The following is a 120,943-nucleotide window of genomic DNA, read 5'->3' as shown; positions in this document are numbered from 1 at the left end:
ATGCACCACCATGCCCCGCTAATTTTTGTGTTTTTAGTAGAGAACGGGGTCTTACCATGTTGGCCAGGCTGGTCTCAAACTCCCGACCTCAAGTGAGCCACTCGCTTTGGCCTCCCAAAGTGCTGGGATTACAGGCATGAGCCACCGTGCCCGGCTGGACAAAATTATATTTATAGAAATTTTTTCTTTAATATATTAGCTGACCATTTTTTACTTTATAAGCTTGTATTTTAAAAAACTTTTTGACTATTTTGTAATAATGTTTTGCTTAAAACATTGTACAGCTGTACAAAAATATTTTTCATATCCTAACTTCTTAAATTTTTTTTGTTAAAAACTAAGATACACACATTCGTCTAGGCCGGCACAGGATCAGGATAATGTCATTGTCTTCCACGTTCACATCCTGTTCCAGGTCTTCTGGGACAGTAACACACATGGAGCTGTCATCTAAAATAACAATGTCTTTTTCTGGAATACCTCCTGAAGGACCCGCCCGAAGCTGTGTTACAGTTTGTGTTTGTGTGTATATACACCTGTATATTTATAGACATACACACAACTCCATATATACTCGACTGTTGAAGAACACCTAATGATAAAAAGTGTAGTATACTAAGAACATAAGCTAGTAACTCGTTTATTAATTTTTATCTACTGTACATTATTGTATATGTTATACTTCTATATGACTAGCAGCACAATAGGTTTGTTTATACCAGTATCACCATGAACATGTGATTAATATATTGCCTTACCACTGCTATCATGTCATTAGGCAATAAGCATTTTTCAGCTTCATTGTAATTTTATGGAACCACTGTCATGCATGTGGCCGGTTGTTGACTGAAAAGTGTGGTGCATGATTATATTTGTATATGCCACTTTTCCTTTCATTAGTGGACATTTGGGTTGTTTCCACTCAGCTGTTGTTAATAGCAGATCAGTGTGAATGTACAAATGTTTGTTTGAGGCTGTGCTTTACATTCCTTTTGAGGATTTACTCAGAAGTAGAATTGGTGCTTCCTATGTTTTTTGGTTTTTTTTGTTTGTTTGTTTGTTTTTTGAGACAGGAGTCTCGCTCTGTCACCAGGCTGGAGTACAGTGGCCTGATCTCAGCCCACTGCAACCTCTGCCTCCCGGGTTCAAGCAGTTCTCCTGCCTCAGCCTCCCAAGTAGCTGGGACTACAAGCATGCACCACCACGCCCAGATAATTTTTGTATGTTTAGTTGAGACGGGGTTTCACCATGTTGGCAAGGATGGTCTCAATCTCGACCTCATGATCCACTCACCCGGCCCCCTATGTTCATTTAAAAAATATTTTTAATATTTTAAATTTCTGCCTCACAATGTTTTCATCCTATGTTAATTCTATTTTAAAATTTTTGAGGACTCTTTTTTATAGCAGCTGCATCATTTTTTAATTTAACTTTATTAATTTTTTTTTAGTAGTAGCTTTACTGGGTTGAGTTTTTTTTTTTTTTCTTTAGGGTTATTTGGTTTTGAGATGTAGGAGTTTTTTAGTATATGTGGGGACTTCAGAAAGTTGTAGAAACATGAAAGTAAAGGATACAAAAAGAAAACAAGTTTTATTTCTCAACAGAAGCTCCATCAAGTTCAAGACAATTTTATAAGTGATGATACCAGGCATTTAGTCCATCCCTAAACAAGTGAGGTTCCTGGGAATTTAACCTTGTGTATGCAGTCTTTTTTGATATTAACTAAAGAAAAATGGGTGCCCTTTAAAGATTTTTTTAAAGTAGGAAACGAAGTCAGAAGGAGCCAAATCAGGACTGTAAGGTGGATGCCTTAGGATTATCAGGATTATCAGAATTCTCATAAAGTTGCAGTTATTTGATGAGAGGAATGAGCAGGAGCGTTGTAGTAAAGGACTCCTGGTGAAGCTTTCCCAGGAGTTTTCTGCTAAAGCTTTAGCTAACTTTCTCAAAACACTCTCATTGCAGGCGCGGTGGCTCACGTCTGTAATCCCAGCACTTTGGGAGGCCGAGTCGGGCGGGTCACCTGAGCTCAGGAGTTTGAGACCAGCCTGACCAACATGGAGAAACCCCGCTCTCTACTAAAAAATACAAAAATTAGCCGGGCGTGGTGAAGCATGCCTGTAATCCCAGCTACTCGGGAGGCTGAGGCAGGAGAATTGCTTAAACCCAGGAGGCGGAGGTGGCAGTGAGCCCAGATCACGCCATTGCAGTCCAGCCTGGGCAATAAGAGTGAAACTCCATCTCAAATAACAATAATAAGGCCATGTTTCAAGTGTACAATTCTTCAGAGAAATGCTTCAGCATCTTGATCCTACTTGTTTAACATTTACATTGAAGGTTCTGCTCTTGTCTGCAGCTGATCTGGATTCAGTGGTTTTGGCACCCATTGAGTGGAAAGTTTGCACAACTTTAATTTTTCAGTCAGAATTGTGTACGCTGAACCAATTCAGATGTCTGTGGTGTCAGTTACTGTTTCCGCTGTTAATCATCAGTCTTCTTCAATTAGGTCATGAGCAAGATGAATTTCTTCCTCGCAAATTGATATTAATGGTTTGCAATTGTGGGCTGCGTGGTCAACATCATCTCATCTCTTCTTAAGACGTTATCAGGCCGGGCGCGGTGGCTCACGCCTGTAATCCCAGCACTTTGGGAGGCCAAGGCGGGCAGATCACGAGGTCAGGAGATCGAGACCATCCTGGCTAACACAGTGAAACCCCGTCTCTACTAAAAATACAAAAAATCAGCCGGGTGTGGTGGTGGGCACCTGTACTTCCAGCTACTCCGGAGGCTGAGGCAGTAGAATGGCGTGAACCCGGGAGGCAGAGCTCGCAGTGAGTGGAGATCGTGCCACTGCACTCCAGCATGGGCGAGAGAGAGGGACTCCATCTAAAAAAAAAGAAAACAGGTTATCAATTTGTAAACTCTGATTTCTCTGGGGCATTGTGCCCATAAACTTAACTTTTTCTTTTTTTTGAGACGGAGTCTCACTCTGTCGTCTAAGCTGGAGTGCAGTGGTGTGATCTCAGATCACTGCAACCTCCATCTCCTGGGTTCGAGCGATTCTTCTGCCTCAGCCTCCTGTGTAGCTGGGATTACAGGCATGAGCCACCATACCCGGCTAATTTGTGTATTTTTAGTAGTGATGGGGCTTCACCATGTCGGTCAGAATGGTCTTGAACTCCTGACCTTGTGATCCGCCCAAACTCGGCCTCCCAAAGTGCTGGGAGTACAGGCGCAAGCCACCGCGCCCAGCCGGTTTTACCATTTTTAGAGCCAAGCTCTACCATATATTTGATATTTGTTCTTTCTTCAACTTTAGCTGAATTCACATTCCTCTGATAGAAGATGTTTTCAAACTGATGCCATTCTTAGTGCCTCAAACTAGATCCTGTTCATACTTGTTATAACAAGTTATTACAAGTTTACTTTGGTGTAAAAAATTGAAATCCATACATAATTTTTTCTTTTTTTTTTTTGACAGTCTCTCGCTAGGTTGGAGTGCAGTGGCATGATCTCGGCTCATTGCAACCACTGCCTCTTGGGTTCCAGCAATTCTCCTGCCTCAGCCTCTCGAGTAGCTGGGATTACAGGTGCCCACGATCACACCCAGCTAATTTTTGTATTTTTAGTAGAGATGGGTTTTTGCTCTGTTGGCCAGGCTGGTCTCGAACTCCTGACCTCAGGTGATCCACCTGCCTGGGCTTCCCAAAGTACTGTGATTACAGGCTTAAGCCACCACCCCTGGCCGATTTTTTCATAATACACATTTTTTTCTCATTTTTCATGAAACTTTTGAAGACCCCTCATATTCTAGATATTCCTGCTCAGATATGTGGTTTTCAAATACTTTCTCCCATTGAGTCTTTTTACTTTTCACTCTGTCCATTATGTCCTTTTTTACATAGGAATTTTGAATTTAAAGGGAGTCTAATATATCTGTTTTATAAATCTTTGATGCATTTGAGTTCATTTTAGCAACTTAATTCTTTTGCGTGTGGATATCCAGTTTTTTTTTTTTAACATCAAAAGAATAATGTTTTTGCCTAGCATTAAGGCCCTTGGTAGAGGCTTGTCAGTTCCAATTTTGGAGCAGCTGATTAAGTCCACACTCCCAACTACTTTCCTTATCAGGCTCTCAAACTCTGGGCCACAATATGTAAGACCCAATCAACCCAGGATCAGGAATCAGATATCTAGGGACAGCTTCTGTGCCCAGGAGCTTGTAAAATTATCCACATTGGTCAATGCACAGGGATCCCTAAAAACCTAGCTAACCCCAATTTACATGGCACACACAAGCTGCCCCCTACAGCTCCAGCTTGCTGTTATCTTGGGTTCCCTCATAACTGTTGCAGCCCTGCCTACGTCCTTAGGTTTCAAGCTGTAAGTAGCAAAGTGGTCTACATTTTATGATTATCATTGCGACATGTCCTGACATCAGAAAAACACCTTTATATGTTACTACTATACAACCAACAGAATATTATGAATGCAGCAAATGTTAGAAAGTCTTCAACCTAACTTCACTGAGCAAGAGTAAGTTCATCCTGGAGAAAGTCCTTAGGAATGCAGGCAATATACTTTTTTCCTTTGTCAACAGGTCAAAAATAGCAAAGCTCTATCAAGCTTGTCCTACCCACCCTATTTTTTTGTTGCTTTGTTTTGTTTTAGGCTTTTAGCCTGAAGCCATGGTTTTGTTTATGTCTCTAGTGGTAGGTGGACAAGAGGAATGAGATGAGAAAGGGGCTTTACTGGCCCAGCTGGAAACAAACTAAGAACCCATGACTATATTCTTTCCCTTGGACAACCCTGTGTTAGCTTGTTGAGGGAGATCTCAGCCTGAAATTGAGTCTCACATCCAAACATCCACGCAAGGGAGATTTGTTGTAATTGTCAGATATATGGGAAATTTTTGTGAATGATGTTGCACTTTCTGACCTGCCTGGGGCCTTTCCAGAGTTAAGTTGCTGAAAGTGTGCATTACAGAAGACTCCTGCTATTAGCTGGCATGGTGCCACAATGTGCATCACCTTAGTCACCTTAAATTACTTAGAGAGTGATGAGGTCTGGAATTCTGGTTAAATGTTTTTAAAATATGGGGGGGCAGTGCATAGATTGCTGTGTTCTCTACCTTTATCTGGAATATTCAGTCATTTGTTCCCTTTGGGGGCCTCATTCCCATTCCCCTGACTGGTTTGGGTGTGGACATCACCCAGCTTTGGACAGAAAACACACGCCAACTTCAGCTGGCAGCTTGTAGAGATTTCCTTTCTTCAGAGGTATTATTAGTTGTCTGATACTGATAATGTTGATGATAAATTTTCTACCTTCCAAGCTTCCCAACCCAGTCGATTTCCACCTAAGCATTGCTGTTTTCTTCTGATGATAAAGGTCATATTGTTTAAGCTACATTTACTCTTGGGGTTCTCTTCACTGTGTGCTGCAGGCTGAGAACAAAATCAGACTTTGCCAGAATGAAAAAGTGAATGGTTTTTGGGGCCTTCAACTTTTTGTGCTCTTGAAGAAATAAGAAGACAAAATAGCTTTCAATCTACATCAGGCCCAATTTACATTGCTGCGGGAGTTCCTGGGAAAGTGATGGACTTCTATCCAAAATCTTGCCCTGAATTTGATTATTGGTAGTTCCACAGTCAGCTTGAGGGTTGTTGGTTTGACAATTGTCAGAGCATGTTGCAGCTGTATGAGTTGGGTATCTGTACATATGGATGTCCCATATTCTCCAGCATTGCGTAGGAATAGCTGGCTTCTAGATCCTGCCTCAGGAACTATATGTCCTGAATTAAAAAATCAGGTATGTTATATCCCTGGGGGATGCCAGACATACAACAACAGTGCATTAGTCCATTTTCCATTGCTTACAACAAAATACCTTAAACTGGGTAATTTGTAGAGAAAATAAATTTCTTACTGTTGTTTTGTTGTGCTATTTTTTGGTTTACTTTGTTTTTAGAGACAGGATCTCACTCTGTCCCCTAAGCTGGAGTGCAGTGGCATGATCATAGCTCACTGCCACCTGGAATCCCTGGGCTCAAGTGATCCTCCTGCCTCAGCCTCTCAAGTAGCTGGGACTACAGGTGAGCACCATCACACTTGGCTACTGTTATTATTATTTTGACAAGATTTAATGTAGAAAGTATAGCACCTGTTATCTACCAGGAATAGATGAGGATGATCAGGTACATTTATGTTTGAATCTGAGCGTTTAAGTGTGTGGGAAGATATTAGACACTACCTTTCCTCATAAGACACTCAGTGATCTGAATTGAGGAACTTCTAGTTTTTGCTCTCCCACTTCTTGGAAACCCCTGTCTACTTTCCTATGTATTTGACTACTTGAGGTAGCTTATACAAGTAGAATCATACAAATGTATTGTTTTGTGACTAGCTTACTTCACTTACAATAAGTCCTCAAGTTCTTCCATGTTGTTGCGTGTGTCAAAATTTCCTTCCTTGATAAGGCTGAATAATATTCCATTGTATATATATTTTCTTTATCCAGTCATTCATCAATGAATAGTTTTTTTTTTTTTTTTTTTTTTTTTTGAGACGGAGTCTCGCTTTTTCACCCAGGCTGGAGTGCAGTGGCGCGATCTCGGCTCACTGCAAGCGCTGCCTCCCGGGTTCATGCCATTCTCCTGCCTCAGCCTCTCCGAGTAGCTGGGACTACAGGCGCCCTCCACCACGCCTGGCTAATTTTTTGTATTTTTAGTAGAGACGGGGTTTCACCGTGGTCTCGATCTCCTGACCTCGTGATCCGCCCGCCTCGGCCTCCCAAAGTGCTGGGATTACAAGCGTGAGCCACCGCGCCCGGCCTTTTTTTTTTTTTTTGTGGTAGAGTTTCGCTCTTGTTCCCCAGGCTGGAGTGCAATGGCAATCTCAGCTCACTGAAACCTCCACCTCCTGGGTTCAAGCGATTCTCCTGCCTTAGCCTCCTGAGTAGCTGGGATTACAGGCGCCCACCACCACGTCTGGCTAATTTTTTGTATTTTTAGTAGAGATGGGGTTTCACCATATTGGCCAGGCTGGTCTCGAACTCCTGACCTCAGGTGATCTGCCTGCCTTGGCCTCCCAAAGTACTGGGATTACAGGCGTGAGCCACTGCACCCAGCCACATCAGTGAACACTTTGATTGTCTCCACATTCTGGCTACTGCGAACATGGGTGTGGAACTATCTTCATGAAGCCCTACTTTAATTTCTTTTTGTATTTACTCAGAAGTAAAATTGCTGGATCACATATAATTCTATTTTAATTTTTTTTCTTATTTTTAAATTATCTTTTGGAGACAGGGTATTGCTCTGTACCCAGGCTGGAGTAAGTGGCACAGTCACAGCTCACTGCATCCTTGACATCCTGGGCTCAAGAGATCCTTCTGCCTCAGATTTCCAAGTAGCTAGGACTAAAAGTGTGCACCACCATGCCTGGTGAATTTTTTTTATTTTTTACTTTTTGAGGCAGGTCTTCCTCTGGCACTCAGGCTGGAGTGGTGCAGTGGTGTAATCTCAGCTTACCACAGTCCAATACCAGGTTCAAGTGATCCTCCCACGTCAGCCTCCTGAGTAGCTGAGACCACAGGTGCACAGCCACCATAGTGGCTGCATCATTTTACATTTTTTTTTTTTTTTTTTTTTTTGAGACGGAGTCTTGCTCTGTCCCCCAGGCTGGAGTGCAGTGGCATGATCTCTGCTCACTGCAAGCTCCGCCTCCTGGGTTCACACCATTCTCCTGCCTCAGCCTCCCGAGTAGCTGGGACTACAGGCGCCCGCCACTACGCCCAGCTAATTTTTTGTATTTTTAGTAGAGACAGGGTTTCACCATGTTAGCCAGGATGGTCTCGATCTCCTGACCTTGTGTTCCACCTGCCTCGGCCTCCCAAAGTGCTGGGATTACAGGCGTGAGCCACCGCATTTTACATTCTTATCAAAAGGCACATGTTTCTAATTTTTCTTTTTTTTTTTTTTTTTTTTTTTTTTTGAGACAGAGTCTTTCTCTGTTCCCTAGGCTGGAGTGCAGTGGCGCGATCTCGGCTCACTGCAAGCTCCTTTTCCACATCCTTGACAACACTTGTTGTCTTCTTCTGTTTCTTTTAATTGTAGCTACTCTGTTTGAATGGATTTTGATTGAAAACATTTGAAGTATGGCTTTTAGGAGACTTGATCTTAATTTCCTAGCCTTTTTGACCTATAGTTTTATTGTGGTTTATTGTGGAAAAAGGTGCCCTGTAGCTCCCTATCCAGGTCAGTCTAATCACCTTTCATCATTCAGGATTTGTCATCTGAGGTTCACACCAACATGTATACAAGTGGCATGTCTTAGTCTGTTTTGTGATTCTATAACAGAATACCAAAGGCTGGGTAATTTACAAAGAAGAGACATTTATTGGCTCATAGTTTGGAGGCTGGGAAGTCCAATACCAAAATACTAGCATCTGGTGAGGGCCTTCTCGCTGCATCATGACAGAAGGCATCAAATGGTAGAAGAGCAGAGAGCAAGAGGGAATAAGAACCCATTCTTGCGATGATAGCATTAGTCCACCTATGAGGGTGGAGCCCTCATGATCTGAAGCCTCTTAAAGGTTCCATGGCAATTAGATTTCAGCATGAGTTTGGAGAAGACAAAGGTTTAAGCCATAACATGATGTAAGTCACATAACTCTGGGTCATATGCATATGAAAGAATTCGAAATTTCTCTATGAACACATGCTAGTCTTATTTGGGTTTAGAGAAATCTTTAGTTGCAGCTGTTAATTCATCCTGGGTCCAAGGTTTACATCTGACAGTTGCCTACATACTTGGCTCTTGAAAGCATAGATCTTTAGAGGTAATTGGCATTTTGGAATTTTAGGATACTTTTTGGGAAAATATAGGGGGCCTGGGCAAAGGATAGAGAAGGGAGGAGGTGCAGAAGGAGAAAGATTAGGCAGGGCACGGTGGCTCACGCCTGTAATCCCAGCACTTTGGGAGGCCGAGGCGGGCGGATCACGAGGTCAGGAAATCAAGACTATCCTGGCCAACATGGTGAAACCCCGTCTCTACTAAAATACAAAAAATTAGTTGGTCGTGATGGTGTGTGCCTGTAGTCCCCGCTACTCAGGAGGCTGAGGCAGGGGAACCACTTGAACCCGGGAGGCAGAGATTGCCGTGAGCCGAGATTGTGCCACTGCACTCCAGCCTGATGACAGAGCAGGACTCTGTCTCAAAAAAAAAAAAAAAAAAAAAAAGAGAAACATTAGAAGGGTAAAGGGGAAGTAGAAGAGCTAGATATAAGGCAGCAACTAGAGGAATAGGAGGGGGAGGATTTTGCTTAAGTTTGCCAAATTGTTCAATGGCTTTATTCAAGGAAATTTTTACTGAAACGATTTTTTATTCAGAACCTTGGAGATTGTACAAATAAGATTCATTCCCATAAAAAACTACTGCTCACTGGGCCTGAGAAATTTTGTTTTCTTTCTTTTCTAATGCATCTCTTAAATTAACAGTTTTTTTTTTTTTTTTTTCCAACTGAAATGTTCCTCCTAGTAGCCACTGAAGGCAAAAATTATCCGGGTGAAGTTATGCCACTTAGAAACCTAAACACTAGAATTATGATTGTAATCAGAGTACATATAATATGCAGGAGACTTTCCTGGAAAGGAGACGATTTCAATTTAGACGATCCCATAAGTGCTGGCACTGTCTGAGAGGGGTGTAATGATTATGTACCTTAGGCCTGGTTCTACAGCATGATAAGTGGCTACTTCCCCACAAGAACACGACAATCTTCACACCTCAGCATGCAGAAAATCTAAGAGAATACCCTTTCTGAATGAATGCCTAATTCTCTGGACAAAAAAGAAAAAAAAAAAAGAAAAAGAAGATAAGAGAATCTTATCACATTTTATCAGTGACCCAAAGCAAAGTCTGTCCAAATGGTCACCAGTCTGTTGAGGATCAGAAAACCCTTGGTCTGTGATATTAGCTGAAACAAGTCACTAGGGCCTATGCTTGAGTTTTTTTGTTTGTTTTTGTTTTTTTAATGAGTTTCACTCTTGTTCCCCAGGCTGGAGTGCAATGGCGTGATCTTGGCTCACTGCAACCTCTGTCTCCCGGGTTCAAGAAATTCTCCTGCCTCAGCATCCCGAGTAGCTGGGATTATAGGCGCACGCCACCAAGCCTGGCTAATTTTGTATTTTTTAGTAAAGATGGGGTTTCTCCATGTTGGTCAGGCTGATCTCGAACTCTGGACCTCAGGTGATCTGCCTGCCTTGGCCTCCCAAAGTGCTGGGATTACAGGCATGAGCCACCACGCCCAGCCTATGCTTGAGTTTTACCCTATTATTATCCTCTTCATGACAACACTTTAAGAAAGTACATCACTAAACTGTTACATATAAGATAGCAAAAAGAGATGAAAAGAAATGATGTGATACTAGGCCGGGCGCGGTGGCTCACGCTTGTAATCCCAGCACTTTGGGAGGCCGAGGCGGGCGGATCACGAGGTCAGGAGATCGAGACCATGGTGAAACCCTGTCTCTACTAAATGTATAAAAAAAAAAAATAAGCCGGGCGCGGTGGCGGGCGCCTGTAGTCCCAGCTACTCGGAGAGGCTGAGGCAGGAGAATGGCGTGAACCCGGGAGGCGGAGCTTGCAGTGAGCCGAGACTGCACCACTGCACTCCAGCCTGGGCGACAGAGCAAGACTCCGTCTCAAAAAAAAAAAAAAAAAAAAAAAAAAAGAAATGATGTGATACTATCAAGGAGGGCAATGTCATGGGAGCCAATTAAAAAAAAAAAAAGGCTGGGCACAGTGGCTAACGCCTATAATCCCAGCACTTTGGGTGTCCAAGGCAGGCAGATCACCTGAGGTCAGGAGTTCAAGACCAGCCTGGCCAATGTCTCTACTAAAAATACAAAATTAGCCAGGTGTGGTGGCACGAGCCCGTAGTCCCAGCTACTCGGGAGGCTGAGGCAGGAAAATTGCTTGAACCCAGGAGGTGGAGGTTGCAGTGAGCTGAGATCCTGCCATTGCACTGCAGCCTGGGCAACAGAGTGAGACTCTGTCTTAAAAAAAAAAAAAAGGTGGGAGGGGGGACTAAACTGAGTCTAAATAGCCAAGAAACTCAGTGCAAAGACAGTAGTGTTCAAACTTGTTGCTAACTTAACATGTCATCACGGATTTGACAAGGTGTGAAGAGCAAAGCATAAAGGACCTCTGTGGTTACTATACCTGTTTGATGACTAAGGCCCGTGGTGATGAACAGGTTAGACCTTATTTCACTGGGACCTCTATAAGTATGACACATTGTAACATAATTTCTACAATGGTCACATCTAATTATATCAATCCTTTGTTCACTGCACCTTCATTAGTAAGAAGTGTGCTTAATGGTAGCATTCATGGACTGCAAACAGACAACTTGGAAATAAATGAAGACCCAAATGAGAACAAACAAAGCCTATTAAATCAGACCACACCATAGTAAAGGAGTCATCCACAATCTCCTGCACTCAGCAGAGCTTGAAAGCAAGCAGAGGTGTAAAAAGCTTCATAGTAGATAAAAGGTAAAGTATTAGGTATGCCATGACTGGAGGCTATAGTTTTGAGTGTGTGTGTGTGTGTGTGTGTGTGTGTTGGAAGGGGTTATTTAGAAGGTTGACATCCTTTGTGATTGGCTAGTGATGCACTGACTTTCTCCAGTTGGTCCTAAGTTGAACATGTGGGCAACAATTAAGAAAGCTGTCAGTTCTTAATCATGTCTTAGCCATTTTAAGCCAGTTGTTACGTGGGATGTTGTTTGGCTTCCTGGCTGTCAGGCCTCTGAGCCCAAGCCAAGCCATTCCATCCCCTGTGACTTGCACGTATACATCCAGATGGCCTGAAGTAACTGAAGATCCACAAAAGAAGTAAAAATAGCCTTAACTGATGACATTCCACCATTGTGATTTGTTTCTGCCCCACCTAACTGATCAATGTACTTTGTAATCTCTCCCACCCTTAAGAAGGTACTTTGTAATCTCCCCCACCCTTAAGAAGGTTCTTTGTAATTCTCCCTAGCCCTGAGAATGTACTTCACGAGATCCACCCCCTGCCCCCAAAACATTGCTCCAACTCCACCGCCTATCCCAAAACCTATAAGAACTAATGATAATCCACCACCCTTTGCTGACTCTCTTTTCGGACTCAGCCTGCCTGCACCCAGGTGAAATAAACAGCCGTGTTGCTCACACAAAGCCTGTTTGGTGGTCTCTTCACACGGACGCGCATGAAACTGGCCTTGTTGCTAGACATAGTATTCTGACTTGGGAGTGGTTACTGTAGATACCATATTAGAGTTCTGAATGGGTTGGTGTAGATTATGGGTCAGAGTCAATTTTCATATTTGGTGTAGCATTGTCCATTTGTATAGCAAATTTCTCACACCTAAATAAGGAACTAACTGTCCACATTAGTGCGATTTCTTATTTTTAACTGGTTATGTTGACAATTAGTTTAATATTCATTAATTTTCCACAACCCTTTCAAAGGTTTGTTTTTGCCAGACCTTCAGTTGGGCAGAGTTAATTTTTCCTTTTTTTTTTTTTTAACTGGTTGGCAAACTAAATTGTAACGCTTTGGCCAAAAAGTAGCCCTTTCCTTTTCTGAACAGAAAGAGAATGGGTTTTAATTTTTGGTCTTTTCTTTTGTTCTTCCTTCACTAATCCTGCAGAAGAGACCATAAGGCATTACCCAAATCTTCATTTGTTGGGGGCATGGTTTTCAGGTAGTATTGCCACTACCTGATGGCAATACTATTGCTACTCAATTTTTCTCTCACTGCTACTCAATTGCAGTGAGAGAAAAATAGCTCTAAATGCCGACTTTTTGTAACGCATTGTAAAAAGCTGAATAAAGCCAGGGACAGTGTCCTGTACCTATAGCCCCAGCTGCTCTGGAGGCTGAGGTGGGAAGATAGCTTTAGCTCAGGAGCTGAGGCCTTATCATAAGGCTTTATAAGACTACCTGGAGGCTTCATCTGCATGATATAACCTTGGTCTTCACAACCCCTTATCTTTTTTGTTTTTGAGACGGAGTTTCGCTCTTGTTGCCTAGGCTGGAGTACAATGGCGAGATCTTGGCTCACCATAACTTCTGCCTCCCGGGTTCAAGCGATTCTCCTGCCTCAGCCTCCCGAGTAGCTGGCATTACAGGCATGTGCCACCATGCCCGTCTAATTTTGTATTTTTAGTAGAGACGGGGTTTCTCCATGTTGGTCAGGCTGGTCTGGAACTCCCAACCTCAGGTGATCCGCCCACCTTGGCCTCCCAAAGTGCTGGGATTACAGGCGTGAGACAGCACGCCCAGCCCACAACCCCTTATCTTAACCCAGACAACTATTTCTACTGATTCCAGGTCTTTAGATAAAAGCTCTCTCAACCAATTGCCAATTGGAAAATCTTTGAACCCACCTGACCTGGAAGCCCCGCCCCTCCCTTCCAGTTGCCCCGCCTCTCCAGAGGAATCCAATGTACATTTTACATGTATTGATTGATGTCTTATGTCTTCCTAAATTGTTAAAACCAAGCTGTAGATGGGCTACCTTGGGCACATGTTCTCAGGATCTCTTGGAGCTGTGTCATGGGCCGTTTAGTCACTCATATTTCTCTCAGAATAAATCTCTTCAACTATTTCACAAAGTTCCACCCTTTTGGTCGACAGAAAGATATTTCTCCTTCAACTCCCCATCACATCCTGTGTGGGACTTTTTTTTCTTGTCCCAACAGAAGCACACTAATGATCAAAAAAAAGTCTCCAGAGCTTCAGTATGTGTGTACTTGAGAAGCACAAAAGAGCTGACCGCTATGAGTGGAGGACCAGTTCATTATGGTCAGCCATGTTGCTTCTGATGTTCTTCCTTTGGGAACTTGCTGTGCTTCAGAGAATCTGAAACGACAGGTCTCTGAAATATTTCTCAGATTTGTCCTAGGCTGCCCTCCGGGAAAATCTGGTTACTTGCAGTTTAAGAGTCAGTAAAGCCCCTCCACGTCCTTAAGAGCCCCGGAACTGCATTTCTCAACGCTCCTCCAGGGGCCTCCGTCTTTTTTCCGTAAGGTCAGCGCGCCCTACATTACGAGGCAGGGCAGACAGCGGCGTGGGAACTACATTACCCAGAAGACACTGCGGGGGGGGGGCACGGCAGCGAGTGTAGCCATCGGTCTAGCAGAGAGACGTCTAATGAGGTCTCAATTGTGTGGGCGGGACTTCTGGCGGCGCCCTCATGGTTACGTTAGCATGGCTGCCTAGGCATCTGTTCACTGATTTAGGCGGTCCCAGAGCTCTGGGTCGGGACTGAGGTGACAGAGCGGAAAAACGCGAGAAGCGGTGTTCCTTCTACACAGAGGCTAGAGTGCGGATCGGCTGAGTCGGCTGCAGGCGCCCCTGCCTCCGTCAGCGTCCAGGTGACCGCCGTTCCCGCCCCGCTCTTCCCTGGCTGGACGGGAGGAGGCCGCGCCGATGAACCTGACCGAGGTGCGTGCAGCGTCCCAGGCCGCCCCGCCCAACCCCTCCTCCCAGTGCTGAAGTCCCAAGGAGCGGCCCTGCAGGTTAGGCCCTTGTGTCTCTAAGAGAGAGGCGTTCTTGTGTGGGGTGCCCGGGACTGGGACTGCGGTGCGATGAGGCGCGGGAGCTCCCGTCGGAGACCAACACGTCTCTGGGGCTTGGAGGCACTGCAGAACGGGCGGCACTGGGGAGCCCGAGCGTCTTTGTCTCCAAGGAGTAGAGGTTGAGGCGGAGTCTCCCCTGGAAGGGCAATAGAGCCACAGAAAGCCATAGAGGGCCGTGCAGGGAGGACGAATGGGAGGGTCACGCCCAGAGTTAGAAGTTTCAAGTTGGGGAAAACAGGATGTTGAACGGGGGCAGGGGGACCGCTGAGGAAACCTCTTGAGTTATGGTAGGGCTGGGCCAGAGGGGTTGCAGTAGAGGGGAGATGCGATGAGATTCTGGATGGATCTCAGAGATAGAGTCAACAGGATTTCCTGCTGCATCAAACATAGCTGTGAGGGAAAGTCGGTAGTGAAGGGTGTCTTCCATAGGTTTTGTTTTGGCCTGAAAAATCTGAAAGAATGGAATTAGAGATACCAGCTTAAGGAGCAGGTTTCAGACAGAAGATCCTGGGTTGGATTTTGGGCGACATCACATGGGTAGGTGGACGTAATTTCCAAAGGTCAGGGAAGGTAGCTGGCCTGGAGCTTTAAATGAGTTAGAAGTTGTGCACTTGAGAAGTTGGCCTGTGGATCAGATTGAGAAGGAAGAATCCTTCTTTTTTTTTTTTTTTTTTTGAGACAGAGTCTTGCTCTATCACCCAGGCTGGAGTGCAGTGGCACAATCTCGGCTCACTGCAAGCTCCGCCTCCCGGGTTCACGCCATTCTCCTGCCTCAGCCTCTCCGAGTAGCTGGGACTACAGGCGCCCGCCACTACGCCCGGCTAATTTTTTTGTGTGCATTTTTAGTAGAGACGGGATTTCACCGTGGTCTCGATCTCCTGACCTCGTGATCCACCCGCCTTGGCCTCCCAAAGTGCTGGGATTACAAGCGTGAGCCACTGCGCCCGGCTCCTACATTGTTTTTTCATATGGGCTGAGGTAGGGGAGGGCTCAGATTTGGAGGAAAGACCATGGTAGGGAAGACATCTCTGATACTCCCTGCAGAAGGGAGCAGATATGGGCTAAGAGTTTGGTCTGTTTCTGTTGAAAAAGAGGCCTGGATGGATAAGGAGTTGCCCTGAAATACAGAGACTGAGGCAAGAGATAATTGTAGTCACTCCACCCTTCTAACTCAGCTGGCCCTGAGGGCCACTCTTTGGGGAACAAGATAAGGCCATGGAGCAACTGGGTCCAAAACTGGGCAGGGCTTTCTCACATCCTCCACCACAGTTAAGGGCCTCCAGCAAGCTCCCTTTACTGCATTATATGGCAGGCTGACCTGTTTGCTGAACGGACCAGTAACTGATTGACTGCTCAGCCCCATCCTACAACTTATTAACTTAGGGGTGTAAAAACAGGTAATTGACTTAAACACTAATGAACTATATCAATCTTAAATAACCAAGCAAGTCAGAATCTAGTTTAAAGAGAGTTTCTTCAAGTTCACATGTTGATGATAGCCTTCTGGGACCATAGATTCAAGTTGTCCTGAATATACACTTCGATTACCACAGTGACAAGTGGTTTTTTTTTTTAAAGGAAAAAAGAAGCAGTTTGAGTTGTTTACCAATAACTTATGTTAAAATAACATGTTTTTATTGGCTATACATTCTTCTTTATATTATAGATTACAGAAACATGAAGATAATAGGTGAGACAGCTAGTCAGGAACAAAATGTCTTTAAACAGTTGTCCTCAGGCATAGGTTCAGGGATGTGACTGATATCTCATATATTCTTGCCTCTCTGAGCCTGATACATTTTGTGTAGGTCAGACAGGTCTGGGCTATTTTTTTTTTTCTCAGCCAATATCCTTCTAAATATGTACACATAGGCAACTGGAAATAGATGTAATCAATAATTTAAATGTATTAAAATATTTATTATTAGAATGTTAATTTACCTGTAACTCTGCTTATAGTACAAAGCTTTATATATATATCACATTTCCTTAAAACATTAAAAAGTGTGGGCTGGGCACAGTGGCTCACGCCTGTAATCCCAGCACTTTGGGAAGCGAAGGCGGGCAGATCACGAGGTCAGGAGTTCGAGACCCGCCTGGCCAACATGGTGAAACTGTCTCTACTAAAAATACAAAAATTACCTGGGTGTGGTGGTGGACGCCTGTAATCCCAGCTACTCAGGAGGCTGAGGCAAGAGAATCGTTTGAACCCGGGAGGCGGAGGTTCTAGTGAGCTGAGATTGTGCCATTGCACTGTAGCCTGGGCAACAGGGCAAGACCCTGTCTCAAAAAAAAAAAAAAAAAAAAGTGGGAAAAATACTCAAATTTTCAAAACCTTCTACTTTGTGCTGAAAACATGTACAAAACCATTAATCCTGTAGAAAGTAATGCTTATACATAGCGTGTACTACTTATGCTTCTTGTCAATATGAGCCCTGTGAAGTGGGAACCCTTTTAATCTCCATTTTACACATAAGGGCACTGAGGCTTAGGGAGGTTCAGTCCTTGTCCAAAGACACAGAGCTGCTAAGAGGCAGCACTGAACTTAGGACTTGCTGTAGCTTCAGATTACTTTGCTCCAGTACACGGCAGAGATGGTTGTACAGCTCAGCCTGTAGGATGCCGCAGTACTGTCCTGATACTCATGGCTTGCCTCTTCCTGTTACAGGCCGAAAGAATGAGGGTCGTGATCAACTCAGTATACCACTGGAGGCTATATGAGTAAACAGCAAACTGTTTCTCTTGAAAGCAGGATGTTGGCAAACTGACAAACTGCGTCTGCCACCCAGAAGGAATGCTGAAGGCAGTCACGACCCAGGCACAAGTGTTTCTTGTGATTAGGCATAATTGAAGCCTGTTAACAATAATGTGAACTTGCGATCAATTAAGCAGCTGACCAGTCGTTACCTCCTCCTCCCTTTCATCCTACCCAATAAATGAGGAGGGCTGTGGAAGCTCAGGGGCTGCCTTTGCTCACTGGAAGCAGGGAGCTCTCTTCTTCCCCGGTTTGCCTTCTTTAAAACAGTTTCTTTTGTCTTAAGTTTTCATTTCTACGTTCGTCCCCCTTCGTTCAGTCTCGTAATGATGGTCTCAAGTAGTAACAGTAGTAACTGTCGCAGTGACGGTCTCAAGTAGTAACTGTACAAGTCTGCCACATCTTCCCACGGGGTCCATTGCAGGGCAGCAATGCTTAAGGACCCTGCACAGGTAAGTCAAGGGTTTCTCAGGCTCTCTCCCCCAGGCCCCCACCACTTACCTTTCCGATATTTTAGGCATGCTCATATAGGGAAAGGTGGTGTCCTGAAACTTCATGTTTTTCCCTTCCTTGGGTCTGAAGACTGTGGTTCCACCACAACCAGGAGTCAGAACTCAGCCTCTGGTTATAGAGTGGTCCTAGTTCCGACAACTGATGGGATAAGATGTGGCAGGGCGTTCAGGCACAGGATATAGAAAGTTCAAATGCTTACTGCTGTGACTTAGCTGGGATGTTTAGTGAACTGAAAATTCATGTTGTATCTGGTCATGATAGACTATGGCAGCAGGGTAGGAGGTTGGGGCATACAGGGCATGCGGGATCAGCATGGAATGACAGTCTAAGGTTCTGGGCCTTTCATCTGAGGGCGATGGTAACTAAGGAAGGTTTGAGCAGGGGGGAAAAAGAGGTGACCTGACCCAGGTTTTGGTGGCTCCCTCTGCCTGCAGAATGGAAGACCATGTGCGGGTTAGGGTGGAGCCACGGATACCTGGGTGATTGGTCCAGCAACAGCCCAGGTGGAGGTTGTTGGTGACTGAACAAGAGTGGCGGTGGTGGAAGTGGGAGGAGTGGGGGGCTTCTGTATGTGTTTGATCTAGAGCTGCCTGTATTTTATAACGTAGAGAGCAAGGAAGCTTGGGAGCTGAGATGGAAGAGGGGGTCAGGAATGGCTCCACAGTTTTGGCCTTGTTTGGAAAGATGGATGTTCCAGCAACTAAGATGTAGTAAGTTCTGTAGTAGGGGAGTGTTTATGTAGTAGAGCATATGAGGAACCAAGTTTTGGCCAAGTCAAAAATGTTCCAGTGGCCAGGCATGGTGGATCACACCTGTAATCCCAGCACTTTGGGAGGCAGAGGTGGGAAGATCGCTTGAGGCCAGCCTGGGCAACATAGGGAGACCCTGTCCTTACAAATAATAATAAATAGCTGGGTGTGGTGGCGTCTCTCTGTGGTCTCAGCTAATCGGCGTGCTGAGGCAGGAGGGTCACCTGAGCCTGGGAAGTAAAGGCTGCAGTGAGCCATGATTGTGCCCCTGCACTCCAGCCTGGGCAACAGAGTAAGACAAAAACAAAAATCCAAGCCAAAACAAAAACAAAAATACACAAAAAATGTTTCAGAAACTTTGAGTGGAGGTGCCAGGCTGGCAGTTGTACACACAGGAATGGAGTTCATTGGAAGTGTTCAGGAAGGAGACATCCACTACATGATAGCTGAACTGTTGTGAAACTGGGTCAGACTTAGGAAGCAATGGTGTTAGTAGGAAGGAAGGAGAAGGAACAGACTGAGGACTGGGTGTCTCCACTGGGCACCTGGATGGTGTTGGTGAGTGTCACAGAGACAGATGAGAGAGTGGATCGACTGAGGGTATGTGTGCGTATGTTTGTGTGTTATGTTGGGGGCGGCCTGTGGAGTATAAGGAAGGGCTTTTGAGGGGAGAGTGGCCATGAGATGGATGGTGAGGCATCTCCACAAACTCACCAGGGTTTCGTGGTGAGTCTTGCTTGGACCTGGGTAGTTTCATGCAAACTGTGAGACTACTTAAGGGGAAGATGGGATCAGCAAGGAGCATTGCTAGGCCTGGGGTGGGGATAGCTTTGGGGAGGTCAGTGTATCTGGGCTTTGGATTAGAATTAGGGGGATAGAGAATGTTGTGACTGCTTATGGGACAGCATGTACAATGCAAAAGGGGGAGACAGCCAAGATCTGGAACTCAGAGAAGGTATGCAAGAACTGTGAGGTTGTCACTTGGGTTTTGTGGGGGCTGAGGATAAACCAGGAAACAGGACTGGGAAGGGAGACCTTCAGAACAGGGCTCGGTGCTGCCCCAGGCGCTAGGGAACATTATATTCTGGGCAGCCCAGGAGCAAATAGGGTTCTGGTGCACTGCAGGACTCCATGTACAGAGTGGCATCTTGGGAGGCCATGGAAATGCTCCTGATTGGGCCAGGGCTGCTGTTAGTATTGCAAGAGTGGAGGAGTTAGATACATGAGAGAGGTACTGTCCAAAGCGAGACGCGAAGGTGAGGAGGAGCATGAATGCATGGGCCCAGCTCTGGCAATGGGCACATAAGGGAGAAGAGTGAGCCTGAGTTTGGGTGTCTGGGAGGCAAGATCTGGAGACCCCAAGGAAACGGGGTGATAAAAGAAGGTAGGGCCGGCCAGGCGCAGTGGCTCATGTCTGTAATCCCAGCACTTTGGGAGACTAAGGCGGGTGGATCACAAGGTCAGGAGTTCGAGACCAGCCTGCCCAACATGGGGAAACCCCGTCTCTACTAAAAATACAAAAATTAGCCGGGAGTGGTGGCAGGTGCCTGTAATCCCAGCCACTCAGGAGGCTGAGGCAGGAGAATTGCTTGAACCTGGGAGGCAGAGGTTGCAGTGAGCCACTGCACTCCAGCCTGGGCGACAGAGCAAGACTCCATCTCAAAAAAAAAAAAAAAAAAAAAAAAGAAGGTAGGGCGCCCTGGGCTAGGCATTGATGATGCTTTTCCTTTCTCCCCACCCATCTTTGTGCTGTGCTGGACTCAGCAATCAGTAGCAGTGGGGGCAAGAGAAGTGCAGATGCTACCGGGATGTGGAGTCTCTTCCTCCTTGGGAAGTAGGTGGAGGCTAAACAGGGGATGGATGTGTGTGGGTACTGGGGAAGCACTGAAGATTCTGGAGAGGGAAGTGTATCAGTGATTGACCCGCTGGATTTTCATTTTTGGAAAAGAGTGATGACAGAGAGGCTAATGGCATTGAAATAATTTTTATTACTTTCATTTCCTTAGTGCAGGGGGAATGCTGTGCTGCACAAGGCCACAGGAAATACTAGATTTGGTCAGGAGGCAGAGGCATGACTGAAGGGAAAGCATACATCAGAGACTGTATTGGGGTTTTGGCAGGAAAGGCATGCAGGGTGGGATGAGGAGCTTAAAACTTGGTTTGCATAAGTCTGGCAGCCTTAGGGCTTAGAGATTATCCCTTATTGTGTGGTGACAGGGCCTGTGTTGATTAGGACAGGAGAAATAATCATGTATGAGCATTAGATAGTGGTTCAGCATATGGGATCTGGATTGCAAGGGAAATGTAAAAACATTGGCTGTTAGTTTGGCCCTCCAATTCTTAGATTTTAAGTAGATAAATACAGATCTAAGGAAACACAGAATAAGAAGTTGTTCATAGACTGAAGTGTCATAATTTTGGCAGGATTGTATGGTCTTTGAGGATGTGGCCATATATTTCTCCCAAGAGGAATGGGGGATCCTTAATGATGCTCAGAGATACCTGCACAGCAATGTGATGCTGGAGAACTTGGCGCTTTTGTCATCAGTAGGTAAGGCCTTCATACCTACTCTGGTGTCTTGTGCTGGGTGCTGTTTTTTTGCTCTTTTCCATGACAACTCTGTCTTTCTCACACCAGATTGTGGGTGCTATGTCCTGTCCTCTCCTGGTTTCCTGGCAAATGTGATGAGGCAGCCAGAGCTGGGCTGTGTATACTGTACTACCTCCCCTTAAGCAGTCCCAGCTTCTGTTGCTCTGAAACTTTACAAGATAAGGCTCGGAAGTCAGAAATCTTCAGGTTTCTTTAAGGTATCCTAATGGCAGTGCCTGTCCCTGGTTTGATTACTCTGTCCAAATGCGTGAATCCTCTGTCCAAGGGTTTCCCTGTTCCCCTTGCTGACATACTTGGAGACAGTGTCTGTGCTAGGAATTTCAGGCACCTCCCTGGTCACCACTTGTGAGGATTGTGAAGTTATTTCTGCAGGACTCTCTACTGGGTGTTCTGATAGCTTTAGAATGCAGCATGTCCTGGGTTTATTGCTCTGTGTACATGCTGTCCCCTCCCTTTCCCTGCCTTTCCCCTAGCTTGACTTATGCCGCAGCTAGATAGTTGCTCACCTTGAGCAAGGGGGAGGTCTCTGGGTGCCTGGCAGAGTGGATAGTCCTCTATTAATGGCAAGAGACACTCAGAAGGACTTGGCCCTGGTGGGTGAAAGCTGGGAAAGGATGTGATATCAAGGCTGGGTTCAAATCACATTGAGAACTTACCTTGTGACCACTACTGTTTGATGCAGAGCCACTGGCCACCCCTCACTCTTCCTTTCCTTCCCTGTTGTTATTTTTACTCTGACTTCTGACCCCTGGCTTCCACCTCCGACCCCTCCTCTCCAGCCTTCATCTCTCCACCATTCTCTTCCACCTCTCCCTTTGCAGTGCTGTCTAATGTATGACCTGTACTTTAGGTGTTATGAGGTCTGCATGTATCCTTCAGTAGTCCATGAATACTTGCTCTCACACAATCACATCTCTCTGGATCTGGACACAACAGTCATGGCCCGTTGAAAGCCATTTGTAGAGGAGTGAGTTGGAGACCCCACCTGCCCTCCCTGCTTGGTACTTCTCCCTTGTGTCCTTACCACCAGGGTTCCCCCACTACACACACTTGACAGGCCCTCCTCTGAACACTGGGCCTTCCTCTCACTGGCCTTATTTCCTTGCCTGTGACCAATCCTGTGCCCTCATTTGTGGGTGTGTCTCACAGACATTTGTGATGGGGCTGCCTCCTCCCTCCAGAGTTCACATGCACTTCACCAGCATTTCTGTTCTTGCAGGTTGTTGGCATGGAGCCAAGGATGAGGAGGTACTTTCCAAGCAGTGTGTTTCTGTAAGAGTGTTACAGGTCACAACTCCAAAGCCAGCTTTGTCCACCCTGAAGGCCCAGCCCTGCAAGATATGTAGCTCACTTCTGAAGGACATTCTGCACCTGGCTGAGCACAATGGAACACACCCTGAGCAAGAACTGTACACATGTGCAGCAGAGCATGCCCTGCACCAAAAGGAGCAGATTAGAGAGAAGCTCACCAGAAGTGATGAGTGGAGGCCTTCATTTGTGAACCACAGTGCTCATGTGGGAGAGAGGAACTTCACATGTACACAGGGTGGCAAGGATTTTACTGCCAGCTCAGACCTTCTCCAGCAACAGGTCTTAAACAGTGGGTGGAAGCTATACAGGGATACCCAGGATGGGGAAGCCTTTCAAGGTGAACAGAATGATTTCAACTCCAGCCAAGGTGGGAAAGACTTTTGCCACCAACATAGGCTGTTTGAGCACCAAAAAAACCATAATGGGGAGAGGCCTTATGAGTTCAGTGAATGTGGGGAATTGTTTAGGTACAACTCCAACCTTATTAAATATCAGCAAAATCGTGCTGGAGAAAGGCCTTATGAGGGCACTGAATATGGAAAGACCTTTATTAGAAAGTCCAACCTAGTTCAGCACCAGAAAATTCACAGTGAAGGCTTTCTTTCAAAAAGGTCTGACCCCATTGAACATCAGGAGATTCGCAGTTATGAATGTACCCAGTGTGGGAAGGCCTTCCTTACACAGGCTCATCTGGTTGGTCACCAGAAAACCCATACTGGAGAACAGCCCTATGAATGCAACAAGTGTGGGAAATTTTTTATGTATAACTCCAAACTCATCAGACATCAGAAAGTTCACACTGGGGAGAGGCGTTACGAGTGTAGTGAATGTGGGAAATTGTTTATGGACAGCTTCACACTCGGTAGACATCAGAGAGTTCATACTGGAGAAAGGCCTTTTGAATGCAGCATATGTGGAAAATTCTTTAGTCACCGCTCCACACTCAATATGCACCAGAGAGTTCATACTGGCAAAAGGTCTTATAAGTGTAGCAAATGTGGGAAAGCCTTTAGCCTCAAACATAATGTTGTTCAGCATCTGAAAATTCACACTGGAGAACGGCCTTATGAGTGCATTGAATGTGAGAAGGCCTTTGTTAGAAAGTCCCACCTAGTTCAGCACCAGAAAATCCACACTGATGCATTTTCAAAAAGGTCTGACCTCATTCAACACAAGAGGATTGACATCAGGCCAAGGCCGTATGCATGTAGTGAATGTGGGAAGGCCTTCCTTACACAGGCTCATCTGGTTGGTCACCAGAAAATCCATACTGGAGAACGGCCTTATGAATGCACTCAATGTGCGAAGGCCTTTGTTAGAAAGTCCCACCTAGTTCAGCACCAGAAAATCCACACTGATGCATTTTCAAAAAGGTCTGACCTCATTCAACACGAGAGGATTGACCTCAGGCCAAGGCGTTATGTGTGTAGTGAATGTGGGAAGGCCTTCCTTACACAGGCTCATCTAGATGTTCACCAGAAAATCCATACTGGAGAACGGCCTTATGAATGCAATGAATGTGGGAAATTCTTTTTGGACAGCTACAAACTTGTTATTCATCAGAGAATTCACACTGGAGAAAAGCCTTATAAATGCAGCAAATGTGGGAAATTCTTTAGATATCGCTGTACACTGAGTAGACATCAGAAAGTTCACACTGGAGAAAGACCTTATGAGTGTAGTGAATGTGGGAAATTTTTTAGAGATAGCTACAAACTCATTATTCATCAGAGAGTTCATACTGGAGAAAAGCCTTATGAATGCAGCAACTGTGGGAAGTTTCTTAGATACCGCTCTACATTGATTAAACATCATAAAGTTTGCACTGGGGAGAAGCCTCGTGAGTGCAGTAAATGTAGGGAATTGTTTAGGACTAAATCGAGCCTTATTATACATCAGCAGTCTCACACTGGAGAAAGTCCTTTTAAGTTAAGGGAATGTGGGAAAGACTTCAAATGTAATACTGGTCAGCACCAAAAAACTCACACTGGAGAAAGGTCTTATGAGTGTGGTGAATGCAGCAAAGTGTTTAAATACAACTCCAGCCTCATTAAACATCAGAGAATTCACACTGGAAAAAGGCCTTAGTGGAGTGAATGTAGGAAAGTCACCACAACTGTCACCTCATTCAGCACCAAAAATTCACATCAGAGAAAGAACCTATTAATATATGTAATTCTAATGTTGAAAGAGTTCAGACGGAAATCTGCAAGGATTTCCTGCTGGGAACTACATTAAAAACATTTATGTCCAGGCGTGGTAGCTCACACCTGTAATCCCAGTACTTTGGGGAGGCAGAGGTGGGTGGATCACCTGAGGTCAGGAGTTTGAGACCAGCCTGGCCAACATGGTGAAGCCCCATCTCTACTAAAAATACAAAAATTAGCTGGGCATGGTGGCGGGTGCCTGTAATCCCAGCTACTCAGGAGGCTGAGGCAGGGAGAATCACTTGAACCTGGGAGGCGGAGGTTGCAGTGAGCTGAGATTGTTCCATTGCACTCCAGCCTGGGTGACACGGCGAGACTCTGTCTCAAAAAGAAAAAGATTATAATTGTGGCAAATTACAGGTAACTTAAAATCTACCATCTTAACCCATATTTAACCGTACTGTTCAGTAGTGTTAAGTCATTTGCATTGTTGTCAATTAATATCCAGAAGTTTTTTCAACTTAATGAAACTAAAACATTATACCCTTTAAACCAGGGGTCCACAACCCCCAGGCTGCAAACTGGTACCAGTCTGTGGCCTGTCAGGAACTGGGCCAGCATCACTACCCGAGCTTCACCTCCTGCCAGATCAGCAGCATTAGATTCTCATAGCAGCCTGAGCCCTATTGTGAACTGTGCCTGTGAGGGATCTAGGTTGTGTGCTCCTTATGAGAATCTAACTAATACCTGATGATCTGAGGTGGAACAGTTTTATTCTGAAACTATCCACCCCCTCCTCCATCCCTGATGTGTGGAAAAATTGGCTTCCATGAAACCAGTCCCTGGTGCCAAAGAGGTTGGGGACCGCTGCTTTAAATTACTCCTCTTCCTCATTCCCTACTCCAACCAGCCCCTGACAACTACTACTGTATGAATTTTACTATAAATATCTCATATGAGGAAACTTAAGTTTTAGTCTTTTGTGACTTATTTTGAGGCTTATTTCCCTTAATGTCTTCAAGGTTTATCCATGTTGTAGCATAGCTTATGATTTTCATCTTTTTTAAACGCCGAATAAAATCCCATTGTAGTCATGTGTCGCCTAACAAGAGGACTGTGATCTGAGTAATCATCTTAAGGTGATTTTGTCATTGTGTGAACAGAGTGTACTTACACAAACCTGAAGGGCACAGCCTATTACCTAGGCTATATGATACAGTCCATTGCGCCTCAGATATAAACCTTAACAGCATGTTACAGTATTGAATATTGTAGGTAATTGAAACACAATGATAGGTAAATGTGTATCTAAACATATCTAAGTTTACAAAAGATACTGTAAAAATGTATAAAAAATGGTAAAAACTTAATAGGGCACTAAGATGAACGAAGCTTGCGGGACCCCTCTGGTTGAGTGAGGGAGTGAGTTGTGAGTGAATGTGAAGCTCTAGGACATTACTGTACCCTATTGTAGATGTTATAAACGTACACTTAGGCTACTCTAAATTTTTTTATTTAGTAATAAATTAACCTTAGTCTACTGTAACGTTTTTACTTCATGAACTTTTAAAATTTTAAAAAGCTTTTTGACTCTTTCGTAATAATAGCTTAAAACACAAACACATTATACAGCCTGTATAGAAGTACTCCTTTATATTCTATAAACTTTTTCTATTTAATTTTTTTAACTTCGTAAAAAAGAAGTTAAATATGAAGACACAGACACACACGTTAGTCAAGGCCTACACAGGGTGAGGATCATTAATATCACTATCTTTTGCCTCCATATCTTGTCCCACTAGAAGGTTTTCAGGCTCAATAACAAGGAGTTGTTATCTCCTATGATAACAGTGTATTCTGGGATATTTTCTAAAGCCTTGCCTCACACTTTTTTTTTTTTTTTTTTTTTTTTTGAGACAGAGTCTCTCACTGTTGCCAGGCTGGAGTGCAGTGGCACAGTCTCGGCTCACTGCAATCCCTGCCTCCCGGGTTCAAGTGATTCTCCTGCTTCAGCCTCCCGAGTAGCTAGGATTACAGGTGCCTGCCACCACGCTCGGCTAATTTTTTGTATTTTTAGTAAAGACGGGATTTCACTATGTTGGCCAGGCTGGTCTCGAACTCCTGACCTCATGATTCGCCTGCCTCGGCCTCCCAGAGTGCTGGGATTACAGGGGTGAGCCACCACACCTGGCCTGTGTGTTACGATTTCTGTTACTTTCTTTTAAGCAGGGGCATATGGTGTTTAAGGTAGACTTAAATAATATACCTCTAAATTCCCATCTTCAGTAGGAGGTTGTTAATATTAAGTTTCTCATTTAGATCAATAAGAGGCAGCTGTATCTCATTTATAGACATGAAAATCTTGTGTGAAGATGAATATGGAAATTAACTTTGTGTGTTATGAAAAAATTAGGGTCTTTTAGAGTCTTAAAATGCAAATGTTGTGCTGAGAATGGAATGAGATTCAAAAGTACACCTTTACGGTCTTATCCTCATATTTTTTTTTTTTTTTTTTTTTTTTGAGACGGAGTCTTGCTCTGTTTCTCAGGCGGGAGTGCAATGGCGCGATCTCGGCTCACTGCAAGCTCCGCCTCCCGGGTTCATGCCATTCTCCTGCCTCAGCCTCCCGAGTAGCTGGGACTACAGGCGCCTGCCAACACGTCCGGCTAATTTTTTGTATTTTTAGTAGAGATGGGGTTTCACTGTGTTAGCCAGGATGGTCTCGATCTCCTGACCTCGTGATCCGCCCGCCTCGGCCTCCCAAAGTGCTGGGATTACAGGCTTGAGCCACCGCGCCCGGCCTTATCCTCATATTAATGTGACACTATACACGAAGCGCCAAGGCTGCCCCTAGAATTTGTTCAGATATAATTTGATTTATAATCAGAGGATCTGTCTGTCTGTTACCCATTTATTAACTGTCTCTTAAGTATCTGTTGTTTCACTCCTACCACATATGTCATTTCATAAGATAGTTGTTTTTCCAAAAAACAAAAATGTCTGAGCTAACACCCTGTTTGATAGGCATTTCCATTTTCCCTGTCTCTGACAGAGGGGGACACCTAATTTAGATCTTTCCTGTGTCTCCACAGAACTGTTATGATCAAGGGAAATTATGAGGCATTTTCACCTGTGAATGACTGCGGTTCTTTAGGGTGGGAGCGATCAATAACACAGCAATATCAAGATTTTCAGGATCTCATTCCACGAAAAATTTTAGATTGTTAAACATCATTTGGTGACATATGTGTTTCTTATGCAAATTCACTTGTGATTCATCTTCAAGATGATTCCTGATTCTTTCCTTTATCACTTCTAATTTGCTTCCTTGTTCTAGTTACATAACTTATTTCCCTCATGCATTTGATTTTCTATTTTTTCCATTTTGTCCTTATAAATTATAATTTTTATTCTGAATATTTTAATGATCCCATGTGTGTCTAAAGTTAAAGTGAATATTCACCTTGACATACTACCTCCATCTCCTTTTCCCTAACCCTCAGAAAGAAGCGTTGGCAATTGGTGAGACTTCAGGCAGATTTTTATTATTTCGCACACTTAGTAAGAGCCCTGAAACTCCCTGGTGCTTGCCCTGATGCTGAGTGAATGCCTTCTGTGCATTCCCTTTGTCAGAGGTCCTGATAGGCATCCATGGAATGCAGGTGATTGCTGCTTGTTGGACTACAGCTTTTACCAGCCAGGACTCCTGCCCTCAAAGGCTGACATGTGTTCCTTATGCTTCAATTTTCTTTCATAAAACTTGAATAAACTTGCAGTATATAATTTAAATAAGATAATGAAAATAATGGAACTAAGATTGCCAAGAGGGTAGATCTTATTTCTCTTAATCTGTAATAAAATTCTTAGAAAAAATGCACAACATTTGGTTTTTAAAACAATGTTATGAGGTAAAACAATGGTATGAATAAGTTACAGGAGAAATATAATAAATGTGTGTGTTCTGCATTCAAAATGAACTTAAAATATCTAATATTTAGGCCAAGTCAACAAACTTCAAATTGAAAGTCAGTCTGATTAAATAGGTTTAGTCATAGGAAAGAAAAAGGTAAAATTTGTGTCAGAGAAATAAACCTAGCCAAATAAATAATGTGTTGGAGTTGAAAATAATGGAATATCATTTTGGATTCATTGGCATCTTTAGATCAATTGTGAAATATACCTTTTATAAACATCTCATGTAAATCTTCCAAGCACAGCTTGCATACTTTGCTATCATTTGTTTTTGGCCTTTTATTCATATAATTAATATCATTATTGATGTTATAGTCAGTAACTTGCACTGTTATGTTTCACATATTTAAATTTTTTTTATTTTTTAATATAATCTATACTATTATAATGTTTTTATTTTGAAATAAAATGGCCTTTAGACCATGAATAGTAATGATTTCTTAACCCCAATTATGAAAGATACACTCTAATATTTTTACCTAAGAGATTTGTCCTTCTTTATATTTTAGATTCAGTGTGTTCCTAAGCTTCATTTACAATGTGAAGTCAAGATTGACTTCTATTTAAATGAAATTACTATAATAAGATACATTAAACTACTGATCCACAAACTGATAAATCTGTATTTGCCAAAATATATGTGCATGAGATATGCTTTATAGACTTCCTCTCTGCAATTAATTTTCTATTTTGTTTCATTTCAGTAAACAGTGTCTTTATGTTTATTTATTAAAAATTGTCTTTCATAAATAGTGGAAATAATTTAGAAATATTACCATTTTGATTGGAATTTTGTTAAGTAAAATAATTGTAAAAGAAAATTACAGTACAGTATTAGAGTTTTATCTGGGGCCACAGTTTGTCTCTGCTACAGTTTATATCTGATCTTAATGTTTTGATAGCGCTTCATTATACTTCCATATTCTGTTAAAATCACCTGTTAGTATTGTTTCCTCAAATGTAATTATCCTGTTTATTTTACTTTACCATGTATCATTTTTCCAGTAGCCACAATTCTTTTGCTTTCTGATTTACCTAGAATATATCTTTATTCTAAACTGTTGTTTCAATAATTATCTCAGATTTTTAACATTTCCCTAATTATCTCAGATTTTTAAAATATTTGGTTCACTTGAATATAAATATCTGGACATTTTAACAAACGGATGTTTTATTTCTTTAAAGCTTCTTATAATTAATAGGCCTCCCTCTCTTTTTATTCTTTTCTCATTTCTATGAAGAGGATAATAAATGAATTACTGGGGTAAGCAAATGTCTAACATTATATTAGTTTGTGTCATCCCACTAAAGTTGTTTAATATTTTCCTATTTATATTTATTAAATGTTTAATTATCAATACAACTGATTAAATCTAGAGATAAGACTGATATTTTCCCTTTATTAGTTTTGAGAGTTGGCTTACATCTTCAAACCTTAACCATTGTATTGTTCAATATACATTAATATAAATGAACAAAATTAAAAGCCAATTATTAACACATATTAGGACTTTTTTTTTTTTTTTTTTTTGAGACAGAGTCTTGCTCTGTCGCCCACGCTGGAGTGCAGTGGCGCGATCTCGGCTCACTGCAAGCTCCGCCTCCCGGGTTCATGCCATTTTCCTGCCTCAGCCTCCCGAGTAGCTGGGACTACAGGCGCCCACCACCACATCCGGCTAATTTTTTGTACTTTTAGTAGAGACAGTGTTTCACCGTATTAGCCAGAATGGTCTTGATCTCCTGACCTCGTGATCTGCCCGTCTTGGCCTTCCAAAGTGCTGGGATTACAGGCGTGAGCCACTGCGCCCGGCCTAGGACTTCTTTTTAACATACGTGTTGAGATTCCAATCTTTGTGGTTGCTATTTCTTTGATGATTAATTTATAGATTACAATGATTATTACTATGCAGTCAAATCAATGTATTTTCTATAGAAATAATACAAAATATATATATTAAAAATAAAATATAAGTTAATGTTTATTCTTCCAAAAAATTTTGTAGTTTAGAGATTATTTAAATTATTTGAGTTAGCATTTGTACTTGCTTTGTTCTATGGTGAAAGCTTTGCTACCAATTACATTGTAGGTTTATTTGTTTCAATTCATCAATAACCAATGGTGTTTACCAAGATATGATTAAGACAAGGTTTTACAATATCTTATTTTCATCTTACATATCACTGGGCTATTTAATTGAAAATTTTATTGAAATAATTATAGATTCACAAGCAGTTGTAGAAAATAAAACAGAAAGAGCCTGGCCCATATCGCCCAGTTTTTCCTCATGGTTACATTTGCAAATTATAGTATAATATCAATAATGTTATTAACTTTGATAGATCTTATATCTTTTAAATATTTCCCTAGCTTTATTTGTATTCCTTTGTGTGTGTAGAACCCCTGAGTTTTATGGATTTTATAATTTCATTTTAACTGAACATTATTTAGGAATTATAAAGTATTTATGTTTGTAAAAACCCAAAGATATATCACAGAATAATTCCATAGAATCCTTAACTTTCACTTCTGTTTCCCCACCTGTCTGTCCCTATGTACATATGCCTCTGCTGGCTTCAAATAATTCAGCATCCTTTGTGCACTCTTCTGACCCATGCCTTTTTCACTTAAGCATATACCCTGAAGTAAAACCATATATGCAGTTCAACCTTAATGCAAACTATACGTTCATACAAAGTACTGAGCTAGGCTGGGCGCAGTGGCTCACACCTGTAATCCCAGCACTTTGGGAGGCCAAGGTGGGCAGGTCACCTGCAGTCAGGAGTTCGAGATCAGCCTGACCAACATGGAGAAACTCCGTCTCTACTAAAAATACAAAAAATTAGCCGGGTGTGGTGGCGCATGCCTGTAATCCCAGCTACTCAGGAGGCTGTGGCAGGAGAATCACTTGAACCCAGGAGGCGGAGGTTGTGGTGAGCCGAGATTACACCATTGCACTCCAGCCTGGGCAACAAGTGAAACTCTGTTTCAAAAAAAAAAAAAAAAAAAAAGAATGAGATCATGTCCTTTGCAGGGACATGGATGAAGCTAGAAGCCATTATCTTTAGCAAACTAATGCATAACAGAAAACCAAACACTACATGTTCTCACTTAGAAGTGGGAGCTGAACAATGAGAACACATGGACACAGGGAGGGGAACAATACACAGTGGGGCCTGTCAGGGGATGGGGCTGAGGAAGGAAGAGCGTTAGGAAAAATGGCTAATATATGCTGGGCTTAATACCTACGTGATGGGTTGATAGGTGCAGCAAACCACCATGGCACATGTTTACCTATGTAACAAACCTCCACATTCTGCACATGTATCCTAGAACTAAAAATTAAAATTAAAAAAAATTCCTTGTTTTGTTGATCTTTTTTTTTTTTTTTTTTTTTTTTTTTTTTTTTTTTTTTTTTTTTTTTTGAGACGGAGTCTTGCTCTGTCGCCCAGGCTGGAGTGCAGTGGCGCAATCTCGGCTCACTGCAAGCTCCGCCTCCCGGGTTCACGCCATTCTCCTGCCTCAGCCTCTCTGAGTAGCTGGGACTACAGGCGCCCGCCACCACGCCCGGCTAATTTTTTGTATATTTTAGTAGAGACGGGGTTTCACCGTGGTCTCGATCTCCTGACCTCGTGATCCACCCGCCTTGGCCTCCCAAAGTGCTGGGATTACAAGCGTGAGCCACTGCGCCCGGCCCTTGTTGATCTTTTGTATTTTAAAATCTCTATTTCATTTATTTCTGCTCTGATCTTTATTTATTTCCTTCTGCCAATTTTGAGTTTAGTTTCTTAGTTTTCTTCTTTGTTGTACTTTTAAGTTTTTTGCTTTAGTTTCTTTTGGGTTTTTTTCTTTGTTAATGTATTCTCTGAATGATCTGCCCATTGCTGAAGATGAGGTGTTGAAGTTCTCTGGTATTATTGTAACTGAAGTCTATCATTTTGATCTATTAATATTTGCTTTATGTGTTTGTGGGTGCCCTAATGTTGGGGTTATATATAGTTACAATTGTTATATCTTTCTAAATTGACTTTTTTCATAATTACTTTCTCTTTTTTAGTTTTTAACTTGAAAAACTGTATTATTTAAAAATAATGATTTTACCTGATATAAATATAGCTAGACCTGTTCCATTTTGGTTTTCATTTACATGGCATATCTTTTTCTATCACTTCACTCTCAGTCTGTACATCTTTACAGGTGTAGTGAGTTTTCTTGTAGGCAGCACATAGTTAGGTCTTTTTTTTTTTTTTAATCTATTCAACCACTCTATGTCTTTTAGTTGAAGAATTTCACCCATTTACATTAAATCTTATATTTATAGTTAGGGACTTACTACTTCCATTTTGTTATTTGTTTTCTAAGTCTTCTCTAATTTTCTTACTGCCTTTTTTGTGGATAAGTGATTTTCTCTGGTAGTATGATTTAATCCTTTGCTTTTTGTTTTTAGTATCTCTACTATAAATTTTTGCATTATGTTTGCCATGAGACACAAAAAAATCTTACAGTTACAAAAAGTTATTTTAAACTGATGACAACTTAACTTTGATCACAATGAAAAGAAACAAATAAGCAAAGAATAAATAAAAATCTCTACACTATAACTCATCATTCCCTTTTTTCTTTTCGTTGCTTCACTTTATATCTGTTTATATATCTCCTAAAAAGCTATTCAGTCATCATTCTTGATAGATTTGTATTAGTGCTCATACTAAAGATATGAGGGGTTCACACACCAGAACTACAGTATTAGAATATTCTCAATTTGTCTGTGTATTTACTTTTGCCAGTAAGTTTTATTCCTTCAGATGATTTCTTGTTGCACATTAGCATTCTTTTCTTTCAGACTGATGAACTCTCTTTACTATTTCTTGTAAGACAGGCCTGGTATTGATGAATTCCCTCCGCTTTTGTTTGCTGGGAAAGCCTGTATTTCTCCTTCATGGTTGAAGAATATATTTGATGACTAGAATATTCTTGGTTGAAGATGGTTTCCTTCAGCACTTTAAATATGTCCTTTCACTTTGTTCTGGCCTATGAGATTTCTGCTGAGAAGACTGCTGCCAGATGTACTGGAGTTCCTTTATATGTTGTTTCTTTTCTCTTGCTACTTTTCCTCTTTTTCATCCTTGACCTTTGAGAGTTTGATTGTTATATGTCTTGTGTTGAATCTGGTTGGCATTGACTTTCTTATACCTGGATATTCATATATATATATATATATATATATATATATATATATATATATATACATACATACATACACACACACATTTGGAAAGTACTCTATAATTATTTCTTTGAATAAAGTGTCTATCCCTACATCTTTCTCTACTCCCTTTTTAAAGCTAATCACTCTTAGACTTGCCCTTTTGTGGCTATTTTCTATCTTTTAAGCACAGTTCATTCTTTTTCTTTTTTCTCCTCTGTATTTTCAATAGCCTGTATTTAAGCTAACAAATGCTTCTGCTTAATCAATTATGCTGTTGTTATATTCTGATGTATTTTTCAGTTCATCCATTGTCTTTTTCAGCCCTAGGATGATTCAGTTTGATTTTTTTTTTGTAATTATTTCAATCTCTGTTAAATTTCTCTGCTAAAATTCTGAATTCTTTCTTCATGTTTTCTTGACATTCTTTTAGCTTCTTCAAGACAGATATTTTGAATTTCCTGTCTGAAAGATATTCCCTGTCTGATAGATCTCTATCACTCCAGGGCTGGTCACTGGGCACCTTAGTCCATTTGATGAGATTATATTTTCCTGAATGTTCTCAGTACTTGTGGATATTTGTATATGTCGGAACACTGAAGAGTTTGTTATTTATTCCAGTCATCACAGTCTGGCCTTGCTTGTACCTGTTCTTCTTCAGAGGGCCTTCCAAGAATTCAAAGGGGAGTGAGTGCTGAGTTCCCTAAGCTGTGGTCACTGCAGCCATTCCAGCACTAGAGGGTGCCATAATCCTAAGTATGCAATAAATCTTGCAGACTCCTAGATACCCAGCCTAGATAGATGTGGGAAAGAGAAGAGAATGTTCTGGGTTCCCAGGCAAAGTCCTTTACTCTCTTCTCTCTCATTCCCCCAAGTATAAGAAGTCTCTCTGTATATACCAGGCTGCCTGTAATTGGGGGAGAGGTGACACAGGGACTCCTGTGTCCATCACAGCTGGCATCACAGTAATGCTAGTCTAAACCCACAGACTCTATGACCAGCACAGTACTGGGTATTGCCCAAGGTCCACAGTCAGTACTGCCTGACTGCCACTGATGTTTATTCAAGGCTTGAGGCCACTTTAATCAGAAGGTGGTAAAACCAGCCAGAACTTGTGTCCATCCAACCAGGACAGCAGATTCCCTTCTGGCTGGGTTGGGTCTAGCAGCACTGTCCAGGAGCAAAGGCCTGGGATCAGTGGCTTCAGGATTCTACTTAGCGCTTTATTTTCCTATGACTGAGCTGGTACTCAAGTTGAAAAACAAAGTCATCTGTACTCTTCCCTCTCCTTTCCTCAAGCAAAAGGAGTCTCTTTCTGAGCCACACTGCCTGGAGTTGGGGGAGGGGTGTGGCACACTCCCTTGGCTGCTACAGCTGGTGACATACTGGGTCACATGCACCCAAAGTCCACAGCCTGAGAGACCACTGCAGCACTAGGGCTTGCCCAAGGACTGCAGTCCTTGTGACCTAATTGCCACTCAAACTTATTCTGGGCCCCAGGCCACTTTGGTCAGTTGTTGTTGGTGCCAGCTGAGACTCAGGTTCCTTTCACAGGGGTTGAGGATTTGCTTCTGGCCCCAGGCTGGTCTAAATGCTCTCTCCATGGGCACAAGTAGAATTGTGCCCTGTGTTGTGTTCTTCTGTGCCTGGGCAGCACCGAGTTCCAATGCAAAGTCCCACACTCACTTTGCGCTCTCTTCTACAAGCACACAGATTTTTCTCTGCATGTTGGTCTGCCAAGGGATGGGAAAGGGGTGGTTTAGGCAATGCAAGACTACCTTTCCTACCAATTTCAATGCCTTTCTTCTTGACATTATGTTAAAATCCGATCACTCATCTAGTTTTCTGGTTCTTATAAATGTGCTTTCTTGCATGAGTAGTTGTTCAGCTGGTGTTCCTGTGGGGAGAAAATTGATGAAAGTTTCTCTTTGGCCTTCTTGCTCCACTGATTTTTCTTTTTCTAGATTTTTACATAAATTGAATGATACTACATGTAATCATCTGCATCTGGCTTCTTTCACTGAGCTTAAGGCTCTTGAGATTCATCCATATTATGTATAGACATCCTTTTATATTGCTGGATAGTGTTCCATTTCATAGAGATGCTACAATCGATTGCTGCCATGGACATTATTGTGTATACCCAAAATTTATATGTTGAAATCCTAACCCCCTAGTACCTCAAAATGTGATGTATTTGGAGGTAGGACTTTAAAGAGGTAATTAAGTTGAAATCAGCCCATTAGGTTGGACCCTAATCTGACCAGTGTCCTTATAAGAAATTAAGACACACAGAGACACCAGGGGTACACATGCATACAGTAATGGCCTTGTGAAGAGACAGAAAGAGGGCAGCCATGTGCAAGCCAAGGAGAGTGGCCTCAGAGAACTCCCAAACTGCCAGCATCTTAATCTTCGACTTTAGAATTGTTAGAAAATTAATTTCTGTTGTTTGAGCCACCCAGTTTTGGTATTGTGTTATGGCAGCCCTAGAAAATTAATACAATTACTCATTCACCTATGGATGGTCATTTGATAATTTTTTTAAGTGTTCTAGTTATTGGTTACATGTGAAGTTTCCATACCTTCTCCCCACAAAGTCAAGGCACATCATCCTCCTGGTACGTCAACATGTTCACCAACCAGGAAACTCCACCAAGCCTCTGCATCGAGTTCTAAGTTGGTAGGGAGGAACGAGGAAGGGGTGTCTCATTTTGTAGCTGTGATTAAATCACACTCACATGGCTGACTTCAATCTCTAGTTCCTTTCCTCTCCCCAAAGGTCAATCTGGATCAAAGTTTCAACCCTCTTATTACATGGTTGGTCTTTCTGATGAAGAGCCCCCATTCTGAACCTTTCTAGGAACCTACAGTGAATCACTTTGTTAGTATAAAAAATACACTCCTCTCACTCAAAGAATTGCAAGATTTTTGTAGCACTAAGCCTGGGACAAACATCCAGATATATTTTTTATTACACCACAGACTGTATTTAATATAATAGATTAATAGATTTTCTATTGTTAAACCAACTTTAAAATCCTAACAAATCTCGAGGCTGGGTGCAGTAGCTCACGCCTGTAATCTCAGCACTTTGGGAGGCCGAGGCAGGCAGATCATGAGGTCAAGAGATCAAGACCATCCTGGCCAACATGGTGAAACCCTGTCTCTACTAAAAATACAAAAATTAGCTGGGCATGGTGGCGTGCACCTGTAATCCCGGTTACTTGGGATGATGAGGCAGGAGAATTGCTTGAACCCAGGAGGCAGAGGTTGCAGTGGGCTGAGATCACACCACTGCACTCCAGCCTGGCAACAGAGGGAGACTCCGTCTCAAAAAAAAAAAAAAAAAATCCTAACAATTCTCACTAGAATATGACTTATTCTTTCTCTCTAAGAGATATATAGATATAGATATATGTATTAAATATCTTTTTTTTTTTTTTTTTTGAGACGGAGTCTCACTCTGTCGCCCAGGCTGGAGTGCAGTGGCACCATCTCGGCTCACTGCAAGCTCCGCCTCCCGGGTTCACGCCATTCTCCTGCCTCAGCCTCTCCGAGTAGCTGGGACTACAGGCGCCCGCCACCACGCCCAGCTAATTTTTTTTGGATTTTTAGTAGAGACGGGGTTTCACCGTGGTCTCGATCTCCTGACCTCGTGATCCGCCCGCCTCGGCCTCCCAAAGTGCTGGGATTACAAGCGTGAGCCACCGCGCCCGGCCGTATTAAATATCTTTAGTGGAGGATTTTTCAGATCTCTTGAGTGAGCCTGGTCAGTTGGTATGTTTCAATGGATTTTTGTTTTCCGAGTTTCAACTTACTGAGAAAGGGTTGTCTAAAACAATCACACATTATCCATTATATGTTTCAAAGTTATCTAGTACTATACTATGTTTCATTGCTCATATCTGTAATATGTGATTTATGTTCTTTCTGATTATAAAAAGGAGACACCTTGAATAAATTATTAAAATTGACAGACCTTCACTATATCAGAAAGAAAAAAATGGGTTCATAGATTTTCTCAAAAAAGAAAAAACTAAATAAGGTTACTGTGAAAATGAATTCCGAGGCCCTAATACAAAGCTGGAGAGCTCAGACAGAGCCCAAAAGTCATCCTGTGTTAAGGAGACATAGCTAAGAGTCTGGGTTTGCCAACTGGAGTGTACAGAGCAGAGTACAGGAGAGAAAAAACTTCAGAGATATAGAGGGCCATCCCCAAGCATTCAGCTGAGTATAATCTGTGTTTGCATATAGAAAAAGACCAGAGCATGGGTAAAGAACCACCTGAAAGGATTATACGGGAAGCAATTCCCAAGGCTTATACAGAAAACATGATAGTTCTCATTCCAACCAGCTTGAGTAAAAAAAACTCATAATTGATGAAGCATTAGGTAGAGAATATAGGAAGGCTGTGTCTCAGTAATGGGAGGGGAATTTGTCTTAAAATTTAGGCTGCAATAATCTCATCGAGAAATGCTTAGAATCAAGACCCCCCAAAAGATCATATTGTTTCCAAGTAACTTAACCACATAACAGAAAAAAGAAATCTAGAATATCTATAAAAATTAAAAAAAATATATCAGTACCTAAAATTCAGTGTCCAATCAAAATTAAACCATGTTAACAGTATCAGACAAGGGAGATTTTAGAGCAAAGAATATTACCAAAGATTAACAGGATCATAATGATAAAGTGGTCAACACATCAAGTGGACATAAAATAGGAAATATTTATTATTCACCTAATAAAAAGATATCAAAATATGTGAAGCAAAAGCTGACAGAACTGAAGAGAAGTAAATCCAATTTAATATTCAGAGATGTCAACAATCCTCTTAAAATAATTGCTAGAACCAAAACAAAACCACAGAATGTCAATAAAGATAGAAAAAACTTAATTAACATTATCAACCATTTTTGCCTTATCAACACTTGTAGAACCCCTTCATCAAACGAGAGTACAGTATACATTTCAAGTGAACATGTAACTCATACCAAGATAGCCCATATTCTGGGCCACAAAGCAAATCTCAATAAATGTAAATAATTCAAGTCTTAATGTACTCTGACCACAATGGAATTATTGCAGAAATTACCAGAAAGATAAGCAAAATCACCAAATATTTAGAAATTAAATAACATACATTTAAAAAGAGCCATGTGTCAAGAAGAATTTTTTTAACTGGAAAACATCCTAAACTCAACTAAAATGAAACCACATCGGCTGGGCACAGTGGCTCATGCCTGTAATCCCAGCACTTTGGGAGGCTGAGGCAGGCAGATCACGAGATCAGGAGATCGAGACCATCCTGGTGAAACCTCGTCTCTACTGAAAATACAAAAAATTAGCCAGGCGTGGTGGTGGGCACCTGTAGTCCCAGCTACTCAGGAGGCTGAGGCAGGAGAATGGCGTGAACCCGGGAGGAGGAGCTTGCAGTGAGCTGAGATCACGCCACTGCACTCCAACCTGGACGACAGAGCGAGACACTGTCTCAAAAAAAAAAAAAAAAAAAAATATGAAACCACATCAAGCTTGATGGGAGGTAATTAAAGCAGTTCTCAGACAGATTTTTAACATTAACATTTTCCCCCCATATTAGGGGAAAAAACCCAAAGGTTTGAAACGAAGGACCTCAGCTTCCAAGTTAAAAAGTAGCAAAAGAAATGAAATCCAATAAAAGCAGAAGGCATTAGTAAAAGTCAAAATGGAAAAAAAAAAATCCCAAAATATCAGAAAACAGAAAATTCAATAATACCAAGTACTTTAAGATCAATAAAATTGTAAAATTGATAAATCTCTACCTAAACCAATCAAGGTTAAAAGAGAAATATAGACATTACCAGTATCAGGAATAGAGGAGGTTGCACCACTACAAATTCTACAAGTATGAAAATAATATTTTGAAAAATTTGAGTACTTAAATGAAACAGAAAAACTCCTTGAAAGACACAAATCATCAAAGCTCACTCTAGAGATTGATGGATGGATGGAGTGACAAACAGATGGACGGACAGACAGATGTATATATAACTAGTATAGCCCTCCATCTACCATGGAAATCAAACTTGTAGTTAGATGCTGTCCTACAAAACACACTTCAGGCCCAGAGAGACAGACAGACAACAGACGCACACATAGACAGATGTACATATAACTTGTACAGCCCTCTATCTACCACAGAAATCAAACTTATAGTTAGAAACTTTCCTACAAAACAAACTCCAGGCCCAGACAGTTTTCTTGGTGAATTCTATCAAACATTTAAGGAAGAAATAATACCAATTATTCACAAACTCTTCCAGAGAGTTGAAGAGCAGGAATACTTCCCACCTTACTCTATAAAGCTGGCATTATGCTGATACCAAAGCTAAACCTGGGCAAGATATAAAATTAGAAAGAAAAAAAAGTAAGCAAGCCAGAAAGAAAATTAGAGACAAATATCACTCATGAACATTGGTGCAAAACTTGTTACAAAAAAACAAAAACAAAACAAAATAGCAAATCAAATTCAACAATATACTAAATGACTAATACATCATGACCAAATGGGAATTATTCCAGAAATGCAAGGTTGGCTTAATATTTAAAAAAATCAGTCAATGTAATTCACATTAAACAACTAAAACAGAAAAAGAAAAAAACCACATAGGATTATGGTCACCAGAGTCCAAGAAAATGCCCCACAAATCCCTATTTTCAACTTTGTGTAGTTCTCTTCCACTTTTAACCAGGATTAGTTAGGGTTACTTATGAAATATAGCAGAAATAATGGCTCATCACTTTCAGTTTAAGGTAATGACAGATACTGTGGCTTTGTTCTTGTGTGAGTTCTCTCCTGGATCACTTGCTTTAGAACTATTTCTCTACAATGGAATACTCTTAGCAAAGTACAAATGAAAAGAAATAAACTATGAAACACAGAACACACCATGAGCCATAATTTCAGAGTTTAAGAAGCCAAAAACATTAGAATACATATTAAATTACTGTATCTCTGTAGAATTCTAGGAAATACAAACAAATCTACAGTGACAACAGACCAATAGTTGCCTGGGGATGGGTGAAGGAAAGGGAGAAAATATAAAAGGAATCAGGAAACTTTTGGTTTGAGAAGTGCCAACATGTATCAAAACTTATCAAATGGTACACTATAAATATGTGCAGTTTATTGCAAAAATGTTTAGACTGACTTCTGGACAGTAACCTTAGCCATAAGAGACACAGGTATGGAAATATTTCTGTAAACCCTCATAATGGAGCCAGAGTTATGGAAACACATGTGGATGCACCTTTAGAAGGGTCATATTCCGTATAGTTTGCTGCAGTTTTCTCATTCCTTTATTAATCTGGGTCTCTGCACCAACTATGATTCCTACCTGGGCCTTCTGGAGGACAGCCAGTGTTAACTGCCTACTGAAAAATAGACTTCAGAGATCTTGACATGTCCCATGAGTTCAAATTCTCCTCAAGAAGCCTTGGGAATATGAAGTATCTTCTGGGAACAAGGGACCTAATTCATTTTACTCCCAGACACACTAGAGATTATCACAACAAATGCCCAATGCTTAGGGTGACCTCAATTACACAAAAAAAATCTTAGCATATAGACCAAAAGATTAGGGCTACAAAGACTGGCATTCTTTCCTAGGAGAGCTTAAGCAGTCAAGTAAGTTAGCTTGACACTAGAATAAGAGCTAGTCTTTGCCATCCTATCACTTCAGAGATACAGATAGTCGGAGCTCTCACAAAAGCTGTTCATCCCTTCATACTGGCTTAGCCCAATTCTGTACTCAACCCAACCCACAAAGCGAACAGAATCCCCAAGATTTAAGATAGTCTAAAAATTAAGGCATTTGTTGCAAAACCAGAATATAAGGCAGCCAATTTCAGGTTAGGTGTCTTGGAGGCTACAAAAATTCATCACAAGTGCCATGTGAGATCAACTATATCCATGAAGGGAAACCTCTGCCAGTGGTCAGCAGAACAAAGTTCCCATCTTTCTGGCTAAAACTGGGTAATGCTCATGCTTAAACCAGTTGTGGGGCAGAAAAAAAGTGAGAATCCTAGATGGCCTCAGGCTACTGATGATTCCCTCCAGGGAAGGGAGAAGTACAGAGGTCTGTCTTTTGAAACACATTGGGATTACTTTTGCACAATGCAGGACTCTTCCAGCACAAAGACAGATGGCTTCTAACAGAGGCACTGCCTTGACGAAATTCCAGCAAGAGTCTAGAAAATTCAGCATAGCTCCAGAAGGCTTCCCATACAGCTGGCACTCAGAAGAACCTCCCCAGGGTGAGTGAGTGAGTGTATAAAGTTCTACTTCTGGCTGTCGGCTACACATAAAGGCTACACTTGGAGCTTCTCTCTGGTGTCAGTTATTATGTTGAACAAGGAAACGGAATTATCTATCTCCCATCCTAAGGCCTTTCTCCAGTGTGAATTTTCCAGTGGCGAATGAGGGAAGCCCTCTGCCTGAAGGCCTTCCCACATTCACTGCACTTATATGGCCTTTCTCCAGTGTGAATTCTATGATGCTGAACAAGTACATGTTTGTGGCTAAAGGCTTTTCCACATTCACTGCACACATAAGGCTTTTCACCATTATGAACTCTTTGATGTGCAATAAGGTCAGAGCTTTGGCTAAAGAACTTCCCACATGCGATGCACTCATAAGGCCTTGCTCCAGTATGAACACTCCAATGTTTAATGAGTCTGTATTTGTGACCAAAGTATTTTCCACATTCACTGCACTCATATGGCCTTTCTCCAGTATGGATACTCTCATGCTGAACAAGTGTAGATTTGTGGCTATAGGCTTTCCCACATTCACTGCACTTGTAAGGCCTTGCTCCAGTGTGTACTCTTTGATGTACAATAAGGTTAGAGCTATGATTAAAAACTTTCCCACATATGCCACACTCATAAGGCATTTCTCCAGTGTGGATTCTCTGGTGCTGAGCAAGTATGGGTTTGCGGCTAAAGGTTTTCCCACATTCACCACACTCATAAGGCCTTTCTCCAGTGTGGACTCTCTGGTGTTGAACAAGCGAGTCTTTGCGGCCGAAGGTTTTCCCACATTCGCTGCATTTGTAATGCCTTTTTCCACAGTGAGAGGCCTCCTCACACTTGTTGCTGTGTGGCTTCCACTCATTGTGAGGGACATGGTGCTGGAAAATGCTTGAGCTGGCTAGGAAGTCCTTACAAGCCTCCCCTGTCACAAAAGACATCTCCGATGATTGCACAGCACAGTTGTTCACAAGAAAGGCCCTGTTCTTATCCCTTCTAAAGGGTTTCTCTCCACTGTGCTGCTTCTGGTGCTGGTGAAGGTTTGCACTGAACCAGAACTGTTTCCCACACAGCACACACATGTATGGTTTCTGCCCTGGGTGTGTTTCCTGGTGCTCAGCCAAGTGCAAAATGTCTTTTAAGACCAGGCCACATGTCCCACAGGGGTAAGCCTTCTGAGTAGAAGGACCTCCCTTAGGAATCCTGATCTGTGACATTCCTATAGAAAAGCTCTGCTCAAAAGGTATCTCTTCATCCTCCATTCCATGCCAACAACCTGAAAGCAGAGAAATGCTGGTGAAGTACAAATTGACAGAGGTGGAAGGGGAAGCCTCACTACAAATATGTGTCTAACACAACTAAGACCAAGGTCATAGGACTGTTGTTAGGACAAGGGTCCAAACTCAAGTTCAGCAAATGTGTACTATATAGTAGTTGGCATCTAAATGTCATGGAATGAGAAGGCCTCAACTGGGAGAGGACAAAGATGTGGGGTACAGCACAAAAAAGAGGCAGGTCTCAAATAAAGTCATTCACCATCAGATTTTCTTGGCTGCTGGGGACAGGTGAGAGTTGTGCAGAAGGTTATGGTCCATACCAAAGAAAATCAAATTGCTACTCAGTAGTTGGTGTTTAAGGACTATTTGGGCTGCACATCTCATGAAACACTAAGTACAGGCCAATGTTGGAAGGCACTGTAGAACAAGCCACGGAGAGGAACAGGTGAGACATGGAGGCAGAGGTATGGAACATCCAGAGGCCAAAAGCCACAGTATGAAAGGCAAGTATATAAATGAGAAAGTAGATAAAAATGAAGTATGGCCCAGTGGCCTTAGCACTAATACAACTGTAGGCACAAAGAGGCTATGGAATGATATGAACCCAGCCCTGACATCACACCTTTCCCCAGCTCCCACTCACCAGGGCCACTGCCACCTGGAGTCTCTGTGGCAACAGCTAGGGTCATGTCCACCCAGTCAGGTACCCAGGGCTCACTACCCATCACCAGTGAGGCAACTATGTGGGACATGAAAGATGCATGTCCTGAGGGAAAGACAGAACAGCACTGGTCTGGGTAACCCAAATAGAAAACTAAATATTATTAAAATAATCTCAGAGTAGGGTCTTGCAGGAATAGCGCAGTGGTCCTAGCAAGTAGCGACCATAATGGTCCTTACAATTCCTGGCATAAGCAGGAAGAGCGCAGAATCCCAGGCACAGAGGTGTCATGGATATAGACAGAGGAATTCAGACAGGGAAAGGACAAGGTGGATATGACCCACTGGGCTGACAATACAATGCATAACTCCTGAATCCATCCCTGCAAGGCTCTGAGACAGCAAGCGCTGGGAATGCTCAGAAGGAGAAAGTAGGAGTGCAAAAAGCTCAAGCCCAGCACTCACAGAACCTACTCCAGGAACTAAGAAATGAGGCAGTGTCCATGGCTCTGATGTAGGAAGGACAAAGATTCCCTGAAAAAAAAAGGGAAGGGCAGGGCCCAGTCCAAGTCACTGGGGTGGATGTGACGGCCTTACCCAGAGAGGCCATAAGTGCAAAGTTCTCCAGCATCACATCACGGTACAGGAGCCTCTGAGCCTCATCAAGGAGCACCCACTCCTCCTGGGAGAAGTACACGAACACGTCCTCAAAGTTCACCTGCCCCTGCCACAATCGGGAGAGCCAAGTCCATGAGCAGCATCTCTCCCAAGAACCCCCGTCCGTGCCCCAACACATCTCCCTCCTGTATACCCTCCTACCTAACTCCTCAACTCAAGAAATATCAGGACCAGGTGTCACTGGTGTCTTCTCTCTCCTCATGGTCCCAATAATCACTGTGTCTACCCATAGCAACCACAGGCAGGTGAAGAAGTTGTCACCCTCTAAGCTCTGTGCCTAGCATACAGGGCCTCACCCTTCTGTAAGCGAATTCCTCTGGGGTCACTAACATCATGCTTACCAGACAACCAAAGATGGGCTTGCCTTTCTCCTTTAAGCCCAGAGGTCATCAGTCTACACTTCTTTCCATATGTACATCACTCTTTGGATCACAGTTATCTCACAACTCTGGCTCTCCGTCCATCACTTTCCTGGCTCACTAAATGCACTACCACTGTGAAATGAATATTCTCTTTTAACTCCCAATCTACATAATCATCTTTAAGCCATTTCAGGATGATTCCCGCCCCCTTGCTCTTGGTTCCCACCAGACATGACAGAGACCTGCAATTTATTGAAAACTCCCATCTCAGTCTCACCTCTAAGTATTTTGCACAGGCTCGTTCCTGTGCCTGGAACAACCTTCCAACCTTATTCCAATGGTTGGCAGAAATGGAAACCCCTCCATAAAACCCCTGGCCCAGAGTCAGGACCCTGGGCTTGGGGCTTCTCCAGAGTCCTCAGACCCAAGAGATCGGAGAGTAGCAGGAGAGTGTTCTATATAACACCACAATGCTGTAGAGTGTGTTGGGTGGGGGTGGGATCGGTGAGAACATGGACATTCTCCCCTCACCTGTATAGGGTCCACAATTACTTCTGAGTTCATGGGAACCTGTGGGGAAGAGGGAGACTAAGAGAGTCAAGCAATCTTGAAGAAACCCCAAAGGCTCAACCCCATCCCATATTCCTACCCTGTTACAATGTGCCTGGGAGCTGAATGTCTACCCTCTGTGCCTCCATCTTCAAGGATGCCTCTTAACTGTGTTACCTTGGAACAGTGCTCATTATCCACCCCCATGGACAACAAGAGTCTTCCCTCCATGAGCAGTCTATGGAATACTTTTTAAACCCTCGGATTCTGGCTCTCCTCTGTTCAGAACCTTCCATGGCTCCCATCACCCTCAGAATAGAGACCCAGCTACTCCAGGTGCAATCACTTATAAAGCGCTCTGATCCTTTCAGACACTAAAGGCCCAGTTTTCCCAAATGCTCCAGTTGTGAACCATTTCTGAGCCTTTGCATACACTGGTCTCTCTGAATGAACGTCCTTCAACTCGAGCTGTCAAAATGGGTCCCAAGCACGAGCGCCCCCACTGTTCTAGATACAGGGGCCTGAGCTGCAGTAACCCGAGGAGCCGTTCATTCGAAGCTTTAGGATTCAGAGATGGGGGTCAGCGCGCAGATTCGCAGGCGCAGCACCCACCTGTGCCGGGCCCATCGGCTCAGCCGCCGCCATCGGGCCTGTGGACGACGGAAGGGTGGCGACAAGTGCAGGAACCTGGGATCAGCCGTCCAGGGCCCAGCCCAGCGGCTAGGTCACTCGGGCAGAGTCACTGTCGAGCCTCAGGCCCACCTCTCTTCAGGGAAGAAGACACTCTCTCACGTTTTCCCTTTTCTGTCACCTCAGGTCTGACATTGCGTTCTGGAGACTAAACCAGTGGATTAATGGAAAAGCAAATAAAATGTCCACCAGAGGAATGGTAGAGGAAGTCCCGCCCTGACGTTTTCCTCACCAACGGAAACGCCTATTTCCTGGGCTTTCATTGGCCCAGAGCCGCCAAGTTTTCTGGGTAATGTAGTTCCCACGGCACCAACACTCGTAAGCGGCGTCTCGCGTCACCTCCAGGTCAAAAGCCCAGAAAAGATCGCCAGGGGCACCTGGAAATGGTGTCCCTCGTTTCCAAGGCCCAGACGGAGCTTTGCTTCCTCTTGAAGGAGCCACATCTGTATTTCTGGTGAACGTCGTGTGTGACATCAAAGGAATGTTTAGAGACATGATTTCAGGCTTCCTTACGCAGAGAATGCTCATCAAAAAATAAAATGGACACACCATACACTAACGTCACTCAGATTTCTATAGCTGGAAGTTGACAAATATTGTTTTCAAATGCGTGTAGCCTGATGCTCCAGAGTTAGTTTGGCGAGCCTCAGCATTTTCTGTCAGGCACAAGAAAGACTCCAGACACCACCAGGACGTGGAACATGGAGTGGGGATGTTTGGTGGCCTTGAAGTAAGTGAATAATGCTTCTGTCTCTGGTTACCTCAGAAAATATTTCTCCTGCTTATACAGCAGTGATTGTGTCAAACCCAACAAGTAATACTCTTGTTCAAGATAGTATTTCATACTCCATATACAGAGATGTATTCAATATTTTAAGTGTTTTACAAGTATCTGAAAAGACAGAATTCATCAAATGTCATATGGCAATGAAAAGGGCAACATGAACACTTTCTGTAAAGAAGAAATAGCCACCAAACTAGATTTCTATACACAACAAAATGTCTTTTATGGAAGTGTGATGTAAAACTATTTGAAACCAAAAATGATAAACATAATGGAAATACATTTACACAGAAAATAGTGTTTAAAATAATACTCAAGGCCAAAGAAAGTTGATCCCAGGTGAAAAGTCTGCAATGAGAGAAGAAATGAAGATGAAAAGAAGTGCATCTTTTGATTAAAATAACAGCTTATTATGGTGTAAAACATAAGTAGATCTACTTATTGAGTTAGAATGATGGAATTCCCGTGCGTAACCTCAACTACATATAAATTGAAAGAAGGCTAGTTGCTCAAAGTTTTAAATCTTTTATATTGCCAAGTGGAAAGTAAATGTATTTACAATCCTGTATGGCACGCTAATGTGTTAAACGTTTGTAATTTTTAGCTTAAATATAATAAATAGAGTCAGTGTATATACTTTTCAAACTAGAAGAGGAAAAGTTTGGAATATAAATAATCAATAGAAAGGTAAAATAATAGTAAAATAAGTGGAACAAGTGAGGCAAAGAAAAGCACAATGTAGGATATATTTAAACTGTCAACCTAAATAACAGAGATTCTTCAAAGATGTTGAGTTCATTCAGGAATGCACAGGGAATTTGCAAATCCAGGACATGCAAGCTATAGGGACTATAGCCATATCAGGCATATCCAGAGAGCTTGAAACAAGGAGAAGCTTTCAAAGGCAAAAGGGAAAAGTACACATAATTTGTTTTGAGATAAAAAGAACATTGGTCACAGATGTTTATGGCAGAGGTTAACACCAGTTCATTAGTGGAGAAATTTGTCAGGCAAGTGTTCTACTACATCTAGAGCTGTCCTTGTAACTCCTGTAGCAAGCTGCGGTTTGAGAAGTTCTTGTCAAAAGTTCTTTTAACGGGAATATGTGCATTAACAGCCCTCAGAGACTTGGTAATAGCTCTTATCTTAAGTGTGTGTGTTTGAGTGCCCTCTTTTCTCAGCCTCCTGGTTTTATTTATTTATTTATTTATTTATTTATTTTACACAAGTTACTCATTTTGATTTTGACAACTTTTGCAAAACCTAAATGACTATGCAATAAATACTCAAATAAGCAGTTAGTAATTTTTGATGGACCAAAACACCCTTCACGAGGTATTCTCTTTTCTTCAGTGAATTTCCACAGAATTTGAATTATGATAGAAAGCACAACTAACATTCCCAGACTCCCTACTCTGTCAGTAAGAAAAGAATCATGTTGTAGTTAGGAACATCCAGAATCTGCTTTAGAGAAACCAAGACCTACACTTGAAGGTTACCAGGCCCTTGACTCGCCCAACGGGGCTGAGATGTCATCAGGGAACTGCACATCATCAACATCTTCTGGTTAGTCATACAGGGGTGGGATAAGGATAACAATAATTTACATTTAATAATGTCCATATCCTAGACATTGTATCAGACCTTTTATAAACACTAGGCACTTTTGCCCTGTAAAGTGGATTTGTCACCTAGATTAATATGAGGAAACTGAGGCTTCATGTGTCTCTAATTTGTTTTCAGCTGTGGCTGTTAAGTGGCATAGTTGGGAATGGAGTCCAAGGAGCCATGACTAACTACTGCCCAACGTGGCCTCCTACCCTAGGTCATCTATCTGGGTAGGTTCAGAGCCCTTTCTATGTTAGACAAACAAGGCTATGAAAAATTCAATGTCCCAGGCAGCTGACATGAGGACAAGAATGTGTCTTGCCTTTTCTTCGCCACAGAAACATGAACCTTCAGCTTCATTTATTCCCTAAACGTGGGTTCCTTGGATGCCCATCAAGAATCAAAACAGGAAAAGTCCTGCTGGCCCACAAATACAGAGGGTTTGATAGGTGAAATGTTATTGCCTGAGCCTCACCGTATCATCCCAACCACCCACATATCCTGTTACCTCTGCCTCCTAATATGTCTCAGGTCATCTTCTTCTCAACACCTCCAATTTCATGCCCTTGGGCCAATCTGCCAACATTCCTGAACTACACAATGCCTTCTGCCTTGTATCCTACATCAGTTTTTTCTCTACTTCAGTTCGTTCTCCACATATCAGGCAGAAGATGACTTCAACACAAATCAGGTTCTATTTGGAAGAATCAGAAGTATGTTGGTGGCTAGAGGGGGAAGGGCTTCCCTCCAAACTTCAGTGTTATAACATGGTTTAGGGTTATAACATGTCCTGCATTTTCAGTGGTCCCACCAGTAATTTCTATGTTGTCTTGTTTGTCAGGCTTATTGCTACTGTCCAGCCCCTAGGATTTCTTCCTCAGCAGAGGACTCCTGTGATGCCCCTGACTCAATCCACGTTCTCTTTCTCCTGTCTCCTTTACAGCAACAACTAAAATCATTTCCTTGCAAACCTAGGCCAGTGAACAGGAGATTCACAACCATGTTATCGATTTGGTGCTGCCCTTCACATTTCATGGAACATGAAAGCTCATTGAGGGTCTGAGTCCACTGCCCAGCAGAGAGAGCATAGCCACGTGCCATTTATGTGAGAATGCAATCTTGGTACATTTAGAGTAACTGTTTAATCCAATATGCAGATGGATGGTGTTCAATTAGGGATTCTCAAAATTTTTTTAAAACTAATTCTCAAATAAAATCTCATATGATTCCTATTCCATTTAAAGACAGTGATTTTGTTTTCCTGTGCTTTGAAACTAGAATATCCTTGTTGTCTCAATCCCAAGACAGAAGCCAAGCTAAAAAACAAAAGGAGCAGGACTTCACAGAAGCCCTAAGGCTCAATGAAGGATGGGCCATTGCACATTGCACAGTCTTTTTAAAAAAACAATAATTGTACTGCTATCCACACATCCTTGTGAGTCATTTCTCATCAGACATATATTCTAAGCCATATGCAGTACATACAGCAATAAATTCTAGTAATCATCCTGACAGAATCCTAATGAAGGCGGTGGATGAGCATTTACCAGATTCAAATGAATGCAAACTGAAAAATAGGCAAAACTATGTTAGATGACACGATGCAAGAAATCAGAAATGCCACAAATTAGACCTCCTTGGTGGGTGAATAACTTACAGCGGGGGTTACAGAAATGCTGGTATGGCCGGGCGCGGTGACTCACACCTGTAATCCCAGTACTTTGGGAGGCCTAGGTGGGCAGATCATGAGGTCAGGAGATCGAGACCATCCTGGGCAACATGATGAAACCCCATCTCTACTAAAAATACAAAAAATTAGCCAGGCATAATGGTGCGTGCCTGTAGTCCCAGCTACTCGGGAGGCTGAGGCAGGGGAACCGCTTGAACCCGGGAGGCGGAGGTTGCGGTGAGCCGAGATTGCGCCACTGCACTCCAGCATGGTGACAGAGTGAGGCTCTGTCTCAAAAACGAAAAATAGAAAAGGAAAAAAAAAAAATGCTGGTATACTAACACTGTTCTTTTTTGATTGGCACACTGGTTTTAGAGATATGTTGACTTTGGGAATATTCATTGAGCTGTACAACTACATGTTAATTTTTGTGAATGTCATTTGTAAATTAAAATGTACCAAAAGTTCATGCTAACAAACCTGAGGTGCCTATTTAATATTGTTATGCAGGCTGGATGTGATGGGTCATGCCTGTAATCCCAGAACTTTGGAAGGCCTAGGCAGGTAGATGGCTTCAGCTCAGGAGTTCAAGACTAGCCTGGGCAACATGGCAAAACCTGTCTCCGCAAAAAAAAAAAAAAAAACTAGCCAGGAGTGGCTTGCACTTGTGGTCCTAGCTACTTAGGAGGCTGAGGTGGGAGGATTCCTTGATCCTGGGAGGTGGAGGTTGTGGTGAGCTAAGATGGCATCACTGCACTCCATCTTGGGCAACAGAAGGAGACCCTATCTCAAATATATGTGTGTGTGTGTGTGTGTGTGTGTGTATAATTCTCCAATGTGGAATAATATATATATTATTCTCCAATGTGGAATAATAATTAATAATAATACTAATAATTCTTGGGCATTTACCCAATTGAAATAATAATTCTTGGGTATTTACCTGATTGAAATGAAAAACTGTCTTTAACAAAAATTCTTCCAGTGATCTGGTAGAATTGTAAGAAAAAAAATTCTTTAATCCTAAGGCAAATATACAGTGGTTTTATTATTAATGTACAGTTTCTGACAAACAAATTCTTAACAGATGAGGTGTACTAACTATGGTATATACAGACAATGGAATACTACTGAGCAGTATAAATAAAGCATTGCTACACAAAACAAGGGTGAATCACAAATGCATTACACTAAGTGAATGAGGCCAGACTGAAAAAGCTACATGCTGTTGGATTCCATGTACGTAACCCTGGAAATGTGTATGTTCCTAAAACTCCAAGAAGACAGAAATCACATCCATGATCCTGGGGCCAGGAGTAGGAGAACGAATTAACCTCAAAGTGGCATGAGAGAGGAGGAGAGAGCTGCAAACTGACCACTGGGCACAATCATGTCCAGTTTCTCATATCACTGCTTTCTGCATGCCCTGGCCGAGCCACTGTGTCTTCCTTCTTGTTACTGCAACTCACCAAGTTTTCTCCCATCATATCTCTTTGGCACTTGCTCTACCTTTTACCTGAATATTTTAAACTTGGTTCTTTCATAGCTGCCTCCTTCTCGGTTTTTTTTTGGTGTCAACTCAATTATCACCCTCAAGAAAGCCACCCACATCCAACTCATCTGAATGGGCACTGTCCTCAGCCTTCAGTTTAAACATTTCCAACTCTGTCCTCAATACAACTGCCATTCTCTCACATTCTCTCCTTCATATCCCCTATTATTTTCACCACTACTTAGAATAACTTCTGGCATTTGTTATTTATGTTTGCCTGTTTTTTTTTTTTTTTTTTACCATTCTAGGTTGTTTCCAGGTAGAATGTGGGCTTGGCAAATTCTACAAAACAAGACCAATATTTTCAAGGCTTGACCTGGGAGGAGAGAATGGTGTATTTGGGTGGTGTGCACAGAGGAAAAACTTTTTCTCAGTATTTTCAGTCATTTTTTGGTGAGTCAGTGTTCAGCAGAGCAAGGACATCCAGGTAAGTCTCAAAGATGTGGTATCTATGGAAGAGTAGATTATTGTAGTGGTTAGGAATAGCTGTACTCTTGAGTAGTTGGTGATCCTGGCTCCTTAGTTCCACTGGAGCTTCCAAAGAGTTTATAATCACCAAGCCAACATCTGCTGGGATGGTGTCTTTGAGCCTAAGACTATGTTTGGGCAATAACAGGACATAGGGCTGCTTACCTGTTGTGGAGCAGAACCACTCTTCTGAAATATTAGTCTCCTTCCTCCTTGAGGAAATGGTTATATTTTCCCATCCTGTGGCCTCATCTCCCTGCCTACTTTTCCTTATAAGGATAGTTCAGATGGGTCTTGGCTGTCTAGCTGAGGCTCCATCGCCATCATCATCTCCATCTCCATCATCTCCATCATCTCCATCATCTGCATCTCCATCTCCATCATCATCTACCACCTCCAATCTCCATCTCCGAAGTTATGTCCACTTCCTCGAAGTTTGGAGCCACGGGAACTACACTGCCCAGAAGGCGCCGCGCCGTGAGCCGCGATGCTTGGCCAATGAAAAGAGGTCTGCCCGAGCGGGCGACGCGCAATGGGTGGGACTTCCGGCGTCTCCCTTCGGCGGCCACTTTCACTGCCCTCAAGAGAACTCAGCCTGCTGGAAGCTGGTTGTTCGCCGAGGCTACCAGCGCCGGAAAGCGCGGTGGCGACGCGCTGTGTTCTCGCCGTGCAGAGGCGGGTCTGAGGCTCGGTGGCGGCGCCCAGGGTGACCCGGGCCCTCTCCTCGGTCGCTATCTCACCGCCAGCTCTACCCACAGGCTCCGATGGCAGCGGCCGCGCTGAGGGACCCAGCTCAGGTGAGCGCCGTGTCCTCCCGGCCTCCCCCGAATCCTAAAGCCCTGTGAGGGCCGCCTGCTCAGGTCCCCAGGTGCAGAACTGTGGGGCGTTCGTGGGCGGGGTCCCGTTTCTGACACGCAGTGTGATGGGGTGGGAATGGAGGGCAAGGGGCCCGGCTCGCAAAGATGTGAGGCGCACTCAGCGAGTCCCGAACCTGAGGCCTCCTAGTGTCTGTAGTGGGCAGCTTGGGAAGGGACGAGTCGCGTGTCGAGCGACAGCCCGAGCAGCTGCGCTTTCATCCTGAGGGGGCCACAGTGGCCGCGGAGGGCTGGAGACAGAAGAGTGACACGATCTGTGTCTCAAAGTTTGCCAAAGGCCCCTCAAGGCAAAACAGATTGGGGTGGGGGTGAGGCGGGTGAAGACAGACCTGTGAGTGGGTAAATTCAGTAGACTAGTGGAGAGTCTACTGGGACTGGGCCATAGAGGAGGGGAAGTGATCAGATCTTGGATGGATTTCAAAAACTGAACAGACGGGAATTCCTGTTGCATCAGATGTGACTGTGAAAGAAAGTAGGGAATGAAGAGCCATTCTGGATTTTTATTTGTATTTTTGTTTGTTTGTTCCTGAATATCAGGAAGGATGGAGATGGGGAAGGCTGTGCAGGGAGTAGGTTTCGGACATGGTAATCCTGAGATGACCCAGAGTGGAGGTGTCGTGTCCACATGGGCAGCTTGCTCACTCACATCTGGAAGTTTGGGGAGGGATCTGGGCTGGAGATATGGTAGATATGGACTGGGTGGGTAGAGGCCTGGACTAGGGTAAGGCCTGGGGCTCCTATTTAGGAGGGAGAATCTTAAGGTTTCCTTTCAGATGGGCCCTAAGGTGAGAGAAGGGAGAGATGGCCCTGTAGGACGGGGCTGCCTCTATAGCATGGAGTTTTGTGGTCAGAAGTGGTTCTGTCTGGTGTCTGCAGGAATGGAGGGTTATAGAGTATGAAGACCCAGGACTGGATGGAGACTGCAATGTTGGGTAGTATATAGGTTTGCCACTCCAGGCTCAGCAGTTCCTCATGTCCAGTCCGTGTGGAGAAAAGGAAAGGTCAGCCAGGCTGGTGGAGCAGGCCCTTTGGTGCCTAAGTTTCCCTAGCCATCAGCACAGGACGGATGATCAACTGCTCCGGTAGAAGGGCTCTCAGCAGGATGGTCTTCAGGGGAGTATATAGCAGGCAGCCAGGTTGCCAAAAGGAATGGTATCTGCTCAGGTTTCTCAGACCCAGGTCCCAGTTTATTACCTTGTGAATTTATGAGGTAAGTACTTATTTAAGCAGTAATTGATCATAGTTCATATATACACGGGGCAAATAAAACAACACAGATTTATTAAACCGATGTAAGCACTTCATAAATGGTTGTAAAGTTAATATACTGGAAAGTATTTGATTAAAATAAAACACCTTAAGTATCACAATCTTAATTTAAAAGTAAGTTTAAGAAACCCATATTTTCTTTTTCTTTTCTTTTCTTTTCTTTTCTTTTTTTTTTTTTTTGAGACAGAGTTTCACTTTTGTTGCCCAGGCTAAACTGCAGTGGTGCAATCTCTGCTGACTGCAACCTCTGCCTCCCTGGTTCAAGCGATTCCCCTGCCTCAGCCTCCTGAGTAGCTGGGATTACAGGCATGCACCACCACGCCTGTCTAATTTTTATATTTTTAGTAGAGACGAGGTTTCACCATGTTAGCCAGGCTGGTCTCAAACTCCTTACCTTAGATGATCTGCCCACCTTGGCCTCCCAAAGCGTTGGGATTACAGGTGTGAGCCACTGCGCCTAGCCAGAAACCCACATTTTGAAAACCTACCAGTTTATTTGCACTGAAAATGTTGACAGAAGCATTAATTATGTGTACAGTAAGAGTTGATACTTAGTCCTAGACACATGAGAATGAGTTTGATACAAACAATAGTCCTATTGAGTGAATACCATTATTATTGCCATGTTGCAGATGGCAACACCAAGGCACAGGGAAGTTGAGCGTTTTTCCAAGGGCGCACAACAGGTAAGAGGCATCACTAAGAACCAAAGCCCAGATTGCAGATAGTCAGGCACACCTGACTCCAGGCTAGACTAGGGGGCTTGGATGATCCTTTAGCAACATCACTATCTGGTTCTCATGGCCTTGATTTTCCATAGGTTCCTGTGACTGCGGAGTTGCTTACAGACCATGAGGAGGTAAGTGGAGGATGTCTCAGGTCCTCACCCTCAACTCCTACCTACATGGTCTTCAAATTATGGTGTCTTGAGGCTCCTTGCTTGCTATTCTCCCTGCCCTTCCATTTGAGTTCCCTGGAAGATGGTCACACAAAGTCAGGGCCCTGAGTCCAGACTATATATTATTATTATTATTATTATTATTATTATTATTATTATTTTCTTTTGAGACAGAGTTTTGCTCTTATTGCCCAGGCTGGAGTGCAAAGGCACGATCTCGGCTCACTGCAACCTCTGGCTTCCGGGTTCAAGTGATTCTCCTGTCTGAGCCTCCCGAGTAGCTGGGATTACAGGCCTGTGCCACCACACCAGCTAATTTTGTATTTTTAGTAGAGACAGGTTTCTCCACGTTAGTTAGGCTGGTCTCAAACTCCCGACCTCAGGTGATCCACCTGCCTCGGCCTCCTAAAGTGCTGGGATTACAGGTGTGAGCCACCATGCCCAGCTCAGACTATATATTATATGGAGAGGTTCTCATTTCTGGCAACCAATGACAGGAGGTTTAGAAGGCATAGTGATCAACATTAGAAAATACATGGAGGTAAGGTTGAGCTGGGAATGCTTAGGCAACCTCAGATCTCCATTATGACTGGGGGAAGCATCAGCAGGTATAAGGCAAACCTGAAGTGGTTGGCTGAGGAGCCGAGCTGAAGTGTCCAGATATGTGTGCAATTCCAAGTAGCTGAAGATGAAGCAAGAAAAAGAGCCAAGGAGGGAGATCTTCAAAGTGGGGCTGAGGATTACCCCTGGCAGTCAGTGCCATTGGGGGTCTGGGATGGGATGGAGTTCTGATTGCATTTGGTAAGTGCTCTCTGGATGCCATGTGTAGACTGGCATGTGGTGACACTAGGGGAGGCACATAGGTGGTGTAGGGGGCAGTGGTTATGGTACAAAGTATGTGTACATTCTAGTGAGTGTAAACAGGTGTCCACAGGACCTTGTACTGGGGGCTTCAGGGAGAACACTGACACAAATTTGATTGTATTTGGGAAACACAATCTGGGGGATCCAAGGTGAATTGTCTGGCAAGAGAAGAGTAGGACTCTGCATACCATGCCCAGAGCTGAGATGGACTTTATCTGCCTACCTGCCTATTGTTGCTCAGTGGGAGCATGAGGAGAGAGTGGGCATCAGTGGCTCTGGGGCAGGGTCTCTCCTCTGAGGTGGGGATTAAGGAAGAGAGTGAGCAGGAGTGGATGTTTAGGGGGATGCCTAAATTCCCCAGTAAGGAGGCCGCAGATAAACTCAACTCTCTCCATCTTAGCAGGGCTATGTGACCTTTGAGGACGTGGCTGTCTACTTCTCCCAGGAGGAATGGAGGTTGCTGGATGAGGCTCAGAAGCTCCTCTACCGCAATGTGATGCTGGAGAACTTTTCGCTTCTGGCCTCTCTGGGTAAGGTTCTCACACCCCACCCCAGCATCCTGAGCTGGGCTCGGCTCTTCCTCCTTTTCCTAGGGAGAGGTCTGTTCTTCCCGAAGCTGAATTGTGGGCACTCATTCCTTCTCCAGTATCCTGAAGTAGCTATTGTAATAGGCCCGGGCTGTGTATACTACCACCTTCTCTCCCCGAGCTGCCCCAGAGCTGTGCAGGAAAGGGTTTGGGGGTCAGGAGTCTTGCAGTCAGCTTGATGGATCTTACCCCTGGTGGCCTCTCTGTGGCCTGGTGACACTGTGCAGATCTGTGGTAGTTCTATTCCCCTACGTTCTGCCTGCCTCCTCTAGCCAACATACCTGGGTGTCTGTCTGTGCCAGCAATTGAGTCACCAATGTGATTACTATTTGACTGGGTTGTTCCTGCAAGACCCTCCTCCAAGGTTCTTTCTGTACTATTTTGTTTTCTTTCCTGTGGTCCATGATGAGATAAGTCATTCTGGCTCAGTGCTGCCACTCACCTGTCGTTTTCCTTAGGACTTGCATCTTCCAAGACCCATGAAATAACCCAGCTGGAGTCATGGGAGGAGCCCTTCATGCCTGCTTGGGAAGTTGTGACTTCAGCCACGCCGAGAGGTACTTGGTGGGTGGAGCTCAGGGAGGTATGAACTCGGGGATGGGTTCATATCATACCAGTAGGCCCAGATATTTTGATACCAAGGCAAGAGGTCATCGCTGATTTCTATCTTTTCTTCCTTAGTCACCCATTTATATCTATTCTGATATTTGACCCAGGGCTATTCCCCACCTCTCTGTCCTCCATGTTTCACCCAGTCCTCAGCAGCACCTTTCAGCAGTGGCTTTCACTGAATGTGTGGTGAGGTGGATGCTTATCCTTGCATAGTCCTTGAGCACCAGCTATTTGGTTGCCGTTGTTTTTTTCTGGACCTGGACATAACCTTCTGTGCCGTGTTCCTGTGTCTCCAGCAGCCAAAGTCCTGTGGAAAGCCATTTGCAGAGGATTGTGTTGGGGACTGTGCCTCTCCTCCCTGTGCTTTACCCCATCCTTGCATCCTTGGTGCTCATGAGGCCTCCCCAAATCCTTGAGCTGGCCAGGTTCTGCACTGCACAGCAGGCCCTTCCCTGCCGAGAGCTAGCCCTCCTTATTTCTGCCAGCAGCCCCAGGCACTAATTACTGGGTGTGTCAGACACCTTTGTGAGAGTGCTGCCTCCTCACACCAAAGTCTATATTTACTTCTTCAACATTGCTCTTCTTTCAGGTTGTTGGCATGGATCCGAGGCTGAGGAGGCTCCTGAGCAGAGTGCTTCTGTAGGACTGCTCAGTTCGAACATTCAGCAACACCAGAAGCAGCGCTGTGGAGAGAAACCCTTAAAAAGACAAGAGGGCAGGGTCCCAGTTTTGAGGAGTTGCAAAGTTCACCTATCAGAGAAGTTCTTGCAAAGCAGGGAGGTTGGGAAGGATCTCCCGACCAGCTCAGGTGTTCTCAAGCACCAGGTGACTCACACGGGAGAGAAGTCACATAGGAGCTCCAAAAGTAGAGAGGCCTTTCATGCTGGAAAAAGGCGTTACAAATGCAGTGAATGTGGGAAAGCCTTTGGTCAGAAATATTTACTTGTTCAGCACCAGAGACTACACGCTGGGAAAAAGACGTATGAATGCAGTGAATGTGGGAAGTTATTTAGAGATATGTCCAACCTTTTTATACACCAAATAGGTCACACTGGAGAAAGGCCTTATGGGTGTGGTGACTGTGGAAAATCCTTTAGCCGTAATGCTCACCTCATTGAACACCAGAGAGTTCACACTGGAGAAAAGCCTTTTACATGCAGTGAATGTGGAAAAGCTTTCAGGCATAATTCCACACTTGTTCAGCATCACAAAATCCACACTGGAGTAAGACCTTATGAGTGCAGTGAATGTGGAAAATTGTTTAGTTTCAACTCCAGCCTCATGAAACATCAGAGAGTTCACACTGGAGAAAGACCTTATAAGTGCACTGAATGTGGAAAATTCTATAGCCACAAGTCCAACCTTATCAAACATTGGCGTGTTCATACTGGAGAAAGGCCTTACGAGTGCAGCGAATGTGGGAAATTTTTTACCCAATGCTCAAGCCTCATGCAACATCGAAAAGTTCACACTGGAGAAAAGCCTTTTAAGTGCAATGAATGTGGGAGATTCTTTAGAGAGAATTCCACCCTTGTTAGACATCAGAGGGTTCACACTGGAGCAAAGCCTTATGAGTGCAGGGAATGTGGGAAATTTTTTAGCCAAAGCTCAACCCTCATGCAACATCGAAAAGTTCACATTGGAGAAAAGCCTTTTAAGTGCAATGAATGTGGGAGATTGTTTAGAGAGAATTCCAGCCTTGTTAAACATCAGAGGGTTCACACTGGAGCAAAGCCTTATGAGTGCAGGGAATGTGGGAAGTTTTTTCGCCACAACTCCAGTCTTTTTAAACATCGAAGGATTCATACTGGAGAAATGCAGTGATTGTGTGAAATCCTTTAGCCAGTGTTTCAACCTCATTCAACACCAGAAAGTTCACAGTGGAAAAAAATCTTGAAGGTAACAGATGGAAATCCATTAGCCACACCTCCAGTTCTCATTCAACACTGGACAGTTCACAACGTGGACAATATAGTGAATATGGAAAAAGGTTTCAGCCAAAGGCCTAACCCTATTCAACACCAGAAAGTTTAGACTGGAGAAAGGCCTTAGGGTGGCAGGTTATGTACTGTCTCTGAATCAATATGACCTCACTTAAAACAAAGTCTGAGGATGGCCTTTATGAGGGAGCTGGCAATTGAACATCATTCATCTAAATATGCACACTGGAGGCAAGATGAGAATTCCTGACAGATTGTCCCTCCTGAGAAGATAGCCCTCTGCCTTGGAGCTCCAGAGAGTGGGAGCCCTGTGTTCTTGGCTGCACCAGTCGAATGGAGTTTTAATCTCGCTGAGTTTGGAGTTGGGGGAGGAAAGGAGTGGTCTTGTTTCAGATGTGACTCACTTTTGCTGTTCTTATGAATGTTAGATCTTCTTTAATAAATATTTATTTGCCGTACACCCTTATGACCATCTCCAGAGACTGAATTGTGTTTTTATAATTTTCACCCTTTTGGCTGTGTAACAGGTCTGCAAGCTCCTCACTCAGTTATTCTGTAAGTTGATCCAAATGTTTGAAATTTTAAGAACTTGCCAAATTGTGTTCTAAATGGTTACCATTTCATATTTCCTCCTGGAATATATTAGATTTTCCATTTCTTCACATTACTGACAGTTTATATGTATAGAAGTGATAGGCCATTCATTTTAGCCATTTTACTAAGTGTGAAGTAGTATTTCATTGTAGTTCTTAATTTGTATTTTTCTGATGACTCAGTTTTGAGCATTTGTTAATGTGTTTACTTGTCACCCATATATCTTCTTTAGTGAAATGTCTGTTGGTATTTTTTGCCTGTTTTTTTAAAACATTTGGTTGGTTACAAGTTCTTAATATTTCTGGAGACAAATTCCTTATTTGATATAAGCATTGCCAATATTTTCTCATGGTCCGTGGCTTTTGTTTTCTTTTTTAAAATTTAGAGATGAGGTCGTGCTTTGTTGCACAGACTAGTCTAACTCCTGGCCTCAAGTGATCATCCTGCCTCAGCCTCCCAAAGTGCTGGGATTACAGGCATGATCCACCATGCTTGGCCTTGTTTTCAGTTCTTAACAGTATCTTTCCTAGAGCAGATTGCCTTAATTTTATGAAGCCCAGTTTATCCATTTGTTATTTTATTCATTGTGCATTTGGTGTTGCATCCTCTTACTATACCATATCTTTGCCGATAAATAAAAGCCTTATGTGAGTATGCTACTGTAATCTTATGAGTATTTTTAAATATCCAACTTCTGAAATATTTGTAGGTTTAACTACAGATAAATAATTCAATGTATAGATAAATGTGTACATATTCCCTATCTTTACTGAGACAGCCTAGCAAGCCATGGCATTCCAGTAGTTTTGAGCATATTTAATACCCAGTTATTGGTTTGTATAATTTTTTAATAAAAGGAACCAGAACTCCTTAGAGAAGAGGCTGTTTTCAAGTTGTGGCAGAAAAGGTACAACATGATTTGAGGAAATACTGCATTGGAAAATAAATAAATGTTCACAGAATAATGTTGATGTATTAGCTTTTTATTGCTATCCTGACAAATCACCACAAACTTATGGTTTAAACAACACGAATATATAAGTATAACAGAAGTCTCACTGGGTTAAAATCAAAGTGTTGGCATGATTATGTTCCTTTCTAGAGTCTCAGGGAGAACCTGTTTCTTGCTTATTTGAGTTGTTAGCATATTTAAGTTCTTTGTGGTTGTAGGACTGAGATTCTTTTTCTTGATGGCATCAGCTGAGGGTCATCCCTAGAATATGTAAGAACTTTTATGAAATAATTAAAGGAAGTAGTAATACCAATTGTATACAAACTCTTCCAAGAGGACAAAGGTTCAAACAATTCTGGACTATATGAAAGTTAGCATTAACAGGACACTAAAGCAGGCAATGACATTAAACAAAACTACAGACCAATAATCACATAAATATAGACACAGAGCCTTAAGAAAATTTTATCAAATTGAGGCACTTGTCCTTCAAATCACCCCCTTGGGTCTCTTCCAAGCATACTTGCCTTTCTTTCTTGTTCTAAAGCCTTTTAAAATAAACTTGCACTCATGCTAAAACAAAACAAAAAGACATTTAGCAAATTGAATCCAGCCATATACAAACAATAATAAATCATAACCTAGTGAGGTTTATCAAGAATAGAAGTTTGATTCAACAATTCAAACTATTTATATTAGCAGACTAAAATAAAAATTTCAAAATGCGCTGGGCACGGTGGCTCACGCTTGTAATCCCAGCACTTTGGGAGGCCGAGGTGGACGGATCACGAGGTCAGGAGATTGAGACCACGGTGAAACCCCGTCTCTACTAAAAATACAAAAAATTAGCCGGGCGTGGTGGCGGGCGCCTGTAGTCCCAGCTACTCGGAGAGGCTGAGGCAGGAGAATGGTGTGAACCCGGGAGGCGGAGCTTGCAGTGAGCCGAGATCGCGCCACTGCACTCCAGCCTGGGTGAAAGAGTGAGACTCCGTCTCAAAAAAAAAAAAAAAAAAAAAAAAAGAAGGAAAGATTGGAGTATCAGCTGCGGAAAACTGAAATCCAGGCCCATCTCCAATTACAACAGGTTCCAGATGAGTCCGAGAGTTCTCGACACTCATTTCTCCCCCATCTCCTACTCCATCATCTCCATCTCCATCTTCTCCATCATCTCCATCTCCATCATCATCTCCATCTCCAACATCATCTCTATCTCCATCATCTCCATCATCATCTCCATCTCCATCTCCATCATCTGCATCTCCATCTCCATCATCATCTACCATCTCCATCTCCATCATCATCTACCATCTCCATCTCCATCATCTGCATCTCCATCTCCATCATCATCTACCATCTCCAATCTCCATCTCCGAAGTTATGCCCACTTCCTCGAAGTTTGGAGCCACGGGAACTACACTGCCCAGAAGGCGCCGCGCCGTGAGCCGCGATGCTTGGCCAATGAAAAGAGGTCTGCCCGAGCGGGCGACGAGCAATGGGCGGGACTTCCGGCGTCTCCCTTCGGCGGCCACTTTCACTGCCCTCAAGAGAACTTAGCCTGCCGGAAGCTGGTTGTTCGCTGAGGCGACCAGCGCCGGAAAGCGCGGTGGCGACGCGCTGTGTTCTCGCCGCTCAGAGGCGGGTCTAAGGCTCGGTGGCGGCGCCCAGGGTGGCCTGGGCCCTCTCCTCGGTCGTTGTCTCACCGCTAGCTCTACCCATAGGCTCCGATGGCGGCGGCCGCGCTGAGGGACCCAGCTCAGGTGAGCGCCGCGTCCTCCCGGCGTCTTCCGAATCCTAAAGCCCTGTGAGGGCCGCCTGCTCAGGTCCCCGGGTGCAGAACTGTGGGGTGTTCGTGGGCGGGGTCCCGTTTCTGACACGCAGTGTGATGGAGTGGGAATGGAGGGCAAGGGGCCCGGCTCGCAAAGATGTGAGGCGCACTCAGCGAGTCCCGAACCTGAGGCCTCCTAGTGTCTGTAGTGGGCAGCTTGGGAAGGGACGAGTCGCGTGTCGAGCGACAGCCCGAGCAGCTGCGCTTTCATCCTGAGGGGGCCACAGTGGCCGCGGAGGACTGGAGACAGAAGAGTGACACGATCTGTGTCTCAAAGTTTGCCAAAGGCCCCTCAAGGCAAAACAGATTGGGGTGGGGGTGAGGCGGGTGAAGACAGACCTGTGAGTAGGTAAATTCAGTAGACTAGTGGAGAGTCTACTGGGACTGGGCCATAGAGGAGGGGAAGTGATCAGATCTTGGATGGATTTCAAAAACTGAACAGACGGGAATTCCTGTTGCATCAGATGTGACTGTGAAAGAAAGTAGGGAATGAAGAGCCACTCTGGATTTTTATTTGTATTTTTGTTTTTTTCCCGAATATCAGGAAGGATAGAGATGGGGAAGGCTGTGCAGGGAGTAGGTTTGGGGCATGGTGATCCTGAGATGTCCCAGAGTGGAGGTGTCATGTCCACATGAGCAGCGGGAAGGCCTGGGGCTCCTACTTAGGAGGGAGAATCTTAAGGTTTTCTTTCAGGTGGTCCCTGAGGTGAGGGAAGAGAGAGATGGGCCTGTAGGACGGGGCAGCCTCTACAGCCTGGAGTTTCGTGGTCCGAAGTGGTTTTGTCTGGTGCCTTCAGGAATGGAGGGTTATAGAGTATGAACACCCAGGACTGGATGGAGACTGCAGTGTTGGGTAGTACATAGGTCTGCCACTCCAGGCTCAGTAGTTCGTCATGTCCAGTCCATATGGAGAAAAGGAAAAGTCAGCCAGGCTGGTGGAGCAGCGCCTTTGGTGCCTAAGTTTCCCTAGCTGTCAGCACAGGAGGGATGTTCAACTGCTCCAGTAGAAGGGCTCTCAGCAGGATGGTCTTCAGGGGAGTATATAGCAGGCAGGCAGGTTGCCAAAAGGAAACCCACATTTTCTTTTTTTTTTTTTGAGACAGAATTCTGCTCTTGTGATCTGCCCACCTCGGCCTCCCAAAGTGTTGGGATTACAGGCTTGAGCCACTGCGCCCAGGAGAAACCCACATTTTGAAAACCTACCAGTTTATTTGCACTGAAAATGTTGACAGAAGCATTAATTATGTGCACAGTAAGAGTTGATACTTAGTCCTAGACACATAAGAATGAGTTTGATACAAAAAATAGTCCTATTGAGTGAATACCATTGTTATTGCCATGTTGCAGATGGCAACACCAAGACACAGGGAAGTTGAGCGTTTTTCCAAGGGCGCACAACAGGTAAGAGGCATCACTAAGAACCAAAGCCCAGATTGCAGATAGTCAGGCACACCTGACTCCAGGCTAGACTAGGGGGCTTGGATGATCCTTTGGCAACATCACTGTCTGGTTCTCATGGCCTTGATTTTCCATAGGTTCCTGTGACTGCGGAGTTGCTTACAGACCATGAGGAGGTAAGTGGAGAATGTCTCAGGCCCTCACCCTCCTCAACTCCTACCTACATGGTCTTCAGAATTATGGTGTCTTGGGACTCCTTGCTGGCTATTCTCCCTGCCCTTCCATTTGAGTTCCCTGCAAAATGGTCATACAGTCAGAGTTCTGAGTCCAGACTATATATTATTATTATTTATTTATTTATTTATTTATTTTGAGACAGAGTCTCGCTCTGTCACCCAGGCTGAAGTGCAGTAGCGCGATCTCGGCTCAGTGCAAACTCCGCCTCCCGGGTTCCCACCATTCTCCTGCCTCAGCCTCCTGAGTAGCTGGGACTACAGGTGCCTGCCACCATGCTCGGCTCATTTTTTGTATTTTTAGTAGAGACGGGGTTTCACCATGTTAGCCAGGATGGTCTTGATCTGACCTTGTGATCCGCCTGCCTCGGCCTCCCAAACTTCTGGTTATTTATTTATTTATTTTTGAGACAGAATTTAGCTCTTGTTGCCCAGGCTAGAGTGCAATGGCACAATCTCGGCTCACTGCAACCTCCACCTCCCAGGTTCAAGCGATTCTCCTGTCTGAGCTTCCCAAGTAGCTGGGATTACAGGCACGTGCCATCATGCCCAGCTAATTTTGTATTTTTAGTAGAGACGGGGTTTCTCCATGTTGGTCAGGCAGGTCTCAAACTCCCAACCTCAGGTGATCCGCCCGCCTCTGCTTCCCAAAGTGCTGAGATTATAGGCATGAGCCACCACGCCCGGCCCAGATTATATGTTATATGGAGAGGTTCTCATTTCTGGCAACCAGTGACAGGAGGTTTAGAAGGCATAGTGATCAACATTAGAAAATACATGGAGGTGAGTTTGAGCTGGGAATGCTTAGGCAACCTTAGATCTCCATTATGACTGGGGGAAGCATCAGCAGGTATAAGGCAGACCTGAAGTGGTTGGCTGAGGACCTGAGCCTCCATTCTTTGTATTTTTGTTTGTTTGTTTGTTTGTTCCTGAATATCGGGAAGGATAATGGAGAAGGCTACGCAGGGATTACGGCCCAATCTTAACAAGCTTTTTCTGCTATTGAGAACACCTGTAGGGTTAAAGGTAGAGGCTGGGAGTCCAGCAAAGAGGCTACTACAGTAGTCTGTGTGAGTGCTGGACCAGAGTGGTGGCTGTGGACGTAGGAGATGTGGTTGAAGTCTGTGTTTTGTTTTGTTTTGTTTTGTTTTTTGTTTTTTTTGAGATGGAGTCTAGCTCTGTGGCCCAGGCTGGAGTGCAGTGGCACGATCTCGGCTCACTGCAAGCTCCTGGTTCATGCCATTTTCCTGCCTTAGCCTCCCGAGTAGCTGGGACTACAGGCGCCTGCCACCACGCCTGGCTAATTTTTTTGTATTTTTAGTAGAGACGGGGTTTCACCATGTTAGCCAGGATGATCTCGATCTCCTGAACTCATGAACCGCCCGCATCGGCCTCCCAAAGTGCTGGGGATTACAGACGTGAGCCACAGCGCCCAGCCAGAGTCTGTGTTTTTTAAGTAGATACGAGCAGATTTTCTAAAGTGTAGGGTGGGAGAAAGAGGTTAATGGTAAGAGTAATTTTCAGTGGGAATAATTAAGTTAGGTTTTGGCCACGTTGATATGAGATGTTCCAGAGACCCTTGAGTGGATTCATTGAGTGGGCACCTCGACAGAGAAGTCTGGAGTTCAGGTGAAGGTTTCAGATTGGAAACCCACACGATACAGTTGGTGTGTGGACCAAATGGAGCAGTGGAGCAGATTTAGGAGGGAGCATCTTGAGGTCCTATTGGTAATGCCATTAGGTAATAAGGGAGAATGTATAGGGGCCAAGAACTGGGTCTCTTGCTTGGATACCTGGATGGGAGTGGTGGGCTTCACAATGACATGAGGGAGAATGGTGGCCATGGGAAAAGGGATGTAGGGGTGAGGAGGGTCTGACTAGTGGCCAAAGTTCCTGTGGGGATAGACATGAGATGGACATGAAGATGAAGCTATAATGAGGTAAGATGACAGGAGGGCAGGCACTGCTGCTTATTCATCCAACTGTGGGATCACAAGGCTTTTGTTCTTACCTGGGACCCGGGGAGTTTCTCAGGCTGCTGGATTAGCTCAAGATCAAATGAGGTCATCTGGGAGAATTGCTGGGCCTGGTTTGGGAGACGTGGGCTTTTTTTTTTTTTTTTTTTTTTTAAGATGGAATTTCACTCTTGTTGCCTAGACTAGAGTGCAATGGCAAGATCTCGGCTCACGGCAACCTCCGCCTCCCGGGTTCAAGCTGTTCTCCTGCCTCAGCCTCCCGAGTAGCTGGGATTACAGGCATGCGCCACCATGCCGAGCTAATTTTGTATTTCTAGTAGAGACGGGGTTTCTCCATGTTGGTCAGGCTGGTCTCGAACTCCTGATCTCAGGTGATCCACCTGCCTTGGCCTCCAAAGGTGGCAGGATTACAGGCGTAAGCCACCATGCCTGGCCTGGCCTGCGATTCTAATAAGAGTCAGAGGAAGGCTGACATTGGGCAGAAACAGCTTTTCAACACAGAAATGGAAGAGTGCCAAAGGTGTCCAGATATGCGTGCAATTCCAAGTAGCTGAAGGTGAAGCAACAAAAAGAGCCCAGTAGAGAGGCCTTCAAAGTGGGGCTGAGGGTTGCCCCTGGTAGTCAGTGCCACTGGGAGTCTGGGATGGGATGGAGTTCTGATTGCATTTGGTGAGTGCTCTCTGGATGCCACGTGTAGGCTAGAATGTGGTGACGCTAGGGGAGGCACATAAGATGGTGTAGGGGGCAGTGGTTGTGGTACAGAGTATGTGCACATTCTAGTGAGTGTAAACAGATGTCCCCAGGGACCTTGTATTGGGTGCTTCAGGGAGAACACTGACACAAATTTGATTGTATTTGGGAAACACAATCTGGGGGATCCAAGGTGAGTTGTCTGGCAAGAGAAGAGTAGGACTCTGCATACCTGCCCAGAGCTGAGATGGACTTTATCTGCCTACTTGCCTATTGTTGCTCAGTGGGAGCATGAGGAGAGAGTGGGCATCAGTGGCTCTGGGGCAGGGTCTGTCTTCTGAGATGGGGATTAAGGAAGAGGGTGAGCAAAGGTGGATGTTTAGGGGGATGCCTAAATTCCCCAATAAGGAGACCATGGATAAACTCAACTCTCTCCATCTTAGCAGGGCTATGTGACCTTTGAGGACGTGGCTGTCTACTTCTCTCAGGAGGAATGGAGGTTGCTGGATGAGGCTCAGAAGCTCCTCTACCGCAATGTGATGCTGGAGAACTTTTCGCTTCTGGCCTCTCTGGGTAAGGTTCTCACACCCCACCCCAGCATCCTGAGCTGGGCTCGGCTCTTTCTCCTTTTCCTAGGGAGAGGTCTGTTCTTCCCGAAGCTGAATTGTGGGCACTCATTCCTTCTCCAGTATCCTGAAGTAGCTATTGTAATAGGCCCGGGCTGTGTATACTACCACCTTCTCTCCCCGAGCTGCCCCAGAGCTGTGCAGGAAAGGGTTTAGGGGTCAGGAGTCTTGCAGTCAGCTTGATGGATCTTACCCCTGGTGGCCTCTCTGTGGCCTGGTGACACTGTGCAGATCTGTGGTAGTTCTATTCCCCTACGTTCTGCCTGCCTCCTCTAGCCAACATACCTGGGTGTCTGTCTGTGCCAGCAATTGAGTCACCAATGTGATTGCTGTTTGACTGGGTTGTTCCTGTGAGACCCTCCTCCAAGGTTCTTTCTGTACTATTTTGTTTTCTTTCCTGTGGTCCATGATGGGATAAGTCATTCTGGCTCAGTGCTGCCACTCACCTGTCGTTTTCCTTAGGACTTGCATCTTCCAAGACCCATGAAATAACCCAGCTGGAGTCATGGGAGGAGCCCTTCATGCCTGCTTGGGAAGTTGTGACTTCAGCCACGCCGAGAGGTACTTGGTGGGTGGAGCTCAGGGAGGTGTGAACTCGGGGATGGGTTCATATCATACCAGGAGTCTTTCCAGTGGGCCCAGATATTTTGATACCAAGGCAAGGGGTCGTCGCTGATTTCTATCTTTTCTTACTCAGTCACCCATTTATATCTATTCTGATCATTAACCCGGGGCCATTCCACACCTCTCTGTCCTCCATGTTTCACCCAATCCTCAGCAGCACCTTTCAGCAGTGGCTTTCACTGAATGTGTGGTGAGGTGGGCGCTTATCCTTGCACAGTCCTTGGACACCAACTATTTTGTTCCAGTTGGTTTTTTTTTTTTTTTTTTTTTTTTTTTTTTGACAGAGTCTCGCTCTGTCGCCTAGCCTGGAGGGCAGTGGCGTGATCTTGGCTCACTGCAAGCTCCGCCTATCAGGTTGATGCCATTCTCCTGCCTCAGCCTCCTGAGTAGCCGGGACTACAGGCGCCCGCCACCGTGCCCAGCTAATTTTTTGTATTTTTAGTAGAGACTGGGTTTCACCATGTTAGCCTGAATGGTCTCGATCTCCTGACCTCGTGATTCACCCGCCTTGGCCTCCAAAAGTGCTGGGATTACAGGCATGAGCCACCACGCCCATCCTGCAGTTGGTTTTTTCTGGACCTGGACATAACCTTCTGTGCCGTGTTCCTATGTCTCCAGCAGCCAAAACCCTGTGGAAAGCCATTTGCAGAGGATTGTGTTGGGGACTCTGCCTCTCCTCCTTGTGCTACACCACATCCTTGCATTCTTGGTGCTCATGAGGCCTCCCCAAATCTGTGAACTAGCCAGGTTCAGCACTGCACAGCAGGCCCTTCCCCACCAAGTGCTAGCCCCCTCATTCTGCAAGCAGTCCCACACACTAATTACCATGTGTGTCAGACACATGTGTGAGAGTGCTGCCTTCTCACACCAAAGACTACATTTACTTCATCAACATTTCTCTTCTTTCAGGTTGTTGGCATGGAGCCGAGGCTGAGGAGGCTCCTGAGCAGAGTGCTTCTGTAGAAGTGCTCAGTTCAAACGTTCAGCAACACCAGAAGCAGTACTGTGGAGAGAAACCCTTAAAAAGACAAGAGGGCAGGGTCCCAGTTTTGAGGAGTTGCAAAGTTCACCTATCAGAGAAGTTCTTGCAAAGCAGGGAGGTTGGGAAGGATCTCCCGACCAGCTCAGGTGTTCTCAAGCACCAGGTGACTCACACGGGAGAGAAGTCACATAGGAGCTACAAAAGTAGGGAGGCCTTTCATGCTGGAAAAAGGCATTACAAATGCAGTGAATGTGGGAAAGCCTTTGGTCAGAAATATTTACTTGTTCAGCACCAGAGACTACACACTGGGGAAAAGCCTTATGAATGCAGTGAATGTGGGAAGTTATTTAGCCATAAGTCCAACCTTTTTATACACCAAATAGTTCACACTGGAGAAAGGCCTTATGGGTGTAGTGATTGTGGAAAATCCTTTAGCCGTAATGCTGACCTCATTCAACACCAGAGAGTTCACACTGGAGAAAAGCCTTTTACATGCAGTGAATGTGGAAAAGCTTTCAGGCATAATTCCACACTTGTTCAGCATCACAGAATCCACACTGGAGTAAGACCTTATGAGTGCAGTGAATGTGGAAAATTGTTTAGTTTCAACTCCAGCCTCATGAAACATCAGAGAGTTCACACTGGAGAAAGACCTTATAAGTGCACTGAATGTGGAAAATTCTATAGCCACAAGTCCAGCCTTATCAATCATTGGCGTGTTCACACTGGAGAAAGGCCTTATGAGTGCAGGGAATGTGGGAAATTTTTTAGCCAAAGCTCAAGCCTCATGCAACATCGAAAAGTTCACACTGGAGAAAAGCCTTTTAAGTGCAATGAATGTGGGAGATTCTTTAGTGAGAATTCCAGCCTTGTTAAACATCAGAGGGTTCACACTGGAGCAAAGCCTTATGAGTGCAGGGAATGTGGGAAATTTTTTCGCCACAGCTCCAGTCTTGTTAAACATCGAAGGATTCACACTGGAGAAATACAATGATTGTGGGAAATCCTTTAGCTGGCGTTTCAACCTCATTCAACACCAGAAAGTTAACACTGTAAAAAAGTCTTGAGGGTTACAAATGGAAATCCATTAGCTACACCTCCAAACTCATTCAACACTGGACAGTTCACAGAGTGGACAATGTAGTGAATATGGTAAAAGGCCTCAGCCAAAGGCCTAACCCTATTCAACACCAGAAAGTTTAGACTGGAGAAAGGCCTTAGACTGTTGCTGAATCAATATGACCTGACTTAAAGCAGAAACAGCCAGGCGCGGTGGCTCACACCTGTTATTCCCAGCACTTTGGGAGGCTGAAGCGGGTGGATCACAAGGTCAGGACATCGAGACCATCCTGGTTAACACAATGAAACCACATCTCTACTAAAAATACAAAAAATTACTGGGCGTGGTGGCGGGTGCCTGTAGTCCCAGCTACTCAGGAGGCTGAGGCAGGAGAATGGTGTGAGCCTAGGAGGCAGAGTTTGCAGTGAGCTGAGATCGTGCCACTGCACTCCAGCCTAGGTGACAGAGCGAGACTCTGTCTAAAAAAAAAAAAAAAAAAAAATTAGCCCGGCGTGATGGCAGGCACCTGCAGTCCCAGCTACTTGGGAGGCTGAGGCAGGAGAATGGTGTGAACCCAGGAGGCGGAGCTTACAGTGAGCTGAGATCACACCAGTGCACTCCAGCCTGGGTGACAGAGTGAGACTCTGTCTCAAAAAAAAAAAAAAAAAATCTTTCTTCTATTTATTTGCGTTTATATAGAAAAAGCAGTGGAGAGAATGGAAACAACCCAGTCAGGAGGAGACTCCAACACCGAAAAAAATTCATGAGTACCATATTTACATGTTTTAAAATCATATTTTGTCAGAATTATATTTTCACAACGATAGATATGGTAAAAATGATTTAGCATTTTCTCACAGTACCACAAAACATTTTAATTGAGCAAGAGATTCCTTTTTATGTGTTTTTTTTTTTTTTTTGAGAAGGAGTTTTGCTTTTGTTGCCCAGGTTGGAGCACAATGCCCTTATCTCGGCTCACTGCAACCTCCACCTCACGGGTTCAGGCAATTCTCCTGCCTCAGCCTCCCAAGTAGCTGGGATTTTAGGCGCTTGCCACCATGACAGGCCAATTTTTTGTATTTTTAGTAAAGACAGGCTTTCACTATGTTGGCCAGGCTGGTCTTGAACTCTTGACATCAGGTGATCCACCCACCTCGGCCCCCCAAAGTGTTGGGATTACAGACGTGAACCACTGCGCCTGGCGAAGTGAGAGAGCTCTAACCATAACTGAGACTTTGCTTATTCATATAACTTAATGGTTTATGTTACAAGATAAATAAAAATGATTAGTATTTGGTTAAAAAATTTTAGGCTGGGCGCGGCCTATTATCTAAGAAATTAGATATATATTTTGCAGACAAATTCATTACTAGTTGTGTCATTTGTAGATACTTTATGCTAATCATTTGTAGCTCTTTTTATTGTAACGATATTTTGAAGAGCGTTGCATTGATTTAATTATGAGAAAATCTAATTTCTTAATTTTCCTGTTACGGTCTTGTTTGGTGTTTTTATCTAAGAAATATTTGCTTCACTATGATCACAAAGATTTTCCTCCATTATCTCCTAGAAGTTGTATGGTTTGGCAGGGCACAGTGGCTCATGCCTGTAATCCCAGCACTTTGGGAGGCCGAGGTGGGCGGACCACTAGGTTAGGAGATCGAGACCATCCTGGCTAACACGGTGAAACCCTGTCTCTACTAAAAATACAGAAAATTAGCCGGGTGTGGTGGCGGGTGCCTGTAGTCCCAGCTACTCGGGAGGCTGAGGCAGGAGAAGGGCATGAACCTAGGAGGCAGAGCTTGCAGTGAGCAGAAATTGTGCCACTGCACACCAGCCTGGGCGAGAGAGCGAGACTCCGTCTCAAAAAAACAAAAACAAAAACAAAACAAAACAAATACAAAAAAAATTTAGCCAGGCATGGTGGCGGGCGCCTGTAGTCCCAGCTACTCAGGAGGCTGAGGCAGGAGAATGGTGTGAACCCAGGAGGCGGAGCTTGCAGTGAGCCAAGATCGAGCCACTGCACTCCAGCCTGGGCGACAGAGCAAGACTCTGTCTCAAAAAAAAAAAAAAAAAAGTTGTATGGTTTTTGGCTTTACATTTATGTCTATGAATTATTTTGGGTTAATTTTTAGGATAGAACTTGCTGGAACATGGGTTAAATGGTCAGGAAAAATGGTAAATTAAGGATAAAAATGGCTGCATTTTTTGGAAAATAAAAGCAAATAGCAAGATGATAGTGTTATTCATAGAGACAAAAGTGACTGAGAGACTTGGTGATAAAAGCTGAGAAAACTGCTCATTTTGGAGCACATTTAAATATCTATCACAAAGGCAAATTGGAAGGTCAGGAAAAAAATTGGAAAAATGAATCTAGAACTCAGGGAATAGTAAGGATGGTAGGGAAGGTTTAAATTAGTAAATTGGAAGATTTCATAGAAAACTCATGAAGGTTAAGTGACCTGAGGATGCAGAAGTGACAACTGGGCTAAAGTGAAGAACAAATATGGAGAGAAGTGGCAGACTTGCATGATACACATGCATTCATTAAAGCAAACACATCACAACCCAGTGAGTATTCTCAATATCAGCATATATCTTAAACTAGCACCACAATCAATAATCAAAATCCCCTTCATCCACCAATGGGTTCTAACTCCTAGAATTTGTGATTTCTAGTGCTCTGTATTCTAACATAGATTTTGCTCATCTTTGCATTTTGTACTCTTGCTTAATTCTCAGTGGCATATCTTCATTTGGAGAGATGTTTGTCTTTTAAGTCTAGCGGTGGCTTCTTGTCATCCTGGTCCTACTCCTCCTCTTCCTCGTGTTCCTCTTCCTTCTTCTGTTCTTTCTCTTCCTGCTCCTCGTCCCTTTGCATCTTTATCTTTATCTTTACCTTCATCTTCATATTCTTTTTCACCAGAAATCCCTCAGGTTGATAGAGATGGTGGTATGTAGCTATATGTGCCACATGTGGCCTAGAGTGTAGGACTGATAAGAGGTGACTCATAACAATATGGATAGAGCATGTAATTCTGGGTTTAAAAAAAAAACAAAAACCTCTGCATGACCTACACTTCAGGGGCCCTTAGAGCTTCCTCAGTAAATTTCTGTTCATTTGTGTCTCTTTGGGTTGGTCTCCTACCTGGGGATGTGACAACATGGATCACAGGCATTACAGTTTCATGGTACATTTCCATAGAAGAGGATGACAAAATAATTGCCTTTACGTAGAAAATGAGTCATAGGTTTCTCTTTGGAATTCTTGTTTACCAACAATTTCCCTAAATGCACCAAGATTCCCCCCTCACATATGTGGCACTAGGCTACATGGCCTTCCAGCTATGACAGGAAGCATTGAAGTTTCTGCTGTAAAGGAAAGAAGAGATTCGGGGCAGAAAGTGTCCTGACTCTGGGGCATTACTGAACTCCTCTGCTGAGGAAGGAATTTTGGGGCCAAACAGCAACAATAAGTCTATCAAGCATATAGCAAAAATATTCCTGATAGTGTCACATGAACCACAATATAGAGATATCTAAGGATAATTAATATCAGGGTCTGAAGTGAGATATTTATGGTGGGGCTAGAATATGTGAAAACAATGTTACAAGAATGGCAAGAACCAAATGAACAGAAATAATAGAGACTTAAATTATTTCAAGTCTTACTCTGAGTAATTACTCATGCATCACAACAAGAATGATTACTTCAAACTTTCTGATAACTAGATAAACACATGCAAAGAAGGAAGCAATATTTTCCATATTATGGATTCTTTGGGTAGCTTTCTGAAATTCAGAACTAAATATTGCAAGCTAACTAAAAGAGATGGAATTTCTCCTAGAATATCAAACAATACTTCAAGAAAGTTGTTTAAAAATAGCAGAAAGGTCAATATAATAAGTCAATATCAGTATTCCACTAAATTATATTTAATGCAGATATTCATTTATATTTTAAACAGGCAATACGTAAAGTACCTACCTGATTATTCACTTTAAAGCTGGTGCAAATTAAGGTAACATGAAGGATAATAATGCTTTGCAGATTACTCTTTAAAAATAAATGAAAGATATTTAGAGAATATGTGAACTTTTAGAAAAACACAAATAAGAATAAATGTGACAACGTTTGAATGAAGTAAGATTTATTCATTCATTTATTTGTTTATTTACTTTTGAGACGGAGTCTGGCTCTGTCACCCAGGCTGGAGTGCAGTGGCACGATCTCTGCTCACTTCAAGCTCCGCCTCCTGGGTTCACGCCATTCTCCTGCCTCAGCCTCCTGAGTAGCTGGGACTACAGGCGCCTGCCACCACGCCCGGCTAAATTTTTTTTGTGTTTGTTTTGTTTTGTTTTAGTTTTTGTTTTTGTTTTTGTTTTTTTGAGACGGAGTCTTGCTCTGTCGCCCAGGCTGGAGTGCAGTGGCGCGATCTTGGCTCACTGCAAGCTCCGCCTCCTGGGTTCACGCCATTCTCCTGCCTCAGCCTCCGGAGTAGCTGGGACTACAGGCGCCCGCCACCGCGCCCGGCTAATTTTTTTATTTTTAATAGAGACGGGGTTTCACCGTGTTAGCCAGGATGGTCTCTATCTCCTAACCTTGTGATCCGCCCGCCTCGGCCTCCCAAAGTGCTGGGATTACAGGCGTGAGCCACCGCGCCCAGCCCTCATTCATTTAATTTTTTGAGATGGAGTCTCACTCTGCTGCTCAGGCGGAAGTGCAGTGGCACCGTCTCCGCTCACTAAAACTTCCACTTCCCAGGTCGAAGTGATTATCCTGCCTCACACTCCCCCTAGTAACTGGGATTACAGGTGCATGGCACCACGCCCAGCTAATTTTTGTATTTTTAGTAGAGACAAGGTTTCACCATGTTGGCCAGGATGGTGTTGAGCTCCCAATCTCAAGTAATCTGCCAGCCTTGGCCTCCCAAAGTGCTGGGACTGAATTAAGTAAGATTTAAGGGTTCATAAATTTGCTATAGAAAGTAACACTATTGGCATTTCATAATACAGATTATAATTATAGAAGTTATATAGATAAATACAAGGAACTTGCATGATTCACCAGAAATTTTCACATATTAAATTATAAAATAAAAATGCTATAAGTAAACAATATGATTAATGTACTAGCAGAAAATAGAACTTTCAACAGAGCTTTTTTTCTCTTTTGAATTTGGTCATTTGTGTAAAACAAACAGAAAAGCATTTTGTAAATATTAGAAACTTAAAGCCAGCCATTAGAAAGTAATGCTTTTTCTTGAAAGATTAATTAATATTCAATCTATAAAATTTAAGGTATTATTAACTAAACTTTTAAATTAAATATTTTTAAAAATAATTTTTAATAAGGACAACTGATATTTTAACCCAGATTGAAGTAGCTCATGGATTTGTCAGTTTCTTTAAACAAATGCTCAGATTTCTAAGCATTTAAGTGTCCTAAGAGTGCACCTACAAACTTCATTTCTAGATTCCTATTCTGCTACTCTACTATCTGTCTACGTTCCAAACACATACAATTTCTTCCAACTCCTTAAGGCCATATGGGATCATTCTAGGTGATTTTCCCTCTGTCAGAGAGAATTGGACCCAATTATGTTTCAAAATGTATATTTTTAAAAATTTTCCATGTGTCTTCATAAAAGTGAGAGATTTCTCATAATTCTCTAAAGTTAAAATTTTACTTCTGTAACACTATTTCAAAATTTCCTGAACTTCTTTTCTGAAGACCCTAACATAATTAGATTGGCTAATCTTTGTATAATTGAGATAGTCATTTTTAGTTCTATTATAAGGTCCACCATGTGGGCAGGAATATAACTGGTGTTATATGCCATTGCATCCAAAATTTCTACCATTTAATAGTTTGCTACATGTTAACAAATATGGAAATGAATGATTACATGCCATGAAGAAAACAGACTCATAGCACTGTAATCAGATTACAAAATCAACTTGTCCTGGTCCTACAGGCAAAGCAGAACCAAGAGACCCGGGTGTCACTGCTGATAAGCACAAAGGAGTTGAATGCTGTGAAACATGAGGCCAACAGAACAGAGATGTTCACCATCCAATGGCCTGGGTTTGCAGCTAAAGTCATGCTAAAGTTAACATGCTATAGATTGAATAAAAGGTGAACAAGAGCAGACCAGGATTAGGATAGTGTATGTGGCTCTGGTCTCATGGGAAAGTCTGGAGAAGAGTCTATGACTGTGAATGTGTTGGACTCGCCGCTTCTGCCCGTGCAGGACAAAGACCATGGAGCCACTGGCCCGGACCATGAAAACCAAACTCACAAAGTCAGGGGAAAAATATGTGATTGCATAGAGTAAGCCAAATCTGTCTTGAATTGCACAGGAACAGACTCTGTAATTTATTTCTTCATTAAGGTTTTTCCTGTTCAATGGACCAGTCACTATTTTAAGAATACATGTGTTCATCAAGAGATGCAAAATCCAGCACAAGAAACAAGAGAAGCCAATGAACTTTGGGTATCTAATCTTGAGCTCCATCCACCTCCATATACTGGGGTTGAGGTTAATGGCTTGGAAGCCATTGAGGAGGCAGATACTGCTGAAGGAAACCCCTGTGTCTACTCTGTAATAATAAAAGAAAGTTTACATCCTGCATCATCCAGGAAACATTTTGACCCAAAGGCCTCCATTGTTTGAGGTATCCCTTTGTAGAAAAGGACCAAGCAGTTGGCTTAGGTTAGTTGGTTGAGAATCAGGTCTGTGGGTCTCAACTTCTGTCCAGTGAGAAAAGGGAAGCTGTAAAGACAAAGGAGTGAGGAATTTCCCAGGATCCCAATTCCAGTCTGAGCAAGGAGGATTTCAACTTTTCAAACTCAATTGCCTCAGTATCTAGAATGTGTTGATTTCAGTTAAAGTCAGAAGAATAAGTAGGAAAAAAAACATAGATGTCTTACCATCACCATAAAGAGTACTTTTCTGTGCTTATACTATTGCATATTTCCCACTTTAATTGAGCATTGACACTTTACGGTTATTTGCCCAAAGGCAGTTCCTGCAAAACTGCATTGCAAATAACTTCAGTGTCCACCTACAAGAGTCTGGGTGAATGAATGATAGCAAAACTGCATAATAGATCGCCACGACTTTAGAGATTAGTAAAGATCTCTGTATATCTGTCCCATCAGTATTGTTTCAGGATTTTTCCAACACCATTGAAAAATTAGGAAACACCTTGAACACAACACAAATTTTGTGATTGTTCCTGGTTGCTTTGTCTGCAGGAAAGATGAGATGAATGCAGAAAACTCTACCTAGCTAAAATAAGTTATGTAGGAATATAAAAACTCATACAAGGACACAATTTGAAAATCTGGTAATGTCAGTTCACCCTATGGTGTGAGCTAAACCCATCCATATTAGCGTTACACTTTCCATCTGATTTTATGTAATTCTCCTACCACCACTTCACAGTAACTCACAAGCTGCAGCCCTTGACTCCCACTTTCACAGGCAAAATTCAGGCTTTTTAAGTAAAGTGCCATATTTATCATATTTATTTATTAAATATTTTACATGTGTAACATTGTGTTGTCTTACTTAGTATACTTCTATATTTTATCTTTCACAGATGATATTTTGTGTTTCCATAAGCCCTGTGATTTTATTTTGTATTTTGCATAATTCCATGTTTTTCAGGAATGCGTACATTGCATTATTGCAGAACTGACTTAATGGAGTTTTTCCAGGGTATATTTTGCATTGAAAAATTCACATTCCAGGATTGTATACATATTTTTTGAAGCAAGTAAAAACATATAAAAGGACAGAGTGCTAACAGAGAAAAGGGACAGAACTGATACTTTATACAATTTTCTTCTGTTATACCTTTGTCTTTTTATAAATTTAAATATTGGGTGTTTTGTTTTGTTTTGTTTTGTGACGGAGTCTCGCTCTGTTGCTAGGCTGGAGTGCAGTGGCACAATTGCAGCTCACTGCAACCTTTGCCTCCCGGGTTCAAGTGATTCTCTTGCCTCAGCCTCCCAAGTAGTTGGGGCTACAGGTGCCCACCACCACGCCCAGCTAATTTTTTGTATCTTAGTGGAGATGGGGTTTCACCATGTTGGCCAAGATGGTCTCGATCTCCTAACGTCATGATCTGCCCGCCTCGGCCACCCAAAGTGCTGGGATTACAGGTGTGAGCCACAGTGCTCGGCCAGTACATAATTTTTATACAATATTAAATCAAGGTGAAATTTGAAAAATCCATGCAATGAAAGGTGAAATGAACAAAAAAGCAAGCTTGATTGTGTGTCAGCATTATTGCCAATGCAGGCAAGATTTTTTTTTTTAAAAGCCTTCATGTGGTTTTAAAACTTAGACACATATGTGAACACACACACACACACACAACTAAATATAAGTAAAAGTGATGAAATCTGAATGAGAACATTGGAGAGGATCATTATCAATATCGTTGTTTTGATTTTATAATATAGTCTTGCAAATGTTATCCTGGAGAAACTAGATAATATAATGTATACACAGGATCTTTCAGTATTTTTTTTACAGTTGCATGTAAATCATCGATTATGTCTATATACATTTTCAACTAAAAATTATGTGGGTATATACAAGGCAAAAATATACACAAAAACTTGTAAAAGTCACATCCATAATCATGTGTTGGCAAAATGTATTGCTATTGATACATTGAAAAAATAAGCCTCTTAAAATTTGGCAATATTACACTAAAATTAGATAATTTTAAGGAAATATAGAAGCACAATGTAAAACTCTTTTTTTTTGAGACGGAGTCTCACTCTGTCGCCCAGGCTGGAGTGCAGTGGCACAATCTTGGCTCACTGCAAGCTCTGCCTCCCAGGTTCACGCCATTCTCCTGCCTCAGCCTCCCCAGTGGCTGGGACTACAGGCGCCCACCACCATGCCCAGCTAATTTTTTGTATTTTTAGTAGAGACAGGGTTTCACCATGTTAGCCAGGATGGTCTCGATCTCCTGACCTTGTGCCTCCCAAAGTGCTGGGATTACAGGCATGAGCCACCACGCCCGGCCCGTAAAACTCTTAAAATATGAGGATCATGGCTGGGCGCAGTGGCTCACGCCTGTAATCCCAGCATTTTGGGAGGCTGAGGTGGGCGGATCACCTGAGGTTGGGAGTTCGAGACCGTCCTGACCAGCATGGAGAAATCCCGTCTCTACTAGAAATACAAAATTAGCTGGGCATGGTGGCACATGCCTGTAATCCCAGCTACTAGGGAGGCTGAGGCCGGAGAATCGCTTGAACCTGGGAGGTGTAGGTTGCAGTGAGCCGAGATCATGCCATTGCACTCCAGCCTGGGCAACAAGGGCGAAACTCCATCTCAAAAAAAAAAAAAGTATCAGAAACAAATAATAGTGGAGACAAACGATTGTGATGCCTTACCTTGTTTTAACCTGATTGTCTCTCTTAGCTGAGAGAGCCGAACAAACTCCACTTTTGTTTCTTCGCTTGCAGCCCCCTTATCCCCCTCCCTTAAGGACATAACTAGTGCAGGCTGACTCCAAGCACATCCAGGAATGCACTTACTGATAAGACACTGAGGCAAGCTGTACTAGCAGCTCCTAGGAATGCCCTCAGCTAATGGTACCCAAAGCCCCTGCATTTATCACTTTGTGATAATTAAGCTCCTGCACCTGGAACTGTTTATTTTCCTGTAACTGTTTCTGTAACCATTTATCTTTTAACTTTTTGCCTGTTCTGCGTCTGTAAAAATTGCTTCAGCTAAACTCCCCCTCCCCTATTTACATCAAGGTATAAAAAGAAATCCCGCCCCTTCTTCGGGGCCAAGAGAATTTTGAGCTCTAGCTGTCTCTCGGTCGCTGACAATAAAAGGACTCCAGAATTAGTCTCAGAGTGTGGCGTTTCTCTATAACTTGCTCGGTTACAACACTATAGCCAAAGATTACGTTCATAAAGATATTTTTACAATATAGGTGTCTTATTTAATATGACTCCAATCTAAATGGTAATTTTTCTAACCTTTCTCAAGTAATTATAAAATATCAAAATTATAAACAATTAAAAACTAAAGAGAAATGAAGACAATGGGTAGCAACAAAAGCTAATTGCTAAATATGAGGAAAAAAGTCCAGGCATGGTGGCTTATGCTTGTAATCCCAGCACTTTAAGGCAGGCGAATCACTTGAGGCCGGTTCGAGACCAGCCTGGCCAACATGGTGAAACCCTGTCTCTACTAAAAATACAAAAATTATCCGGGGGTGATGGTGCATGCCTGTAGTCCCAGCTACTCGGGAGGCTGAGGCAGGAGAATCGCTTGAACCTGGGAGGTGGAGGTTGCAGTGAGCAGAGATTGCACCACTGTACTCCAGCCAGGGTGACTGAGTGAGACTCTGTCAAAAAAAAAAAAAAAGAAAAGAAAAAGAAGATATAATGTTTTTGCAATCTCATTTCAGTTCCACTTATGATAATAGATACATTATGTAATTTAAGTCACTAACATTTGAGGGCAAAAAAACAGAATAAACACAAACGTGCAGGATAAGAGGATGCTGACCCCACTGTTAGTGATCACCTTGGTTGGAGACCAAGGTTTTATCATACAGATGAAGCCTGCAGGTAGCAAGTTCCAGAGAAATAGATTGTAAATGTTTCTTATCAGACTTAAGGTCTATGCTGATGTTATTGCTGTAGGGGTAGAATGAGGCATGTCCAACCCTCTCTTCCGTCATGGCCTGAACTAGATTTTCAGGTTAACTCTATAATGCTGAGAGGAGGGGTCCATTCAGATAGTTGGGAGGCCTTTGAATTTTATTTTTGGTTATAGTTTCTACATTAAAAAAAGAAAAAAAAGTAAGGGCTGCGTCAATTCTCAATTGTCAACATTTTTAATGTATTGTATGTAATATATGTCAACTTTCGTGTTGAGAAATGAAGATCAAATCGTATTCTTTTATCATGTGTGTGTAATAGGCTTTGCTGACCCTAGTTTGATGGGTTTTTTCCTTTGTCCTCTCTCTCGGATTGAGTCCTCATGGCGCCGCGGACTGCGGCGTGGTAGGAACTACACCACCCAGAATACTGTGCGCCGAGCGTGCCGGGGCCTTGAACCAATCATTGCCCAGGAAAGGGGCACCTCCGTAAGTGCGCAATACGCCAGATTCCTCCGGCGTCGTTCCGGTGGTGGTCATTTTTGCTGCCTGCGAATGCGTCCGCCGGCTTGGCGTTTCCGGCTCGCTGGGTCCGGGCCAGGTAACTGGAGCCGGAAACTGGTGGAGGTGGTGTCCGCCTGCAGAGAAGCTTGCCTGGTCTCGGTCTGAGCGTCGCCCAGCGATTTGCCACCGCACGCACGCCGGATCCCGAGCTTTACCGCGCGCGCCTCTCCAGGCCCCGCCCCGCCCAAAGTCCCATGGCTGCCGCAGCGTTAGTGAATACGCCGCAGGTGAGAGCGGAGTCCTCGGATCCTCACCTGGGTCCTCAGGCACCGGTTTGGGGTCACCTGCGTGGGTCTCTGCAGTTCAGGCCCCTTCTCCGGGACAACGAAGAGTTCTGGGTGGGGTCCTCAGAGCTGACGGGCGGTGAGGTGAAGAAGGGAGAGCGTTGCGTACCGTGGGGGCTGCATGCGCAGAGCCTGGGAGGTGCGCCGGGGTCGCGAGCATTCGGGAACTTGGGGGCGGACCCTTGTCTGCAGGGAGCAGAGAGAATGAGGAGAAGAAGGCACGGCTGCCATGGCAGCCTGAGCAGCCGGGCTTTTAATTCTGAGTCTTTGGGAGCCACGGAGGGTTGTGAACTAAAGGAGAACACGATCTGAGTGAGGGTCTGAAAAAATATTTCAAAGGCAATGAGTGGAGAAAACAGACTGTTAACGGAGTGATGAGGGTGGACGCAGGGATACTGGTGAGGAGACTGCTGTAGTAGACTCCAGGAGGATTATGGTGGCTTCTGGACCAGACGGGTTGCTGAAGGGACCTAAGTAATAAGAATCTTAAAGGTAAAGCCAGCAGGATTTTCTGCTGCATCATTTGTGCCTATGGGCAAAAGTGGGAATGAAGTATGATCCCAAGTTTTTCTTTTACCTGAACATCTGGAAGAGTTGACAAATCTGGTGAGGGAGCAGGTTTCAGGGAGATAGTAGGAGTTGAATTTTGGACGTGGTGTTTCTAAACTGCCACAGAGTGAAGTTGTTACATGGGCAGTTGGAATCATAAGTAGAAAATTCATGGGAGGAGACTGACTCAGTGACGTGTAAATGGTGGCAGGCTGGGGCCTAGACTCAGGCCAAGCCTTAAATTTAGACGGGAAATCTTAAGGTTTTACTTTGAGATGAAGAGAGGAAGGGCTGAGGCTGGAGGCTGGGAAAGCGTGGGTCGGCCTTGGCGAAACTGCTTGCAGATAGGGGGGCCATGGGGTTCCAGGGGTACTTCCAAAGGGAATGTGTAAGGAATACACACTGCATAGGAGGGATTTGAGGGTGGGACACTGTGTAGAATCACCATTCAGAAGACTTGGCGAACTGTTCACTCTATGTGGAGCCAGAAAAAGGTCAGCCAGACTAGCGGAGCAGCCCAAGCCCAGCAAGAGCAGCTCTCCCAGGAAAATACAAGTTTAGACTGTATAGACTTAACAAATTAAATTTATGCAAGCAATTAGTTAACCGATTAAAATGTCACTATAACTCTGTGCTCTAATAAAAAATAAATGTTTGTTTTTTGTCATGCTTTCCTGGCACAGAATTCCTAAAATCGTTGTAATTTCCTCAGTGAAAAGTGTCTTGTGATAAGTCATGGACCGCATAACAACAATGTTGACCACATCAATGACGGTGGTCCCATAAGATTATGATACCATATTTTTATTGTACCTTTTCATTTTCTTTCTTTCTGATCAGGAGGCAAACTGCATTTTCTAAGTTTATAAATGTTTAAATGCACAAATAATTATCACTGTGTTACAGTTGCTGACAGTATAGTAACTTGCTGTACAGGTTTGTAGTCTAGAAGCAATAGGCTATACGTTGAACAATGGCTGTCTGAACAGTAGTTCCCCCTTATCCTCAGAGGATACTTTTCAAGACTCCCAGTGGAGGCTTGAAACTGTAGATAGTACCCAACCTATGTATACTATGTTTCTTCCTAGACTACATACCTATAATAAAATCCAGTTTATAAATTAGGCACTCTAAGAGATGAACAATAATAACTGGAAATAATATAGAACAATTATAATATACTTTATAAGTTAAAGTTATGTAACTGCAGTTGAGACAATAAAAAAGCAAAAGTTAAATTATAAAAAACGTTATGTGAATGTGGTATCTATCTTACTGTACTATTCACCCTTCTTGTGATGAAGAAGGGACTAAACTCGATAGAGTGAGATTTCCTCACACTACTTAGAATGGTGCACTGTTGTCCGGCACGGTGGCTCACACCTGTAATCCCAGCACTTTGGGAGGCTGAGGCAGGCAGATCACAAGGTCAGGAGATCGAGACCATCCTGGCTAACATGGTGAAACCCCGTCTCTACTAAAAATACAAAAAATTAGCCGGGCATGGTAGTGGGCGCCTGTAGTCCCAGCTACTCGGGAGGCTGAGGCAGGAGAATGGCGTGAACCCGGGAGGCGGAGCTTGCAGTGAGCTGAGATTGCGCCACTACGCTCCAGCCTGGGTGACAGAGCAAGGCTCCGTCTCCAAAAATAAATAAACAAATAAATAAAGGATGGTGCACTATTTAAAACATGAATTATTTCTGGAATTTTAATATTTAATATTAAAATTTTAATATTACTATTTTCAGACTGAAGTTGAAATTTAATACTTATAATTTTCACACTGAAGTTGAATGTGGGTAACTGAAACTGCAAATAGCAAAACAGCTGAAATGGGAAGACTTCTATACTTGAGTTTTATGAGATGGCTTAGGGTGAGCAGACAGGGTGGAGTCTCTAGATAGGCTCAGAGTGGAGTCAGTCACCAGACAAATCAAGTGATTACAGAATTTGAACTTTAAGCCCCACCTGTGGCCTCCAGGGAGGGGAGCAGAGATCTGGAGATTAGGTTATATAAAATCTTCAACAATGAGTTCTAGAAGCTTCAAGGTTGTGAACACTTGGAATTGCTGGGAGAGTGACATAAGAGAGCATGGAAGTACTCTGCCTTACCCCCTCTCCCAGTACCTTGCCATATGCATCTCTTCCATTTGGCTGTTCCTGAGTTACATCCATTATCATAAACTGGTAAACATAAGTAAAGTATTTTCCTGAGTTCTGTAAGTGGTTCTAGCAAATTATTGAACGTAAGGAGAGAGGTCATGGCAGCCCCCAAATTTGTAGCCAAGTGGAGAGAATTACGGTGGTCTGGACATTGGCTTGCAATTGGCATATGAAGTGAGGGCAGTTTTGTATGACTGAGCCCTTAAACCTGTTGGTTTAGCTGCAACTCCAGGTAGTTAGTGTTAGAATAGGATTGAATTGTAGGACACCTAGTTGGTATCAGAATCAGAGAATGGTGTGGGAAAAGACACTACATATTTATTGTCAAAGAATCACAGAAGCCTCTAATAATTTGAAAAGATATCACATTCACATAAAGACTTAAATGGCAAGTAAGAAACACCAAAATTTTTAAAAATGTTTACAGAAATCTTAGTGCAATAGTCAGTACTAGCTAAATCTTAGCATTGGACACGTATGAATGAGTTTGATGCCTACAATAGCACTACGAGATAGCCACCATTAGGTGTTTCCATTTTACAGATGAAGGCAACCTCAGAGAGGTTAGGTCTTTGTCTAGTGTCACACAGTTGGCAAGAGCAACTTACCCTTTGTAAATGCCACCTTGAACACCTTTATTTCATAGCCTCCCTCTTCCTACAGATTCCCATGGTAGCAGAAGAGTTTGTGAAACCATCACAGGTAGTGGAAGAAGTCCCAGGTCTTCACTGGCCCTGTTCCCTAAAGCCATGGTTCTGGCCCACAGATGCAGGTAACACTGATGTCCTGGGACTCTTTTTCCTTCATCTTTGGTCCCTGGGGTCACCTCAGGCCCAGGATGATTAATCAGGGTCAGGAGTTATACAGAGATGTTCCCATTTCTGCATCCAATAGGGTGAAGTGATGAAAGGTTTCCTGGGCATAGGCGCCAGCATGTCCAAATGCTTAGAGATGAGAATGATATGGGCATATATAGGGAACTGCAAGTCTCTGTGCACTGTGGCCAAAACTTTTGCAGTTTGAGCTGTGACAGAACTAACATGAGTCTCTTTTTCCTTCTTTACAGTCTCACAGATACATGATTTGTCCTTTTTGTAGATCTTAGCAAACTCAGAGTACAATATTTTTTTTCTTGTTAAGAACTCTCACCTTTTCACTTAAAGGAAGTACTTCACAGGTTGTCTTTTACATATCTGAATGGCTGGTATTATCGCTCTTGTGCTTTGGAGGTATTAAGTAAAATAAGCATTACTTGAACACAAGCACTGTGATAATGAGACAGTTGATATGATAACCAAGATGGCCACATAGTGATTAACAGGCAGGTAGTGTATTCAGCATGGATCTATTGGACAAATGGATGATTCACGTCTTGGGCAGAACAGCGTGGGACAGTGTAAGATTTTATCACACTACTCAGGAAAGCACGTCATTTATAATTTTTGGGTTGTTTATTTCTGGAATTATCCATGTAATATTTTCAGACCACAGTTAACCAGTGGTAAGTGAAACCATGGAAAACAAAATTGTGGCTAAGAGCAGGGACGACTGTATACGTATTCAGTGCTATACATTTTATTCTAAGCACTGCTTCCACTGCATCTCACAAATTCTTAAGTTGTGTTTTCATTGTCATTTAGTTCAAAATATCTTTAAATTTATCTTGAGTATTTCTTCTTTGTTCCATGCGTTAAGTCTTGTTTACATCTCCCAGGTATTTTGGGATTTGCCAGCTCTCTTTCCATTACTGCTTTCTAGTTGAATTCCATTGTGATTGCAGAGCAGACATTGTATTATTTCTATTAAATTTATTAAGATGTGTTTTATGACTGTGTATTGTAAACTGGGGAGTAAGTGCCCTTCGTGGGGTCTCTAGGATCATTCCAGCACTGCCATGGAAATGAAACTCTGAGAGGCATAAAGGATTTATTATATTCATAGGTCCTCATAGAGGGTGGCACAGCAAACCATGCATGGAGCCATACGAAGGAGCTCTCAGGGAGTGGACTCAACCAAGCAGGCAGGGAGCCAAGAGGGAGAGCAAGGACCTGTGGGCAGGTGCCTTTCCTACTGTGTTTGAATGTCATTCAGTCACAGTCAAAGGACGAAAAGAAGGGGAGGTTGTGACAGGGACCAGTCTTAGCATGCTGGGTACCTGGTCAGCAGGGTGGGTTGCTCATAATGTATTGGGGATGTTGAAGCATCAGGAAAATAGGAAGTTTTAAAGATTTATAAAACAGGCCCAGAATATGGTCTGTCTTGTTGAATATTCCGTGTGAGCTTCAGAACAGTGTGTATTCTGTTCTTGTTGGACAAAGTAATCTAAAGATGGTGATTATGTCCAGTTGATTGACGGTGTTGTTGAATTCAGCTAAGTTTATTGGTTTTCTGCCTACTTTATCTGTCAGTAACAGAAGAGTGTGGAAGACTTCAATTATGATGGTGGATTGATCTGTTTCTCCTTGAAGATCTGTCAGTTTTTGCCTCATATAGTTTGATGCTCTGTGGTTAGGCATGTATGTGCTAAGGATTCTTGTATCTTTTTGGAAACTGCCTCAACCTCCCGAGTGGCTGAGATTACAGGCGCCCGCCACCACGCCCAGCTACTTTTTGTATTTTTAGTAGAGACAGGGTTTCTGCACATTGGCCAGGCTGATCTCAAACTCCTGACCTCAGGTGATCCACCCGCCTCGGCCTCCCAAAGTGCCTGTGATGTTTTCTTGATAGCTAGACATGATGAGCTCAGTAAAAGGAATTGCTGTAAATAGGCCTTTAATAATGTGGTGGTGAGGTGTGTCAGCGGGCAGAGGAAGCATTTTAAGTCCCGCAGTTAGGTCTCAGTGTTTTAGTGAGCCTCTTCCTCTTGACTGAAATTCACGTGTTTCTAAATTGTGTTTTGTTATGCTTTTTCTGTCCCATTATGTGGAAGAGGAATACTAGAGTGGGTTGTAGTTGGTTATTTCCCTTCCCCCAGATAGGTTAGGCTCTGGTTAACTGTTGTCTCCCAAGGGCAGGCTTTGTTTAGAGGAACACATTGCTATGGCATATTTTAAAATGATTCATTTTCCCCTCTCTGCTGGAAGCACAAGGAGATTTTTTTTTCCAGTATTCACCATGAGAACTTGGTTAAGTTCCTGGAGGTAAATATTGCAAGATTGTGGGGGGCCCCTATCACTGAGTGCCTCTTGAATTTTCAGCTCACAGAATTGTCCACACAGACCTTCCAGCAATTTATGCATTATAGATTGGGTTTTCCTAACCTGGCACTGGCTCGCATGATGGTTTCCTTTCATGAGTTTCTGCTCCTGTGAGCCTTGATTCCCCTGTATTCCCTTGTTTGTCTCTCCAATCTTGTGGGCAGCGGTGTGTCCTGTGCCCTTATCTTTCCTGTGTGGATCCTAGAAGAATTGTCCATTTTTCAGTCTGTTTAACTCTTTACTTGCTATTGTGATAGAGTGGCCACTTCCAAGCTCCTTACATGCAGAATAGGAAACCAAAGTCCAGGAGTTAGGCCTTCACAATGTGGAGTCTCATGTTGGGACTTCTTGGTGGTGGTGTTAGGTGCACAGCAAGAGACAGACACGTGGAGTTCAGGGAAGGGATCCAAGTGAAAGCTATCCATCAGCCAGTGGCTGGCCTGTGGACCGTGGCAGATTTAAGAGGAACACTCTTCAGGTCATAGTGGCAGTCCCATCAGTGAGGAAGGATGTAGGGAGTATTCTCTAATGACTGGGTCTCTTGCATGGTCACCTTGATAGAAGTGGGAACCATCACTAAGACAGATAAAGAAGAGTAGTAACCATGGGTGTGTGGGGGTAGGATGAAACGGGTGTCCAGCTGTTGGCAGTCTTTAAATGGGGAATGGTTAAGAGATTCATTCAGAGGCAAAGAAGTAATGGAGGTCAAATGACACCAAGGTCGGGGCTGGTGCTTTTTCTCTCTTCTGCTGGCTCAGACTTTTGTTGGTAGCTCTTGGTAGGGCCTGAGTAGTTTCAGACACTGTGACAGATTAGGTTAAAAGCAAATGAGATTGACTGGGAGAGTCATTCAGCCTGTGGTGGGAGCAGCTGGGGGCCAGGCTTTGACTGAGTATAGGTGGAGAGAGGAAAGATATGACTGGTGTGGGGACAGCACAGGCAACACTGAGGAGGAAGTGGACTTTGGCAGCCTGAGCTTACACAAGGTCTGAGTGGCTGAAATTGGAACAAAAGGGCCAGGCCAGATGGGGAAGTCTTCATAACAGTCCTGAGACTGCCTCTGGCTTGGGTCTAACAAAGATGTGTGGTGGTGCTGGATCCTTGTTGCATTTAGCAAGTGCTGCCTGGGTCCCTTGAGCAGAGTGGGATGTGGAGAAGCCAGTGAAGTACCTGTGTCATGGATGCTGAGGGCAGTGGAGTTCAAGGTGTAGCAGTCATGATCTGGAGATGTGTTCCCATGAATGGTGTGCAGCCAGGGAGAGAGTATGGCTGTACTCAGGTTGCTTGTACTGGCACTTTAAACCAAGACAGTAAGCACAGGTTTCAGTATATCTGGGTCTCCAAGGAGGTGAACTAGCAGGAATATGGATGAGATTCCATGATGTAAGGCCCAGAGCCCAATGGGAGACACCATAAGGACCTGGTATCTCCTCTGAGTTGGAGAACTAGGGAGGAGGGAGATTTACTGGGGTTCCTGGGGATTAAGTCTGCTCATGATCTCATCTGCCCCCATCATGCAGGGCCATGTGACCTTTGAGGATATTGCTGTGTACTTCTCCCAGGAGGAGTGGGGCCTCCTTGATGAAGCTCAGAGGTGCCTGTATCATGATGTGATGCTGGAGAACTTTTCGCTTATGGCCTCAGTAGGTAAGATCTCTTAAAACCACACCATCAACTTCTGCTGGACTCTACTCTTCCCCTTTTTCCAGGAGTTTCCTGTCTTTCCCAGAGTTGGACATGGGCCCTTCTTCTTTCCTTGGTTATTGACCTGTGGAAGACATAGGCGTTGTGGTTGCTAGGCCTGGGTTTTTTCTGCCCCAACATCTACTGTCCTGAAGCCTTTTAGTTAAGAGTTTGGGTTCAGACTCTTGTAACTTGCCCAACCAACACCACTTGGTTTTGCCACTCCTTGCTAAGGTGACTGTTCAGTTCTATGGTGGACCTGTGTTACAGGTTCTCCCCCTGCCTTTAGTAGACATGTCTTTGGACCTGCCTTTCTTAGGAATTACAGGTACTTACATGGTTGCTATTTGTAGGGAACCCTAGACTATGACAGCAAGACCCCCTCCCAAGGGTTTTTTTGTAATAAATTTCCCTCTCTGTAGTCTGTCATGGGTTGGGGCACTCTGGGCCAGTGTTGTTGACCCACCTCCCTGTTTTTCCCTTATGATTTCTTCTACCTTCCAGGACCCAGATAGTCTCCTGACTTAAGCCGGGGACAGGGGAAAGGCCTGTGTTCCTGAAAGGGTAGTGAAGTCTTCAGCCACAGCAAGAGGGGTTAACAAGGTTTGGGACCTGTGAGTAGGAGCAGTGGGAGGGCATGATTTGAGGGTTGAACTCAAATCATACCAGGCAGATGTCCTATGTTCCCCACTATTTTGGTGCCAGGGCTCATGGCCATACCTCATTTTTCTCTTTTCTCTGCCTGCTTGACAATTTGCCTACTTGTTGTTTCTACTGTGATTGTCCCCTACCTCTGTTCTCCACATCTCTCCTGTTCCTATTCTGCAGTGTTCTCCAACATTAGCCTATACCTAATGTATTTAATATTATGAGCTGTGCAGATACAGATGTTCCTCAGCTTATGATGGGGTTATATCCTGATAAACCCATTGTAAGTTGAGAATATCGTAAGTCAGAAATGCATTTAATACACCCAACTTATTAGACATCCTAGCTTAGCAACACAGTAGAGTATCAGTTGTTTAGCCTGGTGATTGTATAGCTTACTGGGAGCTGCAGGTTGCTACCGCTGCATCACAAGAGTATACACACTGCGTATCACTAGCCTGGGAAAAGTTCAAAATTCAAAGTATGGTTTCTACTGAAGCATCACTTTTGTATCATCATAAAGTGGAAGAATCATAAGTTCAACCATTATAAATCAAAGGCTGTCTACTTAAGCTCTCAAACGTCAGCTATCCAGTTGTAATTGCATTTTCCTGGGGTGACACACATTCTATGCAGGTCTCCCCTGTCTCCATCAGACAACGTCCTATTGAAAACCATTGACAGAGAAGGGAGTTGTATGTCCCCTGCCTCTCTTCCCACCACAGTACCCAATTCCTTGTACTCTTGCTGGTTATGGGTCTTCCCCTACATGGTAACCTTAAGAGGCCTAATACTGCAAGTATTATCTTCCTTGACCTGACTCCAGCTCCCTTGTCCTGAAAACCCATGGCCTGGGTGCAATGGCTCATGCCTATAATCCTAGCACTTGGGGAAGCTGAGGTGGGAGGATCACTTGAGCTAAGGAATTTGAGACCAGCCTCGGCAACATAATGAGATCCGTATCTCCACAAGAAATTCTGAAAAAAAATTAGCCAGGTATGGTGGTATATGCCTGTAGTCCCAGCTACTTGGGAGGCTGAGATGGGAGTGTCACTGGAGCTTGGAAGGTCAAGGCTGCAGTGAGATATGACTGCAACTGCACTCCCATCTGGGTGACAGAGCAAGACCCTATCTCAAAAAAACAAAAAACAAAAAAAAAAACAAAAAACCATGGACTCATCCCTCCCTGTGTTCCACAGGTATTTGTAATGGAGCTGTTCCCTTCCACCAAAGTCTGCATATACTTCACTTGCATTTTTATGCTTTTAGGTTGTTTGCATGGAATAGAGGCTGAGGAGGCCCCTTCTGAGCAGAGTGTTTCTGCACAAGGAGCATCACAGGCCAGGACTCCAAAGCTAGGTCCTTCCATCCCAAATGCCCATTCTTGTGAGATGTGTATCCTGGTTATGAAAGACATTTTGTACCTCACTGAGCACCAGGGGACAATTCCCTGGCAGAAACCTTACACTTCTGTGGCCAGTGGGAAATGGTTTTCATTTGGTTCTAACCTGCAACAGCACCAGAACCAGGACAGTGGAGAGAAACACATCAGAAAGGAGGAGAGCAGTGCCTTGCTTCTGAGTAGCTGCAGAATTCCTCTGTCAGACAATCTTTTCCCATGCAAAGATGTTGAGAAGGATTTTCCAACCATCCTGGGCCTTCTCCAACACCAGACCACCCACAGCAGAGAAGAGTATGCACATAGAAGCAGGGAGACCTTTCAACAAAGACGTTACAAATGTGAGCAAGTTTTCAATGAGAAAGTTCATGTTACTGAGCATCAGAGAGTCCACACTGGAGAAAAAGCTTATAAGCGTAGGGAATATGGGAAGTCCTTGAACTCTAAATACTCATTTGTTGAACACCAGAGAACCCATAATGCAGAAAAGCCTTATGTGTGCAATATATGTGGGAAATCATTCCTCCATAAACAAACACTCGTTGGGCACCAGCAGAGAATTCACACTAGAGAAAGGTCTTATGTGTGCGTCGAATGTGGGAAATCCTTGAGCTCCAAATACTCACTTGTGGAACACCAGAGAACCCATAATGGAGAAAAGCCTTATGTGTGCAATGTATGTGGGAAATCATTTCGCCACAAACAAACATTTGTTGGACATCAGCAGAGAATCCACACTGGAGAGAGGCCTTATGTATGTATTGAATGTGGGAAATCTTTTATTCATTCCTATGACCGCATTCGACACCAGAGAGTTCACACTGGAGAAAGGGCTTATCAGTGCAGTGAATGTGGGAAATCCTTCATATACAAACAGTCACTTATTGATCACCAGAGAATCCACACGGGAGAAAGACCTTATGAGTGCAAAGAATGTGAGAAAGCCTTCATTCACAAAAAAAGACTTCTTGAGCACCAGAGAATTCATACTGGAGAAAAGCCTTATGCATGCATCATATGCGGGAAATCATTTATCCGCTCATCTGACTACATGCGACACCAGAGAATTCACACTGGAGAAAGGGCTTATGAATGCAGTGACTGTGGGAAAGCCTTCATTTCCAAACAAACACTTCTTAAGCATCACAAAATCCACACTAGAGAAAGGCCTTATGAATGCAGCGAATGTGGAAAAGGCTTCTACCTTGAGGTTAAACTTCTTCAGCACCAAAGAATCCATACTAGAGAACAACTTTGTGAGTGCAATGAATGTGGAAAAGTCTTCAGCCACCAAAAAAGACTTCTTGAGCACCAGAAAGTTCACACTGGCGAAAAGCCCTGTGAGTGCAATGAATGTGGGAAATGCTTTAGACACCGCACCAGCCTCATTCAACACCAGAAAGTTCACAGTGGAGAGAGGCCTTATAACTGCACTGCATGTGAGAAGGCCTTTATCTATAAAAACAAACTTGTTGAGCATCAGCGAATCCACACTGGAGAAAAGCCATATGAATGTGGTAAATGTGGGAAAGCCTTCAATAAAAGATATTCCCTTGTCAGGCACCAGAAAGTACATATAACAGAAGAGCCCTAGCAATTGTTGGGATGTGTCATTGTCTTATTCACTGTAAGACACCAGAGAGCTGCTTTTTCAAGGGATCCAACAGACAGAAATTCAACATAATACATCTGCATATCAGTAGTTGAAAGATTCACTACAAGATCCAAGTACTTGGGAAACTTTCCAGAGATTACTTGTACTTTCTAATCTGCCCAGTGTTACAACAGACACTACCATATGGCATATCCTCAGTTTTCATGTCACTCACATGTGCTCAAGGAATGCAGACCACTGTGCTCACCAAATTCTGAAGGGAAGAATATAATAAAAGCCTATTGAGGGTCCTCTTCCATCTTGCTGAACTGTTCCAGGCATAGACAAAACCCAACTTTGACCAAGAAGAGCAATCTGGATTCTTGTAGCCCACGGAGGTTTACCTTCTTCACAGGTATTTTTTTATGTGATTGCCATAGTGGGATATTCCCTCCCCCCACCCAAGAGGGAAATGGGCTGTCTTACCATATGCTGATGTATGTGTTCTGCCAATGTGAAGGGTGAACAGCTCTAACTTTATGTCCCCTCCAGGGACATATTATGAGATCAGAAAATAGTTCTTAGTCCTGTCTGTCTTAATTTTTATTGGTTTCCAAGGTCTCCTAGGAAAGAGAGCAGAGCTGTGTGGTCCTAATCATGGTGTTGATGCCAGATTTATTTGTAGGTCCAGAGGTCTCCCTGAGAAGAGGCATTTGTGACAAATTCAAGTGCTAAGACCTGCATGAATTGTTTATTTGCAGTGATGCTCCATATTTCCTAGCACTGTTCATGGCATCTTATTTCCCAGATCCTTCATTGTAGCCATGGGCACAGGACTGAATTGGTAGGCAGGTCACTGGTTGTAAGACCTACTGGGGCCAGGTAAGAACAGTAATTGGCCCAGACAGGTAGGTGTGATAAACAGAGTGGAAAAGATTGTAGCCAAGTAGAGTGAATGTGTCCCATCCAAAGGTGCATCCAGATATGTCTGTGTTATTATGGCTTCATGATTTGGGGGTATATATAAATTCTCAGGACCTCAGACCTTTGATTCTCCTTTGGCAACACACATCGTCAGCATAAGGCATCTAAAGATTTTGTGGACTCTCATAACTTATGTACTGTGATTCACCCAGATCTGTTGTGCCAGTTAGGAATTATCTTTATTACTTCCCGTTTATTGCCACTGCTGAGAAGGCTGTCCTTCCTAACTTGTGAGGAGGTGAATCCTTAATAATAAGTAAATCTTGTGTTATCCTATAGTCCGGTTTTCGAAAAGGAGAGGTAGATGCGTATTTTTGTGTGGAACCATTTATCTTAAAACATTGAGGTGCAGGTTTCATACACAAAACCTTCTATCTTTTTAAGAATTCTGTCTGTATGGTTTATTGCCTAATTAATGGGTTTTGATAGTCATGTAATCTCAGTAAGTGTCTTGTCTTAGAAATACATGTGTATAGGCCGGGTGCAGTGGCTCACGCCTGTAATCCCAGCACTCTGGGAGGCCAAGGCGGGCGGATCACGAGGTCAGGAGATCGAGACCATCCTGGCTAACACGGTGAAACCCCGTCTCTACTAAAAATACAAAAAATTAGCTGGGCGTGTTGGCAGGCGCCTGTAGTCCCAGTTACTTGGGAGGCTGAGGCAGGAGAATGGCGTGAACCCAGGAGGTGGAGGTTGCAGTGAGCCGAGATCGTGCCACTGCACTCCAGCCTGGGAGACAGAGAAAGACTCTGTATCAAAAAAAAAAAAAAAAAAGTCAAGATAGATACAAATAAAGACAGGCCAACATATGAGTAGACCATTGACAGAAGAGGAAAAACACAAGGCAATGAAAGGATATGAACTAATGTTTAAATGTATTTCAATCTGAGAAATACCAGATATATTCTATATCACTTTGTTTTTTTTAATTTTTAGTTTATTTTTGCACACAAAACAATAAACATTTTCTAAAAGTACATACAAACAAAAATGCATATCAAACATATTAGGAAGGTTGCACATGGGAGGACAGGGAATAGAAATGGGGGTTGGGAATTAAAGAAAATAAATGAGAGAGGGACTTCGTATGGATCAATGATAATAACTCAATCCTCTATTTGACGAAGAAGGAGAAGGAAGAGGAAGAAAAAGCAAGTGGGATAAAGGATCAGAAAGGGAGGAAAATAGAAAAAATTAAGAGTATGACTCCAGGGTAGACCTGTTTTGTTGTCGCTTGGTTGGTTTGTCAGTTGCATTTTTCATATGTTTCGCCATGTTGGCCAGGCTGGTCTCGAACTCCTAGCCTAAAGTGATCAACCCGCCTCGGCCTCCCAGAGTACTGGGACTACAGGCGTGAGCCACCACGTCCAGCTCCCACATTGCTTCTGGCCTCTGTGGTAGACCTCCCAGATGGGGCGGCTGGGCAGAGGCGCTCTCCATATCCCAGACGGGGCAGCCAGGCAGAGGTGCTCCTCACATCCCAGAAGGGGCGGCCGGGCAGAGGCGCCCCTCACTTCCCAGACAGGGCGGCCGGGCAGAGGCGCCCCTCACATCCCAGAAGGGGCGGCAGAGCAGAGGCGCCCCTCACACCCCAGAAGGGGTGGCCGGGCAGAGGCACCCCTCACTTCCCAGACGGGGCGGCCGGGCAGAGGCTCTCCTCACTTCCCAGACGGGGCGGCCACGCAGAGGCGCTCCTCACTTCCCAGACGGGGCGGCCGCGCAGAGGCGCTCCTCACTTCCCAGACGGGGAGGCCGCGCAGAGGCGCTCCTCACTTCCCAGACGGGGTGGCCGCGCAGAGGCGCTCCTCACTTCCCAGACGGGGCGGTTGGGCAGAGGCGCTCCTCACATCCCAGACGATGCGTGGCCGGGCAGAGGCGCTTCTCACTTCTTCCCAGACGGGACGGCCGGGCAGAGACGCTTCTCACTTCCTAGACGGGGTGGTGGCTGGGCAGAGGCGCTCCTCACTTCCCAGACGGGGCAGCCGCGCAGAGGCGCTCCTCACTTCCCAGACGGGGCAGCCGGGCAGAAGCGCTCCTCACATCCCAGACAATGGGTGGCCGGGCAGAGGCGCTCCTCACTTCCCAGACGGGGTGGCGGCGCAGAGGCGCTCCTCACTTCCCAGACGGGGCGGCCGCGCAGAGGTGCTCCTCACTTCCCAGACGGGGCGGCCGGGCAGAGGCGCTCCTCACTTCCCAGACGGGGAGGCCGCGCAGAGGCTCTCCTCACTTCCCAGACGGGGAGGCCGCGCAGAGGCGCTCCTCACTTCCCAGACGGGGCGGCTGGGCAGAAGCGCTCCTCACATCCCAGACGATGGGTGGCCGGGCAGAGGCGCTCCTCACTTCTTCCCAGATGGGGCGGCCGGGCAGAGACGCTCCTCACTTCCTAGACGGGGTGGCGGCCGGGCACAGGGGCTCCTCACTTCCCAGATGGGGCAGCCGGGCAGAAGCGCTCCTCACATCCCAGGCAATGGGTGGCCGGGCAGAGGCGCTCCTCACTTCCCAGACGGGGCGGCCGGGCAGAAGCGCTCCTCACATCCCAGACAATGGGTGGCCAGGCAGAGGCGCTCCTCACTTTCCAGACGGGGCGGCCGCGCAGAGGCGCTCCTCACTTCCCAGACGGGGCGTCCGGGCAGAGGCGCTCCTCACTTCCCAGACGGGGCGGCCGGGTAGCGGCGCTCCTCACATCCCAGACGATGGGTGGTCGGGCAGAGGCGCTTCTCACTTCTTCCCAGACGGGGCGGCCGGGCAGAGACGCTTCTCACTTCCTAGACGGGGTGGCGGCCGGGCAGAGGCGCTCCTCACTTCCCAGACGGGGCAGCCGCGCAGAGGCGCTCCTCACTTCCCAGACGGGGCGGCCAGGCCGAGGCGCTCCTCACTTCCCAGACGGGGAGGCCGCGCAGAGGCGCTCCTCACTTCTTCCCAGACGGGGCGGCTGGGCAGAGACGCTTCTCACTTCCTAGACGGGGTGGCGGCCGGGCAGAGGGGCTCCTCACTTCCCAGACGGGGCAGCCAGGGAGAAGCGCTCCTCACATTCCAGACAATGGGTGGCCGGGCAGAGGCGCTCCTCACTTCCCAGACGGGGCGGCCGGGCAGAGGCGCTCCTCATTTCCCAGACGGGGCGGCCGCGCAGAGGCGCTCCTCACTTCCCAGACGGGGCGGCCGGGCAGAGGCGCTCCTCACATCCCAGAAGGGGCGGCCGGGCAGAGGCGCTCCTCACTTCCCAGACGGGGCGGCCGCGCAGAGGCGCTCACTTCCCAGACGGGGCGGCCGGGCAGAGGCGCTCCTCACTTCCCAGACGGGGAGGCCACGCAGAGGCTCTCCTCACTTCCCAGACGGGGAGGCCGCGCAGAGGCGCTCCTCACTTCCCAGACGGGGCGGCCGGGCAGAGGCGCTCCTCACTTCCCAGACGGGGCGGCCGGGCAGAGGCGCTCTTCACATCCCGGAAGGGGCGGCCGCGCAGAGGCGCTGACTTCCCAGACGGGGCGGCCGGGCAGAGGCGCTCCTCACTTCCCAGACGGGGCGGCCGCGCAGAGGCGCTCCTCACTTCCCAGACGGGGCGGCCGCGCAGAGGCACTCCTCACATCCCAATGGGTGGCCGGGCAGAGGCGCTCCTCACATCCCAGAAGGGGCGGCCGGGCAGAGGCGCTCCTCACATCCCAGGCGGAGCGGCCGGGCAGAGGCGCTCCTCACTTCCCAGACGGGGCAGCTGGGCAGAGGCGCTCCTCACTTCTTCCCAGACGGGGCGGCCGGGCAGAGACGCTCCTCACTTCCTAGACGGGGCGGCCGGGCAGAGGCGCTCACTTCCGAGACGGGGCAGCCGGGCAGAGGCACTCCTCACTTCCCAGAAGGGGCGGCTGGGCAGAGGCGCTCACTTCCCAGGAGGGGCGGCTGGGCAGAGGCGCTCCTCACTTCCCAGATGGGGCGGCGGCCGGGCAGAGTCGCTCCTCACATCCCAGACAATGGGCGGCCGGGCAGAGATGTTCCTGACTTCCTAGACGAGGTGGCGGCTGGGCAGAGGCGCTCCTCACCTCCCAGACGAGGCAGCCGGGCAGAGGAGCTCCTCATAACCCAGAGGATGGGCGGCCAGGAAGAGATGCTCCCCAGCTCCCAGACAGGGCGGTGGCCGGGCAGAGGCTGTAATCCCAGCACCCTGGGAGGCCAAGGCAGGCGGCTGGGAGGCGGAGGCTGCAGCGAGCCAAGACCATGCCACCGCACTCCAGCCCGGGCAACACTGAGCACCGAGTGAGCGAGCCTCCGTCTGCAGTCCCAGCACCTAGGGAGGCCGAGGCAGGCAGAGCACTCGAGGTCAGGAGCTGGAGCCCAGCCTGGCCGACATGGCGAAACCGCGCCTCCAGGCAAAGGAGAAAAACCAGGGAGGGGTGGTGGCATGCAGCGGCAATCCCTGGCAGCCCGCAGGCCTGGGCAGGGATTGCCGGGGAGTGCTGGGAGCCGGACGCAGGGAGTCTGCAGCCAGCAGCGTGTAGTCCAGCCTGGAAAAGAAAGAAAGAGAGAAAGAGAGAGAGAGGGAGAGAGGGAGGGAGGAAGGGAGGGAGGAAGGAAGGAAGGAAGGGAGGAAGCTCTATATGACTTTAAACTTATGAAATAATTAAGAAAAACTGGAAAGCTGGGTAATTCTAAATATTGTCTGGGACACAGTGATACAGAAACAGTTTTGTCCATGTTATGGGAGAGGAAAGGGCAATGTATAACATAATTCCAGTTACATACTAGATCACCGTATGACCTAGCCATTCAGCTGCAAGGTACATTTCTCATGTATGTCCATAAGTTTAGAACATAATACTGATGACCTTATTCTTAAGGTTGAATCAAGCTGGTGGTGATATATTTCATAGCAGGAAAATGAAGGAAATACATGTCCATAATCAGAGGATTTGAATCAAGGATGAAAGCTTCATGATGTAAAATATTACATGGCAGTTAAAAACAATTGGCTAGAGGTAAGCCCATGAAATATAGGATAGAAATACAATATTTTGTTGTAGTTTGAAAAAGACAAAAAAAAATTGAGGTCTACGATTCAATAAAACATAATTTAAAAATAATTTAATACCACAAAAACCCCAAAGAAAAACCAAAACAACCCAGACACTTCTTACTAGAACACGTGTTCCATGCTTCTCTCCCGGCTTCTGGTGGCCCCATGTGTTCCTTGGCTTGAAGATGTTCTTCCTGTGTCCTCACATCATCTTCCCTCTGTACATCTGCCTCTGTGACCAAATTTCCCATTTTTATAAGGACACAGTCATAGTCAATTAGGAACTACCCTAATGGATTAACTAACATATTACCTGAGGTTCTGAGGGTAACGACTCCAACATCTGTTTTGGAGACACAAACACTTAACATTGTCCTATGAATCTCTGCAGTTCTTCAAAGGGCAGAGTGAATAATAACCACAGCAATTTCAAGATAAACAGGCTTCCATTGTGAAATGGCTTGTTTAAAGAAACTATTAATTCCCTGCACTCTTCTGATCACTCTGTTGTTCACATTCATTTTAGAATTTCTCTTCCAAATCACTTTTGGTGCTTTCCTTCCTGCTTCTTTAATTTCCTTCAATGTTCTAGTTCTATTATGTTTTTATTCCATCAGCAATTTCTTAAATTTCTCTTTTCAACCTTAAACGGTTCTTCTGAAATTATAAAATTTACTGTGAACATTTCAAACATTTCCACATGTACATGAAGTTAAAGTGAATGTTCACTCTGACACTCCCCTCTGCCCCATCCCTTCCCTCCCTCTACACCCAAGGAACAAATACCATTTAACTGGGTGAGGATCCATCCAGACACATTTCTACTTACAAACATTAAGATTTCTAATTCGTCTTTGCATGACCGACTTGCTGAGTTAATTTACTGTCCACATTTCCTCTGTGAGATTTACTAATTGAAGTGCACCAACTGTGAATGGTCATAACTAGTCCCACCCCCACAATCATTTCTCACAGATTAAGCACCATAAGAGCATAGTGCTTTTTATCTAATTTGTTCATTAAATATAACAAAGTTACACTAACAAACATGAACATGAAACAAGTTTTACCTCTGCCAGGCGTGGTGGCTCAAGCCTGTAATTGCAGCACTTTGGGAGGCCGAGGCGGGTGGACTGACGTCAGGAATTCAAGACCAGCTTGGCCAACATGGTGAAACCCCATCTCTACTAAAAATACAAAAAAACTAGCCGGGCATGGTGGTGGGCGCCTATAATCCCAGCTACTCGAGAGGCTGAGGCAGGAGAATCCCTTGAACTTGGGAGGCAGAGGTTGCAGTGAGCTCAGATGGCGCCACTGCACTCCAGCCTGGGCAACAAGAGTGAAACTCCATCTCAAAAACAAAACAAAAACAAAACATGTTTTACCTCAATTGTAAACTATTTGTGGAAAACAACAGAAGTTCACAACTTTTACTGTAAGTTCAAAACTTTTACTGACTTAAAAATGGGTGCTAAACAAGTTTAGGTCAATATATTGCACCTGTTCTCATGTGTTTTTCCTATACTAGACAGTAAGTTCCTTCCCTGCTCAAGGGCAGGACCCATAGCCCAGCCATCCACTGCATCCCACTCTTCCAAGTATGACCACAACAGTGAGTGGCCATGAAGCTAAATGACAGGTGTCTCATGAGATTCCTGCCTATCACAGCAGCAAGTTCATAGTAGATCCTTGTACCAAACACTTAAAACTATGGAAAGAGCTGGAAGCTAAGAAAAACCCTAGGGTGTCCTTTATCCCATGGAAAACATCACTCCTGCTTTGGGACAAACTGGGGCCTAGGTCCTCAGGCCTGGAAAGTACCCTTTGATGACAGCCAGTATGTTTCTAGAGGGATTTCTCCAGCTCTCTTGAACCCAGGGCCTTAGTACAGCCACAGCTACAATACATGCAGGCTTCCGGAGAAAGGATGCAGGAGGGTGGGGGTCCTCAAGAGTCAACTCTCCTTCCCACAGGAAACTACACTCTGTCCTGAAAAAAACAAAAACAGAGAACTCTTAACTCACCAAGAATTGTATTTATAATACGTGCAAAAGGACCACAGTAAAAGGTACATGTCCACTATGAAAACATGAAATATATATGCAGTGCTTTAAAAGGTTGTGAGGAAAGCTCAAACTGATAAAATGATAGTTTTCTATTTTTCACACAATACATGTTTTAACCTAACATTATCTCATGTAGCTTGAAAACTAAAAGAAAATCTCACAAAAGAAATTTTAAATTACCATATTCAGGCTAAGTACAGTGGCTCACACCTGTAATCCCAGCTTTTTGGGAGGCTTAGGTGGGTGGATCACCTGAGGTCAGGAGTTCAAGACCAGCCTGAGCAACATGGCAAAACCCTGTCTCTACTAAAAATACAAAAATTAGCTGGGCATGGTGATACACGCCTGTAATCCCAGCTTCTTGGGAGGCTGAGGCAGGAGAATCGCCTGAACCTGGGAGGCAGAGGTTGCAATGAGCCAAGATCGCACCCCTGCACTCCAGCCTATGCAACAGAGTGAGACTCCATCTCAAAACATAACAAAACTAATTACCATATTCAATGCTAGCACCAAGGGACTAAGGTCATGGTGGTTAACTAAGAAACTCACGTAAACCTGCACACATATATCCTGATTCACCTGTTAAATGCTAGGCACTTTATTTTGCAGCAAAACTTCACGCAAATGTTTACAAGATCAGACAATGAGATTCCTTTCCATGTTGTTTTCTTGGGTTTACTGGGTTTACCATGGATTCATCTTAGTTGTGTGTTTCATTTTGCCTGTTTTAGCTATAATTCAATCCCTAGAAAAATGCTGAGGGGGACCTAAAAATACCCCTCTACACAGGATTAAAGAACCTGATAAACACCAGAAAGAATTAGGACTCACCTGAGAGGGCCAAGCAAGTACAAAGTGATCACTATGTTGCCAGATAAAATAAAGACAACAAACAAATAGAATGGAATCAGGAAAATGTGAGAGTGCTGAGCGTTTGAAACCATATTAAGCTAGGTGTGGTGGCTCACACCTGTAATCCCAACACTTTAGGAGACTGAGGCAGGATGATGAGTCTAGCAGTTTGAGACAAATCTGAGGAACACAGCAAGACCTCATCTATACAAAAAAATTTAAGGCTGGGTGCGGTGACTCACACCTGGAATCCCAGCACTTTGGGAGGCCAAGGCAGGTGGATCACTTGAAGCCAGGAGTTCCAGACCAGCGCAGCCAACATGGTAAAACCTTGTCTCTACTAAAATTACAAAAATTAGCCAGGTGTAGTGATGCATGCTTGTATCCCAATCTACTCAAAAACTTGAGGCAAGAGGACCATTTGAGCCCAGGAGTTTGAGATTACAGGGAGCTATGATCATGCCACTGCACTCTAGCCTGGGTGACAGAGCAAGTCTCTGTCTCTTAAAAAATGAGTTTATTAATAAAAATCAAAGCCTTAAACAGTCTTATGTAGTGCACATTTTAATGCGGTGCACATTTTAATGTGGCAATCCATACATGGGTTTTTCTCACCCTAGATATAAAAAAGTGTCACATGAAGACATTCTCAGTATTCTAATTTCTTGTAAATTCAAGAATCTCATGACACAAGCCTTCATATTTCTCACAAAGAATTACTCTCCTCACGGATATCCTCCCAGAGATGTCAGGATCAAAGGCAGCTTCCAAGAAATGTCTGAAGAGCTGCCCTCACTGTCCAACTCTGACAAAAGATGGCAGTGAATGTATGTAAAAAAAAAAAAAGTAATAAAACTCCTTTACATCTCAAACATTCCCCTACCAAAAAATAAAACTGAAGGGAAGTCTGTAAGGACATAAAGCAAGAAGATACCTGTGACTGAAGGTTTTCATAAGTTCATAGAGAAAATCCCAAGGTGGGTCAAATTCCAGCATGGCTCTTTATAGGACAAGTAAGTGACGATCTGGTCACAGAAAGTTTTCTCACGTCAATGACAATTATGTAGTAACTTTTCATTATGATTCTCAGATAGTAAGATTTTTCCTCTGGCCAAAGACTGTCCTTAATAGTTATATTTGGAATGTCTTTCTCCAGCATGAGTTCTCTGATGTTGATGGAACGGCTTCCACATTTCCCTCTGGTATGAATCCTTCTGCAATGAGTGAGAACTGGGTGGTGACTGAAGGGATCGTTACATTCACTGTATTCACAGGGCTTCTCTCCAAAGTGACTGCTCATGTGTTAAGAAAGAGCTGACAAAAAAAAATGAAAAGTTTCCTGACATTCTTTGCACTCGAAGGGCATCTTCCTCCAGTGTGGGTCCCATTATGAATGATAAAATAAGAACAGTGGGTGAAGGCCTTGCTGTACTCATTGCAACAATAGGGTTCTCTCATGTATGGACCCTTTGGTGCTGCAGAAGGTGTGACCTGCGTTTGAAGGCCTTCCCACACTCGATACACTTGTAGGGCATCTCCCCAGTGTGGATGACAGAGTGTTGAATGAGGTATGTGCTCCGGTGAAAGGCTTTCCCACACTGGGTGCATTCATAGGGCTTCTCCCCAGTGTGAATCCGCTGGTGCTGTATCAGTTCTGAGCTGCATCTGAAGGCCTTTCCACATGCCATGCAATCATAGGGCTTCTCTCCAGTGTGGATGATGTAGTGTTGAATTAGGTGGGCTCTATTGCTAAAGGCTTTCTCACATTCTTTGCACTCAAAGGGTTTTTCTCCAGTGTGGGTCCTATTATGGCGGATAAAAGTAGACCGGTGGGTGAAGGCCTTTCGACATTGACTGCACTCGTAGGGTTTCTCTCCACTGTGGATTGGATGGTGCTGCATGAGGTACGACCTGCGTTTGAAGGCCTTCCCACACTCAAGGCACTTGTATGGTTTCTCCCCGGTGTGGATGAGGTAGTGCCGAATGAGAGTTGAGCTCTGGCTAAAGGCTTTCCCACACGCATTGCATTCATAGGGTTTCATTCCAGTGTGAACCCTCTGATGTCGAACGAGATACCATTTCCTGTTAAAACCTTTCCCACATTGCTTGCATTTGTAGGGGTTTGTCCCTGCATGAATCAAGGCATCTTTCCCTGGTTGCTGTGTGTCACATTCATGGAGAACATCTGCTGATAACCACTCTTGTAAAGCCCTGGAGTGCAGACCATCATCTGTCCCCAAACCTTCACCTTCAAGGCTCACTTTCCCAAGATGGGTCTCCTTGTGGAGGTCTGTCTCTGGTGTCACTTTATCTTTCTGCATTTCCAAAAGCCCTTCCTTATCCCTAGATCTCCCCAACCTCGAATCACTTGAAGTTGAAGATTCCAGAGTCAGGCTTCCCTGGAGAAAGGCCTGCTCAGATAAGACTGGCGGGTAAGTGGTTGGCTCTCTGGTATGAACTTGTGCTCTGTCACCTGAAGGGCATCAACAAACAAAGGAGGGTTCTTTTAGTGATAAAATATAGAAAAACACAAAATAACCACTACAGTAGGAAAATGAAGATGAAAATAGTGCCTATGATACTTGCTGCGTTTTTATATCTCTAACCCAGGTTACCAAATACTTCTTACGGTCCTTGTATCCTTGACACCATTAAAGGGAAAATCTGGAGGGCAGGCTGGACCAGGGGACAGAGCATCCAGAGTAAAGACATTCCTCTTTACAGTTCAGAGTAAGGAAGAGATAACAGAATTTTGATGACATTGTCTGACGGGCATTTGCTTCAAGAATTGAACCCTTACATCCACCTGACAAGGGATTAATAACCAGAATATATAAGGAGCTGCCCTGTCTGGGAGGTGAGGAGCGCCTCTGCCCGGCCACCCATCGTCTGGGAGGTGAGGAGCGCCTCTGCCCGGCCACCCATCATCTGGGAGGTGAGGAGCGCCTCTGCCCGGCCACCCATCGTCTGGAAAGTGAGGAGCGCCTCTGCCCGGCTGCCCCATCTGGGAAGTGAGGAGTGCCTCTGCCCGGCCACCCATCGTCTGGGAGGTGAGGAGCGCCTCTGCCCGGCCGCCCATCGTCTGGGAAGTGAGGAGCGCCTCTGCCCGGCCGCCCACCGTCTGGGAAGTGGGGAGCGCCTCTGCCCGGCCACCCACCGTCTGGGAAGTGAGGAGCGCCTCTGCCCGGCCACCCACCGTCTGGGAAGTGAGGAGCGCCTCTGCCCGGCCACCCACCGTCTGGGAAGTGAGGAGCGCCTCTGCCCGGCCACCCACCATCTGGGAAGTGAGGAGCGCCTCTGCCCGGCCACCCACCGTCTGGGAAGTGAGGAGCGCCTCTGCCCGGCCACCCAGTCTGGGAAGTGAGGAGCGCCTCTGCCCGGCCGCCCCGTCCGGGAAGAAGTGAGGAGCGCCTCTGCCCGGCTGCCCCGTCTGGGAAGAAGTGAGGAGCACCTCTGCCCGGCCGCCCCGTCTGGGAAGTGAGGAGCGCCTCTGCCCGGCCGCCCCGTCTGGGAAGTGAGGAGCGCCTCTGCCCGGCCACCCACCGTCTGGGAAGTGAGGAGCGCCTCTGCCCGGCCACCCACCGTCTGGGAAGTGAGGAGCGCCTCTGCCCGGCCACCCACCGTCTGGGAAGTGAGGAGCGCCTCTGCCCGGCTGCCCCATCTGGGAAGTGAGGAGTGCCTCTGCCCGGACATCCATCGTCTGGGAGATGAGGAGCGCCTCTGCCCGGCCGCCCATCGTCTGGGAAGTGAGGAGCGCCTCTGCCCGGCCGCCCCGTCCAGGAAGAAGTGAGGAGCGCCTCTGCCCGGCCGCCCCGTCCGGGAAGAAATGAGGAGCGCCTCTGCCCGGGCGCCCCATCCGGGTAGAAGTGAGGAGCGCCTCTGCCCGGCCGCCCCATCCGGGAAGAAGTGAGGAGCGCCTCTGCCCGGCCACCCATCGTCTGGGAAGTGAGGAGCGCCTCTGCCCGGCCACCCACCGTCTGGGAAGTGAGGAGCGCCTCTGCCCGGCCGCCCCGTCCGGGAAGAAGTGAGGAGCGCCTCTGCCCGGCCGCCCCGTCCGGGAAGAAGTGAAGAGCGCCTCTGCCCGGCCGCCCCGTCCGGGAAGAAGTGAGGAGCGCCTCTGCCCGGCCGCCCCGTCCGGGAAGAAGTGAGGAGCGCCTCTGCCCGGCCGCCCCGTCCGGGAAGAAGTGAGGAGCGCCTCTGCCCGGCCGCCCCGTCCGGGAAGAAGTGAGGAGCGCCTCTGCCCGGCCGCCCCGTCCGGGAAGAAGTGAGGAGCGCCTCTGCCCGGGCGCCCCGTCCGGGTAGAAGTGAGGAGCGCCTCTGCCCGGCCGCCCCGTCCGGGAAGAAGTGAGGAGCGCCTCTGCCCGGCCACCCATCGTCTGGGAAGTGAGGAGCGCCTCTGCCCGGCCACCCACCGTCTGGGAAGTGAGGAGCGCCTCTGCCCGGCCGCCCACCGTCTGGGAAGTGAGGAGCGCCTCTGCCCGGCCGCCCCGTCCGGGAAGAAGTGAGGAGCGCCTCTGCCCGGCCACCCATCGTCTGGGAGGTGAGGAGCGCCTCTGCCCGGCCACCCATCGTCTGGGAGGTGAGGAGCGCCTCTGCCCGGCCACCCATCATCTGGGAGGTGAGGAGCGCCTCTGCCCGGCCACCCATCGTCTGGAAAGTGAGGAGCGCCTCTACCCGGCTGCCCCATCTGGGAAGTGAGGAGTGCCTCTGCCCGGCCACCCATCGTCTGGGAGGTGAGGAGCGCCTCTGCCCGGCCGCCCATCGTCTGGGAAGTGAGGAGCGCCTCTGCCCGACCACCCATCGTCTGGGAAGTGAGGAGCGCCTCTGCCTGGCCTCCTATCGTCTGGGAAGAAGTGAGGAGCGTCTCTGCCTGGCCGCCCCGTCTGGGAAGTGAGGAGCCCCTCTGCCCGGCCGCCCCGTGTCTGGGTAGTAGTGAGGAGCTCCTCTGCCTGGCCGCTCCGTCTGGGAGGTCTACCACGGAGGCCAGAAGCAATGTGGGGGCTGGACGTGGTGGCTGACGCCTGTGGTCCCGGCACTCTGGGGGGCGAGGCGGGTTGATCACTTTGGGCTAGGAGTTCGAGACCAGTCTGGCCAACTTGGCGAAACATGAAGAATACAACAGACAAACCAACCAGCCAACTCAATGACAACAAAACAGGTCTACCCTGGAGTCATACTCTAATTTTTTCTATTTTCCTCCCTTTCTGATCCTTTATCCCACTTTCTTTTTCTTCCTCTTCCTTCTCCCTCTTCTTTGTCAAATAGAGGATTGAGTTATTATCACTGAAAAAAAAAAAAAAAAAAAAAAAAAAGAATCTGATTTAAAAATGGGCAAAAGGGCTGGGCGCGGTGGCTCACGCTTGTAATCCCAGCACTTTGGGAGGCCAAGGCGGGCAGATCACAAGGTCAGGAGATAGAGACCATGGTGAAACCCCGTCTCTACTAAAAAAATACAAAAAATTAGCCGGGCGTGGTGGCGGGCGCCTGTAGTCCCAGCTACTGGGAGAGGCTGAGGCAGGAGAATGGTGTGAACCTGGGAGGCGGAGCTTGCAGTGAGCTGAGACTGCGCCACTGCACTCCAGCCTGGGTGACAGAGCGAGACTCCGTCTCAAAAACAAACAAACAACAAACAAAAATGGGCAAAAGATCTGAATAGACACTTCTCAAAAGAATACACACAAATGGCAAACAGGTATATGAAAAACTGCTCAACATAATTGACCATCAAAGAAATGCAAATCAAAACTACAATGAGATATCATCTCATCCTAGTCAAAATGGCTTTTATCCAAAAGACAGGCAATAACAAATGGTGGCAAGGATGTGGAAAAAAGGGAACCCTCATACACTGTTGGTGGGAATTTCAATTAGTACAACTACCATGGAGAACAATTTGGAGGTTCCTCAAAAAACTAAAAATAGAGCCACCATATGATCCAGCAATCCCAGTAGAGGTATATACCGAAAAGAAAAAACAAATCAGTACATCAAAGAGGTATCTGCACTCCCATGTTTACTGCAGTACTAGGCACAATAGCCAAGATTTGGAAACAATTTAAGGGTCCATCAACAATGAATGGACAAAGAAAACATGGTGTGTATACACAATGGGGTACTATTTGGCCATAAAAAAGATCTTATATTTGCAATAACATGGATGGAACTAAAAATCAAAACAATTGAACTCATGGAGAGAGAGAATAGAAAGATGGTTACCAGAAATTGGGAAGGGCAGTAGGGTGGAGTAGGGAGGAAGTGAGGATGGTTAATGGGTACCAAAATAAAGTTAGAAAAGAATGAATAAGACAGTATTTGATAGCACAACTGGGTGGCTATAGTCAACAATAATTTATTGTATACTTTAAAATAACTAAGGCTATAATTGGATTGTTTGTAACACAAAGGATAAATACTTGAGGTGACAGATACTTCCTTTACCTTGATGTGATTATTATGCATTGTATGCCTATATTAAAATATCTTATGTACCCCAAATATGTGTACACCTATGTACCCACATAAATTAAAAATTAGCCAGGCGTGGTGGTGCATCCCTGTAATCCCAGCTACTTGGGAGGCTGAGGCAGGAGAATTGCTTGAACCTGGGAGGCGGAGGTTGTGGTGAGCCGAGATTGCACCATTGCACTCCAGCCTGGGCAACAAGAGCGAACTCTGTCTCAAAAAAGAAAAAGAAAAATAACTGAAGCCTTTTGGTGCTCTGAGAGTTTAGGGAAGTTGCACCTAACAAGACTGGAAAGAAAAAGAGATCATGGAAGGCTTTCTAGAGGAGGTGTCCCATAAGCTGAGTCCTAAAAGAGAAGCCAGAGTCATTGCCAGAGACAGGAAGTGGGCAATGGGTTGAAGGTGAGGAAGTAAAAATGGGTAGATTCACCCTTTGGGCACCAGATGCCTGGTGAAACCAATATAAAAGGGTGATTAGAGTTGGAGGAAGAAAATGAAGATTCCAGCACAAAAGGGATAGGACACACAGGAACAAATGGTACAAAAGGCCTAGCATGGTAAGATCTGACAAGTTTCTGCTGTGTCAGGAGGCACAATGCATGGCAGACAAGAGGGTACTGGAGACAGAATGACTCAGTTCAAATCCTGCCTGTGTCAAGTGGGTTGATACTGGAGGATGACTTTCTCCACCAGGTCTCCAATTCCTCAACTAAGAGACTAGGAGACTCAATTTCTCAGGCTGTCATGAGGTTAAATGAGAAAATGCACAGTTCTTGATGCAGCACAAGTGTTCATTAAATTGTGGGACATTACCCTTATTATTTTCATTGCTGCACTGGGCAATTTGGGTAATGGCAGTGATACGAGCAAGAACAACTTCAGTGCTGTGATCTGAGGAACCTAGCAGCTGTGCTTCATAAAGTGGCCAACATCACATGCTTAGAAGACCTGAGTGCAGCAGCAGTCTCATACCTGGAATGGTGGGGATGGGAAATGGTGCGGCTACTCTGGAAAAATATTTGGGGGTTTGACTTAAAACTGAGCACAGATCTGTCTCTTGACTCCACCAGTCGTCTCCTGGGTGTATATGCAACAGAAATGAGTGTTTATATCCACTAAATATTATGGAAAATAGTATTCATAGCAGCATTCTTCATAATCTCCAAACAAGGTAAACAATACAAATGTCAACCAATAGGTGAGTGAAGAAACAGATCCTGATGTTTTCACACAATTTTATGGTACACAGCATACAGGATAAACCCACCTCATGGACACAATGATGGTGAAAAGAAGAAATACACAAAACAGAAAATGCTTTGGGGCTCCAATTACGCCCATTCACAACTAATTAAAAACTAGTCCCTAGGGAGAGAGTCTAAACAGTGGCTCCCACTGCAGGAGGAGCTATTGACAAAGACAGGGTGACAAACTGCCAAGGTGCTGGAAATATTGTAAATCTTGACCTAGATGAAGAATTCAATTTGCAGAAATGCAAAAATTTAAGCTGAGCCCTTCAAATTTGTACTTATTATTGTATACATAAGATTTTTTTTTAGTTTGAGAAATTTTTAACAAAAAAATATTAAAGTCAAGTGTAAACATCTCTTCCAAACATGAGACAACTCCAAGAAGCTTGGCTTTACAAGTGGGGTCAACACAAGTTACAGGGTATTGTCGGTGAAAAACCATTTTGTCTGTTTTCCCCAAGTGTAAGCAATTTGAGTACACTTTTTTTTTGTTGTTTAAACTTATATTCACTTTCTGGTTTTGTATTGTGCACACTTTTTATTTGAATATAGATAAGTTGAAGGTACAGACAAAGCAGAGATTTTTTTAAAAAAAGCAAGTTCCCTGAGAACACAGCAGGTATGATGCAGGCACTGGCAAAGACACTGACCATGACTAGAGGTAAGATCTCCTCCATAGAGGACAAGAGAAGCCAAGTATAAGACCATGCAGATGAATCTTTAAGAACATTAAATACACATCCTATTTTTAACATGAAATTAATTATATACTGAAACATCAGCTGCTGGGGAAGTGGTGAAAATCTGAAACACATCTGAGTGGCTGCAGGAGCCAGTGCAGGGACAAGAGCTGCCCAGAGGAATGGGGCAGATGTGGGGAGACCTGTTAGGAGCCTCTGGTGTGGCCCAGGCAAAAGATGACAAGAGCCTGGACTAGGTTGTTGGTGAAGGAGCCAAGCAAAGCAGTGGGGTGATGGACTTAGGAGATTTGGATCATTTAAAATGAGCAGGACTAGGGATGAATGGATGCTGGGTTTGATGAAGTTAGGTGGAGTCCAGGAGCTATGTGGTGTGTTTCCAGCCTTCTAACCTGCTTGGATGGTAAGACATTCTCTGAACTGAGCATCTTTTTAGGTATCAGGAGCTAAAGGTGCCTCTGAGACACTTAAGTGGAGATGTGGGATTGAGGGAATGGGGAGGTATTTGGAACACAGGGTTGCAGATGGGGCTGGCCAAGAAGCCCAAGGGGAGAGCCCATGACTCAGTGGTGATACAAATCCACAAGGCAGACGGCTCCAGCTACACTCATCAGCACAGATGTAGGGCAGAGAAGGCCAACTGTCACCTTGGTGTTTCTCAGGGCAAGAGGGGCAGGAAGATATGGGGGGCAAAGGGCTGCTTCTGAGTCTCTGATGGTCTAACTGGAGGATGGATGAGTGGATGAAGAGGGTGGAAAAGAGTGGGATTCACAGCATAATGCAGACAGTAATATCAAGGGAAGGAAAGTTCCCTTTCTCTTGAGTCCAGAAAGAAATGTATGACATTACATTTATGATGATTAAAACTGTTCATGCGTAATACTAACTAGCTGACATTTGTTGATCCTATGGACCAGGAACTGAACTAAGCAGCGTCATGCATTATATCTACATTCTCTAACAACTCAGTGACACAGAAATTATATCACTCTGATTTTTTTGAGTAGAGGAGCCTGAGGTGATGTAAACCAAACCCATTAATTCTTTCCCATGGGCATACAGCCAAATCACATTTGTCGGTCCTGAGCATCTAGGTGTGGCCAAATGCCTAGTTCTTGTCAAGACTATGTGGTTGTCAAGTATGTGTACAACTGGGTATGACTTCTCCCCTTCTTCTTGTTCCCCTTCTACCAGCTGGATTGAGCCAGAGCAACCATAAAGATTCCTGTTCACAGCAAAAGGTACCTGTGTCTCTGAATTATTGTGTGGCTCAGTGCTCACCTGATGATGGACACTATAATCCAAAGTGAGTCAGAAACAACCAGGCCCCCGGGAGGCCACAATGAGCAGTTTCACACAGAAATTCAGAGGCAGTGGTGCCCTCACATTCTGAAGACTGCCATGACTCCACCTGACCAGCTGGTGGCTGCTTACCTGCACAGGTGAGGTGTGAGAGGCCTCTCTTCACTGTCCACAGCTCCTGCCCATGCTCTAGCAGGTGGACCAACTCTGGTTTGGGAACCCGATGCCCTGTTGATAGCAAAAGAAATAGAATAGGGGTAATTTAATGAGAAAATGAAAGTCTCTCCATCCTGCCTAGGACTTCATGACAGGGGCCAGACATGAATGAAGCTGCTCCCAAAGTAAGCAAAATGCTGATGTGAGACCTGAAAATCAAGGGCATTGCTCTGAGCAAACTGTGTTCCCCATAAAAGTCATACGTTGAAGCCCTAACACCCAGTGTGACTGTAAAGGATCTTTAGAAGGTAATTAAAATTGAATGACGCCTTGGCCGGGCGCGGTGGCTCAAGCCTGTAATCCCAGCACTTTGGGAGGCCGAGGCGGGCGGATCACGAGGTCAGGAGATCGAGACCATCCTGGCTAACACGGTGAAACCCTGTCTCTACTAAAAATACAAAAAATTAGCCGGGCGTGTTGGCGGGCGCCTGTAGTCCCAGCTCCTCGGGAGGCTGAGGCAGGAGAATGGCCTGAACCCGGGAGGCGGAGCTTGCAGTGAGCCGAGATCGCGCCACTGCACTCCAGCCTGGGTGACACAGCAAGACTCCGTCTCAAAAAAAAAAAAAAAAAAAAAAAAAAAAAAAAAAAAAAAAAAAAAAAAAAATTGAATGACGCCACAAGGGTGGAGCCTTAATCTGATAAAATTATGGCCTTATAAAAACAGAAGGAGATGGCCGGGCGCGGTGGCTCAAGCCTGTAATCCCAGCACTTTGGGAGGCTGAGGCGGGCGGATCACGAGGTCAGGAGATCGAGACCATCCTGGCTAACACAGTGAAACCTCGTCTCTACTAAAAATACAAAAAATTAGCCGGGCGTGTTGGCGGGTGCCTGTAGTCCCAGCTACTTGGGAGGCTGAGGCAGGAGAATGGTGTGAACCCGGGAGGCGGAGCTTGCAGTGAGCCGAGATCGCGCCACTGCACTCCAGCCTAGGGAACAGAGAAAGACTCCGTCTCAAAAAAAAAAAAAAAAAAAAAAAAAACAGAAGGAGAGGGAGAGAGATCGCTCCTCTGTCCCTCCATCTTGTAAGAACACAGCAAGGCAGCCATCTACAAGCCAGGAAGAGAGGTCTCCATAGGAATCAAACTGGCCAACACCTTGATCTTGGACTTCCCAGCCTCCAGAAGCATAAGAAAATAAACTCATTGTTTAAGCCACCCAATCCATGACATTTTATTATGGCAGCCAAGGAGATAAAGACAGGCACAAATCCCACTGTTGGGCTACAACTGCCATGGAGGGTAGTGCTATCTGTCTACACAACACCCACTGCCCACGACCTCCGTCTGTGGAAGCCAACATTGTTCAGGCACACAACACTTTGACAGCCATGGGGCACTGCAAAGGTGAGCTGCTTCCTCCAGAAGGCATTTTCTTTCTTTCTTTCTTTTTTTGAAACAGAGTCTCACTCTATTGCCCAGGCTGGAGTGCAGTGCTCGGCTCACTGCAACCACTGCCTCCCAGGTTCAAGGGATTCTCCTGCCTCAGCCACCCGAGTAGCAGGGATTACAGGCATGCAAAACCATGCCTGGCTAATTTTTGTATTTTTAATAGAGACCGGGTTTCACAATGTTGGTCAGGCTGGTCTCGAGTGCCTGGCCTCAAGTGGTCCTCCTACCTCAGCCTCCCAAGGTGCCACTGCACCCGGCCCCAGGAGGCATTTTCTAATGAATTGAAATCATTGCTTCTCAAACACCTCGTGCTTTCAGAACCACTTGGGGATGCCTGATTCCAATCTCAAACCAAATGAAACAAAATTTCTTCATGTGAGACCTGGGCATTAGTACTTCCAAAATGTGCCCCCCAAAATTCTGGTGCCCAGATGGGGCTGAAAACCACTGGCTGAGGCTGGACATGGTGGCTCATGCTGTAATCCCAGCACTATAGGAGGCCGAGGCAGGAGGATCACTTGAGGCCAGGAGTTCAAAACCAGCCTGGCCAACATGGTGAAACCCTGTCTCTACCAAAAATATAAAAAATTAGCTGGGTATGGTGGTGTGCACCTATGGTCCTAGCTACTCAAGGGGATGAGGGTGGGAGGATTGCTTGAGCCTAGGAAGCAGAGGTTGCAATAAGCTGAGATCATGCCACTGTACTTCAGCCTGAATGACAGAGCGAGACTCCATCTCAAAAAAATAATAAAAGGAAAAGAAAAACCACTGGTTGAAATAAATTTGTAATGCAAGAGTCTTCATTAGGCAGGTGACCAAAGCTGGATTCTCATTGTGAAAAGAAAGCATTTATTCCAGGGTGGGAGGAGGGATTGAACATGGGGGCCTGCTGCCCTAGTCAAGGCTGCAGCACCCAGCATCCCTATGAGGAGCCAGCCTGAGGACAATCAGAAGCCTGAACCAAGAAGAAGGAACAGAGAACTGGGACATCCTTGATGGCATCACTGGGCTGCGGCACTGAACAAGCCTGGAGCCAACCACACCACCTCAGGCTTCTCATCAGGGAGTTAATGAATTTCCTTCCAGGTGAAGCCAGTTTGATCTGGTTTTCTGTTATATGCAGCCAAATGCTTTCCACTAGATGTGGTGAGTAAAAGACAAGAGGATTCTGTACAGAAGACCAATGACAGAGGTACAAGGATCCACAGAAATATCGACTGGCAGATTCTGAACCATAGCCCAGGATTCCTTCAGACATGTCACAGTAAGGTCCACAAATGTGTGCTACATGCCTGGGTTTGAGTTCTGGGACAGGGCTGTGGGAAAGGTGAATCAGATGATCCTCTGGCTCTCCCAAGAGCTGAGCTCCCTGTCACTTTTCACATGCTGGTTCCTCCACCTGGAACACTGTTACCCTCTTCCACCTCCTTCTATCCAGCTAACTCCTACTCAGCTTTCAGGTCTCAGCTCCACTGTCACTTCCTGAGATACCCTCTTTGGAACACCGACAATAGGTTATGATGTCCTGCTTATTTATTCCTAAATTCCCCTCATTTTTCTTTCTAGAATTATTTCAATTTTATCATCTATGGATTGATGTCTACCTTCCCAACTGAACTGAGTGTGCCATCATTTCTAATAACTTCTTTATCCTGACCCATTTTTGTTAAATACTGTATTCTAAAAGGGAACCTTGTTGTGGTCTGGTAAGTGAGAAAGTCAATTTCACTTCCTACAAATATAAGTCTGAAATCACAACACAATAAAATCAAGACAATGCCACTAAGTCCCAGCAAGCCCATGTATGTTTCTCAGGGCTGAGTTGGAGGTTGTCCCCTCTGTTAAAAAAAGAAATGAACTGCACTGGGGGAGTGAAAGGAAAATGAAAGACTCAGCACTGATCTGAGACTTTTTTTTTTGAGACGGGAGTCTTGCTCAGTCACCCAGGCTGGAGTGCACTGGCGCGATGTTAGCTCACTGCAACCTCCGCCTCCCGGGTTCAAGCGATTCTCCTACTTCAAACTCCCAAGTAGCTGGGATTACAGGCGTGCACCACTGCGCCCAGCTAATTTTTGTATTTTTAGTACAGACGGGGTTTCACCATCTTGGCCAGGTTGGTATTGAACTCCTGACCTCGTGATCCACCCACCTCGGCCTCCCAAAGTGCTGGGATTACAGGTGTGAGCCACCGCACCCAGCTGATGAGACTTTTATGACAACAATTAGCGTGCTGGACAGAGAAAGTAAAAGGAATGGCTTTATCAGGGTATCAACCCATGCCATTTGAGGACATTCCTGTGTACCCTCTAAAAGCACCTCCTGGATCAACAGAGCGTGGATATCCAGCATCAGAAAACAACTAATGACCATGCAGGCACCCAGATGCCTTTTTACAGAGATTGTATTATTGCTTAGGAAGATATCCGAGGGGCACTGAGTACAAATGTCTTCTGGGGGGCTGCCTGAGTCACCCCGTTCTCTAAAAACAGGCCATCACCCATGGTCCCTGCTTAACAGGGCTGTGGCCACAGCTGACCCCACCAGGATGGCCAATCAGCTTCCTTCTTATGCAATCTGGATTAAGGACCTCAGAATGGGCTGACCACTGGAGCGAGGGTTTGTGTTAAAAGGACATTTTCTACCCCAACAATCTCTGATGCAGACAAAGGGAGACCAGTGAGGAAGAGGTGGGACCAGAAAGGTCTGTCAAGAGAAAGGTGGGTAGTTCCAGTGAACTTTTTGCCTGGCCAAGAATCAGGGTTAGGGTCCTCCTCAGGGATGAGAGGTGAGCCATTACCTAGTGAAACCAGGAGCCCACAGGTCTCTAGCATCACCTCTCGGTACAGGGTCCTCTGGGCCAGGTCCAGCTGTCTCCACTCCTCCCGGGTAAAGGTCACGGCCACATCCTTGAAGGTCACCATCTGGAAAGTCAAACAGAAGTAATGCTACTGGCCTTGTGTTGTCAGATAGGATCAGAACCTGTCACTCAGTCTCTAGTCAATGTGCAGAGAGATCCAGGTCTGAATCAACTAGGTCTCCTTTGGGCTGACTTCTGTGCAGGACTCAAAGGGGAGGCAGATACTGCCTTTTGACATAATGCAATTGTGCCTGAGAGAAAAGCCTTCTATGGGGAAGCTGTTGAAGATGATACAAACAATGGCAATCCCACGAGGACTATGGGAAGCAGACAGTAAGTGCTCTGGCATATTAAAAGAATGGAGGAAAATGACTGATACTAATCCAACCACGAAAACAGCAACAGCAGCAGCTAACTGTGGGGGAAAGAAAGATAGATCAGACTGTTACTGTGTCTGTGTAGAAAAAGGAAGACCTAAGAAACTCCATTTTGATCTGTACTAAGAAAAATTTTTCTGCCTTGAGATGCTCTTAATCTGTAACCCTAGCCCCACCCCTGTGCTCGCAGAAACGTGCTGTATTGACTCAAGGTTTAATGGATTTAGGGCTGTGCAGGATGTGCTTTATTAAAGATGTGTTTGCAGGCAGTGTGCTTGGTAAAAGTCATGGCCATTCTCCAGTCTCGAGTACCCAGGGACATAATGCACTGCAGAAGGCCACAGGGACCTCTGCCCAAGAAAGCCTGGGTATTGTCCAAGGTTTCCCCCCACTGAGACAGCCTGAGATATGGCCTCGTGGGAAGGGAAAGACCTTACAGTCCCCCAGCCCAACACCAGTAAAGGGTCTGTGCTGACGAGGATTCGTGAAAGAGGAAGGCCTCTTTGCAGCTGAGATAAGAGGAAGGCATCTGTCTCCTGCTCGTCCCTGGGAATGGAATGTCTTGGTGTAAAACCCGATCGTACATTCTATTTACTGAGATAGGAGAAAAGCGCCTTATGGCTGGAGGTGAGACATGCTGGCGGCAATACTGCTCTTTACTGCACTGAGATGTTTGGGTAAAGTCAAACATAAATCTGGCCTACGTGCACATCGTAGTTTAAGCACCTTTCCTTAAACTTATTTATGACACAGAGTCCTTTGCTCACATGTTTTCCTGCTGATCCTCTCCCCACTCATTACCCTATAGTCCTGCCACATCCCCCTCACTGAGATGGTAGAGATAGTGATCAATAAATACTGAGGGAACTCAGAGACTGGTGCTGGTGTGGGTCCTCCGTATGCTGAGCGCCAGTCCCCTGGGCCCACTTTTCTTCCTCTGTATTTTGTCTCTGTGTCTTATTTCTTTTCTCAGTCTCTCGTCTCCACCTTGCGAGAAATACCCACAGGTGTGGAGGGGCAGGCACCCTTCACTAAGTCTTCTGATCTTCACTGTGTCCCTGCCAGGCTAAGGCTTCCTTAGCCATGGTAAAGCAAATAAAGGCCTGACTTAAATAAGGCCTCCTGAATCTGACACCAGCTATGTGACTATGACGATGTCACATGATCTCCCTAAGGCTCGATTTCGGAATCAACACAGTAACTATTCCCATCTCAGCAGGCAGCTCTAAGAACTAAACAAAATGTTCACTTAGGCAATCAGTGGAGTGCCTAGCACATGTAAGTGCCTGATGTGTTTGGGAACTTTATTAATCCCCTGACAGGGAACTTTATTAATCCCCTGACAGGCCCAGAGGTAAATGTCGTTATCACTTCCATTTCACAGTCAGCAAAGGCTCAGGGAGCTTTAGAAATCACTCACAGCCTCACATTTAAAAAACAAGCGCAGCATTTGAGCACCACTAAAACACCTCACCAAGCTGCCAGAGAGCAGGCAGGTGGGAGTGAGGGGTGCTTTTAACTACAGCCAGCACTGCCAGGATGGGTGTGGAACTGCAGCCCCGCAGAGACCTGAGAACAATGTCCCAGACAAACGGGAAGTGCAAGGGCAAAGGCTGAAAATGGGAAACAGCTGGGCAAGCTCAGGACTCCCTGGATGAATGCAGTGAGAAAGGGGACAATGGAAGAGGAGAAAGAAGATGTGGTCAAAAGGGCAGACGAAGCACAGCCTTGCAGACCATGCTGGTAGGGGGGGGTGGATTTATTGGAAATGTGATGAGAGTCCCTATAAGAGAGGCCTATTCAATCATCAACCATTTGTTAAGTACAATAAATGTACTGAAGCCTGGCTGTTCTGGGTCTTGGGAGAAGGAAGCAACAGGCACTCACATTCCACGGTTGGAAAAAGATCCTAAACAGGCAACTAAATAAATGAGTAAGGCAATGTCGGATGGCCTTAAAGATTCAGATGACAAGAAAACAGAGCAAGGAGACCAAAGAGACTCTGGTCAGCTTTAAACGGTGCAACAGACGAGACCTCTTTAAGCAGCGGACACCAGAGGGAGTCAGAAATAAAGCAAAGGAGGGAGAGGTGGATGAGAAATTAACAACTACCCACAGGAGCTGACAGTAATCTGGGCTATCATGAAAGTAATCAGGGTGACTGCTAGAGAGTAACCCTGGGCCTCATGTGTTATCTCCAAAGGGACACTACATCCTGCATACCATCACCACTGAACATTTTAATGGATTCGTTTTCCACCTGCAACTAAATGTCTTAAACAGGAAAATATACTGTTAGTTGCAACCCAGCGTCCCTTGCCCTAAACTGAAAGACAAATTCCTCAGCTTGCCCTACCACCTTTTCTGCCCTGGCATAGCAGCAATCGCAAAAACGCTCCTCCCACCTCTTTCAGCCGCTGCCCTTCGTTTTGTAGAGACAGGAGGCCAAGGAGGCCAGAGGATCAGACTACTGCTGGGGTTGAGTCTCCAAACCTAGCACAGGCCCAGGGAGCATCTCCGGAAGCTACATCCTGATCGACGTCCCTGGGACGGACACACACACATCACCTAGGGAGCCGTTCAAGCTTCCTCAACCCAGGGGGGGAAAGAGTAAATATTTCTACTTTCCGCGCGCAAAAATGAAGGACAAGGACAGTAACGGGACTTGTTCAAGGTCGCAGGCCCGGGAAAGAACACGGCTGGAAGCCACGAGGAGGACTACAGTCGCTCCTCTCACCTGTGAGGGGTTCCGGGACCCTATAAGCCCTATTTCATACCCCAACGCCGCGCACCCCAGAAACGGGGACGCTCCCCACGCCACCACGGGCCTGCATTCCGGACCCGGAACCACGCGACCACCTTCTAGGCCTCTGAGAAGCAACAGCAGGGACTGCACTGAGGACGACCTCGAAACGCCGTCCTCCCGCTCGTTGGGCCCAGGACGCTGAGGACGGGTGGCCGCGGGGAGCCGAGCCAGTCTGCTCACCTGCGCTGCGTCCTTCGTCTCCGCCATCCGACCGTTGGCAGGACGAGGCCGCGTGGGGCGCTCCCACGGGCTCAAAATCCTACCCCGGGTCCTACAACGGTGCGGAGGTGAGACCCAGTCGCCCTACCATCCTTCCCAGCACAGTTCTGAGAGTGCGGATCAACACGCACCACCACAAACGTCCACGCCAACGAGGCCGGAAGTCCCGCCCCTGTGTCGCGGCCGCCTGCCACGCCTGTTCCTGTGCCAACATTGGTCCGGCGCACGCGCCGGCCCGCTGCCTTCTAGGTAATGTAGTCTTGTCCCGTAACAGGCCAGGCTTGGTTCTTTTTCCTTTTTTATTACGCACACCATGATTCTACATATCTCAGATGTTCTTAGTGGAGCAAGTGTACACACTGGATTGTAAATTTTTAAAACTTCCTATTATTCGGATGCCTCAACGTCCCTACAAGCAGGCTGTGAGCACTCGCCCAGGCACCCAGGTAAACGAGTTTGATAAAGGGGGCCCTGCCACGAGGTTCCCTGATTGCCCCCTCAGAGTGACCCAGTGACATTCCCATGTACCAGTAAAATCTTACACCTGGTTACTGCGTCCTCCTCCACCCTGACGCCAGGCACTGTCCCTGGGACTGGCGTCGATCTGGATCCCCGCTTCCCGCGTGGAGCCACTCCCGGGACGTGCTCATGGGGTTCCCTCTGTGGGACGTCTGCCTTCTCTGCGTGGACTGGTGTTGCCCAGGGCTCAGGAAGGTCTCGAGGGGCCGTGAGTCCCCGCCTGCTTCCGGAGTCCAGCTTCTTGACACCATCGTGAGAAAGAATTCAGGGATGAGTCAAAATGAAGCCAAAGGCAAGAAGCTTTTATTGGGAAGAAAAAGTACACATTTTTGAGAAGAGTGTACTTTTCCCAAGAGAAGAGGGAAGCGCGGACGTACGAGGGAGAGCGGGTCATGCACAATGGAGTTTGGGTGTCTAATTTTATGGGGTCTTCTAATTAGGGGGTGGAATAATCATGAGGTTTTTCTAGGAAAAGGTGGGAATTTCTTAGAATTGGGGTGCCAACCATTTTTATACTAAATGTGGGCATGCTTGGATTGGCCTGGCACTGGTGGGTGTGTGATTTAATGTGGCAATGAGTGTATAATTAGGTCTGGGGTAGGAAATGGGTCCAATCTAGCGTCATGGGGCAGCCTATCCCAAATCCTGTTTGTTAAGGTCTCATCAGCCCAGTCTCCTTGTTGGGGTAGCTAATTTTAACAGCTTGATGTTTTCCCCCTTCTCCT

At 45.0% G+C, this 120,943-nt stretch overlaps 6 protein-coding genes across 31 annotated transcripts; 4 read left to right on the top strand and 2 right to left on the bottom strand.

Moving 5' to 3' along the window:
- The first annotated feature begins 14,196 nt into the window (after nucleotides 1-14,196).
- ZNF749 (zinc finger protein 749) lies at nucleotides 14,197-25,831 on the top strand. Of its 3 annotated transcripts, none has more exons than XM_055239796.2 (3): nucleotides 14,197-14,505; nucleotides 21,081-21,207; nucleotides 22,487-25,831. In XM_055239796.2, exons 1-3 carry the CDS (start codon nucleotides 14,491-14,493, stop codon nucleotides 24,664-24,666), a joined length of 2,322 nt encoding a protein of 773 aa, XP_055095771.2. In that variant the 5' UTR covers nucleotides 14,197-14,490; the 3' UTR covers nucleotides 24,667-25,831. The 3 variants fall into 3 exon arrangements, with proteins under 3 accessions (XP_055095771.2, XP_055095772.2, XP_063471345.1); XM_055239797.2 differs by having other exon boundaries at nucleotides 14,197-14,579; XM_063615275.1 differs by having other exon boundaries at nucleotides 14,197-14,579; nucleotides 17,308-21,207.
- A 12,782-nt stretch (nucleotides 25,832-38,613) lies between these two features.
- On the bottom strand, nucleotides 38,614-52,913 carry ZNF772 (zinc finger protein 772). 4 transcript variants are annotated; one of them, XM_055239925.2, is made up of 6 exons: nucleotides 52,656-52,683; nucleotides 46,332-47,301; nucleotides 45,702-45,740; nucleotides 44,728-44,854; nucleotides 44,114-44,236; nucleotides 38,614-43,469 (listed from the first exon to the last, which is right to left on the bottom strand). In XM_055239925.2, exons 2-6 carry the CDS (start codon nucleotides 46,362-46,364, stop codon nucleotides 42,325-42,327), a joined length of 1,467 nt encoding a protein of 488 aa, XP_055095900.1. In that variant the 5' UTR covers nucleotides 46,365-47,301; nucleotides 52,656-52,683; the 3' UTR covers nucleotides 38,614-42,324. The 4 variants fall into 4 exon arrangements, with proteins under 4 accessions (XP_055095900.1, XP_055095901.1, XP_063471432.1 ...); XM_055239926.2 differs by lacking the exon at nucleotides 44,114-44,236 and having other exon boundaries at nucleotides 52,656-52,913; XM_063615362.1 differs by lacking the exons at nucleotides 44,114-44,236; nucleotides 52,656-52,683 and having other exon boundaries at nucleotides 44,728-44,848; nucleotides 46,332-51,076.
- Nucleotides 52,914-53,024: 111 nt separating this feature from the next.
- On the top strand, nucleotides 53,025-61,094 carry LOC129461061 (zinc finger protein 419). Of its 9 annotated transcripts, none has more exons than XM_055239902.2 (5): nucleotides 53,025-53,287; nucleotides 55,455-55,493; nucleotides 56,797-56,926; nucleotides 57,442-57,540; nucleotides 58,185-61,094. In XM_055239902.2, the coding sequence occupies exons 1-5, from the start codon at nucleotides 53,255-53,257 to the stop codon at nucleotides 59,417-59,419; spliced, it is 1,536 nt and encodes a 511-aa protein (XP_055095877.1). In that variant the 5' UTR covers nucleotides 53,025-53,254; the 3' UTR covers nucleotides 59,420-61,094. The 9 variants fall into 9 exon arrangements, with proteins under 9 accessions (XP_055095877.1, XP_055095878.1, XP_055095881.1 ...); XM_055239903.2 differs by having other exon boundaries at nucleotides 53,038-53,287; nucleotides 56,800-56,926; XM_055239906.2 differs by lacking the exon at nucleotides 57,442-57,540 and having other exon boundaries at nucleotides 53,046-53,287.
- Nucleotides 61,095-62,611: 1,517 nt separating this feature from the next.
- On the top strand, nucleotides 62,612-80,379 carry LOC129461064 (zinc finger protein 773-like). The gene is given in 6 exon segments (XM_063615365.1): nucleotides 62,612-62,838; nucleotides 64,442-64,480; nucleotides 67,650-67,776; nucleotides 68,292-68,390; nucleotides 69,363-70,416; nucleotides 70,418-80,379. Coding segments are annotated over 6 exon segments (1,437 nt in total). The 5' UTR covers nucleotides 62,612-62,805; the 3' UTR covers nucleotides 70,503-80,379.
- Nucleotides 80,380-81,644: 1,265 nt separating this feature from the next.
- On the top strand, nucleotides 81,645-111,774 carry ZNF549 (zinc finger protein 549). Of its 4 annotated transcripts, none has more exons than XR_008650355.2 (4): nucleotides 81,655-81,933; nucleotides 89,420-89,546; nucleotides 91,500-93,638; nucleotides 111,729-111,774. XR_008650355.2 is itself a non-coding variant. In XM_063615288.1 (4 exons), exons 2-4 carry the CDS (start codon nucleotides 85,469-85,471, stop codon nucleotides 93,221-93,223), a joined length of 1,857 nt encoding a protein of 618 aa, XP_063471358.1. In that variant the 5' UTR covers nucleotides 81,656-81,933; nucleotides 85,366-85,468; the 3' UTR covers nucleotides 93,224-102,979. The 4 variants fall into 4 exon arrangements, 2 of the variants coding, with proteins under 2 accessions (XP_055095816.1, XP_063471358.1); XR_010115180.1 differs by lacking the exon at nucleotides 111,729-111,774 and adding an exon at nucleotides 104,735-108,619; XM_063615288.1 differs by lacking the exon at nucleotides 111,729-111,774 and adding an exon at nucleotides 85,366-85,474 and having other exon boundaries at nucleotides 81,656-81,933; nucleotides 91,500-102,979.
- Nucleotides 95,066-120,364, bottom strand: ZNF550 (zinc finger protein 550). 10 transcript variants are annotated; one of them, XR_010115191.1, is made up of 6 exons: nucleotides 119,661-119,872; nucleotides 116,238-116,361; nucleotides 111,969-112,064; nucleotides 100,277-104,597; nucleotides 99,328-99,438; nucleotides 95,066-98,697 (listed from the first exon to the last, which is right to left on the bottom strand). XR_010115191.1 is itself a non-coding variant. In XM_055239941.2 (5 exons), exons 1-5 carry the CDS (start codon nucleotides 119,685-119,687, stop codon nucleotides 99,820-99,822), a joined length of 453 nt encoding a protein of 150 aa, XP_055095916.1. In that variant the 5' UTR covers nucleotides 119,688-119,872; the 3' UTR covers nucleotides 95,066-99,819. The 10 variants fall into 10 exon arrangements, 4 of the variants coding, with proteins under 4 accessions (XP_055095916.1, XP_063471444.1, XP_063471445.1 ...); XR_010115186.1 differs by having other exon boundaries at nucleotides 95,066-99,863; nucleotides 100,277-101,195; nucleotides 103,059-104,597; XR_010115187.1 differs by having other exon boundaries at nucleotides 95,066-99,438; nucleotides 100,277-101,195; nucleotides 103,059-104,597.
- Nucleotides 120,365-120,943: the final 579 nt, after the last annotated feature.

Source organism: Symphalangus syndactylus, chromosome 13, assembly GCF_028878055.3.
Source record: "Symphalangus syndactylus isolate Jambi chromosome 13, NHGRI_mSymSyn1-v2.1_pri, whole genome shotgun sequence".
In the NCBI taxonomy this organism is placed as follows: domain Eukaryota; kingdom Metazoa; phylum Chordata; class Mammalia; order Primates; family Hylobatidae; genus Symphalangus; species Symphalangus syndactylus.
The sequence above is the reverse complement of the archived record's forward strand: the minus strand, read 5'-3'. Positions and strand labels throughout refer to the sequence as shown.

Excerpts from the sequence above, each read along its gene's own strand:
- ZNF549 (XM_055239841.2), top strand. The coding sequence starts at position 81,901 with ATGGCTGCCGCAGCGTTAGTGAATACGCCGCAG. Across the intron at positions 81,934-89,419 it reads CGTTAGTGAATACGCCGCAG|GGCCATGTGACCTTTGAGGA; the intron begins GTGAGAGCGGAG and ends CCCATCATGCAG. Across the intron at positions 89,547-91,499 it reads TTCGCTTATGGCCTCAGTAG|GTTGTTTGCATGGAATAGAG; the intron begins GTAAGATCTCTT and ends TTATGCTTTTAG.
- ZNF749 (XM_055239796.2), top strand. Across the intron at positions 21,208-22,486 it reads GGCGCTTTTGTCATCAGTAG|GTTGTTGGCATGGAGCCAAG; the intron begins GTAAGGCCTTCA and ends CTGTTCTTGCAG.
- LOC129461061 (XM_055239902.2), top strand. The coding sequence starts at position 53,255 with ATGGCAGCGGCCGCGCTGAGGGACCCAGCTCAG. Across the intron at positions 53,288-55,454 it reads CGCTGAGGGACCCAGCTCAG|GTTCCTGTGACTGCGGAGTT; the intron begins GTGAGCGCCGTG and ends GATTTTCCATAG. Across the intron at positions 57,541-58,184 it reads GACTTCAGCCACGCCGAGAG|GTTGTTGGCATGGATCCGAG; the intron begins GTACTTGGTGGG and ends CTCTTCTTTCAG.
- ZNF772 (XM_055239925.2), bottom strand. The coding sequence starts at position 46,364 with ATGGCGGCGGCTGAGCCGATGGGCCCGGCACAG. Across the intron at positions 44,855-45,701 it reads TAATTGTGGACCCTATACAG|GGGCAGGTGAACTTTGAGGA; the intron begins GTGAGGGGAGAA and ends CGATTGTGGCAG. Across the intron at positions 43,470-44,113 it reads TCCAGGTGGCAGTGGCCCTG|GTTGTTGGCATGGAATGGAG; the intron begins GTGAGTGGGAGC and ends CTCTGCTTTCAG.
- ZNF550 (XM_063615375.1), bottom strand. The coding sequence starts at position 119,687 with ATGGCGGAGACGAAGGACGCAGCGCAG. Across the intron at positions 112,065-116,237 it reads TGGGCTCCTGGTTTCACTAG|GGCATCGGGTTCCCAAACCA; the intron begins GTAATGGCTCAC and ends TGCTATCAACAG. Across the intron at positions 104,598-111,968 it reads CTCACACCTCACCTGTGCAG|GTGACAGAGCACAAGTTCAT; the intron begins GTAAGCAGCCAC and ends GATGCCCTTCAG.